Source organism: Rattus norvegicus, chromosome 1 (assembly GCF_021556685.1).
Source record: "Rattus norvegicus strain SHRSP/BbbUtx chromosome 1, alternate assembly SHRSP_T2T, whole genome shotgun sequence".
In the NCBI taxonomy this organism is placed as follows: Eukaryota; Metazoa; Chordata; class Mammalia; order Rodentia; family Muridae; genus Rattus; species Rattus norvegicus.
In genome coordinates, this window is record NC_141534.1 from 103,664,959 (window position 1) to 103,786,707 (window position 121,749).

At 44.2% G+C, this 121,749-nt stretch overlaps 1 long non-coding RNA gene across 2 annotated transcripts; it reads right to left on the reverse strand.

The window, feature by feature from the left end:
- Positions 1–15,174: 15,174 nt before the first annotated feature.
- LOC108349455 (uncharacterized) lies at positions 15,175–104,870 on the reverse strand. Of its 2 annotated transcripts, none has more exons than XR_015646349.1 (3): positions 104,781–104,870; positions 103,974–104,099; positions 15,175–17,172 (listed from the first exon to the last, which is right to left on the reverse strand). It is a non-coding gene; the product is annotated as an uncharacterized LOC108349455 (long non-coding RNA). The 2 variants fall into 2 exon arrangements; XR_015646348.1 differs by lacking the exons at positions 103,974–104,099; positions 104,781–104,870 and adding exons at positions 46,920–46,998; positions 48,517–48,549 and having other exon boundaries at positions 15,377–17,172.
- Between the last annotated feature and the right edge of the window lie 16,879 nt (positions 104,871–121,749).

Below are 121,749 nucleotides of genomic sequence, written 5' to 3' on the forward strand. Positions count from 1 at the left end.
GTTCCTAGAGAAAACTGATTCTGTCAGCAGCCATTGATTGCCTGTAGTTCCCTTCCTTCATCTAGGAGTGGGCCTTGTGAAATTTCCCTCATCAGCATCAGAGCATCGGTATGTTAGCTGAAGTTGTCACTATGCAGGTGTTAAGACTTCATGGGCACAGCTTTCCTGTCATGTCTAGAAGATATTACAGTGCAGCAAGTATCCTGGTCCTTACAGTCTTTCTTCCCCTTTTCCTAGAATTCTCCCTGAACCTCTGATATTGGGTTGCACTGCAGATTCAATACACTAGTCATAGTGGGCATAACAAACATTAGATGGACAAGCCAGTGCAGATCTCAAGCCACAATGGCCAACAGAAGCATATACAACATTTCTTCAACCATAAACGTTTTCCTCAAGCATGTGTAGAAGATTTTTAAGGAACCGCAAATTTGGCCACAAATTCTCCATAAAATTTGAAAGATAGAAATAAGAAAAAATATCATTTCTAACCACATCACGAGGAGACCAGAAATCAGTAACAACAGGAAAAACAGTAGCTTCATAAATGAAAACATTTCCTCAAAAACCAAGGAGGAATCAAATCATCAGGCTAATTTTGCAACTACAAGGAGGAAGAACGAATGAAGGAAAACCTACATGCAGAGCTGGCAAAAGGAAGGAAATGATAAAGTATGAGGGCAGAATTAATGTGCATATTAAAAGTATCGTATACTATGTATAAGTACAGCTTATTCTTAGGATGTATGAGGAACACAACAGACGGACATTTTCAGTATGATACACCACATGACAAGAGTGAAGAGAATGTGTCCATGGTAACCCCAAATGATGTGTAAAGGCACTTACAAATGTTGTCATGATTAAGACATCAATAAGGGCTGGAGCAATAGATGGTTCAGTGGTTAATGTACATACTTTTCTTTACAGGGGTTTTCTGGAGGGAGGGGGTGTTTGCTTGTTTTTATTTTTGTTTCTCAGCACAAGATGGGCAGCTCACAACTGCCTGTAACTCCTGCATCAGGGGTATCTGATGTGTTATTCTGGACTCCACAGGCACCTGCACTCATGTGCACATACCCGCAAATAGACACATATACATAAATAAAATAAACTAATAAACCTTTAAAAATACTAACAGGTAGTACTAGAAGAACACAATGAAGTCTATATATGGAAAAACCTCATAAAAATGTCATATTTTTATGTCATAAACACTAAGAGCTTTGCCTCTAATGACAAAGACCATTTGACAGCAGCAACAATGATGTAGACAAATTAAACTTCACGGAAGATGTCATCAAGGCCTGGATTGCTTGGCTAATGTGTAAAAGACACTGTGATCCACCTCCAGTACCACAAAATAGGAAGAAAGAGAGAGGGGGGAGAGGAGATGGGGAAAGGGAGGAGGAAGAGGAGGAGGAAGAGAAAAACAACGATAACAATAACAACAAGAGGAAAAAGGAAGGAGGGAAAAGATTATCAACAAAGTAAAAAGTTAATTCATAAAATATAAAAAACATGTTATGAGTAGTATGTCTGATAAGAAATAAATATCCAGAATATGGAGAGAATTTTATACTTAACAACAACAAAATCTTTCAAAAATCTTCTAAAGCCTTGAGTAAACATTTTCATCAAAAACTGTAGTGAAGTAGACCAATAAACAATGAAAATATGCTGAATACGGTTAACAATGAGCAAGCAAGCTGGACCTTTCTCCAATGGAAGAGGAAATGGGAGAGGCAATATTCATTCTCATGACAGACGGTGGTTGCCGCGTCTAATCCAGCAACTGCACGTCTGTGGAAGTGAAAATGAGCGTTGGTCACAAAAGTTAAAGAAAAGTTCAGGCATGGTGACATATCCATGGTATTCCAGCACTCGGGAGCAAAAGCTCAAGGACAGCTTTGTTTACACAGAAAGCTAAAACGCCATTTTGGGGTACACAAGACAGACAGACAGATGAAAGAAATGTGGGCGGTTATATCTCAGGTATGCTCAAAGTGAGGAGCAAACAAGATGTGCTACACACAGATGTTGTCAGGCTTCTGTTACTATACTGAATGCCCAGATTGTCCAGTTCATAAAAAGAAAGGGGTCATGGAGCTTTCAGTCCTTGACTCCTTGACACTTTTGGGCCAGTACGGCAGCCATCATGATGATGCTACACGGCAAAACCATTCACCTACTAGCTAGTTGCAAAAGAGACGAAGAAGGAGGAATAGAGTCCCAATATCCTCCTCAAGGGCCTGCTCTCAGTAGTCAGGAGATCTTCAGCTTGGCCCTACTTCACAATACTGTCCATATGGAAACTAGGCCTCTGGGTGACGTACCAGATCTCAATGGAATCAAGAGCAGAAAGTGGCTCGGCCTTAAAAAGGAAGACATTTCTGACATGTATAACAGCACTGGTGAAACCGGAGTGTAGGAGGCACAGCTTAAAGAGAGCATTCAAGGAAGCAGACTATTAAATATGTGGGGCTATTTTCTCCAAAGGAAGGAAATGATTGATACCTGGTCACCTGGAAGGCTGAAGTCGTCTAACAACCTGGCAGTCTGTTTGGTATGGAGCCGGACTTCCTGATTCCCCCAATATCCTGAGCGTTGTTTAGGTCCTTATCCTTGGCTTAGTCTCTCAGCAAATAGGACTCAGACATATGACAATGGTCCAGATGTACTCTGAATTCTGCATCAGTAGAAGGATAAGTATGCTTATTACAAATCCTTTCTTCTTAGGCCCTTGCCCTGAGCACTCTTTTTTTTTTATAAAGAAAGTAAGTTTATTGACTTGTTCAAGGTTCAGAAGGATGAAAAGTCTAAACAGCATGCAGCCAGGTCATCTGCGATACAAACTCCTGGAAAGCATAATAGAGAAACAGGGAAGAAAGAGAAATAACTCAGTGCAATTATAAAGGCAATTAATCTTTTCCGGGACTGATACATTCTGACATAATTATCTTCCACTAGATTTTACCTCCTCTTGAGTCTGGATTTGCCCGTGATTAAGTGGGGACACTGGAGGAGTTGGAGGCCAAGAAAGATGGCCGCAAGTGATATAAATACAATACTTATGGGTAAATTCTCAAAATAGTATGCAAAATTTAAAGTATTAATTCAACTGAGCATCTAGTCTGGAGCACTTTATCAGCCATTCTTACTGTAAGGCTCACAGGCGCTTTCCTGCTTGCAAGGGAGTTTTGATAGGGCTATGCTCAAAGTCTGGTTCTGCTAACTGTCGGTTGGAAACCTCTTTTCAAAGTTGTACTGTGCTGAGGAGCATGCCAGCAACAAGGCTGGATGTCAGACTCTGGACGTCTGAACCAGCACCCGTGAAAGTGGTGTTGAGTCGAGTTTCATCCTTCACTTTGTGTGGAGTGTTTTCCTACTGACCATGAATCTCTCAGTGTCCCCAACACCCGAGGATATTGTCCAAAGTAAAATAGAGCCCTTCCAAAGAGAATCTGGTTCCATTTACATGCAAAGTCCATGTCTCAGAGACAGAGGGTGAGACAGTAGTTACTAAGGAGGAGTGAGATTAGAAAGCAATACACAGAGCTGAAAGTCTGGAAAACTAGAAACAACAAAACACAACAAGGGGAGGAGTAAAAACATATAAGGATTGAGCTGAGAAATTCAATAGACAGAACCTATAGTGGCAGGTAGCATCTACAGAAACAGGCATCCACAGCAAGAGACGACGTTAATAGCAGACTGAGAAGAGGCTCAACAAGCACAGGGATAGAACATTTAAAACGACAGAAGCAAAACTAGACAAAGGAAGACGTAAAATAAAGAATGCCTGTAGGAAATAGAGGACCACCGCCTAGAGACTAAACATTTGCATAGCGAGCTACGGAGGGAGATGGAGGAAAAGACCAGGAAGCATGTTTAAATATTGCCTAAAATGCTTCTGATATTGGGACAGATTCCAACAAAATGAAGGTCTTTCCAATAAAATCAACAAAAAGGAAAGTTCATTACAAGACACAATTATCAAGTGATCAAGAACGGAGAGATGGCTCAGTTGCTCAGTGCTTCTCTAGCCCTTGCAAAGGACCTTGATTCAGTTTCCAGCACCCCCTTGGCAGCTCGCAACCTCCTACACCTCCAGCTCCAAGAACACATGCCTTCCTCCGGTTTCCTGGAGCACAGCATACATATGTTACATAAACAAACATGCAAACACTGGTACACATAGAAAAGCAAATACGATATTTCAAAAAGACCAAAATCAAGGAAGAAACTCTGAGAGCAATGAAGGATACAAGCAGATCACGTATTAGCAATTACTAATACAATATAATTGGCTTTTTAGCAGAATAACTTCTAGGGTGGAATAGTCAGAATTCGGAAAGAGGAAAGCTGCCAAACGAAACTGCTTTATCTAGTAAGCCTACCTTTCAAAATCAAGGACGTCTAGGAGAGATCTTCTCTACTAGATTTACAGTACAGAACTACTTGTGCTACAGGGAGGTCTTTAAACTGAAAATGAAGGCTGCTCGTTAATAACACAACATGAAAGCCCAACGCTGAACAGCGTTAGAGCAATTGTATATAAACTGCCCCAGGACCACGATGTGCATAGCAGCTTTATCTCAACAACAACAACAACAACAATAACAACAGCAACAAACCAGTATAGACAAGAATATCAGAATCAACCACAGACAGAATAAATAGACAATAAATACACAGAAGAGCCTGTACATCCTTACATCCAGACTGTAAAATATTCCGGAATGTAAGTGTAGAGTTGCCGTATGCAGACCAAGTTTAAATTCCTATGGGTTTGAAATAAAACTGAGTGTAGGATATTCTGTGGAAGTCTCGTGGTTACCACAAGGCAAAAAATCTTTAGCAAAGCAATAAAGTAGAAACAGAAAGGATTAAAAGCATACCATTACAGAAAACCATCAAACCACAGAGGAAGATAGTAATAAAAGGCCCACAAACTCTTAACAGTACTGTAGCAGCAGGAAATGCTTACCTTTCAATAACTACCTTAAATATAAATTGATTAAATTCTCCATTAAAAGGACATAGAAGAATATATAACATATATATTTTTATACATTTTTTAAAGTTGTACTGTGCTTAAAAGTTGAGTTGGCGTATATACATGCATGTATGTATACATATATGCACCTAACTTTGGAAGACCTAACTGTACAAAAGTACACATGGGAACTTTTGAAAAGAGACATAGGTAGCAATACAGAAACAGTGAGGGACTTCAATATCCCCCTTTCAGTCAGGGAAAGATAGGATTTGGATAACAGTGTGAAAGTGTAAAAGCGCCCCACACAGAACACTGATGTAAAAGCAGGGAACGTCTGCCCTTCTCCCGACCTCATGCAATGTTCTTCTGGACTAGTCCCATGTGAGAACATAAAAGTTACGTAAAATTTATGAAGGCTAAAAGTGTATCAAGTGTCTTTTCTGCTTATAATGTTACTGAACTAGAAACTGATTCCAGAAGATACTTGAGAAAAATTGGAAATGAAAAAATTTACAGAAGTAAAATTTTTAACAATTTGTAAAAGTAAACAAAATGTAAAATTACTCCTGAACATTGAACAAATGAAAAAGAAACATAAAAGACATCTTGAGATATACATCAAAGAAAATTCCAGGACCTTAATATTTCATGACTGGGTTTAGCAATCATATAAATAACTAAGAGCCTCAAAACTTCCAAAAACGTGGAGAGGATGGAATATTCCTGAACCTGGACAGCAAAGCCAAGTGTGGAAAAAATATAAAAATGTGCTGGCTCCAACAAAAGCAGCTCTTTAAAGATGTATATTATCATATGTGCATAAGTGTTTATGTATACGTGTGCATCATGTGTATGTAATACCCAAGGAGGCCAGAAGAGGGCATCAGATCTCCTAGAGTTGGAATTACAGGTGGTTTTGAGCTACCATGTAGGGTTGGGAACTTAACCCATGTCCTCTGCAAGAGCAGCCAATTCCCTGAGTCACCTCTGCTGAGTCATCTCTGCAGCCTATGGGGGCAGCAATCCTAACAATGCTTATAGGAATAAATGCCTACACAAACCAGGAATTAAGGATGTCAAACAACACGAATACTTAAAGTACTAGAGAAAAAAAAAAACAACTAAAATTAGCAGAAAGAAAAGAAAACTAGAAATGAAATCAAGATCTAGAAAATCATTCAAAAGGGAAAAAGACAAAATATAAATATTGGCTTTATAAAAACAAGCATTAATAAAAAACCTGAGTAAAACAAAAGAACGACAGAGAAAAGATTCAAATAAATAAAACCACAAAAGATACCAAAGCACCAGTGGAGATCAATACTTTGGATAATCTAGAACCATCAGATAAATTCCTAGACACATATAATCTGGCCACACTGAACCATGAAGAAAGAAATTTGACCAGAACAAGTAAGGGAATCACATAGACAGCAAAGCCACTCCACAAAGAAAGGTCTGAGATCTGATAACTACATGACTCATTTTTTTATTAGATATATTTCTTTACTTACATTTCAAATGTTATTCCCTTTCCCGGTTTCCTGTCCATAAGCCCCTATTCCCTTCTCTCCCCTTCCCCCATACGGATATTCCACCCATACATCCTCCTTACTGCCCGCCCCCATATTCCCCTGCACTGAGGGTCCACCCTTGACAGGACCAAGGGCTTCCCCTTCCACTGGTGCACCAACAAGGCTATTCTCTGCTACATATGCAGTTGGAGCCCTGGGTCAGTCCATGTATAGTCTTTGGGTAGTGGTTTAGTCCCTGGAAGCTCTGGTTGGTTGGCATTGTTGTTCTTATGGGGTTGCAAGCTCCTTCTACTCTTTCAATACCATAACTCAGTTTTAAAAACACAAAGAACTAATATCCTCAAAGTTTTCAAATATTTGAAAAGGAAGACATACGCCTAAATTCAAAGAGCAGTCATCATGACCCAGACATCAATGCCAGAGCAGGATTTCACAAGAAAGGAAAATCACAGTCAATAATACTGTTAAACATAGACGGGAAGGCCCTCAGCAAGATACTAGTAAGTCAGATTCGATAGCACTCGGAGGGGATGGGGGGTGGGGCAGAGAGAGAGACAGAGAAAGAGACAGGGACACACAGATCAGGGAGATTCCTTTAGAATTTTTCAATTTCTTAAGCACAAACACGTACTCATATTGAAAAAAAAACATAAACCATACAGTAGTTATTGGGATCTAATTTGTCAGACTGTGATGCAACTACTTAAGTACACAATTTCATGAATTGTAAGGAATGCTTACCTGGAGCTCTGCCTGCTCTTATAGAGGACCAGGGTTTGATTCGCACCACCCTCATATCAGGTCACGACTCCCTGTTACTCCAGTTCTAGGGGAATCCAACTTCTACTGGCCTACGTGGGTACCAAGCACGTACCTGGTGCACAAATATACAGCAGGAAAATCACCCGTATACCTAAAACAAATTAACAAATTCATTAATGTTTAAAAAAAAGAGAAATGCCCATGGGGAACCCCTGTATAACCACAGCTATGTTCATGAAGATGCAGAAAGCGTCTTTGCACCCCTTCTAGTCAGTATCCCCATGCCCCTCCAAGACTTCTGCCCCTCACATGGCACAGCTTCCCTAGTGGTCACTGTCAGACGTCATAAGAATGGGTAGAGGTAGGGAAACTGCATGCTACCTGCAGCACACGCTCTATGAAGTTCATCCATGTGGCTAGGTTTGTTACGTATTCGCAGCTTGTCTCCCTTCCCATCGAAATGACTATTCGATTAAGTAGTCTTACTTATTAAGACAGCCCTCAAATGCAGGCATTCAGGAGGCCAAGGCAATGCGAGTTTGAGGCCATCCTGAGGGGTTGGGGATTTAGCTCAGTTGTAGAGCGCTTGCCTAGGAAGCGCAAGGCCCTGGGTTCGATCCCCAGCTCCGAAAAAAAGAACCAAAAAAAAAAAAAGAGGCCATCCTGAGCTACACAGTGAAACTCTCAGTAAAAATGATTAATTCAGATTTGCAGTCGTGGCTCCCATAGCACTGGCTGTACTTGAAGAGACCTGGAGTTTTATTAGAGCAACCTCTTGGCACCCCACAACCATCTGCACTGCATTTCCAGTTCCAGGAGAATTTGATGCCTCCTTCTAGGCTTGAAAGGCATGGTGCACACATGCAGGCAAACATCTGGACACATAAAATATAAACAAATAAATCTAAAAAAAGTGAAATATTAGTACCAAATTCTGTATTGTGCAAAGTACAGGAAAAAAAAAAAAAAGGAGTGCCAGCATCTTACAGGTTCTGCTTAGAGAACGTGAGTTTCAGGAAGAGTAGGTGTGAAAGTGACTTCATGGGAATGCACAAAAGCCAATGTCCAAATCCAAGGCCAGTGGGCACATCCAGCTCAGACCAGAACTTCTGGCTTCAATCAGGAACTGAATTCTACAGTGTTTTCAATAAACAATTCCTAGGTAAACAGCCCATTTGCAGCTGGGTTCATCTCTTTTCTTAGGTTAATAAAAGCTGAGTTTACACTGTTTGGGGTTTTGTCTTCCATTTTAATTATAGAATGCAACCCCAGTGCTCAAAGGAACTCTGTATTTTTCCCCCTATTTAAGTCTTTTTCAAATAACAAATGGACCCATGGTATTATGTGCTTTCTAGTGTAGTTGTCGGGTTTTGTTTTATTTTGTTCCAGTTAAGGCTACATGCACTTAAATGGCATGTGTGTGAACACAGCAGATTATCCCAGGTGAGGGCAGGCTATTAAGTCTATCATCTCAAACCTTTTTTTCCTCCTATAGTAAGCCTCATAGCACTGGCCAGAATCTTCCTCCACCACCTCTTCCCCCTCCTCACCGTCACTCTCACACACCTCTCATCACACTACACGGAGGCAGAAGGATCGTGATTTGTAGCCTGTGCTACAAAGTGAGATCCTACCTCAAAAAATCAAAACTAGCAAGAGTTTACGAGATGGTTCAAAGGTTCCAGCACCCTTGTCGTAGCTTTCAACCATCTCTAAATCCAGTTTCTGGGAATCTAACGCCCTCTTCAGAGGCACTCCTTGAACATACTACAGATAGAATAAAAATTATGAAATACTAAATAAATCAATAACTAGCCCTGTAGGCTTTTGTGTGTCCAGTTCCTATGTTAGCAACATTCAGACTTCATCTGTAATTCATCTTTTAATACAATATGAACCCGTAACTTGTTTTGCAAGTAAGAATTTTCAAGGACCCTGTTTGTATCCAAATGTCACATTTCAAAACATGTCATGAACTAAAACGACACACGCTTCAAAACTAGGGCTTCTACTAGGGATTCTGAATGACCTCTCCTTAATTAAGGTCTTTAATTTTGCACCGTGGTTTGCCGGGCCAAGCTTTCAGAAGAAAATGCCCACTTGGCTGCTTGAAACACAGACTGTGAGGCATGTCGTTCCTAAGTGGCTCTGAGAAACTTAGAGGATAAACTCGATCCTTTGCAGATAACAAGGAGGTAAGTTAGCAAAGATGAGGAAAAGAATTCCTACTCCAAACCAACCTGCAGTGGGCCTGCTGATGCTTCTGCGTAAAGGAAAGTGAGCGAGTAAGGAGAACAGCAGGCTTGGAAGTGTTGGTAGGGAGGGAGACAGGATGGTCAGTGATGAGTGACTCAAAGCAAGGTAGCCAGAAACAGGACAACTCCACAGGTACAGGGAACCCACTTTCAGACCTGACAGAGACCATGGGAAATGTGGCTGCCCCTTATGCCTCCATTGGGTGGTGACAAGGCAGCCAGGTACCTAGCAGGTAGGTGCCGTGTCTCAAACATTGGTCATTTCCTCAGCTCCTAAGACCGCCTAGCATTTGCTGTGGTACAACTACCAGTGATGGCCAAGATCTTTATCACCACTATGATTTCTGTCACCAAGAATCACAAATGGGTGTTTCTGATACCACAGTCCGGCTTCGTTAGAGTGAGCCTGAGATGCACTTTAATGACAAATGGGGTGGAAATCTTAAGACAACAACCACACAAGGCTGGATTTTTAAAGACTGACACGGCCAACAGATAGCTACCTAGTTTTGAACTTGGGTTAGGGTCATCATGAAGAACATAGAGTACCCAGTTTGATGTGAATTTTACACACTCAACAGCTGATTTCTTGCATGGAGGGCATGCTTAAGCAAACAAACGACCCACAGCTCACTTGAAGTGCAAATGCAGCTGGGCTTCCTATATACTCTTTTTCCTTACCAGCAAACAACTTCCTGACTCTATTGCATTTTTAACTTGTTTCCAAGTAGCAACCAGCACTGTCTCCAGATGTTCAAGTGTAGGGAGCGGCGAGGTAAAACAAAGATGGCGCCGACATCCAGTCCAGTCTGGTAGTAAGCGACTTATCGAGCATGCGCAGGCTTGTCCCCTTGCCAGGGCGGCCGTAGGATAATGAGGTGATCCGGCGCCCACCTGTGGTGAACAACGGTACTGTGCATGCCTGGGTTTTGCACCTGGCGCCAGTTGGCCGGGACGTTAATATGCAAATGAGGGATTCATGCTCCGCCAATCCCTGAAGGACAATTAGCATAGCCTCAGCCTGCTATGTATATAAGGCGAGTGCTTTTGCCGCTCGAGGTCCCCATATCAGCAATGAAGGTGGTCCTGCAATAAAGGCTGTTGAGAAGAATCCGACCGTGTTGCATCTTCCTTGCTGGCCGAGGTGGGCGCGACATTCAAGGAGCAGCGGACCTGGTGAGGCTCAGTGTTCAGGTGCTGCTGACAGTTTGGATATGAACTTGAAGCAACAAGCATTTTGTGACTCTTCTCCTTTCTCATGCTTTGCCTTCAGTCACTTCTAAGCAGAACTTTTTAATGCAGGCTATTCTGCACTCACTGTCTGTAAAACACTTGTTTTCTCAGCTGAGCAGACATAAGATGCCCAGTATCCTGCATAAAAGTGGTGAGGTTTAAAAGTGGTTTCCTGTCGTTCCTCATCTCCAGGCTTCCTACTTCTTCTGTCCCTCCCTGACTCCAGGGCCCTTTGTTGGCTGTAAAACATCAGCCCTTATTTCTTGCTGGGAGATACAAGATAGAAGGGCCTGGTGTATCCTTCATCTAACACCCCTGCTTTCAATAGGCTAGTGGAGGAAATATTACTAATTTAAGAGATGTGCCCCAAAGTAGAAGTCCCTTCAGCCTCCTTATCCTGTTCCCTTCGGTTATAGAAGCCCCCTTAACCACTGCTGGGGCTTCTGGTGGTCAGCCCCTACTGTGCCTGTCTTGTTCCAAAGCAGCTAACCTCTTGCTTAACTGTGTGCATGCACCAATAATCTTTTATTATGTCATCATGCATTTTAGTGTGGGACGGCTATTATGTTTTAGAGGCCCCCATTTAGATTTATGAGCAAACGAGAAAGTGCATGTGTGTGTGTGTGTGTGCGTGTTGAAACGCAATCTAATTAATCCAAGTGCATTTGTATGCCTATTAAAATTCACCTGTCTGGATTTTTTCCATTTATCATGATTATACTGAGAAAGGGGCTGCCACCCTGTTTAATACCAGATGATCTATCATCAGGATGCTTTTAGTAATATTGTATTATTACTAATAATAGGAATGACAATCACTCTAGACTCATATCCCAAAGGTGCCTCAGAGCTCTCCTTGTGTACAACAGACTCAAAGATAGCCTCATGGAACTCCAGACATGGGGACAAGCCATCTGGTTACAGCTGATAGTGCCTTGGATTCTTCAGGCTGTAATCCAAGGCCATTGCTAGACCTAGAAAAGGGCTCACTAGGAACCAGCAGCTATTGGTATACAACATTAGGCACAGGACAATAGTCATGGGACCCAGCCAGCCTTCCCATACGGAATCTGTGGCCATTTCCACAATTGTCTCACACCCGAGGACAGCTCTGCTCACTCATGAGTTTGCACCCCTGTCATTAGGAAACATGAAAACCTGATACTCGATGGAGCCAAACATCAGTGATAACCCCAGGAAAAGAGGCACTGTGCTCCAGGGGAGACCCTGGGATGAGAAGGCTGACGTGATGGAACCTCAGTCTTCAGCTGACAGCTCACAAAGAACTAGAGTGCCGACGCCACTTGAAAAACAGGAGCTGAGTGCTCAGTGGAATTAACCCATTTGCATCTGTCCAGCTCCTCTGGCAAGCTAAAGATGCACATGGGTGAGAAGCGTCACTGGCTGTCTGTATCACTTCTCCCCTCCAGGGTACGGGTCTGCATTTTCAACAGCTCTAGCTTTAGTAGTCTGCAACAGGTTCCATACACACCTTCCCCGGCCTGAGCACCCTTCGGACTGCCTCCGGTAGAAATCTCAGGTTCCTCTGAACTGGAAATGCATTGGCCAAGGATGAAAAATTCACCAGCTTCAACTGGGACCTCTGCCGTACACGACCATAGAGGACCAAACACACAACTCTTAAAGCAAGTCCATAGCAATCTCCACAGCCACCATGAGCCCCTTTGGGACAGTCAGGGTCACCAAGAGGCTGCAGGAAGTGTGGGAGCTCTTCTTTGGCTTAAGATAATGCCCATTCAGATAAGATGATGTGAGCAATGTGGTCATCAGCCCTTCTAGTCCATGTATTTGCATCGAGAAGAACGTCAGCTTGGTGCTAATGGATCTTTATCCGTCTTTAGAACTTGCCGCAGTGTGTACGTTAACATAATAAGAATAAATAAATCATTTCTAGGGTTGCACACACATGGGAGACTCTGAAAATGCTCTGTGGTGATTAAAGTTTGAGAAACTTCAATCTGATATTAAAAAAAAAAAAAACTGAGAGGAAAGGGAGAGGGAGAGAAGCCGTGGCAGGAGAATATGGCGGGTGACGTTAAGATTCCACACTGTACCTTTACAGATTGTTACAAATGTTCTTAAGGGGCGGATGGTACTGGGCTTTGTATGTTTAGGTGGGCAATTATATCTTACCAATTGGGTCCAAAAAAAAAAAAACCAATCATTTGTTGTGACCTTCAAATACATCCTTGGGTTACCTACCCAGAGTGGGTACATGCTGGTGGGAGTGGGAAGTGAAAGGAGTGGGGTGTCCCTATCTGAGCCCAGAACTGCAAGCACCCTCTCACATCACCAAAAGGCATACGCCACAGTTTCCATGGGCAGAGGCATGACGATGGCACATGAAGCTGGGTAATGAGAGGAGGGGGCCTGAGTGTGCTTGTGGATGGGTAGAGGGGGAAGGCTCCACCTCAACACTGATGCTTTTATAAAATAATTTCTTTGAAAAAGTGCTTAAAAGACAGGTCCTAGAGAGATGGTTCAGTGCACCAATGGTTGAGCGCACCTGCTGATCTTTCAAAGGAATTCCCAGCAACCAATTGGAGGCCCACAACTATTTGTAACTCCAGGTTCTAGTGATCTGAAGTCCCCTCTTCTGGCCTCTGCAGGCAATACACTCACCTGGTACATAGCCATACATGCCAGCAAAACACCCATACACAGAAAAGAATAGATAGGAAAAGAAGAGAAAAGAAAAGAATATCCACTTAGTGAGTGCATACCATGTGTGTTCTTTTATGACTGGGTTACCTCACTTAGGATGATATTTTCTAGTTCCACCCATTCACCTAAGAATTTCATGAAGTCATTTTTTTAAATACCTGAGTAGTACTCCATTGTATAAGTGCAACACATTTTCTGTATCCATCCCTCTGTTGAAGGATATCTTGCTTCTTTCCAGCTTCTGGCTATTGTAAATAAGGCTGCTATGAACATAGTAGAATCTGTGTCCTTGTTATATGTTGGAGCATCTTTTGGGTATATGCGCAGGAGTGGTATAGCTGGGTCCTCAGGTAGTACTATGTCCAATTTTCTAAGCAACCACCAGACTGATTTCCAGAGTAGTTGTACCAGCTTACAATCCCACCAACAATGGAGAAGTGTTCCTCTTTCTCCACATCCTTATCAATATCTGCTGTGGATGTTAGCCTAAAAGCTCCAAATACCTAATATACAATTTACAGGTCATATGAAGCTCAAGAAGAAGGAAGACCAAAATGTGGATGCTTCAGTCCTTCTTAGAAGGGAGAACAAAATACTCATGGGAGGAAATACAGGGACAAAGGATGAAGCAGAGACTGAAGGAAAGGCCATCCAGAGACTGCCCTGCCTGGAGAATCCATCCCATACACAGTCACCAAACCCAGACATTATTGTGGATGCCAAGAAGTGGTTGCTGACAGAAGCCTGATATAGCTGTCTCCTGAGAGGCTCTGCAAGAGCATTACTAATACAGATGAGGATGCTTGCAGCTAACCATTGTACTGAGCATGGGGACCCCCAATGCAATAGTAAGAAAAAGGACTGAAGGAGCTGAAGGGGTTTGCAACCCCATAGGAAGAACAACAACATCAACCAACCAGACCCTCCCTGCAGAGCTCCTGAGGACTAAACCACCAACCAAAGAGTACACATGGAGGGACCCATGGCTCAAGCGGCATATGTGGCAGAGGATGGCATTGTCCAACATCAATAGGAGGAGAAGCCCTTGGTCCTGTGAAAGCTCATTTCCCCAGTGTAGAGCAATGCCAGGGTGTTGAGGTGGGAGTGGGTGGGTAGGAGTGGGAAAACTCTTCAAAGAAGCAAGAGGAGGGGGAGGGGAGACAGGAGACGGGGAAGAGGTTAACATTTGAAAGGTAAATACAGAAAATATCCAATAAAAAAGAAAAGACAGGGGCGGGGGAGATGGCTTAGTGGTTAAGCACTGACTGCTCTTCCAGAGGTCCTGAGTTCAAATCCCAGCAACTACATGGTGGTTCACAACTGTCTGTAATGAGATCTGATGCCCTCTTCTGGTGTGTCTGAAGACAGCTACAGTGTACTCATACATAATAAATAAATTTCTAAAAATAAAAAAGAAAGAAAGAAAAGACGGGAAAAGAAAAGGAGAGAGAAAAGAAGAAAAGAGAGAGAGAGAAGAAAACAAAAGAGAAGAAATAAAATAAAAATGCTCAAGATTCAAACAAGCAGAAGGTAGAATGACTTACTTTAAATCCTAGCATCATGGAAGAGAGACCGGTAGGTCACTTTGAGTTCTGGCCTGCTCTTCAAAGTAGATTACAGGCCAATCAGAGATACATACATACATACATACATACATACATACATACATACATACATACATACATACATATTCAAGCAAATTCTCAACTTTTTTGAACTTTATTTCTGAAAACTGATATTGTGGCAATGGGTGGTTGGACAAAAAGGAGAGCAAAATTTTCTCGAATTCAAAGACATTTCTTCACACTATGACAATGAGATTTACCAACAGTTAGTCAGTTAGCATGTTGGCTCTGTATTTTTGAGAATTCACTAATCCTGGATCTGGGGTACCAAATGCAAGAACTGTAGTTCTGCATTTGACAGGCAGAGACAGTCTGAAGGATGCAGCTTGTGGGTATAGATTATAGGAACTATTCTATAGGATCAAACCCATAAAGTTTTGATCCATTCTTCTTTTAACTTCTTGGCATGGTGCCTGAGACCCAAAGGTATGTGGCCTTGAATGAGATACAGTCTCCCAACCCTTCATGTGCTTATTTTATCCCTTTGCTATTTGAGACAGGGTCTCACTATAGAAGCCACTCTGGCCTTGAACTTGCCATCCTCTTCTTTCACCCTCTGTCTCAACACCCTTGACCCCTCAAAATGCTTTGTAACTCTCACCGAAGATTCATCCAGATCTCCAGCACCATGACCCATTACCCTATCTTCAGGCCTCTTTGCAAGCAGTGGCCTGGGTTGGCAACCAAGTTTCTACTTTCTCTATCCTGTTCCCTAGCCTCAGAAAAACACCAGAAGGATGACTGAGAAATCTACCCCCAGAACATCTTCAGAAAATCAAGTACCATCATTATTAATTCCCCACTGTTTGGCTGGGCTGAAAGCCACGGGTGTACCAATGGGAGAGTTCTGGCTCCCAATAAATAAGCTGGTATCCTTTGGGCAGATGTTGGGCCAGCTCCGGCTGTCAAGTGATGCCCTCGCCACAGAGGCAGACACAGCACAGGCGAAGCAACGCCTGCAGCCCCGCATCTTCTGCTCATCCCAGCCAGCAGTCTGGAACCTTGGCCACATTTGGAAATCCATCTCCCTGAACCGACGCAGACAGCTTAATGAAGCAATATTTATGGAGCTGATACCACGGGGGATGGCTGCTCCTTTTCTCCATCTTCTATTTTTAATATTTGATCTGGCAAACGTATTATTAAAGGAATATTTCAAGTCTGATTACTCTTCTATTTGACTGTGTGTGTTATTCATGCACGCTCGGTGTCAGGGGAAATTACGCCTGGTTTGAGAGTTTTATTATGTCACTCTTTCAAAGAGCCCTTTGCTCTACTATAATTACCATTTCCATGCGAGGCTACAGGTCCCTGGCTCATCTTCGTCACTTGTTTTGTGACCTCCTTCTATTACCCTGTTCCCTATGACTCCCAGCAGGACTCTTGTCCTACGGATCAGGAACTTTCGTTACGAGTAGTGGTCTCCCTGGCAATGTGAGTAGTCATTTCGTGTGTCTTGTTTGGCTGGGTGCTGTTTCCTGCACTGTGCTCTACATTAAGCCAAACAGAGGATCACCCTAGTATGGCCTATCCTTGGCTGGGAGCCTTGGTCAAGCCTAGGTTTTCAATGTCTTGGGGTTCTCAACTCCTTTTGCCTCTGCTTTTCCTTTCTCTAGACTCTAGATGCAACTTGAACCACTTGGAAAATCAACCTCTTTTGGGTAACAAGTTCTATTTAGAACTTGGTTTTTAAAGGTTGGAGGGACCAATGACCTGAGATTCTGTTTCATCAGGAGATGGACACAGAGGTCAGGCTATAGAGTCACCTTCCGCTGATCCACCGAAGGATGAGGCCTAGCTCTTCACCAACTCAAAATACAAACTGCACTCATTGTACGGTTTGTTGTTGTTTGTTTCCTTGTTTTGATCAATTCTTTCCTGTTTACTTTTCTTAAGAGAACCAGGTGGCCTACACTTTCATCTATGCAAGGCAACACAGTCCCTACTACATAACTATTCAGCGGTGCCACCATGGCACTGAGGAAGCCACAGCACACCCAGAGCCCCGAAGAGCATAAAGCTTTCTTGGAAGAGACAGGCAGCGAGTTGGATTTTCTTTGAATTGGGCACACATTCTAAAAGAAAAAAGAGAAAAACATTTTTGTTAAGATTCCATTGTGAATGGTGTGACAAACTGATCTTAGCACTCAGGAGGTTGAGGCAAGAGAATCTCCAACTTAAAGACATCTCTAGCTGCATTGAAAGGTTTGGTTGAAACAAAAGGAAAGGGCAAGAATGAGAGGGTGGGGAAAGGGAAAATACTCAGTTGGCATTTAAAAAAATAATTTTGTTATGTTTCTTCTCCATCCTTCTGGGAAATGTCACATCAGCCACCTATAGAGTCAATGAGTCAACATGAAAATACCCAGTGGACTGAACATTTTATTCCTCTTGAATTTTATCAGAGAAAATCAAAGAGAAGACAGGGAATCAAAGCCTAGTCCTAGACTCAAGTTCCTTCTGCTTTTGGGTAACCCAGCCCGGCTTCCAGGCTGTGGTAATGGCCTCCATTCACTCTCCTTGTCCAGATGCCCACTAACAAGCAGATCAGGCTGCCACCTTAGAACCCGTATCTTAGCTGAACCAGCATGTGATTAATAAATGAGAGATAATAAACATGATACTACAGAAAAGAAAATTGAAATGAAGAAAAATGGGTGCAGAGAGAAGACAGAGACGTCTGGGATCTTTAGACAACAAGGTGAGGAAAGACATCTCTAAGGAAAATCCAGCAAGGTAAGATTGGCAGCTCAAGAAAAATAGAGCAGGGAAGAGTAGGCTGGGCTAGGGTACAGGTGGGACTGTGGGTGCAGGTAAGGATTATGAGGCCATAGCTAAGACACAAGCAGTAGCCAAGAAAGCACACAAGAAAGCATGAGTCCGAAGAAGAGGGTTGGTAAGGAACTTGCTGATCCATCATGCTAGTGTCTTGGTGAGGGAGATCAGGCCAAGTCAGAGTCCTCATCACTGTCCACTCCACCCACCTCCTTTGGAAGCTGACATCAAAGCATGCTCTCTTTGTCCCAAGGACTGTGGACCCACTGCTTCTATCCTTTACTTCTTATGCACTTGCCTCAATCTTATTTTTCAATCCTTGAAATACAAATAAAATTGCGTGAACTCTCAGAACATCAAACCTATGCCCATAGCTGATGGATAGCTGCTGAAATTCCCCAACTGACCAGTAGCAAGCAGGACCTGCCTAATGAAATCCTTCAGCAAGGATTAGGTCATCATCTTTGGCAGGCAGTCCAACTTAAGATCCAGTTGCCACCCACATCTAATTTCCACTGACTTAAAGCCCCACAGATATTTTTTGATTTCCCAACAGCTGCCGTTATACAAAATTGAAATGCAAAACGGACAATATGCCAAGACAGATGTTCTAGGAAATCTGATTAATTCCAGAGTTGGGGAAGGCTGGAGTGCCGCCTTCCTCAGCATATTCTTGAGCAGAGCTGCTCGCAGGTTCCCTGGGTGTGTTTGGATGCAGCTTTATTACATTTCACAACATCCGCTCAGCTCTAATGCCAGAAAACCAAATGTTGCAGAAATGAACATTGACGCCTTACATCCTTAAAAGCTCCATGAGCTCCTCCATGAAGCAAGGTGCTCTATAACTATTCCCCATTTATATATCTCACCATAGCTCCTGACAAGCACACAGCCATTTACTCAGACCCAGACTCTGGTGGAGCTTGTGAGGGACCAAGAGGAGAAAGTTGGGATAGGAGCTTTCTAGATGTGTGTAGTCATGCCTGGGTGACTTGGTCCTCATCTGTATGATGGGCTTGTCGGCAGGGCCAGATGGCAATCCAGAAAGATAATGGGGATTCTGTTGACAATGGAGGGTATCCTGATAAGAATGGGTGTATTCATCATGGTCTCCTTAGGGGCTACATTCCATTCCCATCCGGCATTCCCTATATGAACTTCTCCCATGCTCCATAAAGCTATATCCACAATGGCTCCTTCACTAGGCTTTCCCCACAATGAACAGAAGAAATGAAGAAACAAGTCATGAACTCTAGCCCAAACTCTACTTTATCCTTCATGAGAAGGATAAGGTCATGTATATGTCAGTGGGTTTTACATTGCTGTGATAAAAAAATATTTAAGAAAAGCAAAATGAAGGAGGAAATAGTCATTTTGGATCATAGTTTCACAGCTTTTAGCTCCAGAGGCCTGCAGTGAGATAGAACATCATTGCAGAATGCCACAGTGAAGCACAGCCAGCCACTTTGTGGCAGCCTGACACAGAGAGACAAGCAAAGATGAGGCCTGGATGAGATTGACCTACCCTTCAATGGCAAACCCCCAGGTGCACCCTGTCTTCTCTTGTCCTTGACATCACTGCCCCTCAGGGAAGTAAACCCTGATTCCTAAGCACCCTGCTTAATGTAGTTCTGGGCTTCCCCCGACAGGAACTCTGGGAACATGCAGAGGCAACCTGCAAGCACGAGTACTACAGTAATGAGTGCCCTGATGGGATTGTCCAGCCTACTGTACCTACAGGTGCTGAGGCCTTCTACCCTCAAAACCCTGTAATGACCACAGGTATGAAGGTCACTCTTTGTATCATTGTCCTGAATCCTGGACACCATGGGCCTCAGTTTTCTGTTACATATAGTAAGTTCAAAGACAATGTTACCTACTGTATGGCTCTGTACACGTGCATATGCATGCATGTGCACACATACACACACAACACACACACACACACACACACACACACACGCATGCATGCATGCATACACACACACAAAGCTTGGCAAATTAGCCACTATTGTCTCAGGAGGTTAAGTCTGTGTTTTGGCCTGCAGATTTTAGATCTGCGGCTCTTCTCCCCACCCAAGTCTCTCTCTAGCCCATCTCCTAGTTTTATAGTCGTAATAACAGAACTTCCCACTGATGACTCCCTGTGCACTTTCTTGTTTCTGGTTGACATGGAACTCCAGAGAAGCAGATCCCTCACCCCTATGATTCTTCCATGAGTTTACAGTCCCCGTGGATACTGCCCGGAAAACTATAGGTTACACAATGAGAAGGACAATTACCCTGCTGAACTTCACAGCAAAAATGCCTCACTGTTTGAGGTGGTGAAGTTCACAGCCAGGACCCTCTACTTCCAGGCTAGTAATTACAATAGTTGGGAGGGTCTGTGAAAGTTCCTTAAGAGTGGAGTGTGTGGAACTGAAGAGTAGAGAAGGCACATCTGGACAACAACCAACTGCACGTGTGCAAGGGCCCCATGGAATCTCTCCCTGCGGCTATATCAGTTTGCGTGGAAGGAGTTGAACTGCAGTATCAAACATCCCCAACATCTTCAGGATGTCTAGCACAGTGAAGGGTTTTTTTCTTGTTGTTTTGTTTTGGTTTGGTTTGGTTTTGTGTTTGTTTTAACTGCTTCTCTATTAGGTTCTTCCAGAGGACTCTGGTCCTTGCTACACTCTGGAGTTCAGGCTAATGGAGACTGTCTTGACACTAGACAGAATTCAGCAAAGCATGCACTGATTCTGGAGCTCCTGTTGAAAGCAATTCATATCTCTGCCCTTCACAACTCATGGGCCAGAACCAGTCACAGGGACCTCTCCACCCTTCCACGTGCTCACGGAGCAAGAAATTGGTCACACTTAGTTGTGTCACAGACAACCACCACCCTTTCTATGTCACTACACTGGAGGATCTGGGAAGAGGGTGACAAGAGTAAATGTCATTTAAAGCACATGCTGTGCCAGAGTATTCCACACCCTTTGCACACAATAACTCCATCATTGTCAATCCACATGGATACTCTCCTAGACATGGTGGGTTAAGGTTAAGTCTTCTTCTGTCCGGACCCGCAAAGGACTCCAGCCACAAGGTATAGTTTCTCTAAGCTCCCCTTCCCCATCTGTAAGACTAGAGATAGAATTCCTGCCCAGTTTTCTAACAATCAGAAATTGATTCCAACTAGAGAGTCTTCAGGAAACCTCCACCACCACAAGACAAAGGGATTGACAGAAGCACCAAGAATTTCACTCTATATTGAGAGGAAACCTGTGGACATCTCGCTTGATGAATAGGGAACTGCATCTTATCAACAGTGTGTATAGATGTCAGAATTTCAGAAGGTGAGGGGATGAACAGGCCATTGAAAGCTTTGCATTTTGTCAAGACAACAATTATTTATAATCACTGTCATTTCACAACAGAGAGGGCAACATAAGGCCAAAGGCATGGAGAAGGTGTAATTTCAGAATAAAGGAAAAGGTACCGCCTAAATTAAATAAGTATAACTATACAAAATATCAGTCCTCTCTGCTTTCCTCACTTCACTCAAAATCAGGGCAAAAGTCAGGGTGACCAGCCCCTGAGAGCTGGCAGTCCCACTATAGATGGCAGGCAGAGGTTTTGTAGCCACAGTGAATGAGTTCCCCTCTAGTAAGTAGGCATCTGGTGTCAGCCATGAATAACTGATGAAGCATTACAGGTGGAAGATCAGAAGGAGGTCCTCCATAAATCACCCATGACCTCCTGATCCATACTTCTATGCTACCCTCCCAGTGCTGGCTTAGCTTTGGGATGATGATGCTTCATTATCTCCTGTGTTACTCAGAAACAGGGACAAAACCTGAAAAACACAGTAGGAAAAGTAGGCATTTAAGTCATGGTTTCAAAGATTTACATCAGGTGTTGATTGGCTCCAATACTACATGTTTCTGGGACTGTGGTGAAGCAGAGCATTGTGGGGGAATGGCAGGGCTGTTTTTTTCCCATGGAAGACAGGAAGCAGAGAGCAAGAATAAAGATGCAAGATAAAGATCTCAGAGTCTTGCCTCCAAGTAAATTTCAGTACCCACAGGCCCACCCAGCCCAAAAGTATACTCAGATGGTGAATGTCAGTTCATTATCCCACTGATTAGGTCAGTGCCCTCAGGATCTGTCTTTAGAAATGCTGTCACAAACACAGCACATCCAGAAGTGGCCTTCAGTAGCTTCCTTGGCCACTCTAAGTCAAATGAACTTAGCTATGACAACCTCTTCACAAATCTCTTCTCTGGCTACACTGATATCTCAGGCTCAGAGCTCTCCTAGAATACTTGGGTTGGGCAAGTAGATGGACCTTTCTTTAAAGAACTTCCCCCAAGTCCTTTTTCCTTGATTATCTGCTCTTGATTAAAAGGCCACGAAGAATTGATTTATCAAACCTTTAATGCTCTGGTGCAGCAGACTCATCTCTCACGGTAAGCGTTGTCCAAGGACTGCCACTTTGATGACAGAGTGGAAGCAGACAAGTCCTGCTCACACCATGCTAATGGTCTCAAGGCCAGTCTGCTGCCTTCTGCTTCTTCCAGGCTTGCACTAGACCAGCACAGTTAGTATGCATGACACTATAGTCTAAAAGAAGAACCGATGAGGTTAGAGCTTCTTCCTAGGAATTGGGAGGAGGACCAACCTGGGCATATTGGGAATATCATGATATCAGCTGTATTTCTATCCTTGCATATTTTGCATAGTCTGCATATTTTGATGGTAAGTTCCTGAGTCTCAACTCTACTCAGTCCAAGCAATGATGGGGTTCTCCTGGCTTATGCAAATGAAGAGTCTAGTGTGAACAATCTCAGCTGCACAGAAAGCTTCCCTTTCCTATTCCTAGCTAGAGAAAATGCTGGCTTGGCTTGGACTGGACACCATCTCTGGTATACTTCATAGTTACTGTTGGTAGATACCATGGTGAAATCAAAACAAAATATAAATAAAACGTCATCTTTTCTATATGAGCACACAATCTTGCTGGGAAAAAAATCATCAGGTAACTGATGATGCTGTGAGTGACCTATGCACAATGCATCTGAGAGCTTGTGGTCCACTATAGAGCACAGGTTTACAATCACTCATTTTTGCTTCTGGGTTTAGCTTCTTTAAGTCCTTGGTCTACATGTGCTTATCAAAGCAGCATGGTTAAGAGCCAATTCCTGCCCATGTAAGAGATCTACATTTGAACCCTGGCTCTACCATTCATGAGGTCTGAGATCTCACACAAGTGTGATGATTAATCTTGACTGTTAACTTGATTGTAATGAGAAATGCCTAGGGGATTCATAAAGCCCATTCCTGAGTGTGTCTGTGAGGGCATTTCAAGAGATAATTAGATCGTGAGGGCTCTGCCCTATGAATGGATTCATCTCTTGATGGACTTATAATAGGGTGTCATTATTGGAAGGTGGTGAAAGGGAGGAGCTTTAGGAGAAAGTGGGTCATTGGGTGGGGGTTACTTGGTTCAACATCTATCTCTCTATTCTCTTCCTGCATTTCACTCTCTCTACTCTGTTGTCCTAGGACATCTTCTTCCATACACTCCTACCAACTTGCTGTTCTGTTCAAGTGCTTGAAGCAAGCTCACCAGTTGAGTGAACCCTCTGAAGCCGTGAGTCAAGGATATCCTGGCTCAGATCTTTCTGTTGCATATTTAGTCACAGTGATGGTCTAGTTTGCTTTCTTTTGATGTGTCAAAACACTAACCAAACACAGCTTCCTGAGTTAAGAGTTTAACTTATAGATTATAGCCCACTGTGGACAGAATCCAAGGCAAGAAGCTTGAAGCAGAAATCACAGGGAAATATTGCTCATTGATTCATTCCCAGATTCACAGTCAGCTGCCTGTCTTATGCAGACAGCCTAGGCCCACATGCCTAAGGATAGCACCACTCACAGTGGGCTGAGCCCTTCTATACTGATTAGCAAATAAGATGTCCCCAAAGACTTGCCCATAGATAGATCCAATTGAGGCAGTTCCTTAATTGAAGTTCTCTCTTGACAGTGTGTGAAAGTGGTAACAAAACTAACCATGATAATAAAGGAAAGGTAGTGAATGCCGAAAATGAGTCAACTTCTGCAATAGAAAGATTATTAATTCGTTGTTAGTTGCTGGATGGGTGCTGGGGTTTGCAGCTCCTCTGCTTGGGGGAGGGGCTTGTGATCACTAACACTGCACAAACGTAGGCAAAGATGAAGACAATATACCACCAAGCAGGGCTCTCGGGCAGAAGCTTCGCTTAGGACAGAAAGGAACCTGATGTTTCCTAATGACTTGACTACAGAAATCTTATTCCTGAGGAAGGATCTCAATGAATATAGTAATGGGGTGGGGTTTAAATGGGCCTCAAAACAAGATCCAGAAACAAAATATGTGAAGTCCTAAGCCAAGGACCTCAGCAAGAAGTTGATAATATGTCATGTGGAGACAAGATTTCACAAATAAGCCAAGGAACCCTGTGCAAAAAGACCACTAATACTGGAGCTGGAGAGATGGCTCAGTGAGGAGAAGTATTTACTCTTCTCCCAGAGGACGAGAGTTCACTGTCCAGTATTTATGTTGGGCAGCTTACAACCTCTTGTCATTCCAGTTCCATGTAATTGAATACTCTTCTGTTCTCTGCAGGTACCCATATGTACACTCAAACACACACACACACACACACACACACACACACACACACACACACACACACACACACACACGTACATTCAAATAAAAATAAATAAAATCTTTAAAGACCACTAACACAGCACTGAAAATGGCTTGCCCATGGGATATGATTCATCAGAAATCATAATTCTGTAGGAGAAAAACTGATCATCAAATCCTGCCCACCATGGACCTCAAGGAGCACCACAGACATTGAATTTACATACCCAGTGGGAGTCACATAACTGCACTTTGAAAATCAAATCAGAGCCTGGAAAAAGCACGTTGGAATCTAGTTTCTTATGGATTATTCACTTTTCTAAAATACCATTTCATCTTGTACCTGACCAATAGGACAAAACCCACTTTTCTAGGCTAATATTCAAGGCCCCCCTACTGCTCGTGAATAAAGCTTACACAGAGAATACATGGATGTTGGAGAGTGGGAAGGTGTTCTTAGGGTAAAATTTCATTGGCTGAGGCTTAAGGTTCTGAGGATATCTCATTTGCATGGAGAGGCATTCCAGGAAGTTGAACCAGTAACTTTGCCAAGTACTATGTGACATTTCTTAGTTAGAAGATTGGAGTCGGGTCATATATATAGACCTTAATTCACCCGAATAAACTGTATGTGTACAACTGTTTCATTGAATGATGTCTAGAAGAGCTGTAACACTGAAATCTTTGGAAACTACACCCTCGGCTCCCTCTGCATTCACTGACAGAACAGGATCCTGCTGACCCATCCATTCTGGCTTTGCTCCATCTTTCCCCACCTGTATACTGCAGTGCCTGGACACTCCAAGGAAAGAAGCAGAAATTGGAACCACGGAGGATCATGAGTTTGAGGTTAGCCTGGACTACTGTGGTGGTCTGAATAATAAATGCCTCTCAGGGAATAGTGCTGTTTGATGAAATTATGAAACTTTTAGGAAAGTTAGGGAACCTTGTTGGAGGAAGTGCGTCACTTGGCATACTTTGAGAGTTTATAGTCATTTCCCACTTCCAGTTTATTCTGCTTCCTACAAGTGGATCAAGATATGATGCCTCAGCCTTCTGCTACTGTCTCTCTGCCATCATGGATTCTCCTGTAAGCTGGAACTCAGATAAATTCTTTCTTCTGTTACTTGCTTTTCCTTGTGGGATTTGTATTGGTCAGGATTACCCAAGCAATAGAAAGTGATTAATATAGCTTCAAAGTGAGACCTTACCTCAACAAGAGTAAGGAGGAAGAGGAAGAAGTGGGAGGGGAGAACAAGGAGAGAAACAGAGGCAAGAGAGCTATAGAAAGATGAGGACAGCTGCCTTACTGAGTCCATAGTGAGGCCAACTGTGTGACCAGCTCCATAGGCACTCCTGAATCCCATCAATACCATTTTTCTGATTAAGCCAACATGAGTGTTTTCTGTTCTATGTCCACCCCACCCCGTTAATTATCCAAAGATGAATTTCAGTCATTTCTGAGGCACTCTGAGTCGAGAAAATGCCTAACAAAATAAAAATTGAGTATCTACAAACTTCCTGTCACTCTGAAGTGCTTCCTTCACTTGTGTCCTCACCAGAACTCCCAAGTTATCCCCCAACTTAGGATAGCACTGTTGAAAGAATAAGACTCAGTCCATGGACAGTCTACAATGTCAACAACCCAAGGAAGGACTCAGAGGGAACCTCTCATTGGCTCCTTGATTAACTCCAGACTTAGCTGTTAGCATGTCTCGCTGCCATTTACAAAGCACATCTGCGTGCGCTCTAGTCCAGTAAACAGGCACAGTTTATTTCTTGGGCCAGTAATTCTTTTATTTACTGTTTTGGCTTTGAGTTTGTTTCCTTTGTAAGTCTCAGATCATCAGTTTGTCTTGTGTTGCTCTCCTGGTGTTGGCTGACAGCACTTCCGCCATTCTCTTCTTTTTTATGTCCATTTGTCATGAGTCCTATAACTTGAAGCAGTAACTGGCTCTGTCAATCCAGACCAGCTTGTTGTGTGGCAGAGGCATCTTGGAGGTGTGTTTTACAACCTTAATTCTTGAGAGACTCTGTTCCAAAGCCACTCAGCAAGTGACCCTGAACTCTTGACCCAGAAGCTATTGCTTCAGAAACTTCAAGGATAATAAATGTTGACAAGAAGTTTTTAAGCCATTAGCTTTGGTGTCACATGTTCTGCATCAAGGGATAATTAATACAAGCAAGACCCTCACTGCAGCTAAGTTCCTCTCACATACTTTTCTTAGCACATAAAAACAAAATCCTTCTGTCACTGCAGAGTTGATTTTAGAAGGACACTGAAACTGAGGTATAATAGTACCTTAACCCAGTGACCACATGGTGCATCTGTGCAGTGTCACAGCTTTGGTATAGGTGACCAGATATATCTATATGTCCACAGCCTTTAGCAGAACAATGTCCAGTGGAGACTGGGAAGTCACCACTATACTGTCCATCACTCCTACCAATATGAATACTAAAGCAGTCCCAAAAATCTTGTTGAGAGGGATTCCTCTACTGTAGGATCAGGGTCCAGGCTGTGGACTATGGTCAAAACCACAGCAAGAGAACTGTGCTGGCAGCAGGTTGTTGGGGGAGCTGTTGCCAATTCGACCTGTTGGTTTCCTGCAGCATGGCTGGGCCAAGGTGCACAAGGTTGCTTCATTCCTTACTGACTCAGGCTCTGGATGCCAAGAGCTGAGGGAATGAGAGGGCTCACATTTGTGCTGAGCACATGCCTTCAGCCAAGAATTCTGGAGGCAACCCAGCCTCTCTCATCCTTGTGGACAATGATAGATCCATCTTCTAATCGCTAAGCATGGAGTTTAGTACAGCCAGGGCTGCCAGCCAGTTCTTGATGTGCCCTTATGGAGCTCCCATCATAACAGGAAAGACAATCAAGTCTATGTAGCTTAGCAAATATTGTCTGACCATCTATTTCATGAAAATGACATTAACATGGCTCCTACCTTCCAACACTCACCTTTAGCAAGTAGAGAAATGCAGAGTCAACACTGAAAAATGGACAAGACTCAAACAGAAATACCCAGAAGCACCTGTCTCTTCAAAGCACTAACAATTTAGAGTAAGAACATTTTTAAAATTCCCATAAAATAGCTTACCTCAGACTAGCTCTGAAGAGGATAAAAAGAGAGGCATTTAGTGAGGAGCCATGGCACATGTTGTCTTAGAAATACAACAGAGTAGCATATACTGAAGAGTTATGTGGATAATGTTCTATGATATTAGCTGTGTAAGTTATCTAATGCCACTATTATGCTGGGTAACAAAGAACTCTATTACACTGCCAACTACACTAGCAAGCATCTGCTTCTTGTTCACAGGGTTAATGGTTGACTGAGACAGTGATGGTCTAGATTGTTGATCAAGGACAACTCTGTTCGCATAGCTCTCCTTTAGCAGCCACCTGGAGAACTCTTCTCAAAACACAAACTACAAGGCAAGAGTAAAAGAGACCACATCACCTCAGTGTCCACAGGAGTGTGTGATAGATCTTATACCTGCTTGTGATCCATCAGTTATAGAAATTATGTGGCTCCAGTCAAAATCAGAAGGACAAGGAGACATGCTCAATTCACAGTGGGCAGAGACAAGGGTGAGGAAAGAGAAAAAGATTTATGAAGAATATAATGGCATCTTCTGTGGCCAAGAACAAGTCCTAGAAGATGTGAAGGAAGGGTTCCAGAAAGAGGCTGTGACTATAAAGGGTCATTGACTAATTAGAGCTTCAATGTTGTAAAGAATCAGAGTGTTGCAAGTCCAGACCCATACTATATTGGGTCACTTTAGTCCTCTCAATAGCCATTCACTGCCCACCACTGTATGTGACCTGAAACCCTTGTGACTCTAAAGTAAATCCCTTGGAAGTATGAATGGATTTTACATCAACCCAAAAAGCTAACAATGTCATTGGATAGGATCTGAACCAAAGCAGAAAGTTCCTCAATTTTCTATGACCCTCCTATCTGATATTTCCAGCAGTGTGTTTGAACAGTGTCTTGCCTTATTATTTTTATTTTTTCTGTTACTGAGAAACTTAATAAAACCATTACTGTGTTGGAACATGGAATTTGAGGAAACTTGAATCTGTTTTCCCAGTCCATGTTCACTTATATTTGGCTCCAAAATAAATGCTCACCCACTTTGAGATGACAGCTGTATTTTTGCACTGACAAAAATGAATATTAAAACACAGACTGGAGATTGATATGAGATAGACTATCTTGTTCTTCAATAAGTGACTTCTTTTATCCTCCTGGACACAAAGTCATGTGACATTTCCCAACTTCCTTTTCAGTTGGTGTCTGAATCTGGCTCATAGAGTCTTGTAGGGATGTTCTATAATTTCAGACCTAAGCATTAAGACTCTCCACTCTTTCCTTGTCTTCTGGGTAAACACACAGAATCCATCTGGCAAGGCTGAAACCCAAATGACTGTAGAATTACAATGTGAAAGGAGCCTGGGTCTGTGAGACAACACAGGGAGGAGGACACTCACTCAGTAAACCCACTTGATTAATAATATACACATTAATCTGTTCCTGGACTCATAGAGAATTTTACCCTGCGGTTATTTGTTGCAGAAGTTAATCTACCTTACTATTACTCCACGTCACAGAAGCTGTTGATCTACAGGTATGTGGACTACACACAGAATTGGAGTCAGATAGACTGAGATTAAAATAGATTCCACTTAGGTTAACATGGCTGAAGCAAGGCACATAAAACACAGACAAACTAAAAAATGATTAAAAACCAATGCAGCCAAAATCCTTGTTACAACAAGATATCCCAGCAAAGACACAAGACTACTTCAAGCCAGCTGTTACCAACCAATTCCATCCTATGCTGTCTCCATATGACTAACCTTCCCAAATCATCTCTTTGACACCACAACACCCCTCAGAAGCCATGTAAGGGCAGAAAGGAGAAGGAAACCTGCTTTCTGGGAGAACCCCAGGTCATTCCTGGAATTCTTCACTTGTTTTGAATCAGACTCTTTTTTGTCAACTTGACAAACTAAGGTCATATGGGATGAGGCAACCCCAACTGAGAGAATACCTCCGTCAGATTGTCCAATAGATAAGTCTTTTATTGGGGGTATTTTCTTAATTTATGATTGATCGGCTATGTCCCAGATCACTGTGGGTGGTTCTGCTCAGGATTAGAAAGCAGGCTGAGTCTGGTAATAAACAACACTCCTCCAAGGCTTCTGCTTCTGTTCCTGCCTCCTGATCCCTGCCCTCACTTCCCAAAGTGATGTACTGTGACCTGGTTACAGTGTTTATTACACCAATAGGAAGTAAACTAAGATACCATCTTCCCTGCCCTAACACACAAGTAGTCCTCCAACCCATGAGAGGTTACCAAAAAAGAGATATCACAAATGGTCCCTTTATGAATCATCTCTGCATACTTTCTTTATCTAGACAAAAACCTAGAAATGCTAAATGAAGGTGCAGCCTTTCCTCTCCATCATGAGACCATTCCAGCCTCTAGCTACCAGGAATAAAAGGACCCAGAAGCTCAAATTAGATGAGAATTGATTTCCAGGAAGGATAATGGTTCTTGTCTCCACTTCCACACCTCTGCCCTTTTGATCATTTCTGCAACAAACCAGCCTTGCTTTTCCAGGTAATGTTGTCCTCCTTCAGGGGTAGAACATGCTTGCCCAAAGTGTTCAATTGGGTGGAGAGAAAGAAAGGGAGGAGGGAGGGAGGCAAGTCCCCTGTAGAGACCCCAGGTATACAGACTGTGCAGGAGGTATGTGCACATGAACTCAGAAACATAATGATATCGGACACCACAGTGGCAGAGAAGCATGAAGGGAGTAGACAGAGCCAAACATGAATATGCCTACATAGACACTGAATGTACATGTACACGCATGCACACACACACACACACACACACACACACACACACACACACACACACACGGGGGAGGGCAGGTGAGATTGAGAGAGACAGAGAGAGACAGAGAGGGACAGAGGCAGAGAGACAGGGAGAGAGCACAGGCTTCCTGGACCCTCTAACCAGATCCTGGGGTCTCCATCTGGGCTTTAAAACTGAAGACTCGAGGAGCGGCAGGACCCTGCCGGAACCTGAGGGAAACAGACCTGATAAACAGTTCTCTGCACCCAAATCCCGTGGGAGGGAGAGCTAAACCTTCAGAGAGGCAGACAAGCCTGGGAAACCAGAAGAGACTGCTCCCTGCACACACATCTCGGACGCCAGAGGAAAAAGCCAAAGACCATCTGGAACCCTGATGCACTGAAGCTCCCGGAAGGGGCGGCACAGGTCTTCCTGGTTGCTGCCGCTGCAGAGAGCCCCTGGGCAGCACCCCACGAGCAAACCTGAGCCTCAGGACCACAGGTAAGACCAAATTTTCTGCTGCAAGAAAGCTGCCTGGTGAACTCAAGACACAGGCCCACAGGAACAGCTGAAGACCTGTAGAGAGGAAAAACTACACGCCCGAAAGCAGAACACTCTGTCCCCATAACTGATTGAAAGAGAGGAAAACAGGTCTACAGCACTCCTGACACACAGGCTTATAGGACAGTCTAGCCACTGTCAGAAATAGCAGAACAAAGTAACACTAGAGATAATCTGATGGCGAGAGGCAAGCGCAGGAACCCAAGCAACAGAAACCAAGACTACATGCCATCATCGGAGCCCAATTCTCCCACCAAAACAAACATGGAATATCCAAACACACCAGAAAAGCAAGATCTAGTTTCAAAATCATATTTGATCATGATGCTGGAGGACTTCAAGAAAGACATGAACACACTTAGGGAAGCACAGGAAAACATTAATAATCAAGTAAAAGCCTACAGAGAGGAATCGCAAAAATCCCTGAAAGAATTCCAGGAAAACACAATCAAACAGTTGAAGGAATTAAAAATGGAAATAGAAGCAATCAAGAAAGAACACATGGAAACAACCCTGGATATAAAAAACCAAAAGAAGAGACAAGGAGCTGTAGATACAAGCTTCACCAACAGAATACAAGAGATGGAAGAGAGAATCTCAGGAGCAGAAGATTCCATAGAAATCATTGACTCAACTGTCAAAGATAATGTAAAGCGGAAAAAGCTACTGGTCCAAAACATACAGGAAATCCAGGACTCAATGAGAAGATCAAACCTAAGGATAATAGGTATAGAAGAGAGTGAAGACTACCAGCTCAAAGGACCAGTAAATATCTTCAACAAAATCATAGAAGAAAACTTCCCTAACCTAAAAAAAGAGATACCCATAGACATACAAGAAGCCTACAGAACTCCAAATAGATTGGACCAGAAAAGAAACACCTCCCGTCACATAATTGTCAAAACACCAAACGCACAAAATAAAGAAAGAATATTAAAAGCAGTAAGGGAAAAAGGTCAAGTAACATATAAAGGCAGACCTATCAGAATCACACCAGACTTCTCACCAGAAACTATGAAGGCCAGAAGATCCTGGACTGATGTCATACAGACCCTAAGAGAACACAAATGCCAGCCCAGGTTACTGTATCCAGCAAAACTCTCAATTAACATTGATGGAGAAACCAAGATATTCCATGACAAAACCAAATTTACACAATATCTTTCTACAAATCCAGCACTACAAAGGATAATAAATGGTAAAGCCCAACATAAGGAGGCAAGCTATACCCTAGAAGAAGCAAGAAACTAATCGTCTTGGCAACAAAACAAAGAGAATGAAAGCACACAAACATAACCTCACATCCAAATATGAATATAACGGGAAGCAATAATCACTATTCCTTAATATCTCTCAATATCAATGGCCTCAACTCCCCAATAAAAAGACATAGATTAACAAACTGGATACGCAACGAGGACCCTGCATTCTGCTGCCTACAGGAAACACACCTCAGAGACAAAGACAGACACTACCTCAGAGTGAAAGGCTGGAAAACAACTTTCCAAGCAAATGGTCAGAAAAAGCAAGCTGGAGTAGCCATTCTAATATCAAATAAAATCAATTTCCAACTAAAAGTCATCAAAAAAGATAAGGAAGGACACTTCATATTCATCAAAGGAAAAATCAACCAAGATGAACTCTCAATCCTAAATATCTATGCCCCAAATACAAGGGCACCTACATACGTAAAAGAAACCTTACTAAAGCTCAAAACACACATTGCACCTCACACAATAATAGTGGGAGATTTCAACACCCCACTCTCATCAATGGACAGATCATGGAAACAGAAATTAAACAGTGATGTAGACAGACTAAGAGAAGTCATGAGCCAAATGGACTTAACGGATATTTATAGAACATTCTATCCTAAAGCAAAAGGATATACCTTCTTCTCAGCTCCTCATGGTACTTTCTCCAAAATTGACCATATAATTGGTCAAAAAACGGGCCTCAACAGGTACAGAAAGATAGAAATAATCCCATGCGTGCTATCGGACCACCACGGCCTAAAACTGGTCTTCAATAACAATAAGGGAAGAATGCCCACATATACGTGGAAATTGAACAATGCTCTACTCAATGATAACCTGCTCAAGGAAGAAATAAAGAAAGAAATTAAAAACTTTTTAGAATTTAATGAAAATGAAGATACAACATACTCAAACTTATGGGACACAATGAAAGCTGTGCTAAGAGGAAAACTCATAGCGCTGAGTGCCTGCAGAAAGAAACAGGAAAGAGCATATGTCAGCAGCTTGACAGCACACCTAAAAGCTCTAGAACAAAAAGAAGCAAATACACCCAGGAGGAGTAGAAGGCAGGAAATAATCGAACTCAGAGCTGAAATCAACCAAGTAGAAACAAAAAGGACCATAGAAAGAATCAACAGAACCAAAAGTTGGTTCTTTGAGAAAATCAACAAGATAGATAAACCCTTAGCCAGACTAACGAGAGGACACAGAGAGTGTGTCCAAATTAACAAAATCAGAAATGAAAAGGGAGACATAACTACAGATTCGGAGGAAATTCAAAAAATCATCAGATCTTACTATAAAAACCTATATTCAACAAAATTTGAAAATCTTCAGGAAATGGACAATTTCCTAGACAGATACCAGGTATCAAGGATAAATCAGGAACAGATAAACCAGTTAAACAACCCCATAACTCCTAAGGAAATAGAAGCAGTCATTAAAGGTCTCCCAACCAAAAAGAGCCCAGGTCCAGACGGGTTTAGTGCAGAATTCTATCAAACCTTCATAGAAGACCTCATACCAATATTATCCAAACTATTCCACAAAATTGAAACAGATGGAGCCCTACCGAATTCCTTCTACGAAGCCACAATTACTCTTATACCTAAACCACACAAAGACACAACAAAGAAAGAGAACTTCAGACCAATTTCCCTTATGAATATCGACGCAAAAATACTCAATAAAATTCTGGCAAACCGAATTCAAGAGCACATCAAAACAATCATCCACCATGATCAAGTAGGCTTCATCCCAGGCATGCAGGGATGGTTTAATATACGGAAAACCATCAACGTGATCCATTATATAAACAAACTGAAAGAACAGAACCACATGATCATTTCATTAGATGCTGAGAAAGCATTTGACAAAATTCAACACCCCTTCATGATAAAAGTCCTGGAAAGAATAGGAATTCAAGGCCCATACCTAAACATAGTAAAAGCCATATACAGCAAACCAGTTGCTAACATTAAACTAAATGGAGAGAAACTTGAAGCAATCCCACTAAAATCAGGGACTAGACAAGGCTGCCCACTCTCTCCCTACTTATTCAATATAGTTCTTGAAGTTCTAGCCAGAGCAATCAGACAACAAAAGGAGATCAAAGGGATACAGATCGGAAAAGAAGAGGTCAAAATATCACTATTTGCAGATGACATGATAGTATATTTAAGTGATCCCAAAAGTTCCACCAGAGAACTACTAAAGCTGATAAACAACTTCAGCAAAGTGGCTGGGTATAAAATTAACTCAAATAAATCAGTTGCCTTCCTCTATACAAAAGAGAAACAAGCCGAGAAAGAAATTAGGGAAACGACACCCTTCATAATAGACCCAAATAATATAAAGTACCTCGGTGTGACTTTAACCAAGCAAGTAAAAGATCTGTACAATAAGAACTTCAAGACACTGAGGAAAGAAATTGAAGAAGACCTCAGAAGATGGAAAGATCTCCCATGCTCATGGATTGGCAGGATTAATATAGTAAAAATGGCCATTTTACCAAAAGCAATCTACAGATTCACTGCAATCCCCATCAAAATACCAATCCAATTCTTCAAAGAGTTAGACAGAACAATTTGCAAATTCATCTGGAATAACAAAAAACCCAGGATAGCTAAAGCTATCCTCAACAATAAAAGGACTTCAGGAGGAATCACTATCCCTGAACTCAAGCAGTATTACAGAGCAATAGTGATAAAAACTGCATGGTATTGGTACAGAGACAGACAGATAGACCAATGGAATAGAAGTGAAGACCCAGAAATGAACCCACACACCTATGGTCACTTGATTTTTGACAAAGGAGCCAAAACCATCCAATGGAAAAAAGATAGCATTTTCAGCAAATGGTGCTGGTTCAACTGGAGGGCAACATGTAGAAGAATGCAGATCGATCCATGCTTATCACCCTGTACAAAACTTAAGTCCAAGTGGATCAAGGACCTCCACATCAAACCAGACACACTCAAACTAATAGAAGAAAAACTAGGGAAGCATCTGGAACACATGGGCACTGGAAAAAATTTCCTGAACAAAACACCAATGGCTTATGCTCTAAGATCAAGAATCGACAAATGGGATCTCATAAAACTACAAAGCTTCTGTAAGGCAAAGGACACTGTGGTTAGGACAAAACGGCAACCAACAGATTGGGAAAAGATCTTTACCAATCCTACAACAGATAGAGGCCTTATATCCAAAATATACAAAGAACTCAAGAAGTTAGACCGCAGGGAAACAAATAACCCTATTAAAAAATGGGGTTCAGAGCTAAACAAAGAATTCACAGCTGAGGAATGCCGAATGGCTGAGAAACACCTAAAGAAATGTTCAACATCTTTAGTCATAAGGGAAATGCAAATCAAAACAACCCTGAGATTTCACCTCACACCAGTGCGATTGGCTAAGATCAAAAACTCAGGTGACAGCAGATGCTGGCGAGGATGTGGAGAAAGAGGAACACTCCTCCATTGTTGGTGGGATTGCAGACTGGTAAAACCATTCTGGAAATCAGTCTGGAGGTTCCTCAGAAAATTGGACATTGAACTGCCTGAGGATCCAGCTATACCTCTCTTGGGCATATACCCAAAAGATGCCTCAACATATAAAAGAGACACGTGCTCCACTATGTTCATCGCAGCCTTATTTATAATAGCCAGAAAATGGAAAGAACCCAGATGCCCTTCAACAGAGGAATGGATACAGAAAATGTGGTACATCTACACAAGGGAATATTACTCAGCTATCAAAAACAACAAGTTTATGAAATTCGTAGGCAAATGGTTGGAACTGGAAAATATCATCCTGAGTGAGCTAACCCAATCACAGAAAGACATTCATGGTATGCACTCATTGATAAGTGGCTATTAGCCCAAATGCTTGAATTACCCTAGATCCCTAGAACAAACGAAACTCAAGACGGATGATCAAAATGTGAATGCTTCACTCCTTCTTTAAATGAGGAAAAAGAATACCCTGGCAGGGAAGGGAGAGGCAAAGATTAAAACAGAGACTGAAGGAACACCCATTCAGAGCCTGCCCCACATGTGGCCCATACATATACAGCCACCCAATTAGACAAGATGGATGAAGCAAAGAAGTGCAGACCGACAGGAGCCGGATGTAGATCACTCCTGAGAGACACAGCCAGAATACAGCAAATACAGAGGCGAATGCCAGCAGCAAACCACTGAACTGAGAATAGGTCCCCTATTGAAGGAATCAGAGAAAGAACTGGAAGAGCTTGAAGGGGCTCGAGACCCCAAAAGTACAACAATGCCAAGCAACCAGAGCTTCCAGGGACTAAGCCACTACCTAAAGACTATACATGGACTGACCCAGGACTCTGACCCCATAGGTAGCAATGAATATCCTAGTAAGAGCACCAGTGGAAGGGGAAGCCCTGGGTCCTGCTAATACTGAACCCCCAGTGAACTAGTCTATGGGGGGAGGGCGGCAATGGGGGGAGGGTTGGGAGGGGAACACCCATAAGGAAGGGGAGGGGGGAGGGGGATGTTTGCCCGGAAACCGGGAAAGGGAATAACACTCGAAATGTATATAAGAAATACTCAAGTTAATAAAAAAAAAAAAGATTAAAAAAAAAAAACTGAAGACTCCATGTAGCATGTGAACTAATTTCTTTGCTCTTGACTCTCATCATTTTACCTGACCACTGCTGAAAGCCCTCCTACTTGAGTTGATTTTCTGCTCCATGCCTACCCATTTAGCATGCATTCCCTATCCTAAGGAGCCCTGGCAATCTTCTCATCCAAACAGCCTCCTGGTAATAAAGAAGGCCATGTTAAAACTGCTGGGATGCTGAAGTGTATGCAAACCACGTCTAGGATACCTCCACTTCTGCATGATCATTCCCTGACTCAGTGCTATTGGGACTGAAAGCTGGACTCTCTCAGTCTGACAGAGAATGGCAAAGGGAAGGTGTTTGCTGGCAGCATCCTCCTTCCCTCTCAACCTGATAATGCAGTCACACCTGCCAAGAGTGCCAATCATTCATTCACTAAACATACACATTCAGATAGCCAGGCCCTGGACACTCTGGTGCAAAGATGAAAGGCCAGTGTCAGGCCTGGAGACACACTCTGGAGGGAAAGATAAGAAGCCAACTGACATTCCACATATACCCCAAAAGATCTGAATTTTAAGAGAAATCTGAAAAAGAACTTGCTTCACCTCAGGGTTGAATCTCAAATGTGAAACTGGAAGCTTTGGTGAAGTGGGTATTCATGAGTGTAAAAACAGTTTACACTGCTGCCCCACTAGCCAGCAGTACTAATAGCTTCCTTTGCTAGGCCTCTTTCCACCAAGTCCTTCAAACATACCTGCCCAGCTTTGATCCTCCATGTGGCCCAGGACCCAGCTACTTATCTCAGGACAGCAGAGTTCCCTATCTTTCCTCCTGTACCGTGGTCTGACAAGCCTCATACTACCTACAGGTTAGTGGCTGGTAGATCCAGACTTCTGCCTTGAATTGAGAGATCACAACAATCCTGCAATGGCCAGATCCTGTTCCAACTACTCAGCCACAGGTACACATGTCCTTGCTTATCATTCGACTGGAGCTCTTTCTTCTCTACCATGAGACACCCAGCCTATCTGGGAGAGAATAAACATCAGGCCCCCAGCACCCATCCCATAATGCAAAGTCTCACCAACCAGCACTGCCTCTGCCTGCCAAGCCTCTGCAATGACTCAAATTCAACTGGTGCTTGTGCTAATGAACTTGGATGTGTTTAAGTCCATTTAATGACATTTAATTATGCACTGCTTCCATTGACAGGCTCAGGAAGATCTACACTGACTACTGACCTGTTGGACTACACCGTATATATGTCTACTTAGACTTCAGGCTGCTTGCTGCAAATTGCATTTTGCCTCGGGCAAAGATGAGAGTCCTATGGAAACAGTTCAATATTCAACATCTCCCAGAGGATCCTGGGAGGAGTCTACCTGCTTGGTCTCCTAATTCAGCAATATTCATTAGACATCTATACAGTCCAGAGAGCTGGAACTAGACATGTGTATACTAAAACCTTCAGCCTTGTGACATCCAGCAATGCCAATGAGAGATAGATGGATGATGGATGGATGGATGGATGGGGAAGAAGAGTAGGGTTCAAAGACCTCAGTCTAAGGGAACCTGCCCAAGTTCTGCAACCCCACCTATTCATAGTCACTTGACTGTCTCTGGTTCTGGATGCTGTATGGCTGAAGCTTGGCTCTTTCTCCAAAGTATCTTCTCAAGTCTAATGTTCAGGAGCTAGCCAAGATGTGATTGTTAGAAGTAAACAGCATGTCGCGAACAAATCACACCATGTAGCAGGTCTCACATGAGTGGTTTTTGGGGGATGGAGAAACAGAGGTAGCCTCTGGGAGAGGGGGAAGAAGAGGGATGGGGGCAGGAAGAAGGAGATTTATAGAGGGCCTGTGATGCATTCTTGAAGGGACATACAACAGAGGCCATGGCACATGTGCAAAGCGGCAGACACAAGAGCGAGCTGTTGCCTCTTGGGCCGCTAAAGATGACAAATCTAGTCGCCGGGTCCCTGAGAGCTGGCTATGAAGATGCCCACTTGTAGCAGTCCAGGAATGTGCCTGACAGTGATCCCCTTCACATCAGCATCTCTCTAGCCCACAGAACCATGTACATCCCAGTCAAGTCATTTGTAAGATAGAGCATGGCCCATGGACCTTTCAGTAGGAAGACTGAATTCCACCACACTAAACCAAAATCCCAATGCACTCAAGACCTAACATTACCATCACTTAAGTCTGTAGTCTAAAAATAAGTTGTGGGGGGTGAGAGAAGAAATACGAGAGGGGAAAACTTAAACCGAGGGAGACCAACCTTGCCTAAACCAGTCTTTTCTGGACTTTGATATCCGTTGAGGATGACAAGGATTAGACTGTACTTAGTAAGCTCATGCTTAGCTTCATATAGTGCTCTAGAACTGTAGCCTTTTTCCAGGATGGTTTAGGATGGTCACTACAGAAGGTCTCTTGCTGAGTGACACCGATAACACCAGTGCTGTCTCTGTCATCTGTTTAGTCAGGGCTATTGAAAGAGTATACATACTTACTGTTTGTTTTTAGGAACCCCTTTGTTTTTCCTTCACTACTGAATGCCAAGCCTGAGGTTCTACTTCCTCATTCTGTGTGAGCCCAACAATCAGAACAATGGAATGCCCAGCTTGACACTTGCCAACAGCAAAGTGGTTCACCCCTTTGGTATGTTCCCCCTAGTCTAGGCAGCACAGGGGTGCCTGCTATGATAACTCTTTTGGAAGGGCTACTTGGGGTTGAAAGGTTTCGAGTTCTTCCACCAGAACACACCAAGGTTCTACAACCCGCCCCTCCCCCCAAAAGCATGAGTACAGTTGAGAAGTTAGTTGAAAATAAATGCTTCTGCTTCTGAGAATGGTTTACAAGGCTTGCTGAGTCAAGATAGGGTGTGATCAGCTCATATCCCATTTAGAGGAGAGATCCCAACGTAAGAAGGACCAGGGATAGAAAAGCAGGCTGTCCATTGATGCTCCACTGTGACCTAATTCATAACCCAGGAGGTGGCCACTGCCCCAAGTTAGACCAGGGGAAGAACTTAGATTCAAATATGTACTATGGAAGGCAATCAGGAGGTAGACACATAGGAAGAAGTGAACAGAAAAGAGGGACTGCAGCCAGCCTGAGGTGCTATGGAGAGGAGGACAGTGCTGAGGACATCTAAGTGAAACAGGTGGATAGACCTCAGCTGTCCCCAGGCTGGAAGTAACACACAGGTATAATTCATCTAGTGCTGGGTTATAGGTTAACACCCCTGCAAATCTCACCTTACACCTGCACTAAAGAAGATCCTGTGGGAGAGGACCACAGTGAGCACAGTGGGGTGGACGCCAGCGCGGAGTCTGTAATATGCCACTGAGTGGCCAATCCTGGGCATGATATCTCATGCTATATTTGTCCCCAAGAAGTTCCCAGGAATACAAGGATGGGAGACAAGAAACACATCCCACCAGGGTCTTTAAGGTTTGTCTATGACTGCAACATTATCCTTTGTCCAGGTCTTGCCAGTCAGCCAGCTTCTGGACACGGGAGTGAGCAGAAAGCTATGTTAGCTGGCATAATCTGCTGTCACCAGTAAGGGACAATAATAGCAAACCATGCCACTACTAGAGTTCATGGGCTCCACATGTTTGCACCTCCCACACACCAAACCCATCTCCAGGAATGACAGAGAAGGAGTAGGCAAGAAAACGTGCTTCTCACATCGGGAGACAGAAGCAAGAGGCAGGTTGCTGCTCATTCGGAAAGCCTCTCAGGTGATTCATATTCTTCACACACATAGCCCCACAGGGAGGAAGAAGCAAATTTCAATCTCTTTAAGCTGGGACATCAACTCTACCTTTGGTCTCAGCAGGCTGTGTGACCTAGCACTACTCAACCACATCACTAGGTGCCAGACTTCTCGTGGAGAAGTATAGTGAGGTTAAGTGATAATGTCACCACGTCTGGGAGGGACCAAGGTCTCCAGCTCAAGTTCTGTCCTGGCTAGAGGACCGACCTTACCACTCCTTATACTGGCTCGTCTCTGGGAACTGTGTCACTATATGTCCAGAGCACAAGGCTCAAAACAGCCTTCTTCAGGACAATGTTAGACATTCATTTTAGTAGCCCTCCCACCTTACACGATAAAATAGATTGAACAGAAATCCTAAGAGGAGGTGCCTGAGGGCTTCAGGGCCAGAACAAAGAGGTCTACTGCCTGGGCACCAGTCCACACAGTCTGGCTCAGCACTCATGAAACCCCAAAGACATTCTCTCTACGTTTCCCAGCTCATGAACTTGCCTCTTCCTCCTCTTCTTCTTCTTTGTCCTGGTGTAAAGAAAATCCCAAGGTGTCAACCAATCACAAGTTCCCTCATTGTCTGAAGCACAGAGACACCAGAGGTGAGCCAATGCCTCCATTCTTCAAACATCTTTCTGTCCTGAATTCAAGAGTTCTAGAATACCCCTGGCTCAGAATTTGAGTCAGTATCCCCACCAGTAAAGAGGAACTTAAAGTAGGGACAGAAACCTTAATCATCTTGTCCTTCTTAGACTGCAAAGAACTCTAAATGTCCTTTCTCAGAGGTTACCATCCATCAGGAGGTCTCATCCATGTATTTAATTGTACTGTGGCCTTTGTCATTCCTTCTCACAGCAAAGGGCTAGGGGCAGAGAACCAGTCTCCCAGTGAGAGTTCCTGTCATTGCAGTCACAGCTGCCTGTGCCCAGTGGGATCCTACGGTGACAACATGAATAAGAAGAGTCATGGTCTTTTTGTGAGGTTTTCTGTGCTAAGTGAAAGCTTTCACTCGTGATGTCATTACCAGTTTCTCTCAGGCAGGAAAAGGCTGTTCAGTGATCATATCAGCCAAGGCTCCTGGGGTAGGGGGTGGAAAGCAGGTAGCATGCAGAGTAGTCTCTGCTCACACTAATGGACATGCTCCGTCCACTGGGTCTTCAGGACAGACTAGCTATAGTTCCATCTACCTCCTGTCTAGCCCTAAACTGTTCTTTCCTTACCCAGGCACTGTTCTCACCACTATTCCCTCTAGCAGACAGCCCCCCCAAGTCCCCGGTGACATTGGTGCTAGGATTGAGCTATAGTGCCACATTAAGTTGCTGAAGTCTAATATGCTGATCCTCAGAACTCCCAGCCCTGTGCTCCCAACCTGCATTTGGCCAAAAGAGTGTCAATTATATCCCACCCAATCACCTCTTGCTCTCTTAGGGCCTCAGTTCTTCTGTTGTTATGCAGGCCAGAGGCCCTACCCCATCTGCCTGGCTGTTGGTGCTCCTTAGGAACAGGTGGGCATTGAATACCCCCACTATACCACAGGCTCTATGTAGTAGTAGATAACAGCAGGTCCTGCTGGACCTACAGGACTTGAATTGTGATGGAAGGCACAATCTGGAGACAGACACTTGGCTGTCACTACACCTTGAAGTCCAGCTTGAGGAGATTCTTCCCTTGCTCTGCCTTTCTTCACAGGAATGTGCACATAGCAGAGGGCCCAGCTCTGCTAATAGCTGCAAGTCACCGTCACTTAGCATTATGAACATCAGTACAAATGAAAGGCCTATTCCTGCACTACATGACAGGTCTTACTAAGCCAGAGAATGAGGCTGTGACACTCCCACTGAAGCCACAGCTGTGTACTCTGTGCTGTTCACACCATCCTGTGAGAGGCCTCTGAAGGCACCTTAGAGACAACCAGGTATCCTGTTTCAAGAAACTAAAACTAAATGTCACACCATTCCTATGAAAAATGTCAAGCATAAAAGCCAGATGTAGTAATGTAGTCCTGCAATCCCAGCACTCAAGATGCTGAAGCAGAAGGATTACAAGTTCAGTTGAGCTGTTCTCTACACAGCAACCTGGTTATATGGTAAGCTTTGATTACATAGTAAGAACTTGTCCCCAAACAAACAAGTAAACAAGTGTGAAGAGAAAACCAAGCAGGTTCAGTTGTAAATCCTAGTGAAAAGGGGCAGTTAATTTCTGCCTGCCTCTCCCTGAAGACAGCTCGAGGAGACAGGAGTGTAGCTTTAGCCATGCGGCTGATTACTTTATTCAAGTGTAATAAGGAGGCATTCAAGAATCTACATACGAAGAAATATAGCTCACCCCTCAATGCTTTCCCAATTCAAGAGAAGCAGGAGGCTGGACCTCAAGGATATCTTGGGAGTGACTCTATCTCCAGGCTTCTGAAGCATTTGGTCATAGAAATATGGAATCTGTTGGAACTTGTGTGCATAAAGGAGAGATATTGCTTCAGTGGTGGTGTCTCATTTGTTAGGAAACTGTTTCTACAGGGAATGGCATGAGTCAACTGCTTTACATATAAATGAAAAGACAGGCATGGTGAAGGGTGCTAAAAGTCAACCTTAAAACTTTTGAGCCCCTTTCCCTGCTAGATGTATACCAGAAGCAAGACATGCTGTGTCTTAGTTAGGCCTTTTGCATTATTTGTGTTGTTGTTGTTGTTGTTGTTGTTGTTGTTGTTAATTTGACACAACCTAGAATATCCTAGGATCACCTGGCAAGAGAGAACATGAATTGAAACATTGCCTCCAAAAGATTACCCTATGGCCATATCTTTGAGAGTTTATCTTGACTGATGATTGATGAATGTCCACATGGGCAATGTCATCCTTAGGCCAGGTCATCTTGGGCTGTAAAAGAAAGCTAGCTCAGGAGGAGACAGTGAGTGAACCAATAAGTAGCAGTCCTTCCTTGTTTCTGTTGAATTCCTGTCTTAACTCCCCTCAACGATGGATATAACCAAGGAGTTTTAAGATAAAATAAACCATTCCTAGAAAGTTTAATGATGGAATAAGCTCTTTTCCCCACCTAAAGTTGCTTTGGTCAGGATGTTTTGTTACAGAAGAAAAAAGAAACTAAAGTAGAATTGGTACCAGAAGGAAGAATAATGTGTCTATGATAGGGCCTGACTGTGTTGTTTTGGGGAAGAATCATGGAAGACTGGGAGTCTAGGTTTGGAAAAGTCATTGAGTGCTAGCAGAGTAATGGGTTTCCATAGTGGGAGCTTGGAAGATAAGATTGTAGAGAGGAATGCAGACAATGGAAAGCTGGCTTGTGAAGTTTCATAGGGAATCAAATACTCCGTCAGGGACATTCGTGAAATGTATTTGAATTAAGAATTGTGGTTGCCAGTCAGCTGGGGCTATAGCAACAGCTGTGGTTGACAATGACCAACACCACTAACATGAAATCTTTTGCGCTTCATCTGGGACAATGAATATTGGTTATCTAGGGCTGAAGAATCATCTGTTATTAGTAAGAGAGCATTATCATTGGGGGTAAAAATTACTGTGCTTCACTGGGACAGTAGGATAGTGTTTCTTCATGGTCAACACACAAAATCTGTGGTTGAAGTTGGGCCATGGCTACACATCAGGAGGGCAGCATAACTCAGTGAATAATGTGTAAGAGTCTTCCTCCCACACAGTACTGATTTTGATGGCATAGAGACACAAGACTGAGTCATAGAGAGAAGCTGGGCCTTGGTCCTGTGGGGTAGGGTTAGAAGAGAAGCCGGGAGAGGCCACTGGTGAAAGTGTAGCCTAGGCCATTGGAGAGGCCAGGACTGTGGAACACCTATTCAAGAAGAGACATGTGTGAATTGGAGTGCTTCACTGTGCTTATGAGAGGAGCTGCATGTGCTGTGCATGGCAAAGCTGGAGAGATGTGCCCCTGCCAGTGGGGACCCAGTTATTTGTGGGGGTCGAGGGGAACCCATACCTGTGGGAGAATGGGTGAGAAAGAGGAGCGAGACCAAGCAGTGTCCTTGTCAAGGTCTGCTTATTGAGAGGAATGTACAGCATTTAAAGCTCTGAAGCAGGAATTGAAGCAGGAACTGAAGCTTAGGGCAGGGGGGTGGGGAGTACTGGGAAGTGCCCAAGGACATAAGGTGAATCATTAAACTGCAAGATATCCTCCTTAGACAAAGAGGCAACCGTCTTCTGGGGACATGTTCTTTCTTTGAAAAGGTCAAGCCCTTCTCAGGAATCTGCTCAGGGCAGGGTGCCTAGTTCGGCAGTCCGGTCCCGGTCCCCAACAGAGATGGATTACCCAAGACCTCTGGAGACCAGAGTAGAGAACATTCCTGATGTCAGAAACTGAGTTACACTACTGGGCTTTGCTTTACCTGGTTGTGGTTGCTTTTATGCCCCAGTTCTTTTCTTTTGGAAAAAAAATGAGAGTGTATGTAACTTGTTTTTTCTTCATAGGATCCCACAGTTAAGAGACTTTGGATGGTTTAAGATACCCTGAGCATTTAAAGTGTCGAACTTTTTAAGAGTGGGACTTCCAGTTGCACTGTATTTTGTTATAATACCCATTGTATAAAAGGCTCAATTGGTGGGACAGGAATAAAGCCCTGAGGGCCAGCAGAATGAACGGAAAGAAGCAACCTCTGGAGATGGGAGGTGGGAGGTGGGAGGTGGAGGTGGGAAGTGGGAAGTAGGAGATGGGAGGTGGGAGGTGGGGGACTCTCTAGAGTGTACCAGAGATACTGATGCTATGCTGTGCCTACAGACAGAATCCTAACATGGCTGCTACCCTCCCAGAGGCCCAACAAGCAGCTGATTGAGACAGACTCAGATACTTACACCCAACCAACAGACTGAAGTCAGGGACCCCTGTGGTTGAATTGGGGAAAAGTTGGAGGAAGTTAAGGAGGAAAATGACTACATAGGAAGACCACCAGTCTTAACTAACCCGGAACCCCAAGATTTCTCAGACACTGAGCCACCAACCAAGCAGCATACACCAGCTGGTGTGAGGCTTCCTGACGACACATATATACAGAGGCCTTGTATGGCCTCAGTGAGAGGTGATGCACCTAACCCTGGAGAGAGTTGAGGCCCAAAGAGTGTGGAAGCCTCTCAGCGTGTGGAGGGATGGGGGGATGGGGGCATCTTCTTGGACACAGGTGAGGACTAACGGGATGGGGAGCTTTCGGAGGGTGGTCTGGAAGGGAGATAATGACTGGACTGTAAAAAAGATTAAAGATAATTATTTTTAAAAAGGCTCAGTATTGCCAGGTGTGGTGCTGTATGCCTTTAATCCAAGGAGACAGAAGCAGGTGGATCTCTGTAAGTTCAAGATCATCCTGGTCTACATACAGTCAAAACTACATAGTGAGACCTTGCCTCAAAACAAAACAAAATAATAGTAACAACAACAGGTTCACTGCTGAGTAACCACGAATCTAAATACTGGTGATCCCGGAGAAAAGTCTGGGGTGGGGTGCTGCACAGAGCAAGGCATCTTGTGATGCATGTGCCCACTGAATTTGATGTATCTGCTCTTAGCTGGAAACTGCCAGGGAACAGTTAATTCTAACATGGGTCCATCTGCTTTACTCCCTTCTCAGCTATCTGAATATTTCTGTCAATGAGCCTCACTAGCATTGCTGGGATCACATGCCAAAAGAGAGAAAACTTTGGACTCACAACCACAGACTTAAATGCCTAATTAAGTTCATTCTTTGAAGCAAACCATATTTGAATACATCTCTCAGTCCTCCTTCAACTCAGCTACAACTGCAGGGTGGTATAGTAATGATGGAGGAAGGGTATGCAGGAGGGAGGGAGGCAGCTGAGCCTGGCAGGCAAACCCTTGCACCTCTCCAGCTGCTTGTGGCCTCTGAGCTTTCTGACCAAGCTCAACACATTCACTGTTCTCCACCTTCTCCATGTTACAATACCCAAACTTATTTGCAGTCCTTTCCATCTAGAACATGCCCCCCAACCTCATTCTTGAAAGACCTGATGGTACCTGCCTTCTCAACTACAGCATGTGCTATGCCTGGCCTGCCTTATTGGGAAGGACCCAGTGGCTGAGGCCAAGTCTATACTTCTAATCTTGAAGCAGATAAAGGGACTGTTGTTCATATCTAGTTACCACAGCCACACGTCACCCAAGTGATCACTGTCCACTGTCTAGAAGAGGTATACTTAGTGAACTAGAGACCATGCATAGCTCCCCCCTTCTTCAGTCTCACGATCTGTATCAAAGCATTAGACTACATCTCAGTCTTCAGGGCCACTGTCACCACCAAAAGTGTTTACCATCTCTTACCAGTCTGATCCACATCAATGCCATGAGAGTATTTGGAGTTCATCCTGGACTGAAACAGCTGAAACCCCTCACCAGGAGCCTGAGGATACAGAAAGATCACCTGAGAAGTCCTCTTGAAAGGGCATAGAGTTCTGGATAGAAGCAAGTGTCCCATCAACTTCTCTTTCTTTCATCATATTCATGGGCTCAGAGTCACACTCAGCCTTCTAGAACTGGCTAGCCCCACTTTTGATGGGGGTTTTGCCTAATGAAGATTTATTTTTTAAATATTTAATTCAACATACTTCCACCCTTCCTTGCAAGTTCAACTCTGAATGTGATAGACCTCCTACACTCTATAGGTCATTCTACTCCTATAGTGTGCTTCTTCCTACCAGCCACTCGTTCTAAAAATGTTTTCCTCTGCTACCTGGTTGCTCTCACCACCGTGGGTCAATGACTGAACATCACCTCTTGACACCAAGCAGCCTACCTCAGACCCCTGAATATCTTTTCTCACCCCAGAACATGTCACAGGTCACTGCATTTCTTTAGTGATTTGCCTACCACCTGGTTAGTCTGTGGGCTCTACATTGCATCAACTTCAGATGGCTTCCTGACTGCTGGGTCTCCAGCAACCTAGTTTTAGATCAAGCATGTGCTGAGCACTCTAGCGTTACACATAAAGTGAATGGATGGATGGATGGATGAACGAACATTAGAACCAGCCTCTACCTTCCACACCAAAGGCCAGGCATTCAGCTGCTGTGCTTGGCCCTGCTGCCATGGTCATGGCCATGCCTGTAGCACTGAGGCTAGAAAGGGTCCTCCTCAGGAATACTTCGGAGAAGGGACCAGTCCCCTTCCTACTGCCCACTATTCCCTTCATTTTGCTTCCCTCTTGCAAGCATATCCAAACATTTAAATTATTCTGTTTGGGGAACAATTAGCCTAACATATGGTCTAATCACACTTTGGTCTCCCAATGGGGGAAACTGTACAAAAACTTGTAAACTGATGGCTGATGGGGCTTTCTTGACATTCTTTCTTCTTTTTTAATGGTGCTCTATATGAGCATAATCTGTCACTGATGAAAAAAAGCTCTTGGCAAAACCAGACCCAGCTCTCACATCTGCCTAAGGAGAAAACCGAGGCCCATGAAGAGAAACAAGACACAGTCCATAGAGTTTAAAGCAGACCTCTTGCCCTTTGCCCCCTGCATGAACTGAATCAGGTTCTATTGGGTCCTGAAGGGTTAACATGCCAGAGTTCTGCTGTCTTTTGATTCTAGGACTATGAGACCTTGTGTCAAGCTAGCACTGAATGGCAGCAAAGTAGGGAAGGGAGTCAGACCCCTTCCAGAGACCACCTGACACTCACATTCCACTCAGGTGAGCGATTCCACTCAGGTAGTGATGTGGAAGATCACCCTTCCATTACACTGCCTCAAAATGTCCACAACTCACCACCAACCATTATTAGTCCTACGCACTCAGATGGTACCCACCGGTGAGATGCTAAAACAGAGATTCAGGAGAACTCACTGTTTTGGCACCAACAAACAGCTCCTCCCGGCTCCTGAGGCCTTTGTTCCTTGGCCTTGGTTTTACATACTCACCATCCATCACTGTTCTGGCCTCAAAGACCTCCTGACCATAGACTGACTTAATTACATGTGTCCTGGCTTATTTGCTGGACATCTGTTCCCTCCCCATTGTGACATCAACTCCCACCTCTAGCATTCTGTCTTTGTTGGAGATGCAGTGGTGGGATAGCATTGGTGCTCCATGCAAATGCTGTATGGAGCTGCTGACCCTTGGCAGCCAACAGTGCTCTTTCTTCACCTCAGAGAGCCATTCTACATATGGAGACATGGCTCATTTTCAATAATAACTCAAGTATCATCATCATTCTTGCTCTGCATTTAACAAATGTAAGACTCAGAAAGGGACTATAAATTCCATTTCCATTACATATCCAACTGAAAGCAGGACTGCGACAGCCTTACCCAACTCCCAACCCCACTCCAACGTTTGTTCTGAAGGAAGCAGTTCCCTGAAGACTCAGAGATGATGCCTGGCTTTGAAGTGACTGAAGATAATCTTTTCGCTCTGCAAGTGTGGGGGATCCCTAGGAAAATAACTAAATCCATTTCTATAGCCCACAAAGGACAGACGTATTGCCCCCAAATGGCATCAGACCACCTTCATTTGTCCTAGCTACCAAAAATCCCATGAAAAGACCATGGAGGTCATATGCGAGCCTTCATTACTAAGCCATACCATGCAAAGAAGTAAAAGAGGGTCCCAATAAAGACCACCCAGTCCCTGCTGTTCAGAGAGAAAACCAGACAGAGAAAGAAAATATCATATCCTCTTGCAGTTCAGCATACTCCTCTCAGTAACTAGGCCCCAGTGGGTGGCTCTATTTGGCAGTAAGTAAACGGCCTTGGTGTTCAGCAGAGACTAGATGGGCATTTAGTAGGCATGCTTGTCTCCCCAGAATCCTTGCCACAGACAGCTACAACTGGGACTCCAGTCTGGTAGCACTGACCAGCTGGGAAGCCATGGCTGATTAGTTTCTAATTACAACTTCCTACTCGAATCTCAAACTGTACCCTCTGCAAGCTAGGCTATATTGGCTTATTATATGTAAATGCTTCCAGGTCATTGTTGAGGAGGGGATCCTGGCTAGTGGGGCTTCAGCCCCAGTGCTGAAGTTAAAAGGAATGGGTGCTGGGTCCTGAGTTGTGCACTCCCAAAAGGACATCAGGATCTGAATACAAATATTCCAGCAGATGAAAGTGGAGTGGTGCTTATGGACGCGGGGTGGCTAGGTCATTTTCCAGAATTTTCTGCTACTAATTTGGCGAGTGCTAACTTCTTGAGGTGCAAATTACAGTATCTTATCTCAGGAGCACACAGGAAGAAGAAATCAGCCAGGAGACCCATTGGAGTCAGTGCCCAGGGACCACAAAGTATACAGGTGGAACAGCCTGGGGACTAGAAGGCTTCCTAGGACAGGTGACACCTGGCATTTGGGTCTTGAAGAACGCTTAGAAGTTTGCCTCGAAGGGTAAGATGGAGTAGAGATTCCTGACAGTAAGCATCAGCTAGGGGCACGGAGCCAGGAAACCTTAGACCTCAGCGGGCATTCTCTACACTGCTCTATGGAATATGTGGATGCTGGGCACCACACCAAAGCTCTTCAAAGGATCAGGAGAATGGCATATGATGATGTTGTGGTCCATTCAGGATGCTTAAACAAGACAGACTCAGTGACTTGAAACAACAGAAATTTATTCTTATTGGAGGCTTCAGAAATATAAGGCGCTAGCAGATTTAGTGTTAGTTGAAGTCCCGTCATCACAGACAGTTGTCTTCTCACAACTTCAGTGAAAGGGATGAGAGATATCCTTAAGCCTCTCTTATGAGATATGGTTCATTAGTGAGCTCCTCTCAAATTTCCTACCTATGCAAACTATTACCGCAGGCTTAGAACGTCAAGGCATTAGCAGGGTTCTATGGTATAGAAGCCTATAATACTAAGCACTTAGGCGGCCTAGGCAGGAGGTTATTAAGCTCGCAGACAACATGATCAGTTTAGTAAGATTATATGCCAAAATTTCAAGTTAAAAGAGTGTTTTAGATGAGGTTCAGTGGTCCATTGCCTACCTAACATATGCAGCGGCATGAATTACAGCCCCAGTACCACAAGAATGGGGAAGGAAGGGAATGTAGCCTAGCAGGACAGCACTTGTGTAACATACATAAGGCCCTGGGCCTCATATCCAGGACTACAGAAAAGCAAAGGGAAGGAGTGAGGAAACGTGGGATTTGAGCAAGCACTCAGATAGAAGAGTAAGGGATTCAGAATTCGCGAAGAAGAAAACTACCCAAGAAAGAAAGAGCTCCTGACCACTGATCAATTACAGGGGGCCCCTGAATTCTCGGTGCTCTCTGTAAAGCTATGCTGCTGACATTCCTCCATCCACATCACTCTCTTTGCTTCTTACCCTTCCATGTTTATTCCCAATTGAGAACACAACACAGATAACAAATATAGGCCATATAATGGAAGTGGATGCTAGACCCTAGGCAAAGCTCTGTGCACACTGCATAGACTATCCCTTCCACATCCCCAAGGTACTGTCTCTGTGCATAAATTGCCACTACTAAGAAAGGTGAGCCCTCCAAACCACATGCACGTTGAACTCTACCCCAGGCTCCTTCCTAAAACTCATAAGCATTTGCCACCCAGACTATGGGAACAAGAGGAATACACATAAGGAAGAGAAAGAGAGGGTCACATGTCACCTCAAAAAATGGTACAGCATTGGCTGTTTTTGGACAGTGATAGGCAGAGTGAGAGGACTCGGATCATGAAAAAGTGTGGTTCACATAAGGACATGAAGATAATACCCAGACAGATATTATAACCTGTGATCTCAGTACTCAGGAAGGTGAGCAAATAAGACCACAAGTTCTGAACTGTCTTTAGAGACTCTGTCACAAATAAACTAGACAGGCCCCGGAAGCCCACTCTCAGCGACTGGAGATTGACTGTCTATGAATGTAACAGTGAGGATGGATATTACCCATAGGATATCTGCAAGCAAGGAGTCCTGTGACAGGAGCAGATAACAAAGGAAATTAACCTACTCGTGGCCGGAAAACTAGAATCTGTTTCCTAGTGGGATGGAAGAAAGAGTTTTAAAAGTTCAGTTTAGTTCTAAATCTGACAGGTTTTCTGGGTCCCAAGCTAAATATGGTTAAAATCATTACAGAGGAGTGAGAACTCTGAAGACTCTGGAACTTACAAACCTGTGGGGTCTCTGCTTTTCCTGTCTCCAAGCTTAGTCTTTTCAAGATGTATGGTTGTATGATTATGAGCCCGCCAGGCCTGCAGGTAACAGGTAATAAGAAGCATTTTCAAAGTTGTGAGGAGTTGGTTCATAAATGTGCACACATACATACACACACATGCACATACACACATATGCCCACACACTCAGTGGTACACATCATCTGCTCTCAGTTGAGACAACAAAGAGCCATCATGAAATGCAGCCAGCAGATGGGAGCCCACTGAAATGCCAGCCAGAAGAAATAGCCTCGTGGCTGGAAAACAAAATTCCAGTTTAGCAAAAAATCCCTCTTCCTTCTCTTTCCTCAGAGAAAATTCCTGTGGAGACACCCAGAGCCTTGGCAATCTGAGCTGAGCTATTTATTCTAGACCACCACCCCATCTTGCATGTTAAGTACAAAATGGAAAAATGCCTCAAATTGGGAAATGGGGCTACAGTCCCAGATGGTGTCTGAACATGCATAAATTTGGTTGCTGGGTGAACAGATGGAAACTCGAAGGGAAATTTGAAAAAAAAAATCACATTCTTCTGCCAGACCACTCCCAGGCTGAAGAAGTGGGGTTGTCACTTAGCTGGCACAAGCTTGATCTTTCAGCCTGTGGGACGGGGTGGAAATCATCTTGTGTTTAAAGGTGAGACCAGCCTGGGTTTCAGTCCTGTTAAGCTACTTAGCAGTTGGTAAGAGCTGCTTAACTGTTTCTTCCTTTGAGCAAGGAGATAATGAGGGCTTGAAGGAATGGCATGGGGATTGAATGAAAGAGTGTACACATAGCCCCATGCATAGTATCATAGAGGCATCATGTAGCATCATCTCCTGACAGAGTCGTGCGTGCTAGGCAAAACTCAGAGGAGCTTGGATAGAATTTTGAAGCACCATAGAAACTTCCAGTAACTGGTAAAAGAGACTAGAGTAGAAGGAAATAGAACTGCCATCTTGCCACCATCTCCTTTCCAGAAGGTTCCTGGAATATAGCATAGGCAAAACTTTCAGGTGGCTAAAAGTGTTTGTTGGGTCAACTGGATTGAGAAGTGCCTAGCAGATCAATAAAGCGCATCTAGGTGTTTCAGTTGAAGCATTTCCAGAGACTATAAACAAAGACTGTGTTTTAGTTACTTTTCTATGCTGTGATAAAACACCATGACCAAGGCAACTTATAAAAGAAAGTTTAGTTTTGCTTATAGTTTCAGAGGGTCCATGATGACAGAGCCAAGGAGGCAGCTCGGAACTCACATCATGATCAGAAACCAGGAGGTTGAAATGAGTCAACTAGGAAAGGCTTGAGTCCTTTGAAACCTCAAATCCCACCACCAGTGACTTCCTCCAACGAAGCCGCAGCTCCTCACCCCTTTTAAGTCCCTCCAAGACGGACCAAATATTCAAACACATGAGCCTTTAGAATCTGTTTTAGTTAGGGTTGCTACTGCTGTCAAGAAATGCAATGACAGAATCAACTTGGATAGCAAGTTAAATAGGGTTTATTTCAGATTATATTTCCAGGTAACCATTTGTCACCGAGGGAACTCAAGAAGGCAGAAGCTGATGCAGGCACTGGAGAAGTGCTACTTACTGTCTTGATCCCCATGACTTGTAAAGCCTGCTTTCCTGTAGAACTCAGGACTACTAGTCCAGCTAGTAGTAGCCAATGGTGTTGGCCCTCCCTCATCTACCACCAATCAAGAAAATGTCCTACAGCTGGCACTTATGGAGGAATTTTTCTCTCAATTCACGTTCACTTCTTTCATTTGACTCTAGGTTGTGTCTGTTACTAAACTAGTCAGGACAGAGCCATTCTCATCAAACCACCACAGAGTAGATCCTTACCCCAGATTTGGGTGACATCATCTCAGAGGCTGGAGGTCCAGATGGACTGAGAAGGGGGAAAAGCTTGCAACTTCAGACAATCTCTTTCTGCTTCCTGTCTAAACATCTCTGCTCCATCATGCCCTCTCAACCATGACTGTCAACCGCCTTAAAACTGTGAGTCAAAAAGAGTCTTCTGCCTTTTAAGCTATTTTCCTCAAGCACTTTGCCAAAGTGATAAAATGTTCACCACAGAGTCATCTGCTCACAGAACGCCAACATGAAGCCAGGTCTGCAAGACTACATTGTAACTGGACAGCTCACCAGGAATACCCTGCCCATAGATGAGGAGGCAGGTGACAGGCTCTGTCCATGGTACCAGTGTGTCTCTAGATCACACACCAGCAGTTTCAGTCTATATGAAACTCAAGACGGATGATCAAAATGAGAATGCCTCACTCCTTCTTTAAAAGGGGAACAAGAATACCCTTGGCAGGGAATAGAGAGGCAAAGATTAAAACAGAGACAGAAGGAACACCCATTCATAGCCTGCCCCACATGTGGCCCATACATATACAGCCATCCAATTAGACAAGATGGATGAAGCAAAGAAGTGCAGGCCGACAGGAACCGGATGTAGATCGCTCCTGAGAGACATGGCCAGAATACAGCAAATACAGAGGCGAATGCCAGCAGCAAACCACTGAACTGAGAATAGAACCCCCGTTGAAGGAATCAGAGAAAGAACTGGAAGAGCTTGAAGGGGCTCGAGACCCCAAAAGTACAACAATGCCAAGCAACCAGAGCTTCCAGGGACTAAGCCACTACCTAAAGTCTATACATGGACTGACCCTGGACTCTGACCTCATAGGTAGCAATGAATATTCTAGTAAGATCACCAGTGGAAGGGGAAGCCCTGGGTCCTGCTAAGACTGAACCCCCAGTGAACTAGATTGTTGGGGGGAGGGTGGCAATGGGGGGAGGATGGGGAGGGGAACACCCATAAGGAAGGGGAGGGGGAGGGATTAGGGGGATGTTTGCCCGGAAACCGGGAAAGGGAATAACACTCGAAATGTATATAAGAAATACTCAAGTTAAAAAAAAAAAAAAAGGAAAGAAACCAGAAGAAAGTGAGGTTAGGGGCAGAGATGAAGATGTGGTTCACTGAGGGACAGCATTAACTGTGCAGGTAAGAAGACCTGAGTTCCAATTTCCCTCTCCCACATAAAATCCAGGTATGGCTGCCTATTCCTGAGATTCCATCATTGGAGTGTGGAGATAGAGAAATCCCCAAAGATCACTGGCAGCAAGCCTAGTCAAAATGTCAAGCTTTCAGTGGGGTCTACGGTGGCTTCAAAACTATCTAAAACTAGACTTTGTGTGCAGACACACAGCCACAAGAACCCACATCCTCATTTTCTCCTCTTTCTTTTCCTCGTCTTATGGCGCTCCCTGCTTGGGAGAAACCATGCCATTCATGGACATTATCTTTTGACAATCTTATATTTTGATTCCAGCCATCTAGAAGATTTCAGCTTTAGGCAGGAACTTGCAGGTAGTAACCCCCCACTTCTTCAGATACTGTGTCAGCTGCTCAGTGCTCCAAAGCCCTAAACTACTGCCTGTAAAAGCCTCCCAGACATTCGGACTCATGTGTACCCATGAAACTTCAAGAATGCTAACACTACCGGTAAGCACCACCAGACAGATGCTCTCCTCTTTTTCCTCAAGTGATTAAACTGGCACAAGCACTACATAGGGCTTCAGAGGTTTTCTAGAGAAAAGAGCCTGGATCCCAATAGCACCTTTCCCATTCCTTACCCACATCAGGTTACCACTCTATGTTCCCCAAACCCAGCCACCTGCACACAAGACACTGTCCAGACTGTGAAGACCCTATTTCTAAAAAGTGTTAGGGGTGTGATTTAATATTCTAATAGAAAGGATTCCCCAGCTTGACATGATTTCACTGTCATGGAACAGAGCAGCTCTGATGACCTATAGGAGAACCTGACCTGTAGTCATGGCAACAAAATAACCAGAACTGTACAGTAGATACCTAGCCCTGTTCTGACAAAGCTGTTTAACACCCCCTGTTGCAATAGAGCGGAGTCAAGAGACCCTCACAAGACCCTGAGATTCAATCACCTCCTCCCAACTGTACATGGCTTATGAAGGAGGTAGAAATTGACTGGGATGGGAGTTCGCAGTGGCGCAGCTGCCTATGGGTCCCTCACGCACCTTTAAGTAGCCCCTCCAAACCGACTGACTCAAAGAGTTGCACTTAACCCTTCCCTGGGTCTATCAATTCCTTCCCTATTTGAAACAGATGTTTTACTCCCAGAAACATCACAAAACAGGTGTATGACATGTGGTGAGCAGCTTTCCTTAATCCTCTTCACTGATAAAGTCTTCTTTGTTCTCCCACAGTGCTCCTCAGGACCCATGTTCCTTGGAAGAATATGTCAATACTTCTCTGCTATCCAGGAGGATGAAAGCCGTACATGTGCTGGTCAGTGCTGCACTCCATGAAGGTATATGGCTACCTGGAGCCTGAGCCAGAAAGGGGTCTAGGAGCAGGTTGTACAGGGCAGGAAGGAGCCAGGAGAGAAGCCACCAAGCTGAGACATGCTGCAGGCCCATTGTGGTAACTTGAGAACAGACTGCTCAGGTGGCACTGCAGAGGCTCTGGGTAACCAAGAATGAGTCAGAATCTCCATCCATTTCCCTGGGTACACACTTCCTCCTGTCACAGCTTGCTGACTGGCTCAGAGTCTTCATATTTGATGGGATATATGGCTAGGCCTGACTGAGATTTATTTGTACAATGGACCATGCCAACCACCTCATTCCACTTGCTACCCATTTGGGAAAAGAAATCATGGAGGCATGCAGGTTCTAGGTAAGGATGAGGGAACTGGGGATGTCCCCTCAGAAGCATGGCAGGACTGTCGCCTTATAGTCTTTGTGGGTCCAGACTGCCTGCCTGGCCATGTGAAGGGGCCCTGTCTACGGCTTACTCTCCCGGTCCTCAGAGTTAATCAGTCAATGCCCTCTGGGCTTTGGGAAAGGTATTGACACCTCCAAAATCGGAGTAAATAGGAGGCTCCAGCTCTTGTTTAAACCATGTGGTGGGGAGACATTTTAGAACCATTTCCAGAGTCTTCTTCTACTTAATCAGGCTTCACTTGGGAACACCAATTGGTCACTGCCTGTGCTAAAGCACAGTGAGATGCAGGTGCAGCAGTCAGGCCTACCAGAACTCAGAAAGTCTGAAACTCAGGGCTGGGCCAGGTTCTTTCAGTGGCACTCAGAAGAAGGAAGCTTCCACTTCCATGCGGACCAGGTGACGCCAGGGCCAGCTCTGAGAGAGCTATCCTCAGCAGCCCTTGTCCCCATCAGAACCTGACTTAAAGAAGAAACCCAAGTGTCCTCATTACAGAGGCACACAAGACACAGACGTCAGCAATCAGAGATTCCAAAAGCTATCTTGCAAGCTGTGAGGTGTCTTCCCCACCATGGTATCTCCACCAGACGGTGTGGCTGGGTGTCAGGCTTGTCTGGTTGCGAAGTTTTCTTATGTGCTGCTTTAAAAGCTGCCACAGATAAACCTGACTGCCACCCTTGCAGAAAGAGAAGCTAGGATATGGGAAATCTACTGTGGTGTTGGATTGAGTGTTCATCCCAGGTAAGCAGCAAACACTGAATGACTATCTTTCTTTCCAATCATACTACAAGGCAGCTAAAGCCCTACAAGCTTACACTTGACCTTTCAGTTTCTAATCCAACCAATCACCTGTTATCCTCTCCTCTCTGTTCTTTTCTCCTCTCCTCCTTCTTTCTCTTCTTGCCCTCCCTCCACCAACTCTGTCTTCTCACTCTAAGTTCCAAGATAAAAGGATGAGGGACACTGTCAGACTGAGGCCTCGTATGACCCAGCTTTTATGGCCAAGTTATAAACTGCTGGTCACAAGGTTGATAGTTGAAGTTTCCTCACAACCTTAGCAGCAGCAGACGGGCAGCAGACACCGAGAGTGGCTGAGGCCAGGCACTGGGGCTTGTCTGCCTGCTCATAGCTCACAGGAGCCTGGCAACAGAGCGGGGGCAGTATTCACAGCTGTAATGATTTTCTATTACTGTGTAAAACCCACCACAAACTCTTCTAATATCTGCCCTCGGTCTCCTATCAAGTTAATGAATTTCTGTCCATAATTTATGGACTTTGTTTTTCGCCCACAGTCTCGTAAATTGAAGAAGGATTGACAATAACTGTCTTCCTTGAAGTTGGGGTCTCACATGGTCCCCAAGCTGGTTTTTATAAATCCCCTGATTCTTCCAAGAGCAAAGATGCTAGAATTGCTAATAATGTGATAGCAGAAAGCTTCTGTCCCTCTTCCAAGAGAATTTGAGATTTCCTGGTTCCCAGAAATACTGATGTGGGACCAGGAATCAGCTATGGAGCAAGGTAAGCCCTGGCCCAAGTATGGCTGAGAAGCATTTTCTCTGGCCTGGCCTCAGGAAAACCAGTTTCATAGGCTCCCCTGTAATGGTGCAGGGAAGAAAGTTGCCTGACACTGGGATCAGAAAGCCTAAGGACAGCAGAGGGCAGAGATACAGGGCAAGGATCTGACAGGACCAGCTGGAGCTTTGTGTCATCGTGATAACTAAGTGCTACCCTCATGGCTAGTCCACAGAACACAGAATGTTCCAGCATGTTCTTGCAACTGGGCTGAGCCTTCCTGGTGTTGATGCAGAGGAATCCCTGGGCACTAGGACGACTGTGGAGCATGTGGGACAGCTACTTATGAGACCCCTTTTGGCTTCAATTCAGCCTGGGCCAGGGTGTGTTTGCTCCAAGCCTGTACTTGGTGAGAATACAGAGGGAAACCCATAAGCACAGCTAGTTAAGTTCAAGGCTGACTACTGCTGGAAGGCTCCCAGCACCCCCAGACCCTACAGCCAGTGTCCAGGTACCAAAGCACAGTCCATCTATATAGCTGCTGGTCATGAAGAAAACTCCCCCGAAGGAAACCTGGCATTATGTCCTTTCATAATGGAGGTCACAGGCCAGCAGCACAAAATCAGATCCAGCTGTGAATGCGTGGTCTTCGTTTTTATTTTCAGTTAAGTTTGTATAAGAACTGCCCTCCTTCTGTGTTCTGAGGGCAAGACCACCATAATTCCACAGATGGGTCATGCCTTGGGAAAAGCCTGCAGACAGAGGGGATGTGGTCTTCAGAGATCTGCAGAGGAGCGGGTACAGGTAGCATACTTCTTGGCCTCCCAATGCAGTCCCATGTCAGGTGACACTGTGAAGCTATGCTCACTCCTGTTTCTTGACTAACCACACTGGGATTTGGAAGTCATCCAGATGCTGCTACTGTGGGCCATTAGGGTTGGGATACCAACATCTGAATAGGACACATAGTTCATACTTGACACAAGTCCAGTCATATGGCCTCCTGGCCCACTACATAGAACACAGCCATGGTCATGTGGTACAGGAGGCTGGGAACCATATTTCTCTATATGTTGTAGGGCAAAGGACACTGTGGGGGGAGGGGAGACAGGCATTGCTACCTATGGATGAGAAATTCTTTTTCTTGATCCCAGGCCCTATTACCTCAGGCCTAAATTTGTGGCTCTTTACAAAGACAATTTGTCACCCTAAGAACACTTTAAAGAGGAATGATGTCACATATTTATGTATGCACATGTATGTGTATATATTGAAGAAGATCAATGGAAAAGCATACACTCACATTAAGTTTTAAAAAATATATTACCTATGGCCTGGGAGATGGATCATTGAGTAAAGTGCTGGCCAGAAAACCAGATAATCTGAGTTCAATTCCTAGAATCTGCACAGCAGAAGGAGAGAACTAACTCCAAAAACTTGTTCTCTGACTCACATACATGTGTGGCCATGCACATATACAGACATATACACAAATAAATGTAATCAAACATTTTTTAAATCTTGGATAAAATATGTTACCTAAATCAAAGAGAAACTATCTCTAATGATAGTGGATACTCAGGAGCCTTGAGGCAGGAAGATCACAGGTTCAAGGCCAGTCTGCACTACAGAGTAAGTTCAAGGCTATCACACCCTGCTGGGTTTCAGTACAGAAAAAGCCATCAAAGATGTCCAGTCAAGTAGCACAGAGGATTGTTACCAGGTGGTGCAAGACAATAGGGAAAGGGGGTGTGTGTGGTTTCATGAGAAGCCCAGCATGGCACTGTGTGGTAGCACAGCTCATCAATGTTCTTGTAGAGTGTCGAGGTGACAGTTTAAAGGCAGTTTATGTTGCCACTGATAGTCAGGTAGGCACATATCACCAACACTTAATTTTCATGTGTGTGTGTGTGTGTGTGTGTGTGTGTGTGTGTTTCAGAGAATGAAAATCTATCCTGAGGCTAGAGAGTTCTGCTTGAGTGGCCACTAAATGAAGCATTAAGCATCGTCACAACAGCTGGGGAGCAGGGTGGAGGGAGCATCCCCACAGCCTCTAGATCACTTGTTTTAGAAGTTGATGGGAGCTTAATGCTGTGCTCCATTCCGCTTCAGGGACCTTGATCAGTCTCAAGTTCCTCAACTCTATCGTTACCCAAGTCACCACATCCCAACCCCAAATAAGACAAGGTAATGAGGCATGTGTCTTCCTTCTTAGGTCTGGTTGGATGAGGCAGAGCTAGGCTAACAAGGCTGCGGTGGGAGGGAGACCAGCCATTACAGCCCCAGAGACTCCTAACTACCTCTACATGAAGCTCATTTTGAAAGGAAGTGACAGATGGTCAAAGATTTGACAGAGTGACCACCAATAGGTACTCATAGTTCTGGGCAGGCTCACCCTTCTGCTTGCCTGACCAGTAGCACCTCATGGTCTCCTACCTTAACCATCCTTCAGGTGACTCAATACACCAAAACCAAGTGAGTGCAAACAGCAAACAGGAGCCTAATTGTGGTCAAAGTGCCTTTTACAGCAGCTGGTGAAGGCTCTTCCTGGTGTGTAGAGAACCAGCTTTTCTCTGAATAAGAAGAAGAGCGATCTCTTTACTGAGGGCACTAATCCTATCCTTGGGGGCCCCTCCACGGCAACCTAATCACACCTTAAAGGCTCCACCTCCTATTACCATCAGCCGGGGGGGCAGGGATCTTGACATACAAGTTTTGAAGACACAAACATTCAACTAACAATATTGTCTAAGGGGAACCAATGATGAATCAGAAATCATTTTAGAATCCTTCTGTGGGCTGTAAGTCCTTGGACCCTGATGTCAAGTAATACCCATACATCTCAGTCTGAGCAGCTACCCCCTACATTCACACTGTATTTACCACAGACAGCTCTCCAAGGAAATGCCTCAGAGCTTCCAAGGGACACTCCTATCATGATGTATTATGTCCTCATATGTGTGATCGCAGACTGAAAACATGAGGCAAAATGAACCTTGGTCCATGTGTGGTGGTGTATACCTTTAACCCCAGCACATGAGTGACAGAGACAAGAGGATATCTGTTACTTCAAAGCCAGACTGGCATGCATAGTAAATTTTAGGACAGCAAAGGCTACGTAATAAGACTTGTATCAAAAATATAACATAAATAAACATTGATAAATTTATTAGTGTATTTGAGTATTTTGTAACATTGATGAAACACTGACTCATGCCAATAGAATTTTGACAGATTGAGTCCAATTTGCTTGAGAGACAGAAAGTCCAATAGATGAGGTCAGTGTACGGCAGGGCTTCCAGATGAAAAACCCATCTACATCCACTACTGATATAGAGAAAGAAGCTGGCCTTTGATGAGAAGCCCAATGTCTAGTTCTGCACAGCTTGACTAATTCCTAGAAGCTTGACTGGGACAGGCAAGACAATGAAGAAAGGACAAACAGAGACACACGTACAGAACAGCTGGGGGTGAGGGGGGGCTGTGCTCTCTCTGACAGAAGGCACCAACTAGGAAGCAACCCAGGACTTTAGCACATTATGTAAGGCGCAGAAGGAGGGGTTACCTAGCCCAGTAGGAAGTCTCTCTAGGGGAGCAATCTCAGCATGCAGTCTTAAGAGAAGAGGATGCTGGAGTTGTTGTGGTTTGCACAGAGTAGTCAATCCTTCTCAAACATTTGTGGTTGCACACACCCTCAATATTCACCCTCACTCCATAGGAAGGTGTTGCTACCCCTCTGAATGACCTCTGTGTGTCTGAGTCATTTGCTAGTGGACTTGTATGAGGGCCTTAACATGGCCCTGCCCATGTCTAATAATACACATTCACTCAGGACTTCGTCCCCTCTTTACACATTCACTTGGGGCTTTCTTCCACTCTCCATACCCAGATGGCCTGTGTAGGCTTAGATTTTTCAAAACCTACTTTAATTATGGTTCTTTACTGCTTCAGTACACAGAGGTAGGGGATAAGAAAAGATAATAGGGAACAGGGGTCGTGGACCTGTTTAGAAATAGTTCTTTGGGGAGATTACAATCTTTGCTGTCAGCAGTCCAATTCACTAGCAAAACACCAAACACAAATCAGCAGTGGCAATCCAGTCCACTCAGCAAACACCAAACATGAATAAATAGCAATGGTTAGATCTGGAAGAAACCCCAAGGTTGTTTCTTCAGGATCTGGTGAAGAAGCAACCAGAATACCACCAGAAGTTCTTGGGTGTGGTTCTCTATAGTCATGACAAGCGAAGATCAGCAAAGAAAGCAAGGCGAGGATGCTACAGCTTAATCAGCAAAGACAGTAAAGCCCAAGGAAGACCAGCAAAGAGTAGCAAGGCAAACCAATGCAAGACCATCGTCTGTTGGGTTATACTTACACTCTTCTCAAACATCACATACCTCTCAAGTGTCCACTCCAGCAAAACATTCCATGTCCTTTCACTTGGCAACTTCCAGAAAGATACCACATGTCTGTTCTCAGGAAAATATCCTCTCACATGTCTGCTTCAGCAAACCTTCCTCTCAGAAGACAGTTTTCAGAAGAACATAACATGACACAACTGATTCTCCAATGAAACCAGAAATACAGGTCCATCCTGCAAGAACTGCCGAGAGTGGGGCTGTCTACAGCCCAGCCCCGATGGCACCCACTCTCTCCTCTCTGGCTCACCAGTCCTCCTGACACAGCATTGTCACTTGCTATCTTCAAGTGCTCTGTTGGGTTTCAGCTCAATCACATCTGGGCCAGCTTTCCATAAACCTGTCTCAGCTCACAGAACCAGATCACAATTATCCAGGCCGAGCATGAAAGCCAGTCACAAGCTCTCAGCATGCAAAGCAGGTGCTCTTGGAATACTTCAGAGCATCCCTTCATCCTGCCTCCTGGACTTCTCTGATGGCCCTCCCTTACCCAGGTCTCCTGATACCGCATGCCCTTCTGCCAGCATGAAAGCCAGCTACTGCTTACAGGCCTCTCACAGCCTTAATGCCTCTGCCTGCAGAAAGGAAGCAAACTGATGGCCCTGTGCATCACTTTTATGATGCGTATGAAAGAGTCATAATTAATTTCCCAAATGCACACAGGACTCAGGGGATAGACTGGGTGCTATTCACAGATTGCTCGATTGAGTGGCAGCTTTAGGCAAATGAAGTCTGACTAGCATTTGCTTTGATAAGTACTGCCCGGTGCACATGGGTCCCGATGATGGCATCTCTAAAGCAATTTCAGAAGCACATTTGAGAAGTAACATTTTTAATCTTTAGCAAAAACGCAAGTTGTGAGGGAGATTATAATATCAGTGTGTGTGTGTGTGTGTGTGTGTGTGTGTGTGTGTGTTTTGTTCCCTAGTGTTAGAGCGAAGTGTGTCTCAAAATAAAACAACAGCATGGTTCACTGTGTAAACACCTTCAGTATCAATAATTGCTCAGCTGCATGTGTGGTCCCTGTCACAAGGGGACAAAAAGGGGATCATCTATTGCCATATTCCAAGGCATGCTGAAGGCCATGACCATCGGGACCTGAGAACAGTGTCCTATACTCCTAAGTCCTTTGCTGGAGGCAAATCTATCTTATAATGCAAACACTCTTGAAGTAGTGGTTATTTTCACACAAAACACAGGAATTGAGCTCAGTAGAGAAGTATGAAAACAGAAATCCAGAAAACACTCTGAAGCTAAGAAAGGGTGCAGACAAGGTAACAATACTGCTATGAATAAGGACAAACCATGGGGCACAAGTACAGTAGGTGTCACAGCTAGCTGTCAGTTCGACACAAACCTAGAGTCACTTGGGAAGAAGAGACCTCAGTTGAAGAACTGTCTCAATTAAGGACATAATCTTAATTTCTACTTAATGTGTGCAAGCTAGGCTGCACCATTCCTAAGCAAATAGGTTTGGGCTGCATAAGAAAACTAGCTGAGCAACCTGAAAGGAGGAAATCAGTGAGCAGCACTCCTCAATGGCTTCTATTTCAAGTTCCTGCTTGTCTCCAGCACCTATCCTTCCTTGAGTTCCTGCCTTGGCTTCCTTTGGCAATAAACTCTAAGGTAGAAGATGAAACAAACACTTTCCTCCCCTGTTGTTTTGGGTCATGATACTTATCATAGAAATAGAAAGCAAGTCAGAACAAGGTGCTACCAGGACAGATATTAAGCCAACAGAGGGCAGAATTGCACGAGATGGGAGCGTGAGATTTGGGCAGCCTTGACACCGACCTGTTCATCTCTCTCATCGGGCATTGTGTTCATTCACTGCCAATACCCACATGTCTTTACAAGAGCACAGTCTCATCACAGGTGCTTGATCAGCTGGTGCAGAGAGCAAAATAGCAAGAGGGAGACTGTATTTAACATAACTACAGGAAGCCATCAACTGAAAATGAACTGGAGCTGTTGGGTCAATACCCAGCTTTCTGAACCTCTATCCTTTCTGGTGTGTGCTAGAGTAAGTCCTTCAAAGGGATGCCCCCACCCAGGAGGCCCACAGCCATAACCTGCAATCTTACTAACTTCCTTCCCATTACTGTCTCTTCTTTTCCCTCTCCCTGAAGCCAATGCCCTGCAGAGAGAGTTTCTTCTCTGGGTCTTCTAACAATATAGCTCTTACCGGCCTGTCTTGAGTCGCATGCTCTTACAGGGTCAGAGCTGTAAAATACTAATTGACCAGGTTCGGACCACATGTCCAGACTCTGAGCTGAACAGAAATGCCAGACACAAGCCAGCTGAAGGAAAAGAGAGGTTTTCCCAGAGGTATCATCACTATTGCCAGGAGAGAAAGAAATGATGACCAGGTCAAGCAGATGGCAGCTGCACCGGGAGGGTGAGCATGAATTAGCAACACAAGGTACAGATAACATTCTAGCAAGCATTCATGCAAGCACAAAGGCGAAGAGCCTGAATACAGCTAGATGGCACAGGGTGTTTGATGAAGGCATCAAGGAGTAAGGCAAGCTGCACAAGTTATATGTGAGCTGAGATACAAGGTCATGGAAATTTCATCCCAGTATCCTAAAGTATACCTGGCTCTTCCCCGGAAGGCCAAGTGTCTTCTTAATTTCCCTAAAACCTTCCTGGCTTAGAAGTTTGTGAGCATCCACATTCCCCAAGGGCTCATGTCTTAAGTTTCTGGTCCCCAGGAAAGTGCTTCCGGCTGATAGTGAACTCCTCTAAGTGGAAAGACCTCAAGGGAGGTATTTAAGTGATTAGAGACATGTTCTCAAAGGAGATTCACAGTTCCCATTCATAAAAAAGGCATTTAGTCCCACTATCGGTTCCCACTATTAATGGTGGCCCAGACATAGGCTTAAAAGCAAATGGATAACCAATAAAGGACTGAAGCCCCCCCCCTACCAGAAAAGAAATGTTAACCAAGATAAAACTTGCCTCTTTCTAAGTCAGTCTCAGATATTTGTGAGAGTAATGGCAAACACAAACCCATATGTCTGGCTCTAGTGCTTCTGTACGCTAAAAATGAGGAGCTTTGTGAGGTGCGGGCTCCCTGAAACAATGATATAATGCAAGCTAATGTCTTTCCTTAGGTGTTCCATGTCATCAAGCACAGGGCTGCATACAGGCCCTCCATGATGCAACCATTATATAACTATAGGTTCTGTTATGTCTCAGAAGTCCCAGAGAGCTTTCTTAGAGTAAGAACCTCTATAGAATGTTCACCTCTGTGCCCAATGTGGTCAAGAGTCAGTGGTATGGTTCTGTGAACTGATAAGTGAGGCAAGCAAGTTTAGGTGGAAATTCCCACATTAGTTTATCTCGGAGTATCCATTCCTTTATGTTTGGCTAAAATGTAATGATGCCAACAATGTAGTTGTGCATGCTAATGGGCATTCTACCTGCCATTTAACCTTCAAGCAAGGAAAGCTTGGCCCAAAACTCATACTGAGCATACTCAGAAACATGCCCACCACTAATGTATCTTCTTTCATATGACTGGCCACAGGCTTCTAGAATTTAACCCACATACTCCCCTTGTTCAGGAGGATACTGGTCTGAAAATACCTCCTGTGTCCCCACTTGCCTGTTACAGATAATAAATGTTTCTCTATGCCTTTATGTTTTGCATGTTCACATATATCTGCCCTTTGCATTTATCAAAAAGAAGAATGTACGTGCTGAGGCAAGACACGTGGAAATCCCATGATGTTTGGAGGGTATAAATAGGACTCGGCCGACAGTGACAGAGGCTGAACTAGGCTTGCTTATCGAGCAATGCTTGTGGGTCTCACTGATCTTCACTTCACTGAGAGAGGCACAGCTGAGAACTTCTCTGAGCATTCCTCCTCATTTCTTCTGCTGACTTGTGCTGAGGCAGAGACCTGGCTGTACTGGCTGTCTCTGCTAGGCCTTGTCACTGTTGTTGCTACATTGAATCTAGAACTAGACTGCTGATGTATCCATGAAGTGTCTACAAATGGATCGAGCTGTTGTTGCTAACCAACACACACCAGAATTGCTCCAAAGAACCTTTCTTTAGGTCCATGTTCCCCCTATCCTTTCTTTCCCACTACCTCTGGTGGGTGGTGGGCTAAAAGGGAGGTTAAGTCATCATTAAAAATAAGGTTTGAAAAGAATAAAAGTTACACACACACACACACACACACACACACACACACACGCTCATGCTCACGCTCACGAACACACACATACAAAGCCATATCTTAAAGAAAGAAGTGAGAGTTTAATCCACTTGAGCTTGTTTCTAGTAAAGACATCTTTGGGACTTCTCTGAAGGATGTTGCCTCTCACCAGGAAGAAATACTCCACAGGTTGTCCCCCAAATTTCTACAAGCCAGGAATGCCTTTCTTAGGATAAATCTCGGGATCAGTATTCAATGAACTCCAGGTTGGAAAATGTTGATTCAAGGTCAGTTCTCATTCTCTGGGAAAACTGGCCTTAGAAATCCTCCCAAGGCACTCCAGAGAAGGCCTGCTTGGGCAGTTCACCCTTGAGTTTCACCTACCACCTACCACCTTATGTCAACACAGCAGGAATACTAAACTACGTCAGCCCAGTCACTCCAACTGCAGAGACACAGCAGAACCCTTGCTGGGTATGTTGAGTGGGTCCCTAGACTCTCCAGGATATGGTACACAGTGAGGGGTCTGTGGCAAACATTTCTGTTGTTAGATAGGACATCCTATTACCAAAACTGCAGCAGAATTTTAATGGTCTCCTTTCTCTTCCTACTATAATAAATGATCATTTTAGGGGATTTTTGTTTCTTTGTTTGACATTATTCATTCTTTTCCATTTTTGGTGAGATACACTACTATCTTACACCCCATCTCTTCTCTGAGTAGATATCTCCTGTGTGATCATTCCTCCAGAAGCAAGCTGGGTTTGCACTGTCTACCGTGCCGACATTTCTCATAGATTAAGTGCTGGTGATATATGACCACTTGCCTGGTGTCACTGTTAACAACCTTGAACTGTTGCCTGATACTCTCTGGGGATATTGCTAAATTATCTGTGTGCCACCATGGCATGGTGCTTTAGTGAGTGTCCGTCTGAGTGGTTATGTGTTTGTACACACAGATGCCTCTTCAGTACAGCACTGCACAAATCCTCTCTACAGGGGTAGAATTTCTCACCTAGGCTCCCAGGGCTGCAGTTCAGGATTAGCCAATACTCTGGCCCCTTGTGAACAGGCAAAAGAGCCTGTGTTTGGTCCCTTATGAATTCAAAAGTAGACTCACCCCAGGCTAGCAAATGAGCAGAGACATCACCAGCCTGCAGCTGTGTTTAGAGAGAATGTTGCCTCTCACCAGAAAGAAACAGCCCAAAGGTTGTCCCCCAAATTTCGACAACTCAGGAATTCTTTTCGTAGAATAAGTCTCAGAACCAGTATGCAATAAACCCCACGTTCAAAAAGGTGTTCCTGTCACTCACATTTACAAGACACTTTATGTTTTCAAAACTCATTCTCACATAGCATTTCGGTTATACTCATCACGGGTGTGGTAGACAAGACAAGATTGTCATTTTTGAGACATAGGCTAACAACCTAGGCTCAGTGCTGTGTGGAGGCTTTGCTCAAGGATACGGGTGTGAGCAGTAGAAAGAGGGCAGAACTTCTACTTCTACAAATACCTTTGTATAGTCCCAGGTACTCAGGAGGCTAAGAAAGTTTTTTTTTTCTTTTTCCTTTTTTCGGAGCTGGGGACCGAACCCAGGGCCTTGCGCCTGCTAGGCAAGCACTCTACCACTGAGCTAAATCCCAACCCCGAGGCTAAGAAAGTTTATGGCTTCAAAACCAGTCACAGTTATGGAGTAAGTTCCAAGCTAGCATAAGTAAAAAAAAAAATCAAGTCTTAAAATAAAAGGATGGGAGACCATGGGATGTATCCCAGTAGTAGAGCATCTGCTTAGCATGAACAAGGCCCATGGTTCTATTTCAGCATGGAAAAAAAAAACCCTCAAGCTAGAATCTGGTCAATGGAGAATGCTTATTCCAAGGAGGATCTGAGGTTTAAAACCAGCCATCCATATTCCACTCCCCTAGACTGTCCTCTCCCTCTCCCTAGAGAGGACAGATATTCCTGCCCTGGCAGAGGAAACAGAGGGTAGGGTCCAAGCTCTGAAGGTATCTGGGAATTGCTGGTAGAGACAGGAATAGGTCATCTCCTTCTTTCTCGTGCTTTATAAATGGCATCAGTAGAGTCCTAGGCTAAGAGAGGGCCAAGGGCACAGTAAGTCTCAGGTCGTTTGGAGCTTAGGCATTTGAAATGGAGTCTCTGACAGTTCCAATCCATAGCCAATGGGCTTGATCGTGTTCAGGTAACACCCACTGCATAGCCTTCTACTCCTGGTATGGACCTAAGACCCAAGTTTTCCTGAGAGCTAGGAGCCCAAAGCCAGCTTTGGTGGGGTTTATAAAATGCCATGGCCACATGCTGCCTTCATATCCTATTGCTTTAGCACATCCTCAGGGTATGTGGCACAATCAGACACATCATCTTCTGTGCCTGCCCGATCCCACATGCCAGGGACTTTCCTCTCAGCAGCCCATCTAGACTATTCCTGCCCATCCCTTAAATCCTTCTGGGCATAGTATGTTTCATTTTTTAAACAGTGTTGGGATTGTTAAAGACAATGGGGATTTTTGAAGTTGGGCTGAGCACATCTTGCATTATGAGATAGCTGTGAGTCTTTGTGGACAAGGGGTAGAAGGTTATGGCTTAAAAATTAACACAGGAAATATTTAATGCAGAGCTAGCTAGCCTTTGAATAAAGAATCCACCTGAGTTATGGGGACAGAACAGAGAAGACTCTTGAGCCAGGATTTCAGGAAAGGTCCCTCAGAAAAGGTAGCAATTACAATGAAACTTAAGGAAGACATGGAGCCCACAGAGCAAACTGCAGGGCAGCAGGCAGCAAATAGAAGTGCCCAGCAGGGATGGGAGCTAAGTAGATATGTTCAGACTCTGAAGTATTCTGGACTGGGTAGACTGACAGAATTCTCACAAGAGGTCCTTGACTCCACCTCAGGTCGAAGAAGAGGCTACATAGAACTACTTTGTGATGCTTTTCATGTTATCTGGACAGTTGAGTTCCTGCCCATATACTTGTCATGACTTTAAACAAACCTTTCTCCTCCAGAGTGCTTACTTTGGGATAGAACAAGAGCCCTGCTGTGCTCTATCACAGAAGTGGTTAGAGACACCTAGATCAAGGGATGGTTCTGGACAGTTGGTTACCTCTGAATACTGTAGGGGTTCCCACCAGGGCCAGACATTTAGGGGTGAGCACTGGCTCAAAATACTGTCTTTTGTCTTAATCTTTGTTTTTTGAGACATGGTTTCATGCATCCAAAGCTGGCCTTAAAGTCAATATATAACAGAGAATGACCTTGAACTCCAGTTCCTCCTGTCGCCGCACAGTTCCTGTAGTGATGTGGCTAAAACCTATGGATTCCTGCATGCTAAGCAAACACCCTAGACAGGGTCTTACTATGTTGGCACTGGCCTTGAATTTGCCACAGTCTTCTCATTTCAGCCTCTATCCCTCTGGCAGCCTACTGCTGAAATTAGACAGGTACCCCACCAAGCTTCACTATATTAATTTGTAAATATGGACCCAAACTGCCCGTGACAACAGTCCACACCTCCATGGGAAGAAGACGAGGGTCTGAATCATTTAGCACATCTGGGGATTAGTGGTTTCTAATGTGCATCAGGTTTATCAACTCTCTTTCTCAGTGCTGAGACAAATATCTGACAGTGATTTAAGGGAATGAGAATTAATTTGGATTCAAGGGTTCAGTCAGTCCACTGTGGCAGGGAAGGCAGGATGGCAAAAAAACAAGCAGAGCCCCTTACACAGTGTAGAACCAGGAAGTCAAGAATCAAGAATGGTGCCTTAGTCAGTGTTCAATTGCGGTGAAGAAATGCCATGGCCATAATTGCGTATGGTTTCAGAGGTTTAGTTCATTGTCATCATGGCATGAAGCATGGTGACGTGTAGGTAGACACAGTGCTGGAGACACAGTTAAGAGTTCTATTTGCTGTATTCTGGCTGTGTCTCTCAGGAGAGATCTACATCCAGTTCCTGTCGGCCTGCACTTCTTTGCTTCATCCATCTTATCTAGTTTGGTGGCTGTATATGTATGGGCCACATGTGGGGCAGGCTCTGAATGGGTGTTCCTTCTGCCTCTGTTCTAAACTTTGTCTCCCTATTCCCTGCCAAAGCCAGCAGTAAACCACTGAACTGAGAACGGGACTCCCGTTGAAGGAATCAGAGAAAGGACTGGAAGAGCTTGAAGGGGCTCGAGACCCCATATGAACAACAATGCCAACCAACCAGAGCTTCCAGGGACTAAGCCACTACCCAAAGACTATACATGGACTGACCCTGGACTCTGACCTCATAGGTAGCAATGAATAGCCTAGTAAGAGCACCAGTGGAAGGGGAAGCCATTGGTCCTGCCAAGACTGAACCCCCAGTGAACATGATTGTTGGGGGGAGGGCGGCAATGGGGGGACGATGGGGAGGAGAAGCCCACATAGAAGGAGAGGGGGAGGGATGTTGGCCCGGAAACCAGGAAGGGGAATAACATTTGAAATGTAAATAAGAAATGCTCAAGTTAATAAAGATAAAATAATTAAAAAAAAGAGTTCTACATCTTGGTCTGCAGTGGCAGGAAAAGAAAAGAGACATTAGGTCTGTCTTGGGCTTCTGAAAGCTCATTGCCCAGCCCCAGTGATACACCTCCAATAAAGCCAGACCTCCTATTCTTTCTCAAGCAGCACCACTCCCTGATGACCAAGCATTCAAATATATGAACCTATGGGAGCTATTGTTATTCAAACCACCACAAATGGGATTGCAAGTTGAACTGGCTATACCCCTCTATAGGCCCACCCCAGATTGACTACCCATCTCTGCTAGCTAGGCCCATGGTCTCCTCAAAATAGCACCATTACCTGGGGACCTTTCACCTTCAAACTATAACTTGTACTCAAGAGGAAAGGAGAGGTAACACTTCCTGAGGTGGACAAAGCACAAGGGAACAGAAGGAAGTAAGGCTCAACAGCCATGCCTGGTACTGCAGCACAAAGCCTAGGGGAACCACCTAAGGGGAAACACCTCTAGCCCCACCCATGAGAAGATCAAGCAGTCACAAATAACTCTATGGAGGCTAAGAGCATTGGCTGCTCCTCCAGAAGTCCTGAGTTCAATTCCCAGCGCCCACATGGTATCTCATGACTACCCCGGGTAGACTACAAAGGGATCTGGTGCCCTCTCTGGCATCCAGGTTTACATGCAGTGGAGCGCTCATACATTAAATAAATGAGCAGATAAATACATACATAAAACTTTAAAAATACTATTTAGAAACAAACCAGAAACCAAAAACAAATAGAAAAATACCTCTGTTTTTCTTTATTATGCAAGATGGCCCTAGACTGGCTCCCAAGAGCCTTCAAAGCCATACCAGTGGTGTATTGGTGAGGACACCACCAAACATGAAGGCAGGAAATGCATAATGAATAAACATTAGTGAAAGGACTGTGTAATACCATGAATTTTTCAGTGCCGAAAACAGCTGAGAAGTTATTAAAAAATGCATGACTTTCATATTTGATTATAAGTCAAAAGCAGCCAAAAAGAAAAAGAGACTTAGAAGAGGGGGTGTCAGTGGGGCAAAAGGCACCCGCAGCCTTTCAGACTGGAATTAATGAGGTCTTCCTAACAGCAAAGGAGTGACACAGTGATTAGTTAATTACCATTCAGCCGCCTGTAATTAATGCACAACCAGAATTGGTGAACAATGAATTAAGCTACCATTGAACACTGCTACACAAATCGAACTGAGGACCCTGCTCGCTGATTTTAAATGTTGTTAACCAAGGCTTCACCATTGTGATTTCATTAGTGTCTCCCTTAGGCGATATGTTATGTGACTACTGGTTTAGTCTAGCTGAAGTACTGGTTGCCTAATAAAGTCATGGTGCTGGTACTAGAGCATGCCCTGCATGGAGTATGCTCTTGCCTGATTCTGAGCCCTACCATCTGACTCAAGATCTGCCTTGAGAAGGATCTCAATCTTGTTCAGAAATCCAAGAAGGAGGAAAAGATGAAGGGAGATGGGAAAGATAAGATTAAGGCTAAGAGGAAAGGTAAGATACTTTTCTCTGCTATGAGAGTACCACTGTCCTCCCAGGCTCCCTATCATCCTTATCCCCAGTAAGACCACAGGAGAGAGACCCACGATAATCTGGGCCATTCTCCAGAACACAAAGTGCTGTAGTTGGATATGAAGGGGGCTTGTGTACTTAAAGGCTAGTCCCTGCTATCTGGGAGATTCTAGGAACTTTGGGGGAATGGGACCTAGCTTGAGAAATAGGTAGTTGTGTATGGGTCTTGGAATATTATCCTTGGCTTGTTTATATCATGCTCCCTTCCTAATTAGCCAGAAAGTGATCGATTCTCTTACACATGCCCGTGCCACCATGATGACCCCTGCCCAAGTGCCTGGCCTCAAATAACCATGGATTAAACCCATAAAAAATATGAGCCAAATAAATCCTTCTTCTAAGCTGTTTGGCATATATTTAGTTGCGGCTTCAAGAAAAGCAGCAAACATGGTGATCTTTCCAAAAAGAAAAGTCAAGCCATTTCCTTAAAAGACTTTTGTTTGGAAATGCTCCCAATAATTTCCACCATGATGGGGACATTTACTCTGTATAGCATGGGGCAAGCTGATATATGTTACTTTCTAGTCTCATCCTTCCCTCTTCCCCTCATTTACGTAGTTCAGGCATATTCATCGTTCTATGCCACAAAATCTACAGCTTAGTTCTTCCCCAGGACCTTTGCATAAACTAGTTCTTAAGCCTATAACATTCTTTTTTTTTTTACATTTTTTTTATTAACTTGAGTATTTCTTATATACATTTCAAGTGTTATTCCCTTTCCCGGTTTCCGGGCAAACATCCCCCTCCCCCCTCCCCTTCCTTATGGGTGTTCCCCTCCCAACCCTCCCCCCATTGCCGCCCTCCCCCCATAGACTAGTTCACTGGGGGTTCAGTCTTAGCAGGACCCAGGGCTTCCCCTTCCACTGGTGCTCTTACTAGGATATTCATTGCTACCTATGGGGTCAGAGTCCAGGGTCAGTCCATGTATAGTCTTTAGGTAGTGACTTAGTCCCTGGAAGCTCTGGTTGCTTGGCATTGTTGTACTTTTGGGGTCTCGAGCCCCTTCAAGCTCTTCCAGTTCTTTCTCTGATTCCTTCAATAGGGGACCTATTCTCAGTTCAGTGGTTTGCTGCTGGCATTCGCCTCTATATTTGCTGTATTCTGGCTGTGTCTCTCAGGAGCGATCTACATCCGGCTCCTGTCGGTCTGCACTTCTTTGCTTCATCCATCTTGTCTAATTGGGTGGCTGTATATGTATGGGCCACATGTGGGGCAGGCTCTGAATGGGTGTTCCTTCAGTCTCTGTTTTAATCTTTGCCTCTCCCTTCCCTGCCAAGGGTATTCTTTTTCCTCATTTAAAGAAGGAGTGAAGCATTCACATTTTGATCATCCGTCTTGAGTTTCGTTTGTTCTAGGGATCTAGGGTAATTCAAGCATTTGGGCTAATAGCCACTTATCAATGAGTGCATACCATGTATGTCTTTCTGTGATTGGGTTAGCTCACTCAGGATGATATTTTCCAGTTCCAACCATTTGCCTACGAATTTCATAAACTCGTTGTTTTTGATAGCTGAGTAATATTCCATTGTGTAGATGTACCACATTTTCTGTATCCATTCCTCTGTTGAAGGGCATCTGGGTTCTTTCCATTTTCTGGCTATTATAAATAAGGCTGCGATGAACATAGTGGAGCACGTGTCTCTTTTATATGTTGAGGCATCTTTTGGGTATATGCCCAAGAGAGGTATAGCTGGATCCTCAGGCAGTTCAATGTCCAATTTTCTGAGGAACCTCCAGACTGATTTCCAGAATGGTTTTACCAGTCTGCAATCCCACCAACAATGGAGGAGTGTTCCTCTTTCTCCACATCCTCGCCAGCATCTATACATTCTTTACCAGCATTCGTTTCAGTAGCTATATCTCCTCTTAAATTTCACCCTCTCAGAAATGTCTGTCCTGACTTCTCAAAACTAGCAGCTCCCTCACAGCACTGCCATTATTCTCCCTCATGTACCACTGACTATTAACTTCATGGAGTAGAAAATATGGGCTGCATGGTCCTCCAACTTGGACCTCCTCCCACTTTTTATCACCTCCCAATAATGCCGACACATTACGACTCCATCAAGGGAGTACTCCGTTGAATACTTAGAGCCCTCATAATGTTCTCATCTCTGGAAACACTATCATAGACATATCCAAAAATATCTGTGTCTGAGCCAAGATGACAATAAAGATTAAGTACCACAGACAGGAAACATACTATATAAAAAATTCTCTCCATGATCTAAGTCATATGTCCATCTCTGATCTAATCATAGTAGCCAAGAAGATGGAATATGCTATTGACTAGGTGTGGGTTAGTCTACTTGAAGGTGAGGCAAGATCCAGAATCCTCAAACCAAAGGAATAGCAACGATGGGGAGGTACAGCCACAATGGAGAAATGGACAGGAAAGCAGATGCCCACTGTCAGACCTATGGCCAATGATATAGAGTGTCTGACCCAGAGAGGACAGTGTCCAGAGCTTAATTCAGTCCATCAGAGTGTGCTAGAAACTTCTTGAGAGTTTTCTTCCCCCACTTAACAGCAACAACCTTAGCCAATCCAATTTTTTCTTAATTTCGAGATTTCCTTTGTGGAAGAAAAAAAAAAAGGCATCAGAATCTCTGGAGTCACAGGCAATCGTGAGTCACCCAACATAAGTGCTGGGAACTGAACTCAGGTCTTCTAGAAGAGTAGCAGGTACTTTTAACTGTTGAATCATTTCTCCAGGTCCTATATGTGCTATTCTTGGTTGTCAACATGACTATGTCTGGAATTAACTAAAACCCATGTGGTTGAGCACACTGGTGAGGAATTTTCTTTTTTCTTTTTTCTTTTTTTTTTTCAGAGCTGGAGACCAAACCCAGGGCCTTGCACTTGCTAGGCAAGCGCTCTACCGCTGAGCTAAATCCCCAACCCCGAGGAATTTTCTTGATTGGGTCATTTGAAGTGGCGGCCTCTATAAAGGACATGGGAGAGGCCCTCACTCGCTGGCATGTCCATTCCTTCACTGGCACTGAGCCTACTTCTTAAAGATTCCAGCATATACCGAAGACCAGCTGAAACATCAAGTCTTATAGATTTAACATTCAATTCCTGGACTTTCCAAGATACTAGGTGTGGTTAAGACTACTTGAAAGTGGGAGAGGTAAGGCAGGGTCCAGATTCCTCAAACCAAAGGAATAAAAAAGAAGGTAGATCCAACAGTCCCATATCTATTGTTGGAATAACTGAACCTTAAAGCCACTATAAGAAATCATATACATTTATATACATATATAAATATACATTCATTTACTTTTATATATGTATCTATATATGTATATATATATAAAATCACATGCATACATGATTTATTATGTATATAGAGATTATATAATATAGAATACAGTATATATAAATATATAATGTATACACTATAATATATAAACCAAATATGTATGTATATATTTGGTTTATATATTATATGAAATATATATATGTATATAATTATATGAAATATGTATATATATATATTTCATACTATTAGTTCTCTTTCTCTAGGCAGTCATGACTAAAAGGACAAGCCACTTTCGAGTGTTGATCTTAGTTCTCAATATGACTGGATAGGAGCTAAGACTGAGATACACCTGTGTGTCTGGAAGGTCTATGGTGGTTTCAGGGAGGAGTGACAGGTGGTAATTGATTTGGGATGGAACCCTCCCCCTTAGATAGAACTTTTCAAAGGATAGCTCCAATAAGAAGTCAATGGGAAAAAGTCTGTATGCCTGGATCCCTTCTGACAGCTGCACTTAATGCAATGATACCATGTCATCAAACCCCTGGTTCCCAACATCAGTAACTATGAAGTTTCCAGGGTTTCAGCACCAGACTGGTACTGCTAGGACCTCCATCTTTCTTGAACTAAGCAGCTGGTTCATTCTCTGTCCATTCCACTCCAAGTATTTTGGAAAGGACTTTGGGGCCATGATCCTGCAGATGTCATAGGACCTGCCTTAATCCCATTGAGACCACTAAGTAACTATGTAGACTTCAAATGAGCTGCTCACTTCTATGGGTCTCAGTTTCATTGTCTACAAATGGCTAAACTCCTATACTGACTGCCCCTCTTTGGGAAGCCCATAAGCTGGGAAAAAGAAGTGGTCAGAGACTCAAGCATCAGTATAACTCCTGGATACAGAGACACCAAATACTCCACCACCAAGAAGTAAATATCCCATAGATCTGGAAGAAGGAGAGTGAAACCAAGAACTTCTAGTCATCTGGACAAATGTGGCCCAATAGCCTAGCCCCATGGTGTGAAGGAGAGGAGGCAGAAATGTTTAAAGATTGATTCATCTCACTTCTGTAAAGCTAGATCAGGAGCCTGAAGCTCTGCAGATTGTGCCACAGTACCAAACTGGAAAAAAGCTATGTGATTCACTTTCAGTCGTATGGAGTTCTTGATGCTGCAGTTGGGCATCTAGTACTTTATGCTGAGAACCATATTGCTACAGCCACAAGAACAGCTGTAGTGACAGGCTTCATTTGGAGAAAGAAGAACCAATTATCAGCATGTCCCTATAGATCTCAGAAGATAGGGCCCAGAATGGAGTTGAGGCTACCTCCAGGGGTGTAATGAGTGAGAGACCAAAGAACCATGGATTTCTGAGACTTGAATTTTGTGGTTTGTTGTTTTAGATGAAGAATACATCCAGTAAGTATGTCAAGTGTCCAGACTAACTAATTGACATAATATACATTATGGGTATATCATATCAAGACAGAGAGGGCTATATCCTGACCCTGCCAAGTTAACACATACTCTAACTTATATCATCATTGATAAGCTTTATCTGATTTTGAATTTGATTTAAATGATTTTGTTTTGTTTAGACGACCTTTGCTGGGAAGTTTACTACCATTCTTCAGTACCAATGACAAACCAAATAATAATAATAATAATAATAATAACAATAATAATAATAACAATAATAATAAATTTTTTTGGAAAATCAGTGAGCTTCAAGTGGTTACCTACAATAGTGTAGAAGACATAGCAGTGAGTTACTGAAAAGCCACCTATCTTTTTGCTTCTATTGCTGTGAGAAAACACCATGACCAAAAGTAACTTGGGAAGAAAGGTTTTATTTCATCCTGCAGCTTCCAGTTCATCATCCATGGAAATAAAGGTAAGAACTTAAGATAGAGATCTGGAGGCAGAAACTGAAGCAGAGACCCTGGAGAAGTGCTGCTTGCTAGGTTGCTCACCATGACTTGCTCAGTCTGCTTTCTTATAGTCCTCAGGACCACCTGCCTAGGGTTGGCACTGCCCACAGTTGCCTGAGCCTTTCCACATCAATTACTATTTAAGAAAATGCACCACAGGCTTTCCCACAGGCCAATCGGGTGGGGGCTGTTTCCCCAACTGAGGTTCTCTCTTCTTGACTGCAGCTTATGTCAAGTTGACACAAACCTCCCAAGCTCACCATACCAGCGTGGTATAGAAGACAATTCACAAGACTGCACTTGAGTGTCCTTCCTACACTTTTTAGGTGGCCCTTGCAGCAATTACTGCTTACATAACATCAAGGATGAGTCTTCGGTGTTGGTATGAGTTTTGTGAGTCTCTTGAATCTTTTAATTTTTCTGTACCTTTTGGAAACTTTGGTGTATCCCTAACTTTCTAACTCAGAATATTTCAGTCTAGAAGAAACAGCTACCCAAAACCTTATTTGCCAAGAATGATGTTTTCAAGCCCTCACCTGTGCACACACACACACACACAGCTGGTGTATTCATGCACCCGTCAAAAGCATCCAGACAGGCTTCCGAAGGTGCTGTTATGAATAAAGCTACTAGAAACATTCCTGTTTCTGTCTTTGTACCACACAGCATTCATATTTTGGAGCATAAGGGAGAGTTGGGAGAACTTAGGCTTAAGAGAGATGCTTATGCTCCCAAAGTTGTGGCATGCTCTCTGCCTTCCAACACACACACACACACACACACACACACACACACACACACACACACACACACAGGATGTTGAAACCATTACAAATTCCTAATGGCAACAGCAAGAACCTCCAAAAGAATCCCAGGATCTTACACAATGTGTGACCCAGAGCCCCACTCTAACAGACTCCCAGCTCCAGGGCCCTGCCCACCCTGATGGGAGCTGTTTGTCTGCTCTAATGAAGTTGCTTGCTTTCATTCTCCTCTCCTTTGTGGCTGTTGCTTCTCTGTTCTGTCCCCATGTTCCCATCTGTGTCTTTTATTTTCGAAGTGGAGGCCTTTTCAGACTCCCTGCCTCTAACAACTTTTCCTTCTCTGTATTTCTATTACTTTCACTCTTTGCCACCTGGCACTGTTGCCCCTTTGGAGTTTCAATCTTCTTTTTGCCTTTTATGGACATCCAATCCCTTGTTCCACAGAATTAGCTTTGCGATTCCCCTAGACAACCACCTATAACAGGTATATTCCACACAGTGCAACTGATAGATGAGAAGGTGGTATACAGATGCCCAGCTTTAGGAGAAGAAGACAATTTCCCAACGTTTCTGAACCATGTTGTATTCTAGTGGCTCCTTGGCATCACCAGCACTTGGTAGTTTCATGTTCTATCTTTTCTTTTGTAGAATTCCTTTTCTAATTTTTCTGCTTTTTTGAGTTCCTGATGCTTTCTTTAACATATATATATATATATATATATATATATATATATATATATATATATATATATATACTGTGTGTGTGGTGTGTGTGGTGTGTGGTGCTTGGAATGAACCAAGGGCACTGTGCATGATACACAAGCCTTCCATCAGAGTTACTGTCATAGCTCTTGACTTCTAGAGGTCTCACTATGTACACCAGGCTGCCGTTGAGTCCTTACATAACTGCAAGGATTGACCTATCTCTGGTGACAAGAGAATAAAGAAATGACAAATACATAAACAGAGAAAAGCTGGGATCTGATAAACGATCTGAGCTCTCAGATATAGAAGCCGCAACACTTCAGAAGCTCAGCGTGTTTATTACACATGAGTAGGCAGGTTATTAAATAGAGATAGACAAGGAGATAGAGGTACTGTACACCGATGAACAAGGAGACAGGTTTAACTAATCACAGTAGGAGTAATCTTTATAGAGTAGCAGTCTTCAGACCATAAACATGGATGTGTGTGGGGATGGTCAACGGTGGTCATTTTCTCCATATGCTCTCAACATTCCCATTCAGACCCAAGAAAGATTCTGCCATCCTTTGGTGCCTCACCTAGGGAAGGCTTTGTCACTGCCACGGTGCTTTGATAAGGCCGTGCCAAAGCCAAACAACACACATTCACTTAGTATTTCACTTGCTCCCTACGAGCTGCCCCTGAATTCACTATGAAACCCAGACCGATGTGGAACCTAGAATACTATCATATCTGATCTCCAAGTTCTGGGATGAAAGTCAGACAATAACTAGTCCTTCTTTACATATATCAGACATCAATTCCTCTGTCAGACATATTCATGGTGTCATGAATATCTTCTTGCAGTCATTGGCTTGCTTTTTCACATTCACTACACTTCTCCAAAAGAACAGCAGATACTGTAGTGGTTTGAGTAGGAATGACCCCATAGGCTCATATATTTGACTATTTGGTCATTAGGTGCTATTTGACAGGGGTTGGGAAGTGTGGCCTTGTTGGAGCAGGTGTGGCCTTGTTGGAGAAGTGTGTCACTGGGGGTGGGGGGTTGGGTTTCCGAGTTCAAGCCAGGCCCATTGTTTCTCTCCTCCTGTTGCCTACAGATCTGGATGTGGAACTCTCAGTCATCTCTCCAGCACCATGTTTGCCTTGTACTACCGTGCTTCCTACCATGACAAGAATGGACTAAACCCCTGAAACTAAAAGCAAGCAACAATTAGGTGCTTTCCTGGACAAGAGTCGCCATAGTCATGGTGTTCTTCATAGCAATAGAACATTGACTAAGACACATCCTAATTTGAACACCATTCAGTTTTCTTTAATTTTATTGCCATTGTTCTCTGTGTTCTTGTGACTTGACAGGTGACATCTAACCTGGGGAGAGTTCTCAAATTTCCATGGGCAAAAATGCTGTTGAGCAATGGCTTCCTTTACAATTAGACCCTCCCATTTTAGACAGAACATTTTTATGATGTAGGATGTAAATAGAGGAGAAACAACAGGATGCTCTCAGGGTGGTGAAAGTGTTTATCCTGCATGGAAGCTTATAAAGCTAAAAGAAAGTAGATTCATAAGCCTCAGAAATTCCTGAAACTTCAAGATTCACTGGACCCCTCCTTCCCCACGCATACTGTCCTAGTCAGTGCTCCAATACTCTAAAGAGACACCATGACCACAACAATTTTTTATAAAAAGGAAGTATTTAATTGGGGCTGGTTTACAGTTTCAGAGAGTCATTTCTATCATAAGTAACTCCAACAAAAGACAGAGATTCACAAAGTTGGACTTTGGTGGCATCCTTTGGTTCCCTATCTGGGGTGACTAGGTAATCTATTCTTGTCTTTTGATGAATAGGGCCACGCAACAGGTAGATTTCAATGTCCAGCTCCTTGTTGGCCCCTGGAGATTATATGTAAGAGGGCTTTCCCTTTGCTCTGTTCACAGTTCCACATACTCTACAGTTCCAGTTCAGTAGCTAGTAGAAAGAACAGGTACAAAAACAAACCCATCATAAAAAGTCTACATGCTTCTTGAGAGCTGGCTCAGAAGATTGTGACAGCTTGATTTATAGAATGCCCTAAAGTATAGGTGCTCTGACCTCCCAGTGTTCTGTAGTCTTATAGTTGCTCCACCCCATCTGTTTCTCCCTCTACTGTGAAGGTGTTAGGGCAGGAGGAGGAACTCAGAAACAGAAAACATCCAGGTTCTGCACAACTTCTTGAATCCACAGACATAGGATGGTCATCTCTACCTCTGCTCTTGCTAACTTCCAAGTGTTCCAGTTTCTTCACCTATAAAAGGGGGGTAGTGCACATACGGCTTCTCAGAATCCTGGGAAGAATGAGCTGAGAGAATGCATGCAAAGTGCTTATCTTACCATGCAACAGTAAACAGTTTTATTTATTAGATGACAGGTAGGACAAGCTCCCTCCTTACCTCCTAGTTTTTAATGATTGCCTGTTGCCTCTGTTGGAAGTTCAGGAGGTCCTTCCATGTCTTTGCTTCTATGCCAATAGGATGTCCTGGAAAGTTCAGAAAACCCACTTACAGCACCACCCAACAGGCTTCTTCCTATCCTCTTCCCTCCATAACTTATCACCAAACAACTAGACTGTGGCTCTGCGTTCTCTCACTCTAGAGCTCCCAGCTGTCAAGCCTCCCTGCGTACTCCATCCAATCTCCCAGGCAATGATCTGGCTTCCTCCGTGCAGGTTCCATTTGGCTGGTAGTGCCAGCTGCTTCTGGCTGGAAGCAATTTCAACCATGAGGTTTATGCAATATAATAAAATGCCATCATCCCAAAAGTGCGGCAATTGGCAAAGAACATGTATGTTCTTCAGACTTCAGAGTTTCCTAGATACTTTGCCAACCTGGGATGTACCTGCCTCAGGACCAGAGACCACATCAGAGAGTCATACCCTGGCCTCTCACAACACTGGCCCTTAACCTCTCTGCCATCAGTAACATCCAATCTATGTGTATGGAATGAATAGATCAACTAATGACAGGTTCCCAAGTGACTTGAGTTCATTCATGCATGCAAGCCTTTGATTTCTGTTCAACAAGCAGAAACAGCTACTGTTTTCATTCAGTGTTTGTGGCCAGAGATGAGGATTCCTTTTGTAAGACAGTTGCTCCCTAGTCACTCATGCAAATGTGCAGGGAAGGGTGGGTCAGAATTCTCAGCTACTCAGGGACCCATCTTGTTCCTCTCAACAGCCCTCCATGAACTCCAGGTTTCTCTTGCTTCACTGATCCCATTTCCTAAATCTGTGTTGTAAGTTTCAAAACATTACAACCCAGTACGATATTGCCAACTCTTCTTTCCCTGCCCCTTGGAAAGAGAGAGCCATGAGAATCCAGGCTTGGAGGTTTGATGCAGACTACATCTCAGTCCCTTACTGCACAGGGATCCATGACTCCAGCCACAGATCTGGGCAAAGGATGACATTGTCCAGCATCAATGGGAGGAAACGCCCTTGGTCCTGTGAAAGCTTGTTTCCCCAATATAGGGGAATGCCAGGGTGTTGAGGTGGGAGTGGGTGGGTGGGAATGGGAGCTTCCTCATAGAAGCAGGGGGAGGGGGAGCGGCTATGGGAGAGGGGAAAACAGGATAGCATTTGAAATGTAAATACATGAAATATGCAAGAAAAATAAAATTATAAGAACAAAAGAATCTTCACAGCTTCACAGGTCATGCTCAGTCATTCCTTCACTCATATCTTTCACCTCTTTCCCAGACTTCAGGTAAAGCAGCTTTTACTCCCTTGTCTAGTTTGGCCTTCAAAGCTAGATGAACACAGATGGGGCATACCTGCATCCTATATCCTGGAGTCTAAAAATTTCAAGCACAAACAAATGCCTACTGGCCATCTCCTGATATATGGAAGGAATTCTTATCTAGCTCTAAGCTTAATAACCCTGGGGCTAACCTTCCTCCATGGACACTGAATTGTTTGGGGACCTGAATCCTCAAGGTTCTTGCCTCCCCAAGATGTATTGCACATAACTCCCTGAGGATTAGTCTGGCCACTCCACACGTACAGCTGGATATTTCTTCCCATTTTTTTAAAAGCCCAAGTTCTTCCAACAGAAGCCTGTCAAAGTGACTTCAGGACAACACGGAAGATGATGCCCCTTTCCCTCTTGTCTAGAAACACAGGGTTCCTCATAGCAGAAGCCCCAAATCATGTCACAGTTCGTAAGTGTGCCTAATATACCTCATGGCCTGGGTTCCCAGAGGCCCTGCTTTTCAAAGGAGAGGAGGAGAGTTTCTGTATGCAGAGATGAGTCTCAGGAATGTACCAGTTCTGCATATATGTGGCTTAATGAAGAGGTTTCACCTTAAGAAACCAGATGGGACCTTGTGTGTTTCCCTTGGCCTTAACTACTGAGTATCAAGGACCTTGGCTGAGATATGACATCTCATCAAGTCATGGGTAAGCTGACTAAGTAGACAGAGTTCTCTAACCTAGAAGGACATAGCCCCAAAGTGTGGCCCAGCTGCTATCGATTCGCTTATTCACCTGCTTTCCTAACTTTAGAAGCCCATTGATTGGCAGGTAAGCCCAATGCTGGCCATCTCCTGATACACAGACAAACTCTGTATAAAACTGCCTGACCAAAGAGCCTTTATGTTTCATGATGTCTATTTGTTATGTGGTCTTTGAAATGTCCAAGTGGTCACTACAGACATTCATAAGCAGACAGTAAGCAGAGCATGGGTTACACAGCTATTGGTTACCAATTCGCCAACACTTCTTAGCATAGGCTTCCATTGCACATTATCTAGTGGTAAATCATAAGACAAGTGGCCAGACTTGGCACCAGTCAGCCATCCCAGCTACTAGAGAGGCTGAGGGAGGATCACAAGTTTAAGGCCTAGACTATACCATGAGCTCAAGGTCAGCCTAACAAAGTTAATGAGGTCCTGTTACAAAATAAAAAGTATACAATAAAAATTGTGGCTCAGTGGTAGAGTTTTTATCTAGAATATATTGAGTTTCATCCCAGAGAGAGAGAGAGAGAGAGAGAGAGACAGAGACAGAGACAGAGACAGAGACAGAGAGACAGACACATACAGAAAGACAGAAAAAGAGACACAGACACAGAGATAGAGGAAGAAACTGTAAAAAAGAGAGACAGAAATAGACGAAGAAAAAAGAGGAGAAGGAGAAGGAAAAGAAAAGATGGTGTCCACAAATAACGCCTTATGGAGTGTTGCTCCGTAGCTGTGGGAGGGAAATTGAGCAAACCAGTGGGGATTCCAGTTTCCTAGATTTTCTCAGCAAAGGTGTAGCAGGATCCATAGAAAGATGGTGTCACACCTCAAGCAAACAAAGGGCTGTACAATGGTTGCCTGTGACATAACCACCACCACCCACTCCCAGAACTGCAATAGAAAGAAATGATATTAACCACTGAGGCTTATTGAATACTTCCTCCATGCCAGGAAGGATGCTAAAAATTTTGCATCTAGAACCTCAATTAATTCTCCCACCTACAACCATGAAACATTTACTATCATGGTGACATTTTACAACTGAGGACATAGAAGCTTGTGTTAAAAAATTTACTGAGTCATAGACCTAAAGGAGAGGCCAAAGTCCACTTACATTCAGGCCTGTTTAACTAGAATTCATTCAGGTCAGTGATCTGCCTATGACAAGCCCCTGTGGTATGTTCCTTTTACAGAAGGTTCTAGAAAGACAAAGATCTGCCTAGATTTACACATGCAGTATGGGAAAGACCATGTCCCAGAATTCCCATGGTTGTTTGGATGAGATGTTCTCTCTGGGCTCTGGTGGCATTTGAATACTTGGTCTTCAGGGTGTGTTACTGTTTGAAGAGACATAGAAGGTGTAGCCTTGGGGAGGACATGTGTCATTGGGGACCAGTTTTGAGAACTTAAAAGATTTATGCCATCTTGACTTTGCTATCCTTCATGCCTGGAGTTCCAGATGGGAGTTCCCTGCTTGCTGTTCCAATCACTATACCTGCTATATCTGCTCAGGTTTGGTGGACTCTAATCCTCTGGAACTGTAAACCCAAATAAATACTGTCTACCAGAAGTTATCTTGGTTATGACGTTTTAGCACAGTAATAGAAAAGTAACTAATAAGCTCTCAGTCTGAATGAGTCTGGGGTCCACCATGGTTCCTCTGGCCTTCTTAAGCCTGAGTATCGGAACATGAATGAGAGTCTCACCTCTGCCACTTTACCAAGGAAATGTTTCCTTTCTGCCAAAGAATCAATTTTCCTTTCTCTCTCTTAGAATAATGAGCGTGGTTCCAATAACCCCAAAACCTGCCCTGGCCCTTTCTCTATTTCAGAAACCAAAAATGAAATTGGTTTCAATTCTCACCCATCCCCAGCATCCTCCTCTCATACTCATTGCCAACCTGGATTTGGGGTACATGCTTTCTAATTATGACACCAACAGTGTCCTGGTCTGTCTCAAAATCCGGCCAGTACTTGCTGCTTTCCATGGCGACAGTCTTTCTTGGTTTATCCTGTGATATTGGGGGGTGAGGGGGTGCTTCCAGCCTTCCCTCCAACCACCAAGTCTGGAGACAAGTGTTGAGCCCATGCTCACCCACTAGTCAATTGCAGAGCATGGCCTCCCCTCCTATGGGTGAGATGTCTTACCACCATGCAGTCACTCTACAAATGATAGTTATAGGTAAACTTTCACGAATCTCACTTGAGCAATTAGGCATACAAATTCCATTATTAGCAATGCGGCACCCCACCCTAATTGAGCTCTGAGAGCTCTCTGTGGGACCTCAGTCAATATTTGCTGAAAATCAAGTACAGACCTTATTATGATCCCATGCAAACACTGCATGCCACTCTAACAAGGCATACGCTAGGCTCAACCATGCTCCAGGCTCGAGGGAGGGAACTTAAATTAAGCTGTACAAGTGTCTAAGGGATAAAGCATTTCCTGATACCTTTGTCAATTGCCTGGCCTCCACCAAGTGCAAGTACTTGCTGTCCCAGCACTCAGAACTAGCACTCTTGGTAAATACCAGGCACAGAGGCCAGCATAAACTTGTTATTCAAGTGATCAAGTAAGCTAATGTATAACTGAATGTATGCATGGGTGACTTAATAAATGAATGGGGAGTGGGAAGGAGTGAAAAACAGAAGACTTGCATTCATAAAATTGGAGGTCTCACATTGTTCTTCTGTTCACAGACCCCTTTTCTGACTCATCTTCTACACATCCGCTTTCTCATTGATAAATTAGAATAGTCATGTTCTGACTCCTGACACTGAACATCAAATGAACAGATCAGAAAGCACCATCCAGGCCACATGTGTGGTGGAAGCTCCCAGCCACAGGACTGTTGATGTCTGTGATCCGTTGCCACTGGAGCCATGTAGATGTCTGGGGTCTGTGCTGCTGTCTGAGGTCACTTTGATGTCTATAAACCCTGCTGCCACTTGAAGCCATGATGATGTTCATTGCCCATGTTGCCACTAGTGGTCTTATAGCTGACCATGGTCTGTGTGGCTACCTGGGGGGCCCTGTTGGTGTCCATGGGTCATGATGCCCCAGGGGTCCATTCTGATTTGAGTGGCCTGCATTGCCACCTGAGGACATGGTGATGTCTGAGACCATGCTGCATCAGAGGGCCATGCCTGGGTCCAAGGCCCTTTTGCAGCCATGGCCTATGTTATCACTGAGGGATCTGTGGACGTCCATGGTCTGTGCAGCTGTAAGGCTATGTTGGTGTCCATGGGCCACACTGATGACACTAGGCTGGGGACCATATTAGTGCTGGTTGCCTCCACTGATGAGACCATGATGATGTCCATGATCCATGCTGCCTCCAAAGGCCTTGATTGGTTTTGTGGTCCAACTGCAACTGGGAGTCATGTTCATGGTCTATGCTGTTGCCAGAAGCCATGTGGAGATCCATAGTCTATGTTCTCCTTGACTGTGAAGATCAAGGAAGCTACTTTTGCTGAGATACTGATGGTTGAGGATGCATAGTTGAGAGGCAGGGACATGGAAAACTTCTGTGTCAATCCCTCTCCGCACTCACCCCCTCACCCCAAAAAGAGGCAACCTGGACAGAGGCCACTGAGGAGAGCTCTTGAGGAGTATGATGGGGATGCTGATGCATGGATCTCCACAGTTGATGGCTTCTGGTGAGGGGTCAGGGGTGGAGGGAAGCTCTGCTTGGAGGCAGGCCACTAGGAGTTTGACTATGTGTATGGATGACACAAATTTTAAAATTCTTATTTTATTATTTTGAGGGGATCATATGGAGGGTCTGGGAGGTGAGTGTGATCAGAGTGTCTGATGAGGGAGTTATATAGAACCAGTAGAGATGTTATGTTAAAAAATAAAGTAAAATAAAGGTTATATACAGTAAAAATTAAAGGCAATATGTGGCTAGGTAAATGGCTCAATGGAGAAAGTGATTACTGTGAAGAATGAGGACTCGAGTTCAGATACCTAATATCCATGTAGAAAAAAAGTCCAGGTGTGGTAAGGTACACAAACAGGATGATCCCAGGGCATCACAAGCCAGCTAACTAGCCAATCAGTGAGCCCAGGTTTAATTGGGGGGGGGGGGTCCCTACCTCAAAAAAAAAAAAAAAGAAGGAAAGTGATAGATGGGATATCCCGGCATTACCTCTGGCCTTTGCATATATAACCTCACATTGATGCAAAGACACACACTCACACTCACCTTCACACCCCACATATATACACACACAAACCTATAGTGTGAATGTGCTTAGTACAGTTCTGTGGGAAAATTCTGCTAATTAAGTTCAAAGTCCACTGTGATCAGATAGCCTCTGGGCTCAGCACAATATAGGAGACTGCCTTCATTAGCAGGACTTCTCATTCTCTGACCTTGTTTGGGGAATTCACACACACACACAAACACCTGAGAAATGTCACAAATCCTTAGTTAGATGACAGGATCAATTTTCTTTCTTCTGATAAGAACGTGTTCAGCCAGCACCTAAGATTTCTGAAACACTTCCCCATGCTCAGCACAGACTATGGTACTTGGTGATACCCAAACCAAATCTACAGGATTCTAAAGCACAGGATGGTATTATAGGTAGAAGGATAACCAGGTTGCTTTCAGTCATAACAGGGAAGAAAGAAAGATAGATAGAAAGAAAGAAAGAAAGAAAGAAAGAAAGAAAGAAAGAAAGAAAGAAAGAAAGAAAGAAAGGAAGGAAGGAAGGAAGGGAGGAAGGAAGGAAGGGGGAGGGGGAGGGAAAGAGACAGAGACAGAGAGAGACAGAGAGAGACAGAGAGAACATTTTCAGGTCTGCCACACACCTTGAACTGCAGTCCACAGGAAGCAAAAATAGGCAGAGTTCAAAACTATGCTAGTCTACAAAGCAAGTCCTAGACAGGGTTACGTAGTGAAATCTTGTTTTAAAAAACAAAACAAGGGATCGGGGATTTAGCTCAGTGGTAGAGTGCTTGCCTAGCAAGCACAAGGCCCTGGGTTTGGTCCCCAGTTCCGGAAAAACAAACAAACAAACAAACAAACAAACAAAACCAAAAAAACCAATAAGACCTTCTGTGTTCTGGCCCAGCTTGATAAGTGTAGCTTTGTTTCACTTCTCATCACAGGAACTTCTCTTTAAAGCAGAGACCATACAGAAAGCCTCAACTAATCGAAATGCAGAGTACTAACTCTGGGTTGTTCAGCAGCAGCTGCCATATCTGCAACATAATTCCTGCACCCAAGGCTCAGGGAACAGCTCAAAAATGGGGGTGAAAATATTGATCAGCATGTCTGCTGTGAGACTGTGCCTTCCAGCTAGGCTAAACCTGTGAAGTCTCAACAACATGGCTACCTAAACAAGACCCAAAAATTTTCAACACCAGTTGACATCCTATCATAGGGTGAAACTCAAGGGTCCCCGCCCTAGATGAAAAGCTACAGTTAACAACTGCTGAGAGAGGGAGTTAGCCTTCCCCAGATGAGCTCCCTAATTGGTTATCCACTAGCAATACAATTAGTAATTCACGAACATACCATTATATTTGCAGGGGTCATCCCTGCAAACAATCATGCAGGCAATGGTGAATGGACAAAACAGCAAGTTGTAGTTATATGTTTATTCATATAACTACATAACTACGTGTGCGTGTGTGTGAGAGAGAGAGAGAGAAGAAGAAGAAGAAGAAGAAGAAGAAGAAGAAGAAGAAGAAGAAGAAGAAGAAGAAATTATATTTAATTAAATTTTAAAAATTAAAATTAAAAATGTAATATAAAACAAAATTAATTAAATGCATAGATTGAATAAATGAGAAGTATAAAGATATCAGTCATATCCAATCCAATAACTACTAAATCCCTAATATTAATAAAAGAGGGATTTTAAAAAAAGGAACAATCAATAACAAAGCCACATAGAAAACAACCAATCAAAATTACAGGAATCAGTAAATCTCTCTGAATAGAAACCTAAAATATAACTGACCTCAACTCCCCTGCAAAGAGACACAGACTAGCCAACTACGAGATTTAACTCAACTGAAAAGAAAAATAAAATCATAAAAAACTTCAAGAAAATGAATGGAACCGGGCAAAGTTATACTGAGCAAGGACACCCAGACACAGAAAGAAAATCAGCACATGTTCTTCCAATCTTTACATTTGTTTCTACCTTGGAATATCTGTTGAATCCAAAAAACGAGGAAGGAGCCATTGGAAGAACCAAGTTATGTCATTTCCAGGAAAATGGCTGGGATTTACCATACAAACTATCATGAAAATCCAATAAGCCAGACTCAGAAAGACAACAGATTGCACATGTTACTGCATAGTAAAATCTAGATTGTACATAGCAATTCTAGGAGCAGATACTATAGAACTTAACATACACATACATTTACGGAAGGGAGAAGATATGAGAGTTTGGAATTTCAGGTACTTCATATGTATGTGGGACATACAATACATATGTGTGTGAATGTGGAGGCCAGATAACAAGTTCACTGTCCTGGAACTCAGCAATTAGGCCACACTAGCTACCCAGGGAGCCCAGGGAACTCACTGTCTTCCCCGTCTCAGTGCTGGGATTGCAACTTTCTGCTACAACACTCAGTGGTCCTACATGAGTTCTAGAGATGGAACCTGGGTCATTAGGCTTGCAAGGTAAGCTCATTACCAACCGATCCATCTCTTTACCCTAGACGTTTTACCCTTTCTTCCTTGCTTTATGTGAAGCTTATAACAAATATATTTCGTTTTTATAAAACAATAGAATTTTTTTCTGAAAGTAATGTCAAAATATTAAAGGATTCATTTCTGATAGTAAAATACTGAGATTTGGGGAATTTTGTTTCTTTTAATTTCTTGCAGTTTAGGTTTTCAAAATACTCATTTAAAAATAGAAATAAAACCTAGAGTTTCCAACTTGCCAGAGGGGAATAAAAATGATTCCATCATCAAGCAGAGCAGAAGGACAGCAACGAGGTGAAGAAAGAAAAGAAAAACACTCAAAACTAACATCAGAATAACACGAAAAAAGTTAAGTGAAAACATCTCCTATTGATAATTGTAATAAGTTTGAACCCATTAAAGTTACAAATCAGAAGATAGGATCCAACCGATTGGATTTCTCTGCACCTGATGATGTATTGCTCAGTACAAGTCACACATGGTAATCCAAGCATCCTGACAAAGCTGATGACGGAGCGTGCAGGGTACTGACTGCAAAACAAAAACAGCAGCTCAGATAGCAATAGCAGGAAGACAGAAGCAGAGGACAGCAATTCCAGGAGCAGATCCTATCAAACTTAGCACAAAAAGCATTTACAGAGATAAAAAGACTCTGTGATTATAAATGAAAGAGACTCTGTGAGCAGATATAAGAGCTGGGAATCTTAAGCGCCTCACTGAAAGGAAGCCTCTAAAATACACAAAACAAAACTGACAGACTTCCAAGAAGAAACTGATAAATTTATGATTGGTATGAAAAAGTCTAGCCCTTTTCCCTGAAATTGTTACTGCATTAAAAGAAAGTACTTAGGATAGAGAAATTTGTATGAGATGGGTAGCAGACTTGATCGGTCAGATATGAGGAGAATTGTGCTGTGGGCAAGGAGAGGTACGCATTCTTTTCAACAGAATAAGGAAGCTTTACAAATAAGCGGTCTTGTAGGTAGATACAGCAGAAGCCTGAGAAGTCCCAGCACTTATGACTTCCAAACAGTATGTGCAGATGGACCACAAACTGACAAACTAGGAAAACATAACAACTTTCAACAGCATTTCTAAATTAAATTACTCAAATAAACACAGCTAAAGCTGAAGGTGTGACTCAGTGGTAGAGCTTGTCCAATATACCTTGGGTTTTATCCTCAAAGTCTACAATAAACAAACAAATGAATAGATAAATAAAATTAAAATGTTCATGACAAAAAAGTTGATAGTTGGGGCTAAAGGCGAGTGATTAGTTGTAGAATAAGCTGAGTATAGTTCCTCCGACATTTATTAATTAAACAACAGAAGAAACCCCAGTGAGGCAGTAGAGGCAGAAGGATCAGAACTTCAAGGTCATCTACATTGTGAGTTCAAGGTCAACCTGGACTAGAAGAAACACTGTCTGATATACATATGCACATAAAGAAATGAATCAATGAATGTAAATGTTATACTACTCAAGACAACGAAGTCTCAGAGAAAGAAATGCTGTCAGAAGGATTAGACTTTAATTGTTTTATCAGGAAAGAATAAGAGAGTGAGAGCAGGATTGTCTGTCAAAAGCTAGGATGTTGCACCCTCACCTAGCCTGTTACTGACTTGTACTGTAGAAAGGGTGCCAACCTCAGGCACTTGTAGCTCTCTATCTTAGAAGTAGCTCTAAGGCCCAAGTTCTCTAAAGATTTCACACATGAATCTTTAAGTATAAGAAACTGGGAGATCTGTCTGCTGATGACACAAACGGAATGCAAGAAATGGCTACCTGAGGAGGTGATTCTTAATGGCCAATTTAATTGGATTGAGAGACACCTAGAGGGGTTTATTTAGATTGGGATTCTCTCTCTCTCTCTCTCTCTCTCTCTCTCTCTCTCTCTCTCTCTGTCTCCTGGAATTCACTCTGTTCACCAAGTTGTCCTTGAACTCCCAGAGATCCACCTACCTCTGCCTACCAAGTGCTGGGATTAAAGGTGTGCAACACAACCTGGGATTCTTCTGTTTTTATGTTAATAAATGTATTATTAATAAATTTATTATTTTATTAAATGATTCCACAAAAAATACAAAACACCAAAGAATAGTGACACATACCTTTAATTCTATTGTTCAAGAGACAGAGGCAGGCTGATCTCTGTGAGCTTGAGGCCAGCCTGCTCTACACAGAGAAACCTTGTCTCAGAAAACAAAACAAAACAAAGCAACAAAGAACTGGACTCCAGAGATATTTGAATCACAAGCACCCTCACCTAATGAACAGTTTAATCCACTGAAGGACTCGGAATTCAAAGTCTCCTAGGAGGCAATTAAACTGTAGATGGGTCCTGATTAGGAGAAATTGGTTTCATGGACTTTGAGGCTCCACTCTGCTTCCATGGTTGCCAAGGCTTCTGACCACCACTCCCTCACCACTCGGAGGTACAAAAACCTTGTCAACAATCAACTAAAACAACCCCCTACTCCTTTTTTATTTGTTCTTGGAGATGTTTTGCTTCTTCTACACAAAAATCTAACAGAAACACCAGCAGAGCTTACTGTGAAGCATTTTACACAGAAAGAAAGCAAACACCACTATCAAGAGAAATATTTAACGCTTTCAAGAGTCACTGATTTCAAAAGAATAACAAAACACATGTATCTGTAGCAGAAGCAGAAGAATTATATAACAACTGTCCTGCTTTGTTTTCTGTTGCTGTGATGAACACAATGACCAGAAATAACTTAGGGAAGGATGGGGTTTGTTTCAGCTTTCACTGTCAGGTCACAGTCTATCACTGAAGGAGGTCAGGGAGGAACTCCAGGTAGGAACTGAAGCGAAGACCATGGAAGGACTCTACTTACCAATTCGTTCACTGGCTCATGCCCAGCTAGCGTTCTCAGACAGTCCTACCCACCTGCCAAAGGGTGATGTTCTTCACAGTGGGCCAAAGTCCCCTAAATCAATTATCAATCAAGAAAATGCCCACAGTTGCAGGCTAATCTTAGGGGGCAATTCTTCATTTGAAATTCTCACTTACCAGGTGATTTTAGGTTATATTATTTTATTAAGCGGACCAAAACAAACAAACAAACAAAACTAACCAGGATAAAGACCATTTAAAAAGTCAGTATTTTAGCAGTCAAGGCTAAGATCAGCATAGTGTTTCTACATGCCATTAAGACTAAAAACATAGGGACAGACCATCTTAGCGTTATACTACTGAGAAGAGGCACCATGATCAAGGTCACTCTTACAAAAGAAAACATTTAATTGAAACTGGCTTACAGTTTCGGAGGCTCTGCCCATTATCATCAAGGGGGGGCAGCATGGCAGCGTGCAGGTGGACATGGTGCTGGAGGAACCAAGATTTCCACATCTTGATCCACAGGCAGCAGAAAGAGACTGTGCATTACACCTGGCATAGCTTGAGCATATATAAGATTTCAAAGCCTGCCTCTACAGTGACACACTTCCTTCAACAAGGCCACACCTACTCCAAAAATCAACACCTCCTAAGAGTGTTACTCTCTATGGCCAAACATTCAAATACACAAGATTATGGAGGCCATACCTATTCATTTCTGATGCTAACACACACCAGCGCACGGACTATAAAAAAAAAACAATGACCTAAAAGTTAAGTAACAACTCCAAGGAGACCTCTACAGAAAAGAACCAGTGGCCTGGTATCTCAAATCTGTAGCCCCAGCTACTTAGGAAATAAAGGCAAGGGAATCGCCAGCTAAAAATCTCCCTGGGAAGAAGGTAGGGTGAAGACCAACTCCACAGGGGAGGTTCTTCAGCGTCCAAACCCATTCTGCCTCTTATATGTTTCACCATCATCATCATCATCAACAACAAATATATAATCTAAAATAGAAAAGGCAAATTGAACATCAAAATCAAAAGTATATACAGCAGATAAGGATACATGCCGACTATTTCAGAGGGTAACCTGAAGAGCTTCAACTGGCCCACAAGATTCCTGAAGGAAAGAAGAAAGAAGAAGGGGGAAAGAGAGGGGAGGGGAGAGGAGAGATAGAAGGAGATGAAAAATAGGTTACTGATAAAAAGCATTAGTTAGAGTTATATTTTACCTGTGTTTTGCCTTTTGATTTACTTTGTAACAAAAAAAAAGAATGTAAGTGAAGAAAGAAAGAAAGAAAGGAAGGAAGGAAGGAAGGAAGAAAGGAAGAAAGAAAGGAAGAGGTAGAAAGAAAGAAAGGATGGATAGATGAGAAAAGAAGGAAGATGAAGTCTAAACAGACATTCTCTAAGTTTACAATGTCTACCTCCAAGAGGCATTATGGAGGGTTTTTTTTTCTCTCTCTCTCATCTACTTTGTTTTTTTCCAAATATTTTCTAAATGATTCCTGGTAAACATGTGTGACGTGTATAAACTGAACAAAAGCAGTCAATGCTTGTTTTTAAGCACTGTGCTGAGCAGCATGATTTAGAAGCCTGGACTGTGAAAACGTACTGCTTTTTGGATACCCTAGCTGGCTGAGAGTAAGCATCACATCCCAGACAGGTTTCTGGTGAAGCTGATAAGAGAGGGAGAGATTTCAATTTCACTGTCAGTACTGCTTCCCCAGGTCCTGGGAGGTGAAGACTTGAGGAGCCTCAGTCCCTCTGCCACCTCCCCAGGGCCAGGGCTGCAGACACAGATAAAGGGCAGCAATGCTCTCACTAATGATGTTTTTCCCCATGAGAAGGCCCCCTAGGTGCCTGTAGAGATGAGGAAAGTTATCCCCTAAACTGCCCAAATTAAGGGCAGAGTCCAACTGAGGCAAGAGAGGAAGGCATGGGAAAGGAGGGGAGCTGCCATGACCCTGACACATGGTGGCTCAGGATCAAGAACGACAACAGAACTGACAAAAGCAGAATGGCTATCAAGACACTGCGGGGACACCACTCCATTTTCTGAGGAAGATCTCAAACAGCCCAACGCGATTTCCTAATAAGCACTCCCCTCTCACCTCCAACCCTGAGCAAGGGACCTCCCAAACCACCCCACAGTTGTATTTAGTGCCAAGGCAAGAAAACCGGATGAACTAGCTCATAGCTTTCAAACCTTGAACATGGTTGTAAATTACAACCATGTGACTTCAAAATCCAGAAAAACTATTGTTTTTCTGGAAACTATTCCTAGTGAGATATGAAGAAATGTCTATCACCCTATATAAGGAGGCCAGAATAGACCAAAGTACAGATACCACCGAAGTCCAACTTGGCAAATCAGTGAGTTTTACTTGGGTTACTTACAGTAGAAAATACTCAAGGACCAATAAATCACGAAAAGCCTCTCCCCACTAGAAATCAGGAGCACCTTGCACAGCCTACTAAACCCACCATGAGCGACAGGGAGTATGAATTGTAAGAAACTTGCCTAGAATCTACCAGTGAGGGGTATGAAGGATAGCTTCTGAAAAGAATCTTTATCTACAAAGACCAGCTGTAGTCCAGAGAGTGTGGAATGTCACCGATCTAAAATACTAGTTACCTTATCTTGGGCTAGCTCTAGCCTCCCTCGAACAACTATTTATTCCTTGCCCACATCTATGTCTGAACTAACATCCTGTGAGTAATAGATAAAAAGCCTTCTAGAATCTATTAATTTAGCAAGCCACTAGTTTCTACTAAAGTTCTGATAGCATATTGGGCTATGGAAAAGTTTCCCTGATCTCACTGTATCCCCCGCCCCCCTTGTGCCAACCAATGTATTTTAAACATACCTCCTTGATTTAAAGCTTTCTTTGATTTGGAATACTGTAAAACTTCATGAGACTGTTTACAAACTGAACCTGGAATTCCATGTGATCTAAATCTATGTTCCTGCACCATGGTTGCCCAGAAAGGCTCTAGATTAAGCCTTTATTTCCTTTAAGAAGGGAGCTTTGAGTTTTACAACAGCAGAGGCTAGGGGTAAGGCTCAATGATAGAGCATTTGCTAGACTCTACTGGGTGAGGGGCTGGAATGTGGTGCAGAATGCTTGTCTAGATTCCATCAATGCAGAGAGAGAGAGAGAGAGAGAGAGAGAGAGAGAGAGAGAGAGAGAGAGAGAGAGAGAGAGAGTTTGCTCAGTGCAGAGCACTTGTGCTTGTCTAGGAAGTATAAAGTTCCAGTTCCATTCCCACTCTAGCCAAAGAAAGGAAAATTTAACATTGATAATTGCTGTTCTAGAAGGCCTGGAAATCTTCCCCGTCTTGTGAATATGCTAGGGCCTCAGAGACGATTAGCTTGGAACCAGACATCCAACATTTTATGCAGAAGAGTCACCACACAGATAGCCCACCTCAGGCAGGCTATAGTGAATCTGTGTTGGAATGGAGTACATTATCTGAAATATCTAACCCACATAGAGAATCAAATGCTGAGCCCTGGTGCAGCCTCTCTGGAAACCGAATGCTGAGCACCCCCTTGAGAGGGTCCTCCAACCCCACTCAGCAGATGGGAAGGTGGCCCCTTGTAAGAAAAGCTGCAGGATTCTTTATGTGGACCCATACTCCCACCTCCCACTTCTACGGTTTAACTGTGGGGCACTTAAGGGTAAACACAAGTTTAAGGACCTTTGAAAGAGCAAAATGAGCCAGCAGAGAAAAGGCCTGTGTTTTCTTCCGTCAGTCCTCCTGATTGCTCTTAACTCTGTCTCCAGATTAGGATGTGGAGCAGCCAGCTCTACACCAGTCATCTTTTCTACCATCAGAAAAAGCACACAGGCCTCTGAACAGCAGGGGCCCTCTTAAGATCTAGGCAGGAGGCAGCCCCAGGCAACTACTCCAGCAAGTGGGAAAAGGTTCCTGGAAACCGAATCTCTGAACACAAACAAAACTGAGGTGCACCCGAAAGGAAGGTGGAAAGTTTCTGGCCAGCATCCAACTTTGACTCCCCCAAGACTGACCAATCCCATACCTTAGCCCAGCCCCCATACCGATTAATTTCACCTCCCATTCCACTGGACAGTTCCAAGAAAAGCTTCAATGTCTTAGGTTTTCAAATACACGTGTCTAAATCCTTTTATAGTTCCAACTGTTTAAGGTTTAAATACTCCCTGGATAAGAGTAAATATGTTTACAGATGGCACTTAGCCTCAGGGACGTCATTTGGTCTCTGAGATACCTGGGTGTGTGAGTGCTGAAATCAAGCAATCACAGCTGTAGCACTAAAACAGGGTGAGTCATTTGTCATATCTTTTCTGCATGGCAGACACTTGTGATAAAGCCAAAGGCATTGGTTCGCACCTCCATGAGACTACCATGAAATAGGTCATGCACTTTGGGTCCCTCCTGGCTTAGCCTGAAGCTTAGCATCCACTGTAGGAAGAATGAAAATTTTCAGGAGGGGAAGTCCAAGAGGGACAGAGAGAAGGATTACCACCACGGAGTAAGGAGTTCATTATAAGATGTGTAAATGCCATAGACAGACAAACAGGCAACAGCACAGTGAGGCCTCTGAGGAGAGTTTAGACCCCAGCACCACAGAGATAGAGCCCATGAGACAGAAGTTGAGTCTATTTTTTATATCTTTTGAGAAGCCAGAGAACCTAGCTTCAGCCTCGTGCTATGAAATCAAATCCAGGCAGGAGGCAGAAAAACAGCAGCAATGTTGTTGTTTAAATCTCAGCCCGTGCTCGCATAAAGCACACCAAGCTAACATTGGTTCCACATGGAGAGGTTTAATGAGAGAAGAAGAGGAGAGGAGAAGAAAGGAGGCCGGCCATAGGCACATGGAGGGGAGCAAGATGAATAGAGAGAAGAGACAGGGAAGGGGGTTAGAGCAAAGAAGAGCAAAGAGCAGGAGAGCAAGGAGGGGACTAAGCAGCCCCTTTAACAGTCAGGCAGAGTTGGCTGTTGCCAGGCAACTATGGGGCGGAGCACACCTGGCTGTTCCCAGGTAGCTGTGGGGGTGGAGTTTAGACAGAAGAGCAACAGAACATTATCTATGACCACCAACCCCCCTATGATGTAAAGTCTACTCTCAGGTGAGAGATCCTAGAACCTAGGAGTTGGTCAGCTGGAGAACTGACAGACAATGTCTCAGAAGGGTGCCTGTTGGGATTCCTGGGAAGAGACTACTGCAAATACTACAGCCTGAGCAGAGGCTGGATGCTAAAGTTATATTCTTACGATTGTAAGCAGACAGCAACTCGCCCTAAGAGACTGCCCAGGCTCACCATGAAAGTCTAGGGCTTTCTTGTATGGACAGAAAACGCAGCTTCTAAAGCAGGAGCTAGAGCACAGCGAACATGTGACAGCAGGGGGGAGGGAAACCTAGAAGGAGGAAAGCGGGGATAACGTTTCCCTATGGACAAAGCTCCCTCCCGTGACCTTTGGAAGAACATATCTCTGGAGCATTCAGCAAACTGTCTCAAAGGGTCCCAGCAAGACTGAGCTCACATCTCAATAGTACTTTTGTTGGGGTTTGCAGTGCTGAGGGTGGATGGAACCCATGTTAAATAGGTGCTATACCAACTCTTCTCTACCACACCCCATCTCCTCATTTGTAGACTAGGCAAGTGCCTTACCACTGAGCCACATACCCAACCCCTCACTAGTGATTCTAAGCAGGAGGATTCTGGTTGGGCAATTTTTAAAGTGTTCATAGGGAGGCCAGAGTGAGTAATCTGGAAATTCTTCTGGTAAGTGTTGAAAGGCTGTACTGAAAACATCTAGACCTTCGCTACAAGGCTCAACTCGCAGCTCATCTTCCCACTACTCTCTGCCCTATTTTGCAAAGGGCAATCCCAAGGAAAATAACAGTGGCCTCCATGTGAGTGGGAGATAGATAGATAAATTTATTTCTAGGGCTAGGGAGGCCTGGAGGACTTCCCAGAGGAGAGGAGGGGAAACGATTAACTATCAGGGTGTTTCACAGACTGAACTCCTGCAGCTGGATTTACTGCCCTAGGAAGGACCTGAACAAGGGCCGCAATAAACCAAGGGCTGCAGGTGACTGGGAAAAAGTGGAAAAATCTTCTCAGGGGAGATTTTTGGAAATTCCTCAAAAAGGAAAAACTGGTTTAAAATACACTAAAATCATTCCCAGTAGCCCATTGCTTTTCCACAGTGCTCCCTAGAACAAGACCACTGGGCATCACAAACTCCTGGGAAAGATAGTCTGGGGGTTCCTATCCCCTGGTGAGACTACTCGTTGTTATGAAATACAATGTGGTGGTGGTGGAGGGGGAGCGGGGGCCGGGGGTGAAAATGGAGGTGGAGGGTGGGAGAGTGAACCTGTCCCTATGCCAAGGTGTCTCCCTGAGAAATCACACCATTCAACAGACCTGATATAAAGGAGGTTTATTTGGAGGAAGGAAAGGGAGTGAAGACCTGGAGAAGGGGTAGGGACAGACAAAAGCAAAGCCATGAGGCAGAGAAGGGGGGCAGAGAAGGACAGGAAAGAGGAAAGAGAGACTGGCTGGGAACACAGGGGGACAGAGGGGGGGGGAGAGAGAGAGAGAGAGAGAGAGAGAGAGAGAGAGAGAGAGAGAGAGTGAGAAATGGGGTGGCAAGCAGTTCTTTTATGTGCCATCTTCGTCTGACTGTGGCAGGCGATGGAGGCAGATGATGACCTAAGTCAGCCCTAGCTAGGTCCCTGAGAGGAGCCGAGTGGAATCATCTGTTAGCCAACACTCACTGCTTGGAAACTGACCAAAAAACCAGTCAGCTGACATCACAGCAGAGTCCTGCATACCCCTACCAGCTATCACGCCACCATACCCTGCTATCCATCGCTCACAGTCCACATCTATCCCCCCCTCTAAAAGGTGACCCAGTTCCCAGGTGACGAACCTGAAATTAACACAGGTGATTGAACTCTCTGCACATCAGAAGTCCAGGTCAATCTGACACTACACACAGATCCTTTGAAATACTGCCTGGTCGCTGACAGAGATCTCATAGCAGACAGAGCCTGGCAGGAGCCATTTGGAGATAACTGGAGTCTCTGCAGGGCACAAAGAATGCACAGTACGCACAAAGCTATCTAGCCAGTGCCATGAAGTGCTTTCTCTGCCACCGCTCAGTCGCCTGATGTTGCCATAGCTCTTTCCAGTAACCATCGTACTTTTCAGCCACCATCATACTTGATCTTGAGGAGGAAGGGAAGATATATCAGGCCCATTTTACAGTCCACAAAACTGAGGTGAGAGGAGATCACTTGGCCAAAGCCTCACATCAGAACTGACACCTCACCAGTGCCCACAAATCTGGCCACAGAAAGGCTCAGCAGATAGACGCTGGCGAGACTCCCATAGGCCTGGCATAGGAGCGACTGTGTGAATCTGTATCCAAATGCATGGCTTCATCCCTTCAAAGGCAGGTGTTGGGGGGAAATCAATAACCTTGGTTTATGTCATTCTGAGGCAGGAATAAAATGAAATAGCTCAGTACTTCTGAAAAGCAGATGAATGGTAGGAAAACGGGAGACAGGAAAAGGCTGCAGCCCTTTTTCTTATTTTTGTCTGTCTAGGGGATTTGTTTGTTTCTGGTTCCTGAGATAGGGTCTTTCTAAGTAGCTCAGGTTGGCCTCATACTCCTTATGTGTCTCGGACTGACCTGGGCTTCAAATTTACTCCTCTTGAGCCTTGTGGGTGCTGTGATGAGAGGTCCGTGCCACTACACTGGGCCTGCATCTTAGTCTTTAAGGAGGAACTTCCAGGACTTCATCTTCATGCAGACAGTTTGCAAGGAAAAAGTGCGTGGCGTGGCGTAGCCTGGCGCTACTTGTTCAGAGCTTTTTTAACAAGTGTTACAACCTACTAACTTTTAGAAATTTACTAAAGTGCACATTTTAGGGAATTTTCTTAGGGAAAAAAATCATTCTCATGTCTTTTCATTCTTTCCTTCGTCTTTCATAATCCACTGAATCCAGTTAGTGTTGTCTTTATGCTCACAGGGGTGGGGCCGTTCCCTAGAGCATGGAACCTACCAGTGGGCAGGCACCCTTCCACAGGAAAACGAGTACATGTGCTTTCTATGTAAAACATTACATAGCTGCAGCCTGTCAGCAATGTGAGAAGCAGAAGGATTTTAAATATCCCTGACCTTCTTTCAGAGAGTGACCTAGTAACAGGAAACCAAGACAGTCAGAAATATATTTAACATATTCAACTATATATAACATATATAAGTATTACATATCATATATGTGTATATCTCCTCCCACTTCCTCTCCAGCTTTGCTCTCTGTTTCAAAAGCTAACATCCCTGGTTTGTAATGAGTCAAATCAGTTACCTGAGAATGTGAAGCAATTATAATACGAAGAGGAATTCACAGTAGTAACTCCTGACAGTTTACATGCCGCCCTGACTATATTCATAAAACTCAGGAAGCACAGTTGGGAGTGTTTGAGAGCTCCATCTGAGTGGCTGAGTGGCCATGAGGAAATGGGCCTTTGATGTGGGCAGGCACCATCCAATGGTGGAGACCCCGAATTGAAAGCACAGAAAAGTGAAGTGGAGTCTGTCCTCAAACAGGACATTCTTCTCCTGACACTGCACTTCAGAGCTGCAAGCTTTCCAGCCTTTGGACTCTTTAAATTACACCTCCCTGGGGTTCCCAACCTGCAGCCTCAGACTGAGAGTTACCCTTCTGGCTTCCTGAATTGGGAAGACACCTCAGACTGAACCACGCATCCTACCCTACAGGGTGTCCAGCTTTCAGACAGTCTGCTGGGGACTTAGCACCCAGGATCACATCAGCCAATTGCTCTTTCCTAAGTCCATATTTTATTCTATTAGTTCTGCTTCTCAGAGAAGCCTAATACATAATTAAATATTAATTTTATTTTACAAAAGCACCAATAAACCGGAGATGATGATTAAAGCAGAATAATCTGAATCAGAGACACCATATAGTGAGACTTCAGCTGGTAAGAGGCTAAGAGGTTACTGTGTGTCCCAGCATAGAACAGACCTGTGACTTGGTTTTCTTGCCCTTAGGCACTGGGACAAACTTCTCTCTCACACCCCTGGCTGTGGGCTGCATCATTGAAGATGAGATTCACCTTTCATAATTTTAGAGGACCTCACAAACTCTCAATGCTCACATGCCAGAAAGTGAGGTTCACGGGGCAGTCCAGGAAACCTGATATTATGTTAGACCTCTCATGCTGCCTGCCAACTGATGATCTCCAAGAACTACACCTGGGAGAAGACGAGAACGATTCCACACACATCAAGAAGTAGGACCAAGATAATAACAGATGCCGAGGAAGTAGGAGAGGAGGAAAAGGAAGAAGGGGAGGAAAGATGGGAGAGGGAAGAACGAAAGAGGGGAGGGAGGGAAGAGGAAATAAATGTTGAAAGCAAAAGAAGCAGTTTAATTAATCATATAAAATCCCACCACCTTTTAAATTGGACATACCTGCTAATTAAGTGTCCAATTCATTCACCATCTACTTCAAGTCCCTCTGAGTCACTGTCATTTCACATGCCCTTCCTTGGCCCACGATAATAACCTGTAAGCCACCTACATTTCTGCCTTTGATGGTAATTAGCTTAGTAACTATTTTGTTTTTAAACAGTTTTATAGAGGTGTAATTTACACAATCCAAAATCCACTTAAATTTTGTGTTACAAGGTGCAGAATGAGCAATTTGTTGTTAAATAAAGGTTTCAGGAGCAAAGGACTCTGTCGTGTTTGAGAACTGTTGCTGAGGAGTGGCTCTGGGGATTTGACTCTTGGATCTCTTCCTAAGAAAGAATGAAGGCCTAGGAATCCAAGAAGGAGAGCTGTCTGTGTGCCCAGGTTTTAGACACTGCAGCAGCTGGAGGAGCCCCATTTCATTGCACAAATTATTTCTCTGAATGTGGCTGAAAGGGATTGTGGACTATAATTAGAATAATGCCCCGCAGGATTACATTCACAAATGTAATTACATAATCGTTTAGAACTAAATGGCACTGTGAAAAACATTGTTTCCTGAGGAGTGGGGGAGGGGAGGCACCAGGCCCTCCTGCGGATCAAAGAAGGTGGAGATCTCTTTTTGAAGCCAGATTAGCCCAGAGGTAGTTAAAGCCAACTGTAAAAAGGTCCTTAATTCTTCCGTGGGCTTGTTCCCACATTTCCTCATAATGTGGAAGCTGAAAGATGATCTGTACTGGAACATCACCAGTATCCACAAACCCTCTAGAAAGGATATGGTGACTTTAGGATCCGTTGGCTACTCCCGCTTGTAGTACAGAAATCTTGCTGGTGGCACAAACATGGTGGAAAACTCTGTGAGCCAGTCACACCAGAAACACACAGACAGCCTGCTGTCTTCTTCGTTCAAAACCCAAGGGACACTCAGCTTTCAGAGGATTTCTAAGTACCATCTACTGGAAGCACTGAAATGCTTGAGTTTTGCTCATGTGTACTCTTTGACACCTGAAATCAACGCGTGGCAACAATCTCCTACCTGGAGCTGTCGCTCTAACAGAGAGCTGTTTTCTCTTCTTTCCAGAACTTTGTAAAGCGTTTCTTATGTTTACAGGCATAACAGAGAAGGCATCTTCTCTCACTTCAAGTGTCCTAAATTTGGGCTCTGAAAAATAAAATAAAATAAAAGCAGCTGAAGAAGTAGAGCACGGCTTGTGAAAGCTATGACGGTAAATCACATTAATTTAGACCCCATTAATCTGAATCTTGTGCTAATCCCATAGGCCTAGGAGAAAGCTTAGCTTTGAAGAATAAGTTTGCTTCCTAAGCAAAGGAGGGTGTTGTGACAAGCCATAGGAAGTGTGACATCCTCGGAAGCGGAGGTAGTTCTTTAAAGAAAGCCTGTTCAATAAGATATCCCTGCTGGAGTGTCCTAATCCCCTGCTCACCCTGTGCCTCAGCCACCAACCAAACTGTGAACAAAGTGTGTGTCTTGAGGCGCTCCCTCAGTCCAGCAACTGGGACTGTAGCCTGAGGCCTGGAGAAAGGAAGGAGTCAGCAGCCAGGCCTGGTGATTCGATCACCTACTTACTATCCAGTCTTGCTCCCTGGAGGTCTTAGGTTTGCCTCTTTCTGGGAAACTTTAGAAAAGATGATTGATGGGGGAGCAGACATGTGTGGTCTCTCACGCACTCTCACATAAGACTGGCCAGAGGAGGTCCCACTCTGTACTCTGGCTGTGTCCAGTGCTTGTCCTTGCAAATCGTTGTGAGCATCCTCCCGCCTAATCCTCACTACACGGGCTAGCTAAGATGAGACACCAACCCCTCTCACCTTGCACACTTACCTCTGGGAGGCTTTGCAGAAAGTCAGTTCTCAGGAATGTGACCAGTCTTCCTTGGCAGCCTGGAGATGCGCTACTGAGAACCCATTCAGGAATATCCTGGCTCTTAAAACACACAGAGAATTTCAGGATGAATCACTGTGAAAGCAAAGTTGGAATTTATTAAGAAAAGGTTGGGCTGGTCCTGGTAACCCAGGCCTGTAATGCCATATAACATTGAGGGTAGTGAGGCAGAAGGACCCCAAGTGCAAATCCAGCTGAGGCAACGGAGTGAGACTCTATGTCAACATTTTAAAAAACTGTGCATGCTTGCACACGTATGTGTGTGTGTACATGTGTGCACATGCGTGTCTTGATACACAGCTCAGTAGCAGAGCACTTGCTAGCATGCATGAGAGCCTATATTCAGTGCCAAATCCTTCAGAAAAGAAAGTGGACATGAAACCTAGGAAGGCTAACAAAAGGATGGTGTACATATTGAAGGAATAAGCTTCATGGGGCTGGAGAGGTGGCTTAGTGGTAAAGAGCACTGACTGCTCTTCCAGAGGTCCTGAGTTCAATTCCCAGCAACCACATGGTGACTCAACCATCTGTAATTGGATCTGATACCCTCTTCTGCTACATCTGAAGAAACCTACAGTGGACTCATATACATAAAATAAATCTTAAAAAAAGAAAACTTAAAAAAAAAGATAGAGAATCTCAGTTAAGTGTGAGTATCCTTATAGAACTGTAAGACTTTGGGTTGCTTTTGAAGTTATTGTTTCAAAGGACATAAAAGATTACATAAACTATTTTGATGTACTTTTATCTAAGAAACTTTTCTTTAGTAAATGAGAGGTACATTGTACAGGTTTATGAACTGACAAGATAAGTAAGAAACAGGTCAGGGCTGGAGACATGGCTCAGTGGTTAAGAGTACTTATAGCTCTTCCAGAGGAATGAAGTTTGGTTCCCAGCACCCACATCAGCTGGCTTACAACTCCTGTGACTCCAGTCTGGGTTGTGGGATGGGTGATGTGCTTATAAAAAGAAAAAGAGAGTGGGGGATATGTTCTATAGAGGTAGAGTCAGGTATGGGGGAAGGGGGTACCTCCATGGGCCCATGCTGAGGCATCCCTTTCCCCTGAGGGACCAGCCACACATTGCTATAGTATAGAATAGAGTTTATTCAGAGTATGGGGAGGGGAGTCAAGAGGGTAGTAGAGGCAGAGAAACGGGGGGTGGGGGAAGAAAGAAAAGAAGTAGAGAAGTAGAGGTTGGCCATGAGCAGATGGAGAAAAAGGGAAGAAGGGACTAGAGGACAGAGCAGGAGCAGGAAGACAAGAGCAAGAGAGCAAAAGAGAGAAGAGGAGGCAAGCAGACTCTTTTATAGAGTCAGGCATACCTGGCTGTTGCTAGGTAACTGTGGGAGTGGAGCTTAGACAGAATGCTAACATTGGGGATACCCTCTTCTAACCTCTGTGGGTACCTGTCATATAATATTGCAGTCGCATGCATGTAAATAAAAATTTTAAAGTAAATATTAAAAATACTCAAGGGTCAAGGGAATTCTTGCTATCCATAGGTCAGTAGGAGGTCAAGGCATGCTTTGACTGTAATCTTGGTTCCTCATTTTGTTTACTATCCTCTCGGAAAAGACAAGTTTATAGACAAAAATTGTGCAAGGTCAAACTCAAAAGGTCATCATGTACTGTGACTTTACATGGTTTGTTGACAGTTTAACATTTCTTTTCTTGAAGTGGCTCTCAAAGAGAATTTTTAAAAAATCTCCACAGTGGTTTTTGTTGTTTTTGTAAGTTGTGCTGAAGTTCTTAGGTGTTTGTATTTTCTGTCCTGGGGCTTGAACTTAGGACCCAGCGCAAGCTACACAAAGGTACTACCACTAAGCAGTGTCCCCCCTCTTTTTGTCTTTTCCCCCCAGTTTTGAGACAAGGTCTGGCTAGGCGGGGCTTGACCTTGTGATCCTCTTGCTTTGGCTTCCACATGTGATTACAGGCCTGTGCCACAAGGGTAGGCTGGAAGTTCCAGACTGTCAGGCAGCCAGAATAGTAGCTCCTTTCCTGTGCTTCCTAAACGTTCCTTGACTTTCGATCCCTTCCTGAGCGGGTCTTGGGCTGTGGGAAATAGGAGATGTAATTAGCTTCAGGCAATGCCCCAGGGGAGAGGTTGCAGCAAACATTCTGCGTAACACCGGGCAAATAGTCTGCAGCAGAGGGTATGGCCAAGACATCCCATAGGGAAGGAATGTTCCAAAGTTTCCATGGAAAAATTCAACCTCATCCTCAGCATCCTGCACCCTTCTTCCCAGAATGTCCTTGGCTAGCACCTCACAGTGCCCTTCCTTGGCCCCATCTTGACTTCTTGTCTCTTCTCTTTTTATATTCTCTGCCCCTTACCTCAGTCTTCCCTCTGACTCTGGGAGAGCCACAACAACAGGAACTCATTGCTTCTGAAGAATCTCTCCCTCCTTCCATTCTTTGCCCTGGGTACCAATCCCTCTGCCCTATACATGTGTCCTCTGACCTGCAGGAAAATCACTCCACACACTCCTAGAGGAAGGCAGGGAGGACTCATGACTTACCCGGATGCAGACTCCTCCTCAGCCTGCTTCAGTTCAGGGGATCGCTGAGCCATTAAGGGCACTGAAAATGGAAAGCTGAAATTTGGAACCCCCCACTTCCACATTTGAGCAAAGAACTGGCAGACAATGTTAGACTGTAGACGAACTCAGAGAACACGAGAAGCACCCAAGTCCTGTGTGTTTTTAAGACAGTCTGATAGCTAGTGTCCCTCAGAAGTATAGACAAGAGAAAAAGAAAATGGGAGAAGATCGGGGTGGGGTGCAGAGGAAAAGACACTGGTGGGTGGGGCACGTGGTGAAAGAAAGATGGACGATGGAGGTAAGGAAGAGGAGAGAGGAGGAAGGGGAAGTGATGAAATATGGAAGGGGAAAGGGAAATATAAAGTTCAGAGTAGAGTAAAGGGGAAAGCTGAGAGGGAGAGGGAAGAGAGTGGGAAAGATGGGGAAGATATGGGGATAGAATAAAGGGAGGGGAAAGTAAGGAGAAAGAGAGAAATCAGGAGAAGGGTCAAGAAGAAGGGACAAAGAATGTTTCGTGTTAAAGCCTGTGGAAATCAGCTCAAAGGGAAAACTACATATGGTTCAATATTCCTTAAATTAGAAAAATTAAGAAACTAGTACTCTTCATCACAAAATTTTCAGGCAATGTAGTATCCCTGATTCTTAAAAAGAAAACTACTGCATAATAAAGTCAAACATCAAAGTAGGAAAGTTTGAAAAGAAAAGGGGAGGTAAACATTGACTATAACAAAATACAAAATTAAAGGAGGCCCTGTAGAAGAGAACCCAAGCATCCTGTAAGAACAACTGCTTACCTAGCAAATAAAACCTGGTGAGGATCCTTCAGCAAGAACCCAATCACTGCCCAGTATGCTGAAACTACACCCCAGAAATGGGCTGAAGTCAAATGGTTATTAGCACATGATGAATTTCGGCTTCTCTTCACCTCTTTCTCTTAATCTAAAGCATCTTTTAAGAACAATGAGTGCTTGGGGCTGGGGAGTGTCCCAGTATATAAAGCACTTGCTGTTCATGTGTTGGGGGGACTAGAGTTTGTATTCTCAGCACCCACATAAATGACTAAAGGTTCTGTCTCCTCTCCAAACAGCACTGCCAACTGGAGACTAAGTGCTCAAGTACATGATCCTGTGGGGGACAGTCCTTATTCAAATCACCACATTGCCTAAGTGAGGTTTGGGCATAGAAACATGACTTCATTTGACTGATGGCTTTCACAGCTAAGGTATTTTTTGTCAAACACTGGTGAAGGGAACGCTCCAACTTTACAACTGAGCTGATTGAGTAATCGTCTGTGGACAAAGATGGCGTCCATATAGTAAAGACTACAGGGGAATTAAGCCCAGAGGAATGACACATAGAAAGCTTTCCAGGAGCAGAATCCTTGACCTTTTGGTCACTGAGTCAGACCCTATGGCTTGATCTTACTTCTCTACCCATGGCACCATCCCAGCCAAGCAGCCTCCATGGCCTTCCAGCTGGGGCTTTGGGACACTTTCATCCTAGGGGATTTTCTCTTTTGGCTAACTCCATATCCCTATTCTGACAGGTGAGAGTTGGGTACGGCAGGTAGCATGTTGAGGAAGTCAATAAGATGGACTATAGGGAGGTTTTGTGACAGTGGGGGCCAGGTCCCAGGTACCAATCTCTAGCTTCATCTTTTGGAGAAGCTACCCCTGCCCTGGAGACCAAGGCAATTTCTGGAACTTTCAAAGAGAGGGTGTTGGTCTGCCCCTAATCTCCTGGTAGGATGCTTTTTAGTGGAAAACAGGAGGGGTTAATTTGATTCAGGCATCAATTAACAGAACTGGCTCAGTGTGGAGCTGTGAGCTCAGTCTGAAGGCTACTCTTGGTGAAGATGCATGGCAGACTAGATGGCACTAGAGGTTCTCAAGGGCCCTGGGAAGTGAGATGACAAAGAGGATAAGAGTTGCTTCCAGCCTGGCAAATTATTAGTCCATTATCAGCATCCTCTGCAAGTTCAGGGAGGTGGGCTCTATGTGTTCCTGCAGGCCCAGTGGTATGTACCAAAAAGCAGTTGCCTGAGTGGATGAATGAAGCCCCTGTTGTATGCTTTGCATGGGTCTTGGCTCTGGGGTCCTGGGAGTGAGCCCAGGACAGGTGGAATTCTCACTTTGGTGGTGCTCATTATTCCAAACCAGTCTTTAGTTGAGGAAAAAAAGATGTCATCATAGTAGGGGCTGTGCCCTCAGCAGCATCCTGCATCTAAGGCAAGCCTGCCAGCTAGAACTGCATGACCTTCTAAGCAGGACTAAGTATCTGCTGTCTGCACTCATTTCCTCCAGTGTCTGCTTGGCATGGCATTTGCAGATTTCCCTGAGCAGAACTGACAGAGGAACAGCATGAGGCCACCCAGATGATGAGGCCAGGAGAAGGAGCACCCCTCTCCTGAGTTCATGCAGTGACTGGATTCAGCTTGGCCCCCAGTTGTTCTTCTCTTCAGTGGGCATTCCCAGTTGTGCTTGTGCAGTGTAGTGGCATGCGTCACTCTATAGGAACCCTGGCCCTATTATTATGGATAGGTTTGTTATGACAACTCAGGGAAGAGAGTAAGGGTATGATATGAAAATAAGTTCCTTCCTACCCTACCATCAATGCTGAAACTGCATGTACCTGATCAGGAAGGACCTTCTACTAGCCTTGGATCACCTTGATTTCTGTAACTTTGACTATTCAGCTCCTCGAGGTCACATGACTCCAAGCAACTTCCTATTCTGGCTGACTTCAGCGAAGTTACAGGAGCTGGGCATGGTAAGATACTAGGGAAACTACAAAAAGCGGAGAGCAGCTTCTAGGCCAGTCTTGACGATAGTGAATTCAAGGCCAGCCTGGGAACTATAGTGAGACTCTGAGCCAGAGGCATAGCTCAGCAACAGAACATTTGCTTTGCATACACAAGGCCCAGGGACCCATTTCCAGCATTGGAGAAAAAAAGAGTCAAGTAGGGTTCCTAAGGCTGGGAGTGTGGCTCAGTGGTAGAGTACATGTGTGCATACAGGAGATTTAATGCCTACCTCTTCCTACAGAAAAGCCTGCTTCGTGTCCACCTGAGTACCAGATACTCTTCTAACCTCTCGTGGAACATGAGAAAGAGCGAGGATGGCTCTCCTGTTTTACCAATGGAAAAACTGAGGCTCAAAGAGGAGCAATGACTTACTCCAGGTTACACTGACCGTAGCAATTACCCTGTGACCTCCCAGACAGCAATTTTTTCCCATCACACCAAGATACACAGTCACTCACTATCTCCCCCACTGCCCTGAAGCTACTTAACACAACTGTCAGAAACACTAGGGACAATAGAGAGATCATGTGCAGAAAGGAGCAGAGATGGACCCTCTGAAGTCCATGAAGGTCCATTTCCCCTAACTCCTCATGCAGAGGATGCATCTAGAATAAAATTCAGGGTTGTATGTTTTAGGCAAGACACCCACCACTCTCTTTTGCCTGTTTTGACACAGGGTCTCACTGTATTACCCAGGCTGATCTTAAACTTACTCTATAGTCCAACCAGGCCTTAAACTTATAATTGTCCTGCTTGAGCCTGCGAAGTAGCTGGGATTATATGCCTGGACCACTAGGTCCAGCACAATTTTTTTAAGTGACAGATCAAATTGTTTCTGATGTCTTCTAGAGTTGCATGTCAGGAGCTGATGCTAATACATTGTGAGAGGCAGCCACAGTGGAACAAATGCGAAATCAATGCCATCTGTCTTCAGAAAACTACTCTGGATTCCAAACATCACTGAGCACTGATGCCAGCAGATTTGGGAGTGACAACCCTCACAGAGGTAGAGAGAAAGGGGAAATGCAAAAATCCATTACTGGTCTGAAGAAATCCATTTTTGATTGTCAAAAACCCAAATCAGTGATTGGGTCATTTCTGAATGATCATTCCATCTTTGAAACACTCAGCTAAACTTACGTTTAGCTTACAATTCTGTCATCTATACTTGGCAGAACATAGTCTGAGATGGGATAGTATTAGGAACTTCTTCCATAAGAGATTTAGAGCTCAAAAGGAGACTGACCCTGGTTTACATGAATGTCCATTTAGATCATCCAATTGTCCCAACGTAAGGGTGGATAATAATACAGCCCTGAAAGTCTCTCACAGGCCGGGGGCTAGGGGGTCTTAACAGATGGGCTTAGCCTCATTAGAAGCCAGGTTGGGACCCACATAAAGAAAACTGTATTTGTTCGTTTTGAGAAGCCATGGACAAAATAGCTGACAGAGGCGGCTGAAGGGAAGAAAGGCTGGTTTTGGCAACCTTCATGGGCTGTCTCTCTGTCTCTGTCTCTGTCTCTCTCTCATCTCTCTCTGTCTCTCTGTGTCTCTGAGTGCCTGTCTCTATCTTTTTGTCTCTGCCTTCCCCCTCCCTCTTCTGGTTGTTGTAGGTTCTTTGGTTTTTTGAGACAGGATCTTGTTCTGTAGCCCAGGCTAACCTAGAACTAGCAATCGTGCCACAGCCTTCCAAGCACTGGAATTACAGGTGTGTGCCACCACACCTGTTCTTTAGTTTTTCTAGGTAATAGGAAACAACGTAGGGAAAGAACAATATAGAATGTGGTCCTGAGCCATTGCTGGGATAAATAGGGTCCCAGTCCACGGGCAGCTCTGAGACACTATGCAAAACAGGCCTGGGAACTGCCTACCCAAGAGAGAAGGAAACTAAGTATTCAGTCTCAGTTTAACTAGTCCAGCTCTGGGTTGTTCTTGGGCAGAAGGATTCCCACAAATCTCCAGGTCAATGTTCCCTAACTAGAGAGCACACAGGAGAGCATGGTGTAGACACTGGAGCTAAGAGGTAATCCTGGATGAAGTAACTTATGAATGATGAGATTCAGGCTTCAGGATCCGATAAGATCTATGGGTGGGAACATGAGCTCTCAGTTGACAGGGGAAGTTTTTGTCCCCATGGAGAATCCTAAGACCCAACTCCAAAATGACCAAAAGTCACCAGGAAACTCCTGCCAGGCTCTTGCCAACCTGCTGTAAGTGTGAGAAGCTACGGGTCCAAGTTGGCTGTTTCAAGTAACTAGCCCAGAATAGAATTCTCCTTCCCCCATGTTCCCACAGGCACTGGTGTGGGGAATACCAGCAAAATCTGCCATGGTAAAACAAGTCAGATAATTGTTTTTTGCCGCACTGTAAATTACTTTCTTCTAAGAAACACATTAAGGCAAAATGTGTGTGTGTGTGTGTGTGTGTGTGTGTGTGTGTGTGTGTGTCTGTCAAGGGGAGGGTTAAAACAAAAAGCCATTTTCCTCACAAGTATTATTTTTGATGAGCTAAATAGTGTTAGTTCTTAAATTGCAATGAAGGGAGAAAGTATGCACAACCTATGGGCAATGTTAAGTTTCAACACTTGTGGAGTGAATAATACTGCCGATGTTGTGGAGAGCTTCTGTGGGTGGTTTATATTCATTTACCTAAAAGCTCAGCTACAGACTTCAGTACTGAAGAATTAAAAGGTGACTTGAACCTGTTAGTATGTTCCGCAGGCTTCTCAGAAACAGGACCCTGGCTGCAGCTATTGTCAGAGTCACAGGGTATCCTGGGGCCCTCATAGGAAACAGTCATTGAAGAAGGTTCATTTGTCAAGATCACAGTCTGCCAAAACCATAAGAGAGCCATGTCACTCCTGCACATAAGTCTATGGCCAGCGCCCCTCACTATGGGACAGCCAAAGAGACACTGTAGCCAGGTGAATATGAAGACCTTAAACTCAAAATCCATTATTCCCCAATGTCTATTGGTAGCTTGTGAAGGACACATGGTCTTCAAATCAAGAAAGTTTCTCTTTCCTTCCCTCAGAGCCAGGATAAAATTAATCAAGGCACAAGATGTATCCCGGCTCAGCACATTTCTACCCCAAGGTCAGAGCCAGTTCTGGAGTCCATCCCAAGTTCAGTAAGAGCCAGGCCAAAGGAAATGTATACTGTTTCTCAGGACAGACCTCCTTCTACATTTTAGAGATCAGACACCCTGGAGAGATCCAAACACCAGCCTGGTTCAGCTGCCTGTGGTCTATCCCCAGCTCTGGCTCCAAGCACAGCTCACTCAGACCCTGCTATGGTTTCAATATTAACTATTCCCAAAGGCTCTGTACTGAGTTCTTGGTCCCTAACTGGTAGTACTTTGCCCTATTTCCTTTTCTGCTGCTTTGATAAACACTGACCAAGACCTACAGGGGGAAGGAAAGAGTTTATTTCATCATATAACTCCCAGGTCCCAGGCAATAACTGCAGAATGTCAATGCAGTAATTCAGGACAGGATCGTGGAGACAGGAATGGACACAGGGATCATAGGCTTGCTTAGCTTTATTTTTCATATGACCCAGGACCATCTGCCCAGGAGTGGTATCATCCATGATGAGCTGAGCCCTCCCATATCAATCATTAATCAATACTATGTCCCACAGGCTTGCCTATAGGCAGTATGATGAAGGAAATCCCTCAACTCAGATGTCCCCTTCCCAGATGACTAACTTTATCAAGTTGACAAAACAAAGCAAAACAAAACCAACCAACCAAACAAAAAGCACTCACAGGATTGTTTGCATAGGTAGAAGTTCTAGGGAAGGAAACCCACAGGAGGAATTAAACCATTGGGTATTCCTTAGCGGGTTTTCCCCAGCCTCCTTTTCCCTTCCTCCACTCTCTGGACTCCCTCCCACCCTTTCTTCCTCACTCTCTAAACTTCCCAGTTCTCTTCCAGCTCTCTACCACAACCTCCCATCTCCAAGGTGTTTTGCCCAACAGCATGGGGCCAAGCTGGCTAGCATGGACTGAAACTAACATCTTTATTCTTTCTGTAGTATTTATTCATAGAGCCTTCTACTGCTCTAAGCAACTCTGGATCCTGAATATCTGTGACTGCTCAGTCCTTCCAACATTCCTTGCACACCAAAACCTCTGGGCCACATGCTGGTCAACGTTTACCTGGAAAGTCCTTCACATACTTGCCTCCCCCACAGCTCTTCTTCCAACCTTGGTTCCTGAAGAGTAGGGGGCTATGGAACAACCCGATGTGGTGACATTCAGCTACATTGGAGGCTCATTTGTGGCAGCGGCTCTGATGACCACACACCTCCCAACTCATCCCACTCCTGCAGTTCCCAGACACATTGCTTACCATTCTCTGAATGCTGTACTCATCAGATCCCTAAGACCTTCTGATGACCCTCCTCTCTGCCTGGGATGCTCTTCTCTTGTTTTCTATACTCTGTATCTCTCTTTGCCATCCAGATGCAAGGTTCTCAGGGTAGTCTTCCCTGGTATTGCTGCTAAAGTACCCCAAACTCCACAGCACACTCAACGTTCTGTGTAGACATTAGCACCGGTTTCCATTTAATCTGCTTGTTCACGAACTATTTTCCCTTCAGCAATGTAAAGCCAAGATTAGATGCATGCTAGGGACCCAATAAAATTTTGCTATCTTAATAAAGAAAATATTTTTTCTGGCAGAGGAAACAGCAGCAGAAGTCAAGGTGCCCTGAAAAAAATGGAGCCTGCTGGCTTTGAGGACAGGCCTTGAAGTTACAGATTCAGATGGCCCAGCTGTGCAGCCCTGGGCCAGTTACTTGACCACCCTGAGGCTCAGAGGCAAAGCTCAGTGCTGCCAGCTGGTGCTGATATCAATGGGCTTTGCAGGGTACTTGGAATGAGGTCAGGCTAAGGACAAACCTTAACCTTCCTGGAGGGAAACAGGGCTGACTAAGGAGCAGATACAGGCTTTCACTAAGTAGCTCAGTGATGCTTCTGCCTTAGCCTCTGGAGTTCTGGGACTACAGGCCTATGCAAACCTGCCCCATTGTAATTGCTTGTATGTGTCCTTTGGCCTCTCACAGCCTGGAAGCCAGTGAGAACAAAGCCAGGCCTGGAACTCTGGAGCCACTAACAGACAGCCTGCACCCTCACACCCTCTGGTAGGCTGTGAGAGAAACTCAGAAGCCCTGCAGGATAGGCATCTTGCAAGCCCAAGCTTCGAAGCTTACCACCCCCTGCAGTTCCTGGGTCCCAGCCAAGGCACTTCCGTCAGCCTCTGGGCATTTAGGACATAGCCGGGATTGTCTGGGCCACAGAGTCACAGCTGAGCAGACAAGGCCTAGCTGTTCCTGGAGACAAGTGCTCAGCTTTCCTCCCACATGAAAAGGAAACCTGTGTGGCCTAGAAGAGTGGGAGGAGGCTGGAAAGGCCAGGGAAGCTGCATGCAGGGCTGTAAGCATCCCTCCCTGTCATCTACCTCAAAAGACAATGCCCTGGGTAGCCAGGTGGGGCTGAGGGCCAGCAGGGTGATCTGGTTACCAGTAAAGTACTCAGCCTCAGCTGGGCACCAACACCCTAAGAATTCAGTCTGTTGAGTCTGAAACCAGGTTTCTGCCCTGACCCCTGTGTGACCCTGGTAGTGTGGCACAAGGCTTTTCCAATGCATAAATGACAGGTGGGGAATTTTCCTCTTATTCTCACAGAAGATCAGCTTCAAGAAAAGAGATAGGCCATTTCCTAGGAAGGCCAGACTGTTACTAACACACGGAAGCAAGACACAGTAGGCCCAGCCACTGACCCTTGTAGGCATCACTGCCTGACTAACCCAGGGAGAACACCACCTCTACTCTATGAAGGGTAAGTAGATTACCACAGGAACCTCTCCTCCTATGGCTACCAGGACCACGAACTAATTAAAAGGACCTCCTTGTTCATGTTTCCTCTTCATCTATAGTTATATACCTGTCTTTATAAAGAAGGCATCTGCTTACTCAGCTGTTTGTGTAGAGCTCTTTAACATAGTGTGTGTGTGTGTGTGTAAGAGAGAGAGAGAGACAGACAGACAGACTAGACAGACAAAGAGAAAGAGATAGAAAGAGAGAATATCTCATAGCACAGTCTTCTTTCAGCTGACTTCACCTTCACCTTAGCCTCTTCAAGACCCTCTTGAACATCAGGCCCCTAGAAACCCAGCCTCAGAGCACATAGGACCTGCTTCCTAAGATGACTGATTTCATGGCTGCAGAGGGATAGACCACAAGCCATGTAAAAGCTATCTGTAGGGGAGCCAGGGCTTCTGGAATCGGTCAGGACCCATTTAAGCTACAACATATTCAGAGTACCAATTCTGGTTTGGGCTAGGGTAAAGATCAGTGAGCAAGTGCTTGTCTAGCACACACACGGCCCTGGGTTTCCTTTAGCATCCAGTGTGCAGAACTCATCTGAGCATGGTAGCATGGATGGGCAGAAGGATCCTAAGGTCAACACTTGCCTGAACTCCCCAACAAATTCGAGTCCAGCCTGCGTTACTATACTGAGTCCTTATCTCGAACTAAAACAAAACAAGACAGAGAGACAGACAAACAGACAGACAGGCAGACTGACTGACAGACAGACAAATAGACATGAGCAAGGTGAGGCCCCAGGTTTAATCCCTACCACCAGATGACAATAACAATGGTAATAACAATGGCTACTATTTAATGGGCATTTAAAAATCAAGGCTTAAAACTTGGACAGATTGTAACTGATGAGAAACCACAGCTAAACTAGGGTGAAGACCCAGAAAAGATGACCAGGGATCATAAAACAAAGATGACTCCAGTCATCTGCACATTTGCCTTGTCTGCACTCTCCTGGTCTCAAGGTCTGCTGTCCTGGAAATGCATATCAGACTCTTCCACACCATGCTTGTACAGGCAGGCATGATTGGTCCTGGATGTTGAAGACCAGGTCACCTTCCTGTGTCAGAAGCTGCGGCATGGACATCAGACACACTTGCCCCATAAGAACAAGGTGGAAGCAAGGATTTTCAAATCCATATAGTACCTTGTCATCTCTGGAACTCAGATGAGTCCCTTACTCCCCAGGACAATGAAAGCCAAGGATTTTATCGCTAGCCTTCTTTTCTCAAGGACAGTTATTTGTTGCATTTTGATTGAGGTGTTTCTGAGAGGCCCAATCGTGTGACTACAGAGCCACCTTTTGGACAGGTGATGACTGTGCCTGATCAGAGTGCCTCTCTCTCTCTCTCTCTCTCTCTCTCTCTCTCTCTCTCTCTCTCTCTCTCTCTCTCTCTCTCTCTGTGTGTCTCCTCTTTTCCAGTTGTAGATTCACAGAATGCCCCAAAGACATGAGTCAGGACCTCTGCAAAGCCAGGCAAGCAGAACCCAGGCCATGTTTTACCAGGGAAATGGAAGTCGTTAGCTCCCATTTTAATTTAACAAGCCCAATTTTATAAATAAGAGTGAATTTTCCCAGGCTATTATTTCTAATTATGCATTTACATCAATTCACATTATGTGGTTGATGAAATGTTAATACCAGAGGCAATTTTCTGCTGACGGGTGGCCCGGAGAAGAGCTTTCTTCACATTACAAGTCAATATTTTTGGAAATAATTACCCAGTTGCTCACCAGAGATGGCACTGACTAACCCAATGACTGTGTCTACATAGTCGTCAACTGGAGATGCTGAGAAAGAAAATGCTTCCTTTGGAAGAAAGGAAAGAAGAGACAGCAAGTACACCGCACACCGAGGCAGGTCTGGGGCAACCTCTGCTACTCAGCGGAACAGGCTTAGTCTTTGCTCTACACCATTCCTGTGTCCTCGAAAGACCTTACTACATGGATTTGGAGCTCATGCGTTCTATCTGTGAGCTGGGAGTTGTTGTGACTCTCTTACAAGCAAGAAATATGGTTTAAAAAGAAAATGTGCCCTAAAGGGTTCAAGTGTTGGAACACATGGTCCCCAGTCATGGACTCTCTGGGGAAGAATGTAAAACCTTTGGGACTACAGCCCAACTAGATGAAGTGAGTCACTGAGGGCTGACCTAGAAGGCATTGTCTATTCTGTGTTTTCCTACCAAGATGTGAACAAACCATAACAAAAGCTACTGCCACTGTGGTCTGTTCAGCTTCAGCCAACATGCCAAACTGTGAGCCCCCAATAAACCCCTCCTCCCTCAAGCCGCTTCTGTTAGCTACTCTGTCCCAGTAACAAGAAAAGTCACTGGCACACAAGAACACCTGTTTATCTGCATTTTTTGATCTGACTCTGTCAGGACAACACTGTAGATGTTCCATGACTGATTATTCTGAGGGACAAGGAGGAGAAAATGCAAGAGAATTTCTAATGCATCTGGTCAGCGAGTCACCCTGGCTCCAAGTGACAAAATATCTAGGAACTGAATGACACTGTGACACAGAGGCAGAGAAATCAGAGTCCATCCCAATCCCAGAGGGAAAATGCTACAAAGCTCTACCCTTTACTACAGATCTCTATTCCAACAGACCACTGGAGCTCCTTTCAAATGTGGTACAGCACCCAGTGCCAGGTCAGTGGGATCCCTGGGCATCATTCAGCAGATGATGGAGGCTGGCAATTGGGCGGTGGTGGCTGAGCAGTAAAGAAGAAAGGGCAGAGGAGTGGACATCCCAAAGGTTAAGCATAACTTACAGCAATGGGTTAAAGGGAGGGACAGCATTCCTCCTGCTGGCCTCGTGTCTCTCAAGCAACCTAGTGAGACAGAAAACAGTCAGGTTGGCAGTGGATCAGGTTTGGAAGAGAGCCAGGCTTGCCAGGTGTGGTGGCACGTGCCTGCAATCCCAGCATTTAGGATTCATGAGATAGAGTTCAGCCTGGACTACAGAGCAAGACTCTGTCTCAAAGAAAATAAGTAAGTAATAAAATGCCTCCTCCCACTTCCAAAGAAAACAGTGGTTGTGACACAACTCCGTGTTCTGATGGGTAGATTCTTCTGGTGTTTTTTTCTCAGAGGTCAGGGGTTATCTACAGACAAACACTTCTGATTTCTCTGCACTCCCAGTATTTTCTCAATGAGCCTCACCCCTTTACATATCTATCTGGTCTTTGCTGGTCTTGGAATCCACAGTGTGCCATAGGCTTCTGGGATATCTCCAATGGCTTTCCAGCATCTGAAGAGGACGTAGCCTCCAAACAGTCTGGGGCGGTTGAGCCCTCTTCTGTGGCTTAGGGAAAGGACCCAGTACAGATCATTAGGTCACTTGAGCCTAGGGTTTACCCAGCATGGATCTGAGGAAAGGGGGCAAAGAGGGAAGCAAGCCCCGATCTGTGACCTCAAGAGGGAACTTACACCAGTGGGAAAAAGAGGAAGCAGAGGGGAGCAAAGACAGAAGGAGGGAGACAGAGCCAGGAGTAAGGAGAAAGGGATGATGACGAAGATAGGGTAAGAGCCATTTCTTAGAACAGTTTTCAACTTCTTCTTCTCTTTGGGCCTCTGCTGAGGCTAATCCATGCCAGCTCCCTAGCTAGGAACTGCTATCCACCCCCATATGCACACACCCCATCTACACACATGCTGTCTGTGTATTCATACACCTTTTATATATACCATGGTTTCGGTTCACAGAGCTACCACTCTTTGTCAGCAAATGTGGCCTGTGCACACACATGCACATAAAGAGTACCTGTCTGAACACAAGAACGTGCCCACATTCACTAGACACACCATCTATCTACATAGGTGCACACACAGCTCCTTACTGCTCTGCCCATGTACCCACCACATACAGCCCCAAGACTGAACCTCTGGGAGCTTGGTCCTCTGAGGATAAGTTAATGGTATAAAGCAGGCAATCCATTTTCAGAGCCTCCTTGTCTCTGATTGCCTTTGAGAGGGGAGGCCACAAGTAAGAGGATGCAGAGTGAAGAGCTGCCGATGCTGGTGACTGGAACCCTAGCACAACCACTGCTCAGGCTTCCCCAGGCAGAATCTGGGATCCCTGTTAAACCTCTGCGTTGAGTCCATAGGCATCCTTCTCACTCCTCTTCCAGCTCTGACTTCCTTCAGCCTGTCAGAGATGCAGCTCCATGATGTTAACTTTAGCAGCCTGAGAAGTTCCTCTAATCTTTCCCTCTACTCAGACCAAACCAGGATTTGTGGCTTTAGCAAAGAAAATAATGTCAGGACAAGCCAGTATGAAGTGGACGTGAATATTTTATTAAAGAAATTTTAGTATAGACATTAAGCATGAGCGTTAACATACAGAGGTACTTAGAAAGAAAGAGATACCCAAGTGTAGAGGGGGTGTGGCAATTAACTCTCTACACAATTGCCATATAGACCAGTTTGGTGGCTCCCACATTACACTGCCTTAAAGGTTAAAAAACCTCACCCAGCCCTTTCTCTCTCTTTTGATAAGTAAAATTATAGTGTAACTCCGAAGGTGCCTTGGGCAGAATTATAATCTGAGGAGACCAGGGTCCACTAAGGGTTTAGTACATGTTCCTTTTCGGGAAGTAGGGGTTTTTGGTGAAATTCCTACTGAACTGTAGATTTATATTTGGAAAAAGAAAAAGCCCTTAAGCAGAATTGTTAATCAAGCTGGAATTCTTCCTACAGTGCTAGTGAGAACAGCCAGATTCTTTGGCTAAGGGCCCTCCACCATCCCTGTGTCCCATAATATCCCTCACTTTTCTGTCGTGCTTTAGTTCCCCTTCTTTCCTCTCTCTGGTCATAGCCAGCCCAGATATACACTGAAAGTCATGCCATATCTATTACCCTCTGCCGCTAGGCCAGCCAGGAGAAGCCGCTGCAGTTAACGTGAGCCAGCCTCTCCCTGGCAAGGAACAGTAAATTCTGAGCCCACTGACCCATTTGATCGGATCTGTATGTTGTTCCTGCTGCCCCAGCGCTGAGCCAGAGAGAGAGAGAGAGAGAGAGAGAGAGAGAGAGAGAGAGAGAGAGAGAGAGAGAGAGAGAGAGAGAACGAACAGAGGCACAAGCCAGCATTGCTAGGGGGTGGGCTTTTCTCACAAAGAGAATCTCATGGCACCTTGGTTTTTTTCCCAGAAAGAGGAAAATTGTATTTTAAAACACCGTTGTGAAAAATTAAGTCAGATTGGAAGTCTCAAAACATTCTGCAGCTGAAGCCAGGGTCTTCTGTTGCTCAAACTACACATCTTATTTTCTTCAGGTACCTTGGACCTGAAAACAACTGCACATGATCAAGTACTGTGTCCACCTGACCGTGCTGCAGGGAAGAGCCTAGACGAAAAGCAAAGTCAGGAGCACTGGGTCAAAGCAGCTTCTCTCTCCAGGCAGGGTGACCTTTTGTCATCTTCAGATGGGAACACAAATCTACCATCATCTGGATCAGCCTTGATTGGATCAAATCCCATTGGAAAATGGGGGGGGGGGAGGCAATAAAACCTCCAGAATTGATATTAAACCACTGACATTTCACAAACCGCACAGCATTGGCAGCTGCCAGTCTACCAGCAGGACGAAGTCTGAGGGAGCGACTCAGGCATGAAGGTCACAGCAGTGCCACGGAGCTCCTCCAAGACCTGGGTATAAGCACTGACAGAGCAGT